General features: G+C 42.9%; 7 protein-coding genes, 1 long non-coding RNA gene and 1 other non-coding gene across 11 annotated transcripts; 6 read left to right on the forward strand and 3 right to left on the reverse strand.

Annotated features, from left to right (window-relative positions):
* The first annotated feature begins 1,229 nt into the window (after nt 1-1,229).
* Nucleotides 1,230-11,076, forward strand: LOC115799195 (uncharacterized). Its single transcript, XM_030756217.1, has 3 exons — nt 1,230-1,609; nt 1,944-2,532; nt 10,885-11,076. Exons 1-3 carry the CDS (start codon nt 1,587-1,589, stop codon nt 11,074-11,076), a joined length of 804 nt encoding a protein of 267 aa, XP_030612077.1. The 5' UTR covers nt 1,230-1,586.
* A 1,556-nt stretch (nt 11,077-12,632) lies between these two features.
* On the reverse strand, nt 12,633-20,500 carry tm9sf1 (transmembrane 9 superfamily member 1). Of its 2 annotated transcripts, none has more exons than XM_030756407.1 (9): nt 20,002-20,500; nt 18,692-18,902; nt 17,869-18,000; nt 16,329-16,451; nt 15,879-16,237; nt 15,147-15,301; nt 14,710-14,895; nt 14,326-14,599; nt 12,633-13,908 (listed from the first exon to the last, which is right to left on the reverse strand). In XM_030756407.1, exons 2-9 carry the CDS (start codon nt 18,896-18,898, stop codon nt 13,515-13,517), a joined length of 1,830 nt encoding a protein of 609 aa, XP_030612267.1. In that variant the 5' UTR covers nt 18,899-18,902; nt 20,002-20,500; the 3' UTR covers nt 12,633-13,514. The 2 variants fall into 2 exon arrangements, with proteins under 2 accessions (XP_030612267.1, XP_030612268.1); XM_030756408.1 differs by having other exon boundaries at nt 18,692-18,834; nt 20,178-20,189.
* Nucleotides 20,501-20,567: 67 nt separating this feature from the next.
* fen1 (flap structure-specific endonuclease 1) lies at nt 20,568-30,821 on the forward strand. The gene is made up of 12 exons (XM_030756410.1): nt 20,568-20,734; nt 21,153-21,247; nt 21,421-21,523; nt 21,646-21,748; nt 21,910-21,973; nt 22,130-22,239; nt 22,577-22,713; nt 23,289-23,355; nt 25,021-25,152; nt 25,252-25,403; nt 28,190-28,304; nt 28,524-30,821. The coding sequence occupies exons 1-12, from the start codon at nt 20,709-20,711 to the stop codon at nt 28,599-28,601; spliced, it is 1,182 nt and encodes a 393-aa protein (XP_030612270.1). The 5' UTR covers nt 20,568-20,708; the 3' UTR covers nt 28,602-30,821.
* Nucleotides 30,822-31,465: 644 nt separating this feature from the next.
* Nucleotides 31,466-57,599, forward strand: LOC115799196 (uncharacterized). The gene is made up of 15 exons (XM_030756218.1): nt 31,466-31,582; nt 31,727-31,808; nt 31,916-32,293; nt 35,383-35,688; nt 35,861-36,133; nt 36,208-36,301; nt 36,421-36,454; nt 38,003-38,164; nt 38,493-38,556; nt 38,950-39,333; nt 39,633-39,938; nt 40,123-40,383; nt 40,675-40,759; nt 56,598-56,640; nt 56,955-57,599. Exons 2-15 carry the CDS (start codon nt 31,733-31,735, stop codon nt 57,168-57,170), a joined length of 2,682 nt encoding a protein of 893 aa, XP_030612078.1. The 5' UTR covers nt 31,466-31,582; nt 31,727-31,732; the 3' UTR covers nt 57,171-57,599.
* Nucleotides 57,600-59,563: 1,964 nt separating this feature from the next.
* Nucleotides 59,564-67,600, forward strand: LOC115799893 (myelin-associated glycoprotein-like). Its single transcript, XM_030757189.1, has 8 exons — nt 59,564-59,657; nt 59,980-60,049; nt 60,200-60,577; nt 61,732-62,037; nt 62,125-62,384; nt 66,301-66,386; nt 67,000-67,039; nt 67,204-67,600. Exons 2-8 carry the CDS (start codon nt 60,007-60,009, stop codon nt 67,429-67,431), a joined length of 1,341 nt encoding a protein of 446 aa, XP_030613049.1. The 5' UTR covers nt 59,564-59,657; nt 59,980-60,006; the 3' UTR covers nt 67,432-67,600.
* A 5,147-nt stretch (nt 67,601-72,747) lies between these two features.
* Nucleotides 72,748-72,819, reverse strand: trnap-cgg (transfer RNA proline (anticodon CGG)). The gene has a single exon. It is a non-coding gene; the product is annotated as a tRNA-Pro (tRNA).
* A 5,697-nt stretch (nt 72,820-78,516) lies between these two features.
* Nucleotides 78,517-89,129, reverse strand: LOC115799752 (V-set domain-containing T-cell activation inhibitor 1-like). The gene is made up of 7 exons (XM_030757023.1): nt 88,969-89,129; nt 87,543-87,860; nt 87,116-87,379; nt 79,365-79,661; nt 79,116-79,220; nt 78,978-79,038; nt 78,517-78,757 (listed from the first exon to the last, which is right to left on the reverse strand). The coding sequence occupies exons 1-7, from the start codon at nt 89,039-89,041 to the stop codon at nt 78,676-78,678; spliced, it is 1,200 nt and encodes a 399-aa protein (XP_030612883.1). The 5' UTR covers nt 89,042-89,129; the 3' UTR covers nt 78,517-78,675.
* Nucleotides 89,130-120,488: 31,359 nt separating this feature from the next.
* On the forward strand, nt 120,489-123,898 carry LOC115799834 (uncharacterized). Its single transcript, XR_004021624.1, has 4 exons — nt 120,489-120,587; nt 120,709-120,880; nt 121,485-121,601; nt 122,888-123,898. It is a non-coding gene; the product is annotated as an uncharacterized LOC115799834 (long non-coding RNA).
* A 1,329-nt stretch (nt 123,899-125,227) lies between these two features.
* On the forward strand, nt 125,228-131,968 carry LOC115799285 (zinc finger protein 665-like). 2 transcript variants are annotated; one of them, XM_030756362.1, is made up of 3 exons: nt 125,229-125,381; nt 125,503-125,674; nt 128,143-131,968. In XM_030756362.1, the coding sequence occupies exon 3, from the start codon at nt 128,221-128,223 to the stop codon at nt 129,547-129,549; it is 1,329 nt and encodes a 442-aa protein (XP_030612222.1). In that variant the 5' UTR covers nt 125,229-125,381; nt 125,503-125,674; nt 128,143-128,220; the 3' UTR covers nt 129,550-131,968. The 2 variants fall into 2 exon arrangements, with proteins under 2 accessions (XP_030612223.1, XP_030612222.1); XM_030756363.1 differs by lacking the exon at nt 125,503-125,674 and having other exon boundaries at nt 125,228-125,381.
* Nucleotides 131,969-137,961: the final 5,993 nt, after the last annotated feature.

The raw sequence follows: 137,961 nt of genomic DNA on the forward strand, positions 1-137,961 counted from the left end.
GAGCAGTTTAAATATTGCTTTCTACCTGCAGTTGTCACTCATATTGCTGAGCAGGAAGTAATGACTGTCTCTGAAGCTGCTAAATTGGTAGATGAATATATTTTGGCACATACAGGGCAGTTTGGTAGGAGCACTGTTTCAGTCGGTGCTCCTGCTAAAGCTTTTGGTCAGCCTATGTTTTCTTCATCTGTCTGCAAAGGTCAGTCATGGTGTGATGCTGAATAGGTTTGGTCAAGCAAAGCAAGTTGTCAGACCTGCTAAACGTGCTGCACTTGAGCGTTCCTGCAGGAACAATACCAATGGACACTCTGTACACCATGCTGTGATGTGACTGTCAGCTAAAAGCTATTTGGGAGTCTCCGTGTTAGTGCAAAAATACTGTTCTGTTAAACTCCTCATAGATTCAACTAAAATGGGGAAACTCTGCATGAGATTTGAGTTTTGAAATAGTCATGGATTGTTCAACAACCCTGTCAAATATCTTAGACTAGAATGTGGCACTCAAACACAGAGGCAGTACTTCATTTTACAAGAGTGAACACTTGGATACCTTAATTGTAAGCTACTAGCATGTGAAGCTACGTGGACAAACACTAAATGTGCTGTCAGGTAAAATCACAGCTTGATGCTGTCAGCTCAGTCATCAGTTACTAGCTAGCATCAGTGACAGGAACATTAGCTGCTGGTGAGGCTCTTTGCCTTTAAAGCTTGCACAGTGAAGCCCAGGGTTATTTATAATGATGGCAGCTTTCAAAACCCTGTAGTTGGCTTCCAAATGGCTGCTGCTTGGTGGCACGGACCAGCTGACCATCAGGGGTGAGATGGGCATGGTCGACTGCGATTGGGCTTGGAGCCTGGGGTGGGGGGTAGCCAACAGGTAAAGCAGCATTGCCCCAAGGACCCAGATAGAGGGCCTGGTTCTGGAGAGCTGTGCTCCTTAAGTGTCTCCATCATGGGCTGGTTGTAGCACTCCGAGTGTTACCAACAGCTCCAGTTCTGTTTGATTATGGGAGCTACTTATGAGGGACATGTGGGGAATGTTCCCTAATAGTCTATGAAGTGGACAGTCCTTTTTGAGGTGCTGTTGATCTGAGCACCAGTTGGCATCTTTCTCTTTAGTTTAGCTCTCCTGTTCTGAAACCAAGTCTTCACCTATAAAACGGGGGAAAAAAAACATGAGCCAAATGTGAAAATGAATTAAATTTAATATACTTGTATTGTGGTAACCTTCAAAGAATAAAAATACTCACCTGTTTGTAGGTCAGTCCTGTTATCTCTGCCAGCTCTTCCATTTCAGGTGGTTTGAGATGAGTCTGCAGACTGAAGCAATGGAGAAGGATATTGCCTCTCTATTGCCTTCTATTGTGTTTCTCTGTAGTCTTTGGAGCAGTGCTGGGAGCATGCAGAGCACCGGTGTTGTCCTCGTTCCTTGGGACAGCAAGAACCTGTTCCTCCTCTGTGGCAGAGCTGGAAATTACTTCAGCAGTGTCCGAGTTGCTGTTCATCTCATTATGGAGAGCATTCTCAGCCCATGTAATGTCTGCCAGGTGGTGACTCCCTTCAAGGTTGCTGCCTGAACTCCATCAATGAGCATAAAGAGTGAGGCAAAGTAAGTACAAATCTCTATGGTCCACATGGGTCAGCATGGTTCCTAATGTGCTGGCATAAGTGGCTTTAGGACAGGAAATGATACACAAGTGTAACTCACTTGATCATAGAGATCTCAACATGGCGCCCTCCGTGGCAGACGTGTTTGCGACGCGCTCCCTACACCAATTGTATTTGTTGTTTATTCTAGTGCTAGTTTGTGTGGCTAATATTCAGTGCTTGTACTCAAGGATCACGTACAGCAGAGAAACACTATTGGACATTGGAAAAGTTTCCCATGGGCTTAGCTTAGACCTTTTGGACCATAGCCTTCTTCTGTGTTTGGATCATGCCAGCTCCAGCCAGCAGGCCGTAACACCACGATCACGCTCAGGCAGGCAGAGCAGCCGACAACGAGCGCATCCAAGACGGAAGCGTGGCAAGAGAGGAGGGCTACATGCTAAACTAAAGGCTAGAGCCACACGACCACCATTGCCCAGCCTTTTGGTAGCTAATGTCCGCTCTCTCGAAAACAAGATGGACGAGCTGAGAGCTAGGACAATAGCTCAGCGGGAGATCAGGGAGTGCTGTGCTCTGATCTTCACGGAAACCTGGATCACTGCAACTACGCCGGACTCGGCCATTCAACTACAGACCCACTCAGTGCACCGCGGAGACCGCACATCTGCCTCGGGTAAAAACAAAGGTGGCGGTGTATGTGTTTATGTCAACAAGCGATGGTGTGTGGACGTTCAGGTGGTGGAGAAACACTGTTGTACTGACATCGAAGTGTTGATGGTGAAGTGCAGACCCTTTTATTTACCGAGGGAGTTCAGTGCTGTGTTAATGCTGGCTGTTTATATCCCGCCGCGAGCCGATCGGACCACAGCGCTAGGAGTACTGCACGACATCATCAGCAAACATGAGACCGCCCACCTAGATCCTGTGTTTATTGTTGTGGGGATTTTAACAATTGCAGCCTCAGGACTGTTCTCCCTAAGTTCCATCAACATGTGAGCTTTCCCACAAGGAATAACAACATTCTGGATCACGTGTACAGCAATGTGAAGGATGCATACAAGGCTGTGCCCCGCCCACATTTTGGACAGTCCGACCATATTTCTGTGTTCCTCTATCCAAAGTACAGGCAGCTCCTCAAACAAGCCCCCCCAGCAATTAAAACCATTAAAGTTTGGAGTGAAGAGACTGATCTGCTGCTTCAGAACTGCTTTAATGCCACAAACTGGGATGTGTTTAAGAATGCTGCTCTGAGAGAGGACAGTTCTGTGGATTTAGAGGAATATGCATCAGTGGTTATATCAGCACATGCATTGATAATATTGTCCCCACCAAATGCTGCAAGATATATCCCAACCAGAAACCATGGATGAACTGTGAGGTACGCTCCATGCTGCATGCACGCTCAACTGCATTTGCCTCTGGTGACACGGAGGGCTACAGAAAGACCAGATATGACCTACGTAGATCCATCAGGGAAGCCAAGAGGCAGTACAGACTGAAGCTGGAGGGATATTACAAACACTCTGATTCCCAACGCATGTGGCAGGGCTTGCAACACATCACTGACTTTCAGCAGAGGAACAGCAGGATCACAGCCTGCAACAACGCCCTACCAGATGAGTTGAACCAGTTCTATGCTCGCTTTGACACCCTCAACTCCATCCAACGTAGAGAGATTCTACTACCGGAGGCAACACAGAGCTCTTCACCCACTGTAACATCGACTGAGGTCTGCAAGGCCCTGAGGAGGACCAACCCCCGAAAAGCACCTGGCCCCGACAACATCCCTGGCCGTGCTCTGAGGGTCTGCTCTTCAGAGCTGGCCGAGGTTTTTACAGATATTTTTAATTTGTCCCTCTCCCAATCATCTGTGCCCACATGCTTCAAGTCCACCACTATAGTGCCCCTCCCCAAGAAAACCAACACAACCTCTTTGAATGACTATCGTCCCATTGCACTCACTTCACTTGTAATGAAGTGCTTTGAGAGGATGGTCATGTCCCATATTAAAGGATCCATTCCGGACACATTAGATCCCCTGCAATTTGCATACCGTCAGAACCGTTCAACTGATGATGCTGTTAATGCAGCCATCCATACAGCCCTCTCACACCTTGAAAATAAGGACACTTATGTTCGAATGCTGTTTATAGACTACAGTTCAGCTTTCAACACTGTCATCCCAAGCAGGCTGGTTGAAAAGCTGTTCACCCTCGGAATACCACCCTCCCTCTGCCGCTGGGTCTTGGACTTCCTTACAGACAGACCTCAGGCAGTCAGAGTTGGTACCAGGACATCAGAAACAAAGACAGTAAGCACTGGGACCCCACAAGGCTGTGTGCTCAGTCCTCTCCTGTACACCCTCTTCACCTACGACTGCATCCCCTCCCAAAGCAACACCTCCATCGTCAAGTTTGCTGACGACACCACCGTCATTGGGCTGATTACTGGGGGAGAGGAAGCAGCTTACAGGGAAGAGGTGGCCCAGCTGGTGTCCTGGTGCCAGGAAAATAATCTCTCCTTAAATACAGAGAAGACTAAGGAGATGATTATTGACCCGAGGAAGAGAAGAGACCAGCATGCTCCATTATTCATCAACGGGACTCAGGTGGAGAGAGTGAAGACTTTCAAATTCCTTGGCACCCACATCAGTGAAGACCTCACCTGGACCTACAACACAGCACAGACTGTCAAGAAAGCTCAGCAGAGACTCTTCTTCTTAAGGAAACTGAGTAAATTCGGATTATCCCCCAAGCTCCTCAGCAACTTTTACAGATGCACTGTGGAGAGCATCCTGACAAACTCCATCACGGTGTGGTATGGAAACTGCACCAGTCAGGACAGGAAGGCTCTCCAGCGTGTCATCAAAACAGCACAATTCATCTGTGGAGCTGCCTTCCCATCACTACAGGACACTTATAATACCCGGGTAATAAAGAGGGCACACAACATCATCAAGGACCGTACCCACCCACAGCACACACTGTTCACACTCCTGCCGTCTGGCAGACGTTACAGGAGTGTAAAAGCAAGAACAACCAGACTAAAAAACAGTTTCTATCCACAGGCCATCAGGCTGCTGAACCACTGATTATCAAACTGTGATTACCTGCCTTTCTTTCATCTGTATATATCTGTATATATTGCACTTGCTTTATTATTTATTTATTTTTATTTTCTACTTTTACTTTCCTAATATACTAGTTCTTAAATTTTATTTTAACTTAGTTGCTTATTTCAATTGTTTGTAAAGCAGTCGCAAGTAAGAATTTCATTGCTCAGCATAACCACAGTGTTTTGCGGTGTAAATGACAATAAACTTCTTGAATCTTGAATCTTGATGGGTTTGATACAGAACAGTTTCACACTCCTACAAACTGCTGCATTCTTCGAATTTGCCATCTGATGGCACCACTTTAAAAACAGAAGGTTAAACTGCTGGGATATTTGGAAAGCTTATAAAGTAACAGGCTTGACTCTGCTTTTGATTGTTAGACTTGGAGAGTCACGACTTTAAATATATTTGCTTTCATGTTAAAGACTCAAACACATGGAGGCAGGATTTCGTTCTACCAAAGTCATTTATTGGAAGAAAATCATTGCAGATGCATGCACAGAATCATTAACTTTGAAACTCACAACATAGAAACAGGCTCTGTTTTAATGAAGCATCAACAGGACACTGAAATGTCAGGTGGATCAGATTTACAGAAAAACCTCAGTGTAAAACACAGAAATAGCTTCAACACTTACATTTTTTTTGTTTGGGAGGGTAAAAGCAGTGAGGCCAAGTAAGCACAAGTCTGTACCATCCACATGGGTCAGCATGGTTACTGATGTGTTGACATAAGTGGTTTTAGAACAAATGATGATCTAAAGGGTAAATTGAGCTTTATACAGAACAGTGAAAGGGTGTGTTTGCCAGTTGTCACAGAGAAGAAGAAGAAGAAACAGCCTTTATTGTCCCACAGAGGGGAAATTTGGGTGTAACAGCAGCCGCAGTTATTATAAATATAAATAAAGATATAATTTACACTATTAAGAAAAGAATATATATAAAATCAACAAACAATATTAACCTTAATACTACTAATAATAATAACACTATATACAATGTACATGAGGTTAGCCAACATTGTTACTGGCTTATTGGACAGCAATGCTGAGTACATACTGTACCTGGTGAGAAGCAGACCTCCATGGGAGAGCTGAAAGTCATCTGTCTTCCAGTGTTTCATCTTTGCAGCAGATTTGATTCATGCAGATTCAAGTAAAAGTGGCTTAAGTATCTGTTTAAATAGCACAGAACCTACCAAGATGGCTCAGCTGTCCTAAGATTACAGATGCAGCCACTTAAATTTCCTCTTCCTGGAAGTCCCCCTCCTTCTCCTGGAGTGAAAGCACAAGAGATTGTGCTTTCATCAGAAAGTTTAACTTGTGAAGGAAATTAGTTTTCATGAAGTTCATGGTATGTGTCCCCTTACCTTATGTATGTTTATTTCCCTGGGACATTCTTCTTAGACTGGAAGATAAACATAACTGATTAAAAATGCAGAAGCTTATGTTTAGTGTCATCAGGAACTTTGTGTTCTCACTGGGCAACGGACCACACTGATGGAGACCACACTATGATAGAAATGGAGACTTCGAGGTCACCCTGCTGTTAATTCTGTGTTCCACATTTTTTGTATAATGATGTAACCAAGATTGATAAGCTGTGACTATATGAAACTGTAAGCTGAAAATGTGCCAGTACTTCATGTCATACCCACTGGCATGGCATGCAGTCCTGACCCAGATTAATCTGTAAAACTGAAGTGGCTTAATTAAATGTAGTAATTGGACTCATTCCGTTTGTCGTTCCTGTTCGATGACCGAACATGTAGAAGTCTGGGAGGAATAAGCTGGTAGCAGGTTTCTTCACTTGTCCTTCACAACTGTTAATGTTGCATGCTTACATATTTTCAGTCTGAAACAAAGCTGTTACCAATGGTGGAGCAAGTTTTGAAAATCTAAAATGGATGGATACATTTTTAGACATTGTGACCACACTTTCCACTGCAAGTGACCAAAATGTTCCCTGTAAACATTCTTTTCATCAATTTCAGTGAATCTAGTAACTTAAGTAAATGGGTTTACACAGTTGTACTGAGCTGAGCAATCCAAGCTGTGTTTAGTATCAAGTGTGACTTTTTTTTTCTTATATATATAATTTGCGTAACTGATCATTTCAGTATTAATAATTTAAACATTTATGTTTAAGGTTATAACCTAAGGTAACAATTTCTAATGTTTGTAATTGGAAGCTAAAATGGGTTCCTGCCACTTTAAGCATATATAATTGCATTATGGGAACCTGTGATTTGAGAGGAGCATGGGCTGAAGGAGGTGGAGTCTCGGTTTCCTGACCGTGCACGAGTCTGTAGTGGAAAAATTTTGGACCCTTCATATAACAAGTAAAATAAAGCTTTAAACACAATTCAAGTGGAAGACATTTTTCTTTTTTGGACATCAGGAGCACACGTCAGCCACAGACTCCCTTTTTTTCCCCCCTGTACTTGGTTTATTGGAAATGCTCCTTCATTCTTCTTCAGTCTCCTGTTAGAAGTTCCATGAACGCAGTACAGCTGCACTTTTATCACTTATAAGACTTTTAGAAGCTACCTACTAAAGGTAACTTATAACATGTCATTGACATTAATATGAACACCCATGTCCTGCTTCTACTGCCTGGTGTCAAACCTGATTTGCATGACACTATTGTCCCAGCTGTCCTTCCACCATCAGACAGCTGTGCCCTCTCATAAATGTGTACTGCAAGTGAAGATAAACTGATACACATGCATCCTGTTTTTGGGAATACAGTCACACAGGAGCTTGGCGTGCCCCACTATAGTGACTATTTTATCTACATATAGGTCATTGCAGAATGTAGGACACTTTGACTTCCAAACTCTTGGTGGGGGGGGGCCTCCTTTTAAGTATTGTTAGGTATTTGTAAATAATATGAACTGAATTATGAAAAGCTTGTTTGGCTCAATGCAGGTATCAAATGTATTTTATGGTTTGTCAGTTGCTGAATTTGGTGCAACCCTGTTACCAACATTAAAACAGCTGGAAAAATTACATTTTTAATTATAATTTATCATTAGGTGCAGAGAATCAATCTAAACGAATAACCGTTTGCGTTATGATATGACTTGATTTAAATTTAACTTTTGTAATATCTTTCACAATTTTTCAACATTGGCATGTTTCGCTTTCCTAATTTTGATATTTATTTGCAACTATTTGTTCTAAGATATCATGCATATAATTAAACTATTCAAAGGACAACATGTCAAACCCTGATGTCAATTGCTGTTATTAATAACTATTATATATTAATAAATAACAGTTATTATACATTTTATAATAATCTTACACATTCAGCTCTTGCTTAGTATATCACTCTCAAAACAAAATCAAAAATACTTTTTTGGCTTATTTTGAGTCAGTTTTTGCAGAGAATCGATCAAACAAGAAACCAAGGAAGTGATAGTTAATTTACTCGGCCAGATTAAAGGCTATAAAATTTATATTAGCTATAGCTTCACTAACTGAAGCACACTGGAGGACGGTGAAGCAGACCTGGACAGCCTGCAGAATTATATGGACGAGTGTTTCGAGCGAGTTGTCAGGGTGAACCAGACAAGACACATCTGCACACACACTCTTCCTCCTCACAGTTCCCTCACATGTACTCAGCCTTCAAAGAGGTGTAGCCATATTGATTAACAAAAAGATAAACTTCACCATCAGAAACACCACGATAGATCCAGAAGGTTGATTTATAATACTTGTCTATTCAGAATATAAATTTATGTATTGCCAGCATATATGGACCAAATGTTGATGACACCACACTTTGTCAGGTCTGTAGCTGCGGCAAGCGACTCTGCAGGACTCATAAGGCGAGGAGCTGAATTTTACTTAAAGCTTTATTAGCAAAACTTAGCATAAACATGACATGACCTCGGAGGCTCTCTAACATGATAATCTACAATATTTGATAGGATTGTTAAAGTCCATGAATTTGTGAGAAGTCACGACTTCATAGAAATCGATCTGTGGCACGTCTGCACCCACCAACACAGCTCCAGCCTCTTGTCACAGGCTTCGTCCTGCACACTGTTGCAGGGGTTTTAGTCACGATTTCAGTAAAAAAAAGGACTTTTGTCACTTTGAAGAACACATCACAAGTCCCATCTCATTCCATTTTAATGATGAGCACAGGAAAATTTACAAAAGTGGGCAACTCGCACCAAAATCTACATGGATAAACAGCACTACATGCTAGAGAGGGAAATGTTTGGATATGAGAAGCTGTAAATAAAATATCAGTCCCCTACCTGCAAAACTGAAGTTTCTACATGCCTCCAAATCTGCTGTCAGAGACTGAACATCCAAATTATCCAAGAAAATCCTCTAAGAACAGTCCTACCTTCATCCCTTCAACTATTTTTGAGAAAAATAAAGATGGCAGGGACCTGAAATTTTGCATACTTCATATTAAGAAATCTGAGATGATGAGTTGGGAAGTTTCTGTCTAAAGCGGCCGTCCTCAAACTTGTGAAAATCTTCTGCAGCCCAACCAAAGCTTTAGTCACAACTCATCACCATAAAAGCAGAACAGTCAGGATTTCCTTTGTTTTCATTCATTTATTTTGCTCTTCTGATTGTGTTTGCTTTTGTAACGAGTTTGTAATGAGTTCAGGATCAGAATTGGTCATTTTAAACCTCGCAGCTTTGTTGCATTAGTTTGTGTTCTTTTTCAAACATAACTGATTCATTTTTATTTTAAAGCTCGAGCCAAACCTTTAAGATTGTTTGTTTGATTTTGGATCTAATCCCAAATCCCAACAAGATATGACTTTTCAATTGATTCCCATCCGTTTCATTAAAAAAAAAAAAGAAATGTAAGAGTTCAGACTGTCAGATTACAAATGTAAAAAGTCCATATTGTAAATGTCCTCTTGCAGCCACACTTTGAGTATCACTGGTCTAAATTAACTGTTCACCTCCACCCAAAAATACAACCAGGTCAGTGTCTGTGAGATTATACTTTGTCTTCTCTTGAGACATCAGTGATTAATACGATCAATTCTGGACATCCAGAGATTAATATTTAGAAAAGTGTAATAGTAAGTGAAGCTCATTTATATGACTGCTTTATTTTCCCTTCAAACCTGAAAAAGAATTAAATGAAATTACGAATGAGGGCCAATGAAACTGCTTTGACTCAATAATAAAACGACTGGTTTAACCCCACAGCTGCAGAAGGCCTTATAAGATCGCTCTTGAAATGATCTGTTATTGCATTTGATTTGCATGCATGTGTTAGATTGTTTTATGTGTTGTATTTGTTGTAACTTTTGCTGCCCTTTTGGCCAAGTCTCTGTTGAAAAAGAGATTTTTATCTCACTCAGACTGGTTAAATAAAGGATAAATAAAATAAATAAAAATAAAATAATAAGCCAAATGAGGATCGCTGTTCTTCAGTCAGGCTCCTCACACACAGCATCATCCTGCTCAGTTTGAAGCAGTTTCAGCAGAGATCTTAAAGCCAGTTTTCCCGTTTTCATTCGTAGAGCATCAAATCTGCTGCAAAGCTGACAGCGTGGTAGTCATGCCAAACAAGCCATGGACAGACTTCTCTACCAGACCTCAGGCAGTGTGCACATCAGAGGCACCCAGGTAGGCTGAGTGCACCTGGATAGTCCATGCCAGACTACCAAAACCCAGAGGAAACCAGGCTATGCATGTTGGAAGTGATTCATTGAGGCACACTGACTCACCAGGTATGAAATGCATTTTTATTTATTTTGCCTCTCACCCTGTGACAGCTGGGATAGCCCCCCCCCCCCCCCTCCCTGAACAGGATAAGGGGAACAGAATGGATGGATAGATTTATTTTTTCAGAGTTGGGTAAACTGTGACCAGCTGCAACAACACCTTTGACTCAGTGTGCTGTAAAGACATGTTTCAGTACTTACATCTCGTGCCCTGATGTTAAAAACTTCAATTTCTCTTTCCAAACTGGAAAAGAGGGAGTCCACTTCAGGACCATCTTAGTTTGAAGGTTTCCAAACATCCCACCACCGTTTTTCCTTACTCTGGCACAATGGTGACACCTGGTGGTACATTTTGGAGCAACACTCCTCAGAGCCAGGCCCTCTATCTGGCTTCTTTGGGCGATGCTGCTGTCCCTGCTGGCTTCCTCTCCTGGACTCCAAGCCCATCGCAGTCGACTCTGCCCATCTCGCCCCAGACGGCCGGCTGGTCCGTGCCACCAAACAGAGGCATTTTCATTCCATCCGCAGTGTTTTCAGCCCTCCTATCAGTGATTCACAGCAAGCCAAAGTGGAGAGCCCCACCAACACAGCTAATGCTCCTTTACTCACAGCTATGATGCCAGCGAGCATCTGATGATTGAGCTGACAGCATATCAGGCTCTCTGACTTTTATCTGACAGACAAGTTAATGTTCCTCTGTTGCTGTTGTTTGATTAGCCAGAGGCTGCTTTTGAAAAGATTGGTGCACACGTGCTTTATTTACACTTGTTAAAAATTTTGTGCTTAAAACGTGTGTTTTAAATGGAGGTGAGTGGGGTGTGTGGGGTTTTTATATTTTGTTGTAAAGTTTACATATTCTGAGCTCCATATTTGACAGGGCTGTTGAGAAAGTCATGGATTTTTCAGAAGTCACGATTGTCACTAATCCTGTGCAGAGTCTGCACCTGCCAAACAACAGAAGCATGAAGCCCAGTGATGGGCAAAGCGAGGCTTTGTGCCGGAGTTACATCGAGATTGTGAAACAGTCACTGTTTTGCTTCCAAGCAGCCAGTTCTTGTAATTTTTTAATGCGTTCTTCAGCCATCGTTCTCCAGGATTTCTGAAGGTTTTGCAAAGTCGTTCTTTGGACATTTCCCTCATCTTCAGTCACATCTTTGTGCCTGATTATCAGAGTAACACTAACACTGATTTATGAATTATTCAGGCATAAGAGGCACCTCAGTGAAGGGTTTTGTCCACACATGACAGACAGGCACTTTGTTACTCGCAGCCTGTTACAAACATCTTTTTTTCTTGTTTCTTTTCTATGAAAAATGCCAAAGATAAAACAGTTTGACAGACATAAAATAGCATTTTTGCACCAACAAGGTGATTCCCAAACATCTGTTTGCTGAAACCACTGTTTCTCACTGTGGTGTTCTTGAGTGTCAGGTTTAAACCATCTACAGCAAATGAACATTATCTGAAAATCATGGCTTTAAGAAATCCCTCAAAGACCTGACACAGCACTGAGACACAGGCCCTTCAGCTGATCCATCTGCTGTTCACTGAAGCCTCATCACAAATGTCTCAGTGGAGCGATGTTGAGAAGTTATTCTTTAGGAAGGGAAACAGGGAGAAGAGGCTGGGGTATGCCACATTAAACAAGAACTGGACCAAAAATTGGTGGCAACAGGTCTGATGGGGTGATGAACCCAAGTTTTAATTTTTCATTCAACTCATCTGAATGTGGAGGTCATGAGAGGGTACAAGTGTCTGCAGCCATCTGTAAAAACACGGTGGCGACTCGGTCATGGCTTGAAGTTTCAGCCAGTGGTGTACACTCAGATTTTGGTCCTCCATCTGGAAAGCATCTGACTGACAAAAACGTAATTTTCTGCATGTTGGCTCATTGTGACAGAGACAGAAAAAAAGGGCGGCCAACATCCAAAGGAGAGCTTTGAATTCCTTCAAGAAGCCTGGAGAACTGTTCCTGAAGTCCACCTAAAGAAATGAGAAGAACGCTGCCTCAGAGCTCAGGCTCTGCTGAAGAGTAAATGTGGGCACACCAAATATTGGCTTTCAAGCTCCTCAGATTTGTACAAACAATGTTTTTGCCTTACATACTGTAAATCCATGTAAGTTTGCATGTTTCAATAAATCGCTGCATCTATTCTCAATTTTCCTAAAAAAATATATATATATAAAGAAGTCCAAAACGTTTGCACAACACTGTAGATTGTGAGATCAACTACAGCAGAAATGTAGCATTTCTTATTATCATATAGGATATGGTGTCAGTATGAAGGAAGTTCTACTCAACAGTCTTGACAAAACACCTCTGGAGAGGAAAAACTCAGAGCACTTTGCTGGCAGTATTGTATTAAAAACATTTTACTGAAAAGACTATATTTACATCAGAACCAAAGTCACAGTCAGTGGAGACCACAGAATACAGTTACAATATTGCTCCCTCCACCTTCTTCAGCTTACAGGACATCGTTCTTCTTCTCCGCTGTGAGGCCACGTGGAGCTCAAAGGGGCCGGTGCAAAACAACGTGTTCATATCTGAAAAGCTTGTCGCTTTCTTATGTTTGGAGGAGTATAAGTGCAAGTAATAACTCTTGCACTGATGCACAATCAGACAAAACTACAATACAAGTTGGTCTCATTATGTAATCAGTGTAATGTGGGAGATCTAGAACCTATAGCTCCAGCACAGCCCTGATAAATCCATGAAGCGCGGGAATCAGATGCTGCACAGTCTGAACAAAACCCATTCGCTCAAGTAGCAAATCAAACATTTAGCCATTCATCCCCGATGGGAAGCAATCATCCCTTTGTTTAGAAATTCCCCCTTTATCATAAATCTATGTGATCCCATCCCCAAACTCATCCGTCCATTCACCAAGCCAGTAAGAGCTATTCAAGTTCAACTATTAACCCCTTTCAAATCAAGGTAAAGGCCCCGGTTTCTCCTCCCTTTAATGCAACAGGTATGTATGAATGAGAAAGCAAGAGAGGAGAATGAAGATTGTCCTTGTGTGCTATGAGGAAATGTCTGTTTAGAGTTGCGTGCTTCAAATGTAATGTCTAGTCCATCTTCAGGCTACGGTAGATGTAGCGAATAAATGCCAGCGAGGCCCAGAAGGACACGCTGCCCAGCATCAGGGAGAAGACCATCGCTGTGAGCAGGGAGTACCCGAAGAACTCTGTGCTTTGCACCAGGCCGCTCATAGAGGACCGGTTCCTATAGTAGAAAACAGAGTAGACAAAGATGAAGATGCCAGTGGATCCGGTGCTCAGCACGCTCCTCCACCACCATCGGTAGTCCTCGCCAGACAGCAGGAAGTAGGTCAGCGCCACAGAGATGCAGGCGCCCACTGACAGGAGGATGGCGAAGACGCACAGCAGGATGCCGTAGAGCGTGTAGTGCTCTCTGCCCCAAACAGTGGCAAAGATGTAGTACAGCTCCACTGAGATGGCACTGAGGGAAAAAATAGGAACTGTAATTCCAATCTTATTTCCCTGGAGTTGGAATGTCTAAATTCAGCTACAACCCAAGCTTCTGTAGAGAGTCCATTTAAAACATTTAATTTGTTTTTTCCTAGTTATGGAAAACATTACTGGATAGTGAGCAGCAATCTATAACACACCTGCATGTAAGGACAGGTGATAGAATAAAAGAAAAGCTCCTGACCTCTGCAGTTAGTGCCTGTTATTATCCTCCTATAAGACTCTGGATTGCCTTTAATTGATAACGTGTTGATTTCTTGGAATAAAACCATACAATAGTCTTTTATTGTCAAATTTTCTACACCCTCACCTATGACTACACAGTCTCAAAAGAAAACCCATTATGCTATTAAATCTTCCCCTGACTGAACCCCTGAGATCAGCTCACCTGAAGGGCAGGAAGCCGCCGATGGCCATGTGTACAATAGTGTGTTTGTACCACGGCTGAGTTGGGATCTGTCGGGGGATGTTACGGGTGCGGCAAGGCGCCTGGAAGCTGCCAGCTCGGTTCTTTCCCACAATGCCACCGATGATCGTGAGCGGGAAGCCCACCAGCAACCAAGCGCCCAGCAGCAGAAGCACAGTAGTGGCCGGCAGAGCCTGAGTGGAGCCACTCCACCAGTGGATGGAGTTCACTACACTCCATGTGAGGAACAGAGGAGCTGCAGGAATGAATAATCAAGTTAAGAAAAATAATTAAAGAATAATAAGCAGTGAGTCATTTATGCCTGAACGTGCTTTTAAACCCTGGGTCTCTACCGTGTGCACGTACCCGAGAAGAGAGATGATGTGAGGATGATGTTCCACACCCAGCGCTGGCCGTTGATCTGCGTGTAGAAACTGCAGGAGACGTAGCCCGACACACAGCTGGTCAGAGCGTACAGGACGATGGCTGCGGAGTTGATGGCACCATGGCGGTGCACATTGAACATTCCCAGCAACGCCATGAAAATTATGGCTAAAGCAAAAAGGACATATTAAGGTGATCAGACTCGTCACATGTCCTGTGTGTGTGTGTGTGTGTGTGTGTGTGTGCAAGCCTCAGCTTTTTCTTCTTGCTCTGCTGATTGGTACAAAGACTGCTGTGGGACAGGAAAGCTCAGAAAACTGCGGTGCTCAGTCTTCAAAGGGAACAACAACCAGATCCCTCACTGGGGTTTAACAGGCCCGTGTTTCATTGTTTTTGTGCATTTGAGAGTGAATACTGACCTGTGGCAAGGGTAAGAAACTGAGCCCCGACTCCCAGCACAGCACAGAGCAAGCTTTTGAAGGGAGGAAACCTAAACACATCAGTGTGGATGATTTTCCAACCGTTGTCTCCTTGGTCCAGATCGTCACAGCCACCCTCCTCTTCCACATTGTACCTGCAGGCAAGAGCAAAGTACTTTTTGACCGGAATAACCAAAAACAGAGCAGGAAAAGGCTCTTTTATATGTACCTGCTCCTGGAGGCATGTACAGGTCCAGGAATTACCTGCAGTTTTGCACATTTGAGCCAAATAAAAACCATATTAAGGACTACGTACGCCTTCCATTCTAACAGAGGAGTGAACAGAGAGCACGGAGAAAGAAAAACCAACAGATCCCCTGAATGCGTTCTGCATGCACAGCGATACAAAACACAGAAAAGAAGAAAATCTGCAATTTCCCTGCACGGCCATCTCCAGGGTTTACAGGGAACGGTCGGAAAAAGAGAAAATATCCAGTGAGCTACTCGCATTAATTAACAGGATTTTTCCCTTGGTATGAAACCAAAAGTGAAACATTGTCACAATCAGTCCTTCTGTTTACCTGTTAGACACATTTGTGACATTTTGCTTTAATTTGTGTATAAATTCTTTGTGTTGTTCTGTGAGGTCACAGTTACCCACAGTTCATCTTTGGCCCCGAGTCTACATGTGTGCCAATTTTGAAGAAATTCCCCTTTGCTTTGCTTGCTCACCTGGCAAAATCATTCTTAAGGACTCTCATGAGGATGATGATGACGAAGCCAAGAAGCAGCACCACCAGCACCAGCGAGTTAATGATGGACAGCCAGTGGATCTCCAGTGTTTTGGGGAAGAACGAGTAGTCTCTGAGACGCTCGGCTCTCCGGGAATAAACCAGAGTAGATTCAAACCAGTGCACGCTGTAGGTGTGGGTCACCGTCAGGCTGCCTCCACCCACCCCAACACCCCCCACTGCTGCACCTGCCCCTTCCTCTAAGGGAACAGGCTTGACATCCTTTACTGAGACATTGGCGAAGATCACAGAGTCACCGTTGTACTCGATATTGAAATCCAGGTGAGTCCACAAACCCACCTGACAGAACAAAGCAGACAGGAGGAGGTTATTAATGAGAGGAATGATGCTGAGTGTGGTTTAACTAATAAAACAGTTACAGAATTTCTACCTTGTGGCTGTGAGGCAAGAAGCCACTCTCCTCTATGTATCCCACAAACCCCCAGATTGGAATATCATCCAGGACAAATTCAAAGTAGTACAGCTCCTCGATGGCCTCACGAAGCTCGTCCACCTACCACACAGAAAAAAATGACGATAAATAAACAAACCAACAGTAAAGAAATTATCTGCTTTGAGCACTTGTTGGTTGGGGCCTCACGACGCCTGTGCTAAACTTGCACAGGTGTTTCATTATGTGAAACAGACTTTTTATGTTTTTATAGACCCAAGGTCAGCATACAACAGAGTACAGGCGTGACAGCAGACACCCGGAAGGATCAGATCCTGATACGGATACATGTATCCACAGTAACAAAGCGTGGAACACTTCCATAAGCTGGGAAAAAACAAAACTGTGTTAGTTTTATTATCTCACAGCGACAGGTGATAAATTAAAGGAAAAAATAACTGCAACAGAGCAGCATATCTAAGAAGGAACCTTATTTAGACACAGCCACTGGCCACTTTCTCAGTTACACCTTCTAGTACTGGGTTGGACCTCCTATTGCCTTCAAAACAGCCCTAATCCTTCATGGTGCTGGAAACATTCAGAGGTCTTGGTCCATATTGACACGACAGCATCAGAGCTGCTGCAGATTTGTTGGCTGCACATCGATGATGTGAGTGTCACATCCCAAAGGTGCTTTATTGGATTAAGATCCGGTGACTGTGGAGGCCATAAGAGTGCAGGGAACTCACTGTAATGAAACCAGCTGGAGATGATTTGAGCTTGAGCTGTGACATGGTGTGTTATCATGCTGGGAGCAGCCATCAGGAGATGGGTACACTGTGGGATGAACATGGTCAGTCAGTTCTGACCATTCGAATGTCACAGCAGAAATGGAGACTCATCAGACCAGGAAATGTTTTTCCCATGTTCTCCAATCTCTAGGCTCAGTTTCCTGTTCTTGGCTGACAGGAGGGACACACGCTGTGGTCTTCTGCTGCTGTAGCAGAAGACCTTCAAGGTTAGATGTGTTGAGATGCTCTTCTGCATACCTTGGTTGTAATAAGTGGTTATTTGAGTTGCTGTTGCCTGATGCTCAGTTTGAACTTCAGCAGGTCACACTTACCATGTCTACATGTCTAAATGCACTAAGTTCTGCCATTTGATTGGCTGATTAGACATTCACTTTAACATGCGGCTGAACAGGTGTACCTAACAAAGTGCCTGACGAGTGTATACTCATTCAGTTGTACCCGAGTATTTGACTTTTTGGTTCTTAGTTGGCTGAGTGGATGCAGAGGGCTGGAATACTGTTTTCCTTCCTTTTTTAAGTAAGTGGTTGGCATTCCTCTCCCTCACCACAGCAACTGGAACACCACAGTTTACCTTATTACTGACAACTGAGCAACAACTTCATGCAACACTTTGTGTTATAGTACTCCACTCCCACACAGAGGCTGCTATCACCAAATTTCAGGCCTGCAAATAGTTTTGTGATGATAAATAAACATGAGAACTGTTACAGACGCACTCCTGTAAATACCTGCTTCTCTGAGAGCGTGAGCTGGCACAGAGTTTTTTTCTCCACGTTCTCCCTGAAGCGGATGTGATATAACGACTCGGCCATTCTGTCACCGTCCAGCACTTCTCCCAGACTCAGAGACTTGTGGTGCACCTGATGAAAGACGTATTCAGAGTTAGTACACAGGATGTAAGAAAGCATTAGCTGGTCATAATTCGGACAACAAATTATTTCAAAACTGCCTGAAAACCAAAATGCAGCTGGTTACGTTCACCCCTCAGCATTTAGTGCTGATGTATGAAGGTGGATCTAAAGTTACTGCCACCAACACAACCACACTGCCAATAATGACTTTTCCCTTAGACCCGTGAGCCATGAAATGAACTTTTGTTATGGTGGCATGTGCGATTTCTCAACGGCAAAGTTACACAAAATTAAAATTGTCTTTATTAACTGCTCATGTTTCAGGATGTTACTTCAATTTAATCCTATTTTTCAACCAAAAAACAAAACAAAACACAATCTTCCTGTAAAAGAGATACTTCTTTATTCAACACATATTTGTAGATTTTGTGGTCTCGAGGATCTCCTCATCAGTGGAGTCCCAAAATAAAGTCTCAGATAAAATTTGCCTCAATATTACAAAACCCTCACATGGAAACAGATACAGGAAATAACAGTAAAGTCGTGTCTTTGAACCCTGAGATAAAAACATTTTTTAGGAACTGCAGACGTGGGTCTTGAGAGTTGGATGTTATCACTGCATTCTCATCTACATGTAGCCTCCAGTTCCTCTGTTTGCTATCACAGACCAACACCACGCAGTGACAGATTAAACACTGACCTTCTCCGGTCTGCACACAGGTAAGGTGTAATAATGATATGTCTCCTGGGGGTTATGATAGGGGCCCACTTTGTTGACGTAAAGAGTCACATTGTCTCCCTGCTTGTAGCCCACCGCCCAGCCTGAGAACAAGAACAGGATCAGGACAGAGTGCAGCGCCATCGTCCTCTGACAGCCACCCGACACGCGTCCTGGTCCGCGATGCATCGCCCTGTTGGAAACACAACAGCTCATCAGTTCAGGTTCGATTTAAGCGATTTAAGAGAAGTAGGACTGCACACCTTTATGCAACGTCACTCCTATATTGTTTCAACAAATACAGCAGAAAATGATGAAGCAGAATCAAACAGAGGTGTTGTGTAACCACTGTGAGTTGCAATCTATTTCATCAGTTTCATCAGTCCACGGGAGGCTTTTGAATCCAATAAGCTCCATCAGTTTGTGTCTGTTTGGAGTTTACGAGAGCAGAAAATAAGTAATGTTGCTCAGAGAGCCAATTTTTATCCAGCTGCAGTCTCCCCAGAATTTCAGAACATGACATTGCTTTCAATTTTGACCAGTAATAGAGACACATTATTGAGATCACCATATACTTGCATGCAAACATGCACCAAGGTTTCAGTTTGCAAGTGAAATGTTGACGTTGCACTGACACTTGAGTCCCCCCCCCCCCCATGCTTTGCATACTTTACAAACGTTTTTCTCCATTGTGAAGACAGCTGTGTTTCCTTAAGAACCAGAATCCTCACGTTTTATACAAGATACAAAAAAAGGCCGCCTTGGAGTTATTGCTGAGGTGGCATTAGTGTTGAATAATATCGCACCAATGCAAATTTTGTCTGTGTGGTAAAAGTTGTAATGCGTTTAACATTAGCCCGATCACCTGCATCAAACCTGAAAGAATAGCATCACAACTCTTGTTCACCTGAACTTTTTTAAAAATTTTTTTTAACTGATTTTCCAGTTTTCTTACAAATCCATAAGGCTGAATAAGAGGCCCACGAAGTGTTTACAGATTCAACACAAAAGAGTTGAAGCAGCTGGATGAATAAGAGCAGCAAAGATGCAGCCATGCCTCACAGCAGTAACAGTAAATGTAACAACTACTGCACTAAGCAGTAAGCGCAAGGTCGCTACAGCACAGCAGTCCAGGATCAGGGAATCATGATTATAATGAAAACAAATGGGGGGGGGGGCTCCCTGATTCAAATAAAACAAACAACTCATCCACAGCAGCACTATTTAACTCCAATTAAGCGCCTACTCATTGCATTTGACCACAAAACGAAAGCCAGCGTAATCCGATCTACCGTTCCCTCTGTCGTCCGTCCCGATGCTGCAGATCCAACAAACCCTGTCCGTCCGCCGGCTTCCTCGGACTCCAGGCCCCAGCAGTCTGCTCTCCTCTCGGCCGACAGCGGAGCTCAGTGCGCAGATTCAGCCGCACAGCCGGGCATCTTGGTTATTCTCGGTCAACGTATGATCACCACGTTCATATCCGGGTACACTGAGTACTTTTATAGACACATGGGGCAGAGTGGAGGAAGAAGAAGGGCTTTGACTCCACGTCACCGTAGAAAATAAAAATAACGACGACTCGGCGGAGTTTTCCGGAGTGGGCGGAGAAACAAAAATACACCTGCAACGTTACCGGTTAATCCCAGCCGGTGAGATTCTTCCTCACAAGCTATTTAAAATGAACGTGGATACTTACGGGCTTTAATACCACCGAAATTTACAGAATAAAAAAGTGAGAGTCGGCAGTTCTCGACAGTTATTTTTTTCTCTTTTTTCCTCCTTTTGACCGGATTTCCTTCAGCGGTGAAGAACCAATCAGTGCCCTTGAAGGCCCTCCGTATCAGAAGTCAGGCCTGTTTAATCAAACCTGCACTGTCGATCTGCAGGTTTTCTGGGTACTCGGAAGTGCCGTGCTCGATAGATTGATAGGAAATGCCTGCCATTTGATTTCCCGCGAAACAGGCGCAGTTCCTCGCGCCCTAGGACCCGGAGTCGTTGGATGTGCTGCGGTTTTATTGCTAACGGGTGAGTCTGTTGTAAACATTGTTTATCCTGAAAGTCAGCGTTGTTAGTAGACTGCTGCTTCCTAATTGCATCTTGATAAAAAGTGGATGTAACACAGTGCATATCTGAATATTCTGTGTCCGCAGCGCAGGGCACATTTCTGCCCTCCAGTTTGTTTAAATCGCATAAACCTGCCGACTTGAACTGATCCCAGTTCATTGTAAATTCACAAACCTGGCACACACATTATTGCTGTATAACCAACGACAATGAGCCCGTCTTTTAATTGATATGAAGCCTGCGTTAAAAACCTTACATTTGTTAACTTGTACAGTGTCCTCTTTGTTTTCGCGTGGCTCTGCAGTCCCAGCCTCTACGACATGCAGCCACGGTGGATCTGACACAGCATATTAACCACAGAGCTTCACTGTTTTTCCAGATTTTTGGACACAATGGGAATACACGGACTTGCCAAGCTGATTGCTGACCAGGCCCCTGGGGCCATTAAGGAGCAAGACATCAAGAACTACTTTGGTAACTGTTCCAGGTTATATTCCTTATACATCAGTGAAACACACGCACAAAAAAGAGATCAGTGGTGAATCAGTTTAACATCAATATGTTGCTACATACAGTTTGTGGGATCCGTGATGAATGCTAACTCTTCATACCAGTGTTGAACAAGCACCTTTTTTCACCTTTTGTAGGCAGGAAAATTGCGATCGATGCCTCGATGTGCATCTACCAGTTTCTGATTGCTGTGCGACAGGATGGTAACGTTCTGCAGAATGAAGATGGAGAGACAACAAGGTACTACCGCAACAATAAACACACTTATCTTTTGGGCCAAAAAAGGCGTAATTGTAGGTAAAGTAGTTCCTCAGTTGAACCTTGGTGAACTGTAGCTCAGGGCCTTTACTCTTTTCCTAAAGCCACCTGATGGGAATGTTCTACCGCACCATCCGCATGTTGGAACATGGAATCAAACCTGTTTACGTCTTTGACGGCAAGCCCCCGCAGCTCAAGTCAGCAGAGGTGAGTAAGGATTTCCTCTGGCGGTTCCCCACCTGTGTGCTGAAATCCTGTTTGTTTCCAGTGCCGTGGATTATTTTTTACTTTGTGTCAGTAAAGCACGTTAAATACTCTGTTTTGTGCGGACAGCTGTCTCTCACTCTGCTCGTGTTTTCATCTCCCAGCTTGAGAAGAGAGGGGAGAGGAGAGCTGAAGCTGAGAAGATGCTTGCCCAGGCCCAAGAAATTGGTAAAGAAATAGTTTTTTTTGCCACAGAGTTTAAAGTCAGGTCACTGGTTTTTAAACCAGACCTGAACTCAGATTATTTCATGAGGATTGAAGTCTGTGAACGTGTTTTACTGCAGGCATGAGAATCTAATTGCATTTTGTTGTCCCTCAAACCAGGAGAACAAGAGAATATTGACAAATTCACAAAGCGTCTGGTTAAAGTCACCAAGCAGCATAATGATGAGTGTAAGAAGCTGCTGACTCTGATGGGAGTGCCCTTCATTGAGGTGAGATTTGCATTGTCTTGTGATGGGTTCAAGAATATTTGCACATTTCCTACGTGGTTTTGAGACATCCTTCCAATGGAATTTTTATGGACTGCTTATCCTCTTACCAAGTTACGATTAGAAGGTCCAGCTAGGTTCACTTACCTAGAAAGAGAAAATGTGATGAGCAGAAATTTCAAATGTTGATCTTAACAGTGTACCTAAAGCTCTGAAATAACTCTGCACTTTGTGAGGCAGTTTAAATATCTAAATACATTTAAAAGTGGTCACTTGCATCACGGCGGGTTGGGTGAATCATTCTGTTAGATGTAACTTTATGTTTTTTTTTGCATTAAAGGCTCCGTGTGAGGCTGAGGCCAGCTGTGCTGCTCTGGTTAAAGCAGGGAAAGTGTTTGCCACAGCGACAGAGGATATGGACGGGCTGACCTTTGGGACAAACATCCTGCTCAGACATCTCACGGCCAGTGAAGCAAAGTATGCACCGGCATCTTCGATCTCCATTATGAGTCTGGGACAGAGATGTTGGCCGAATGCAAACGATCTGATGTTGTCGCCCTGATTCTACTTCAAACTCATGTTTACTATGTGAATACATGTGTATATGACACGGTTCAGTCCACACAGGTTAAAATGAATAAGTTCACGTTTGCATTTTTAACCAAGGGAAGCATGGTAGAGCAGTGGCTAGCACTGTTGCCTCACAGCAAGGAGGTCCTAGGTTCAAATCCTCCTTTCTGTGTGGAATATGTCTGTCGGTTCTCAGTCATCCAAGTCATAACAGTCTCTAGAACTTTGAAAAAAAGGGCGACTGGACTTCTTTTTGTTTCTTGAAGATGTTTCAGCTCTAAGTTTCAGCTCTTTGTATACTTGTAAAATCCTGAGTGTAAATGGGCGATATTTGACACATTGTGTAGTAACAGATAAAGTTCTTCCTAGTGAGAACCTAAACATGATCAGTGAGCATGCTTTGTTAGCACGTCTAGGCTCAGCACTGTTATCAATGCACCACATGTACCTGCTTTACTACAAGGTGTTTATTGTTGTTTCAGGAAACTTCCTATTCAAGAGTTCCACTTCAGTCGCATCCTGCAGGACGTCGGCCTGACCAATGAACAGGTGAAGATTTTTCTGACTTTAACAAATGTTTAAATGCTGCTCAAAAAACTTCAACAAACACTTGAAAAAACATCAAATCTCAACTGGGGAAAAAAACACATGGAGGATATCTATACTGACATGGACCGGGTAATGTGTCAGGACTGAAAGGAAGCCACATCATTCAAAGACATCACTGAATTTAAAAACACTGAAAATTAAAGTGAAAAATGCAGCAGGTTAGTCCATTTTTGCCAAAGTTTAATTGCAGAAACTCAAAATGGTACTCGGCAGTTTGTATGGCCCCCACGTGCTTGTATGCATGCCTGACAAAGTCGGGACATGCTCCTAATGAGACGACAGATGGTGTCCTCCCAGATCCAGACCAGGGCATCGCTGAGCTCCTGGATAGTCTGAGGTGCAACCTGGCAGCATCAGTTGGACTGAATCGTAACACCTCAGAGGTGTTCTGTTGGATTTAGGTCAGGCGAGCGTCGGGGCCAGCCAGTTGTATCAGTTCCTTCATCCTCCAGGAACTGCCAACATACTTTTGCTACATGAGGCCGGGCATTGTCGTGCACCAGGAGGAACCCAGGACCCACTGCACCAGTATAAGGTCAGACAGTGGGTCCAAGGATCCCATCCCAATACTTGATGGGAGTCAGGGTGCTGTTGCAGAGCCTGTAGAGGTCTGTGCCCCCTGGCTATGCCTCCCCAGATCATCACTGACCCACCACCAAACTAATCATGATGAATGATGTTGCAGGCAGTATAACGTTCTCCACGGCTTCTTCAGGGTGAACCTGCTCTCATCTGTGAAAGTGGAGGACCTGCCAGTTCTGGTTTTCTATGGTAAATGCCAGTCATGCTCCACAGTGCCGGGCTGTGAGCAGACATCATGCCCTCAGGCCACATCAGGCCCTCAGGCCACCCTCATGAAGTCTGTTTCTGATTGTTTGGTCAGAGATATTCACACCAGTGGCTGCTGGAGGTCATTCTGTAGCTCTGCAGTGCTCATCCTGTTCCTCCTCGCACAAAGGAGCAGATCCTGGACCTGCTGCTGGGTTAAGGCCCTCCTGTCCGGCTCTCCTACAGTAACTGCCTGTGTCCTAGAATCTCCTCCATGCTCTGAGACTGTGCTGGGAGACAGCAAACCTTCTGGCATTGGCACGTGTTGATGTTCCATCCTGGAGGAGTTGGACTACCTGTGCAGCCTCTGTAGGGGTCAGATATAACCTCGTGCTACCAGCAGTGACACTGATCCAGCCAAATGCAGAACTAGTGAGAAAAGATGAGGAAACGTCAGCAGCCTCCACCTCTAAAACCGTTCCTGTTTTGGGGGTTGTCTCATTGTTGCCCCTCCAGTACACCGGTTGTAAAACCAAAGCAGCTGAAACTGATGAACAACCCCCTCTGCTACTTAACTGACCAGATCAATATCCCAGAGGTTTGACTTGATGCTGTACTCTGATTAAAAGGTGTTGATTTAATCTTTTTCAACAATTTCTAAACAAGTGTCTCATGAAGACATAACAGCACCTGGTGCGTGTCAGCATGTTGTGGTGTTTGTTCAGAGAAATGTGTGGGTACTCTCCGTGTAATCAGATCTCTGTGTGGAGGAGCTTTAAACACAGCGTTAATCTCACGATCTTTCCTGCTGCTGACTCTTCCTGTGGTCCATCCCAGTTCATAGACCTGTGTATTCTGCTGGGCTGTGACTACTGCGGCACCATCAAGGGGATCGGCCCAAAGAGAGCCATCGACCTCATCAAACAGCACGGCAGCATCGAGGAGATTCTAGAAAACATTGACCCCAGTGTAAGTTAAAGTTTGCTGTAGTGTGTACTGCAGCTCAGCCAGCTGAGCCAGGTGCTGGTTCTGACTCTGTGTTTGTGTGTAACGTTTGTGTTCATGCAGAAGCACCCTGCTCCAGAGGACTGGCTCTACAAAGAAGCCAGGGGTCTGTTTTTGAGCCCTGAAGTGGTGGATTGTTCCACAGTGGAGCTGAAGTGGAGGGAGCCGGACGAGGAAGGACTGATCCAGTTCATGTGTGATGAGAAACAGTTCAGGTGAACTAAGTGTTGACTGTTTTTTTTTTTAATCTTCTGTTTTGCCTGCTTGATGGTTTGTTGTTGCTGTGACTGTGACTGCACACATTTGTTGTATACAGTTGGACCACTAGGTGGCACTGTTGGCCATCTACATGGACCGTTTCTGTTATCTCCTGAGCAAACCCCTCCTTTTTTTCAGCTGCTCCCTTTAGGGCAGTGGTCTCAAACACCTGGCCTGCGGCCCACTTACAGCCCACGAATTGACCTCAAAAATATAAAACAATTTGGCCCTTAAAAAAATATGTTTTTTACACAATTGTTTTTTAATCATTTAAAATAAACAAAGTGTAGTCTTCGTTTGGGGGCCGGACTAAATTTAAAAAATAGACTTTAACCTTATAACGGGTATGCACCCCTTACCTTACTAGTCATGAAAAGCATGTTGCCTCTGATGCAGCTGATCAAAGGAACTTTGAATTACCGTAATTACACGAACATTTGTCCTATCAAAAAAATTCAAACAGTTTCTAAAAGCTGAGAAACTGCTCTTCACAACCACCATAGGGTTATTGTGGTAATTGTTGCTGGACGTCTGAGAACTGCGGCATTTTTGAGGTATGTTTTGCCACAGACCACACGTTCTGCTTTGGTTAAAAAAAAAGTTTGGCCAGAAGAAAAAGCAGAAGAAGAAGAAGATGTCACGTTACAAACGTAAAAGAAAAGTGGATGACAAACACAAGATATTTGAAGAAAGATGGACACTGCAGGATTTTTTTGTGGAGCTTCATGGAAATGTGATCTGCCTTATACGTAAGGAGAAACGTGCTGTTTTTCAGGAGTTTAATCTCATTCGTCACTATGTAACTAAACATCAAAAGCTTTATGAGAAGAACGAGGAAGATGACGAAAAAAAAAAAAGGTGAGCAGCTACAAAGAAGACTACCAAGAACTTTTCCACAAAGCTGGTGCAGACACTGATGCTGCAGTTGAAGCAGGTTACGTAGTTAGTGAATTAATTGCCAAAGCGGGGAAACCGTTGACTGAAGGGCAGTTTCTGAAGGACTGCTTGTTGCGAGTTGCTGATATCGTGTGTCCTGAAAAGAAGAGCTTGTTTAACGTTCTGTCAGCAAACACTGTGGCAGAGCGCACTGATACATTAGCCAGTAACATCTATGAGCAGTGACAGGACAAAGGCCAAAGTTTCACTGCAGACTCGGAGGCGCTCGATGAAAGAACTGACAAAACCGACTCAGCTCGCAATTTTTATCAGGGTGTTAATGACGTGTGAAGTGACAGCAGAGCTGCTGAGGTTGTGTCTGATGTGTGGCCAAACCAAAGCCAAAGATATATTTCAGCAGCTGTGTGGTGTGATTTACAACAAAGCTCTGAGCCTTTTTGGAAGAAATGGAGGGATCGTATGGTGCTTCAATGAGGTGCGCTGGCTCAGTAAGGGAAGTGTGCTGAAGAGATTTTTTTGAGTTAAGAGCTGAAGTGAAGAGATTCCTGGACGATGGAAGACTGGATGTTGCTGAGGTGGATGATCCAAAATGGATAATGGATTTGGTGTTCCTCGCGGAGATAACGTATGAGCTAAACATCCTGAACCTGAAGCTGCAGTGTCCTGGACAGCTCATCACAAAAGCCTGTGAGAGTGTGAAAGCCTTCTCCACAAAACTGAGACTGTGGAAAACTCAGCTGTCTGCAAAAAAACCTCTCATTTCTGTGCATGCAGCTCTTTAGTGGAAGAAGGTGCAGCTGCTGAAGACGTCTCTGCTATTGAAAACCTGCAGCGAGAGGTTGATGAGCGATTTTGCAGACTACAGGGCCCACCGTGGCACTTTCCAGTGTTTGCAGACCCCTCCTCAGTTGATGTGGGGAGGGTCCCCAGCATGTTGCAAACTGAACTTACTGACTTGCAGTGCAGCAGTGAACTGAAAGCTCAGCGAGGCCGAGGGGAACGCAGACAGGACTGCAGTGTTTCTGAGAGAGCTGCCTCCATCATTCCCTGAGCTGTCCACAGTTTGCACTGGTGTGTTGGGCCACATCTGTGTGAGAAACTGCTTTCTACAATGAACTTTAATAAAACCAAGTACAGGTCAAGGCTGCTTTTATACACGTTTTTGTCCTAGTTTTAAGAAAATCTGAGCAGAAAGCAGAAGTGTGTTAGTTCAGTAAGACAGTTATTTTTAAGGAACAGTGCACGAGCAGTCAAAAACAAGTTTCTGTATTTGTGTCTGCATTTTTGCTTGTTAAATATGAAGAAAATTGCAGAATTGCTGTCACATGACTGGCCAGACAGAGAACCAGCTGATTTAGATGTTAGAGTGAGGAAAAATGTTAGTGCCCATTGTTTGTACTTTTGTATTATTATACAATATTTGAAATAAAAAACTACATTTTCAGAAATGTTTTGTTTTTGTACTAATTGAACACCAATGTGGCCCTCCAAAGAGTGCCTGCACTGGCCCCCAGCTCGTTTGAGACCCCTGCTTTAGGGGTCCTCACAGTGGATCATCTGCCTACATCTCACCCTCGCCCCAGCATCCTCCTCTGTGCTCTTCCTCTTTCCCTCCTGCCTCGCAGCTCGACTCTTAAAAATGAAAAAGATATCTAGCGCAGTGTTTTCTTCTGCTTGCAGGTTTGCACACTCATTTCTGCCTGTTAAATATATAAATGAATGTGCTAATTGTTCATAAGCTAAAGTGTAGCGTTTTAGTCACTTTATTGTGTGTGTGTGTGTGTGTGTGTGTGTGTGTGTGTGTGTGTGTGTGTGTGTGTGTGTGTGTGTGTGTGTGTGTGTGCAGTGAGGACAGAATCCGTAATGGCTGTAAGAAGATTGTGAAGAGCAGACAGGGCAGCACGCAGGGACGTCTGGACTCGTTCTTCAGCGTCACCGGATCTCTGTCATCCAAGAGGAAGGTACGACGACTACAGTGCTGTGCAATGTTTCCTGAATAAGTGTGTGTGTGTGTGTGTGTGTGTGTGTGTGTGTGTGTGTGTGTGTGTGTGTGAGAGACCGTGAAGGAGGTGGGGGTGTTTGGCTGACAGGTTTCATTTAGATCTCATCATGGAAACAGGAAGCTGCTGTAACAGTTTATTTTCAGAATGCTGAATTTTTCTGTTTCATTTCTTTGTCAGGAACCCGAGGTCAAAGGATCGGCAAAGAAAAAGCAGAAAACTGGAGCCACACCAGGCAAATTTAAGAAGGCCAAATAGACTGAAAATAGCACCATCGCTCAGTTTGAGTCACTCGTCTTCTGACGAGTGACGTTTTGAGTTGAGACAACAGGAAACTGTAACAGTTTTTGTGTAACTTTGTGTTGCATAATGAAATGAAACTCAAGCTAGTTGTGTTTTAATGAGTATTGAATAATTTTATTTCAAGTATATTTGAAATAAAAATGGTGTTTTTTTGCGGAGGACCTCGTTTGTTGCCTCTTTACAGTAAAGTAGTCCTGAGCAGTCGTTCTCCAGGATTTCTGAAGGTCTCGCAAAGTTTTTCTGCTTCTTCATTCATTTTCAGTGCAGTCCATTTTCAGAGGAGTGGGTTTTTGATAAGCCTCCTAACACTGACCTTTGAACCATTCAAGCATAAAAAAGCACATCAGTGATGAACCAGTGTTGTCTATACATAATACACAACTTGGCAAATAACCGATTTTAAATTATCTGACAGGCATAAAACGATATTTTTACACCAAGTTGATTCTCAAGTAATTATAGTGCAAAAACGTATTTTTGCAATGTGTCCTAAAAAATGTGAGGAAACCAGAAAAGTGGGGGACAAAAGAAGGAGTGGCAGGCCTAAAATTATCTACAGTATCTGAACAGGATTTTCTTCTGCTTCAATAGGTCGTCAGAGTCTAACTGCCAAATAGATTAATTGAATTCTGTATCTCAATAAATAATGTTCCTGACTTTTCCTAATGATCTCTGCTTATTGAACTGGATTTAAAAACACTTTTGAAACCATATTTGTTTGGTATGATTTTGGCCACAGTTAGAAAATGTTAACAAACTGAAAATGTTAAATGAATTTAAAGTTTTGTTTGAGCACTGTCGTAATGGTGTTATGTAAATGTTTTATTAATGCTTACCCTGCTATAGATATAACTAGCATTGAAAGGAGCTGTTTTTTGTTGTTTGTTTTGTTTTGCAGTGTGTGTGTGTGTGTGTGTGTGTGTGTGTGTGTGTGTGGTTCACAGTGCACTGTCAAAGTGTAAAGATTTAGAGAGCTCAGGAAGGAAAGCTGCTGCAGCTAATGTGAAACTAAACTAAGCTCACATTTGCAACATGAAGTTGAAGCCCTAGATAAAAGTGGACTAGATGTGAAGATGCATAAATTCACATAAAACAAACAGAATGGTAAAAAGAGAACAGGAAACACACATCTAAGGAGACCGTAGCGTGTGCTGCAGTTTCGGTTACCCCCACAGGGTTTAATGGTTTGTTACTTCAAATCCCGGATATGAAAAAGATTTATTTTGTGGCCGGCTGAGCCGCAGCGAGACGAAGCTTCTTGTACACAGTTTGCAGTTTTATGTGGCAAAATAAATTTCACAGTAAATGAACTCTGATCATTTTAAATATTATGGGTGTGTTTTTAAATTTCAGGACTTGTTACAGACGTGAAAAATCAAACTGCCTTTTCTGACACGCGGACAAGCAACCATTTGATCATTGAATCAATACTAATTAATAAGGTGGTACACATGGAAAAATGCTTCAATTTTTTTTATTTCAAAGCATTTATTCAACAAAATGATTCTGTGGGGGAAACTATACCTTTGACATCAGACGCTCTTGTTTCCTTTTGCAGTAATAGGTGTTGCACAACTGTCCACTGGTCTCTAACATCAGCTTCCTCAAATTCCTGAATGCTCTAATGCAAAATTCCTTCATTTGTGTGTTTTCATGCATTGATTTCAAATGCTGTTATGAAAACTGGGGACTTCTTTTAGTGTGAAAAATTGGACAGGAAGCCAGGCCTGGTAAACATACAGTGATGACAACAATGAGACTTCATGCGTATATACAAAGATGCTGTCAAATTGAACAGTTTTATTCATTTGGCCGAGCAGACCAATGACAGTGGGTTGACAGTAAGGGTACAGCTCTGCTCTGGTTCACTTCGTATCTCTCTGTATCTGTTGGTCAGTTTTCTTCACCCTGTGCTTCTGTTTCCTGTGGTGTCCCTCAGGGGTCCATCTTGGAACCACTCCTATTCTGTTTGTATCTGCTTTCTCTTAGTAATATTATCAACAGATGTAACATCTTTCATTTCTGTGCTGGAAAATGGGGATTTCTTTCTTAGTTTGCTGATAACTTTTAAAAATAAACAAGTGCAAACTGCACTCAGTTAAAATGTATCATTAAAGAAACATTTGTATGTTAGTATCCTAGTTTTTAAAAATAAATTACAGTTGTTGTTCCAAACCAGGCCACACAGTTCATTTTTACACCGTTCATGTTTCATTATGAGACCCAAAAATAACACTGTGAAATGAGAGGAAAGACATGGAGCCTGATCTCAGGGCGTGCTGAGGCTGACTGGTCAGTGTGCGGCTGCTGTTTGTAGTTGTAAAGCTTTGCATGTTTGTTTAGAATTGGTTTTAAAAAGCACACATGAAGAAAAGTGTAACAACAAAAAAATGTTGGAAGCTTTTTCTATCTATTGGAGCGCTGCACTAAACAGGACACAGCAGAAAATGACAGCATGATAAGCACTGAAAACCGCAAGCACAGGAAGATGAAACTCATCCTGTTTGCTAATAATGGACTGGCTCAGTGTGTTGTGAGCAGCTTACGCAAAAAAATGAGTAATGTGTTATTAATGTATTATGCTCGACACAAAGGTGCCACAGCTTATAAAATTGCACTCAGCTTTTGAGAATTTTGTGATTGCTTTAGTGCAGAATTGGACTCTTCCAGGTCGTCATACTCAGTCGCAGAAAGTGCCTTTGTTTCAAACAAAAAAGGAAGTTCAATCTTTGGTCTTTCACATTCATTTCCTGTCATCAGTTGAAAATCCAAAGTTGCTACAGATTTACTATAATATTAGAAGCCCTTATTTCCCCTTTTGACATGTGTGATTGTTTAGTTTTGTGTGTGCTGCTTTTACAGTTTAAGGATACAGTTTAAGGATTGTGTGCAGAAACAGAATAAATAAAAACAGAAATAAACACAAGGCAGTCTGGGTAAGTAGATTTTACACAGTATCATATTATATGTGAAAATGCGTGTTCATAAATATCAATGCCTGCTCATAACACAGTGAACTCTTAACTGTACAGGATGTGTAAATCTATGAATTTGACTTATTGGCCCTGCTGTGTTTGCAGAGTCAGATGATGAGTGTGGTGGCAGCCCTGTGCGTGAACATGCTGACAGCCAGCCTGTTACTGAGGATCTTCATTCTTTCAAGTGAGCCGTTTTATGTTGGAGACGTTACTCAAACATTTGTGGATCTGCGTAAGATGCAGATGTTTCCATGTTTTCTTAATCTTGAAGCTAAATTCCTGCATTCACAGGTGCTCTGGCTGCTTGTCCGGAGGATTCAGCTTTATTCATCATTGCACCGCAGCAGATGGAGGCGCTGAGTGGATCTTGTCTCCAAATCCCATGTAACTTTAGAGATAAACCAGAAAATACTTTTAATGGTAGAAGACCCTTTGGAGTGTGGATTAAAAATGAGTTTAGATTTTTAAATCCAAAAAATGTGATCTTCAACAGCAGTGGGGCAGTTAGCACCTATCCAATGAGTATTACTGGGAACCTGAGTCAGAAAGACTGCACCACTCTGTTTTCTAACTTAACCACCACACACACAGACACGTACTTCTTCAGAGTAGAGAGCGAGTCATTCAAGGCAACAGCTTACTGTGATCATCTTCAAATAACAGTCAGAGGTAAGAGATTTTATATTGTTATGAATTATATTATTTATATTGGTATGGGAAACTTCAAAATCTCATATAAGGCGTTAAAAATTAGAGTTCATCAAGGGAAATGATTGTGCTGGAGTCACAGCAAAGAGAGGGACTAGGTATAGCAGATGGTGTTTGTGTTTTTGTTGGCCTCTGTCACGCTGTGTTTGACTGGCTGCACAGAAATATGATCCACAGTTTTATTGCCCTAAAATGTGCCTAGATTACAGTCTCAGTTGAAGAAAAACGTTAGTGACCTCAAACCCAATAAATATACTGTATGGCAAAAATATATATAAAAAGGGAGCATGTCACATACTTCAAAGTCAACACAGACATGGTTGTCATGGTTGTGGGCCGGTGGCCCTGATTCATTTTTGTGTGGTTCCATCTTGTCGTATTTTTTGCTGGTGGGTGTTTATTATTTCGATCCTCAGTTTGTTATGTTAGGTTTTCTCTTAGTTAGTTGTTTGTTATTCTGGGTTTCTTGTTAGGTTTGGCTGTTTTGTGGTTAGTTCCACTTCCTGTTTTATTTTGATAGTGTTGTGTTCCTTGTGTGTTGTATTCAGTTTTGCTTCCCCTGTCTTGGCTGCGTAATCGTGTCAGCTGTTTTCCCACCTGTGGTCACTCCCCTCATTAACTCTTGTGTATTTATTGTCTGCTCTTGTCCTTGTCGGGTCCTAATTCTTTAAGTTAACGTTCGTGTTTTGTATTTTCGAGTTTTCTAGTCTTTTTGTGTAACTGGCCTGTCCAGCTTAGTCCCTTGTGTTTATTTGTTTAATAAAGTTTTTGTATAGTTCAGCTCTTGCCCCGCGTCCTGCTTTGAGGTCCTCTCTGCCTGCAGCACCCAGCGTGACATCATTGGCACACACCAGAATGTAAATTCAAATGTATACACTGCTCAAAATAAATAAATACCTTGAAAAAAACATTTAAAACACATCAAAATTTAATGGTGAAAAAATCATGCTGTTATCAATACTGATATGGATCGGGTAATGTGTTAGGAATGAAAGGATGCTAACCAAAATTATGAACCTACAAAGGGCTGAATTCAAAAACACCCCAGAAATCAAAATGAAAAAGCAGACTAGTCCGTTCTGTCGAAATCTTACTGCAGCTACTCAAAATGGTTTGTATGGTTTCCACATGTTTGGATGCCTGACAACATCGGGGTATGCTCCTAATGAGATGATGGATGGTGTCCTGGGGGATCTTCTCTCAGATCTGGAGCAAGGCATCACTGAGCTCCTGGACAGTCTGAGGTGCAACCTGGTTGCGTTGAATGGATTGAAACATAATGTCTCAGAGGTGCTCTCTTGGATTTAGGCAAGGTGAGCGTTGGGGCCAGTCAATGAACTGCCTGCATGCTCTTGCCACTTGAAGTCGGACATTGTCGTGCAGCAGGAGGGTCTAAGGATTTCGTGCCGATAGCTAATCGCAGTCGGGGTGCTCAGGATGAACCTCCTCGTACCCGTGAAAAGCACAGGGCGCCGCTGGTGGACCTGCCAACTCCGTTATTCTGTGGAAAATGCCAATCAGACTCCGTGGTGCTGAGCAGTGAGCACAGGACTCACTAGAGAAAGTCGGGCCCTCAGGCCCCCCTCATGAAATCTGTTTCTGAATGTTTGGTCAGAGACGTTCACAGCAGCGGCTGCTGGAGGTCATTTTGTAGCTCTGCAGGGCTCATCGTGTTCCTCCTGCACAAAGGAGCAGATCCCGGTCCTGCTGATGGGTTAAAGACCTTCTACGGCCCTGTCCAGCTCTCCTACAGTACCTGCCTGTCTCCTGAAATCTCCTCCTTGCACTTTAGACTTTATTGGGATTCACAGCAAACCTTCTGGCAATGGCACACATTGATATGTCATCCTGGAGGATTTGGACTACCTGCGCAGCCTCTGTAGGGTCCAGGTATTGCTTCATGCTACCAGTAGTGACAGGAGTGACCCCTAGCCCCAAGACCCCTTAATGAAAAAACAGTCAGAAAAGATTGGGGTGGGGTGGGGGGGTCCATTCCTGTTTTGGGGGTCATCTTAATGTTGCCCCTCTAGTGCTCCTGCTGTTATTTTCATGAACACCAAAGCAGCTGAAACTGATTAACTGATTAACTGAAACTGATACTTAACTGACCAGATCAATATCCCTGAACTTTAACTGACTTGATGCTGAACTCTGATTAAAAAGTGCTCCTTTAATTCTTTTTTCTGAGCAGTGTTATTTTACTGTAAAGTTGGTACACAGCTGAGGGCTGAACCCAGTTATCTGGGACTGATCACTTTTACTGCCCCGAGTCATTATGAAACATGTATCAATTCCTGTGGCCATGCTTCATTATCAGTTCTTATTTTTTAAAAATCCACAGCAAAATGTATTTTGGCAGGTTTTTAATGTGTTGGCATTTGGATAGATGTTTTTCATGGTTGTGCCAGCCTTCATATGGAAACTCTGCATTGTGTCATGTTTGGTCTTTTTCAGTTTTTGTTGCAGTCCCTTGTCTCATGTGCTTTGTGCTTGTGTTTAGCTTTGCTTCCTTTGTCTTCTTAGTGTTGTTCACCTGTTCTCCTCGGATGTTTCCGCTCAGTTTCCTGTCATTGCCTCTCATGAATTTACCGTCTGTGTCCAGTTCAGTTCTTTGTCGCCTCATTGTCTATGTTTCTGTGTGCCTCCCAGAGTTTGTGTTTCCCTTCTGTTTCCCCTTGGCTTTAGTTTTATGGACTCTGTTCTGCCCTGAGTTGGGATTTTGTGTTTTGCATTTTTGGTTTCCTGCAGCATTTAAGCTGTTTTTTATTTTTAATTTTAACTCTGCGCGCGCTCGTGTTGCTATTGGGCCCGACCCTGCCTGCTACACAGCCAGCACATGACAATAAAAACTACCTACTCTAAAATGCACAACTGTATTTGTGTGGTTATGAAACCACTGCGCTGACAAAATATGTCAGTAAAGGCCGATATGGGGATATTGATTAAAAAAAAAAAATTGAACAGTTTCTTCATCAGACTACAAATAATCCAAATAATAACTATATTATTGATTGTCTTGATGTAACATCTGACTTCATGTGAATCCACAGATTCTCCTTGGAGGCCCAGTATTACAGTGTCAGGTGATCTGAAGGAGAAGGAGTCTGTCACTATAACCTGCTCAGCTTTCACCCCCTGTCCACACTCCCCCCCTGAACTCACCTGGACTCTCCAACAAGACTCTCACAGCAAAATAGAGCAAAACAGAGACGGAAGCTTTACAACTAAAATCCAGCAGATCATCACTCTGTCAGACACACACGATGGACAGAAGATCAGCTGCTCTGCCACATATCCTGTGAACCAAGGAGAAGACACCAAGACAGCAGAGACTGCAGAGACTCTCAGTGTTTCATGTAAGACTGAATTTTGCTCAGTGAAGAAGGAAAATATATTTAATTCTTAAAATTCTGGTTACTGATGGACTTACCAGAAAAGTTTGGAGTTACAGACTTATTTATCAAGTCAAAGCATTTTTGAAAAGCTCTCCTCTCTGTGCACTTTTATTCATTTTAAAATCTCTTCCAGATCCTCCCAGAGACACCTCACTGCTGATCAGTCCCACTGATCCAGTATCAGTGGGCAGCACGGTGAGTTTAACCTGCCTCTGCAGGGCCAACCCGCCCGCTGACAGTTATGTCTGGTTCATGACCCATGGTGAAAAGCTGGAAATGATCAAGGCTGACACGCAGGTTTACAGCTTTGAGGTGACCAAACTCGATCGAGGCAGATTGTACTTCTGCGGCTGCAGGAACCCTCTGGACACCCAGCTTTCAACAGGAAGTCAGCTGCTGTTTGAAGGTAAACACGGGAATTACATTTGTGACGAGTCGTTTCCCATCAAGTAGGTGACCGACCGTGCTGTCGCGTTACAGGTGATGAACACTTGGGGAAAAGTGTTGGCGTCTACGCTGTAATCAAGACAGTGGGAATCATAATGCTTGTCAGCACACTGGTCATCTTTGAGTGGTGAGATGCAGCTTCACACTGACTTTGTCTAATAGCACGTGTTTATATGAGTTGCATCATTTAACACAACCAAAACAAGGTTTCTGTCTTTCTAACGTGTTTCCACCTTTTTCTTCCAGCTGGTTTAGATCTAGATGTCTCAGCAAACCAGAGGCAGAAAGATGAGCAGAGCGGCACAACAATCTAACAGCTAAAGTGTCTGCAAGTCTCAGGAGGGAGTAAAATTCAACTTTTTAAAATATCACTTCATTTACTGGAGCTCTGTACTGTAAGAGTCTATTAGCAAGAACCTGAAGGTGTTGTAGATTTCTCTGTAGCTTTGTGTTTAATGCTAAAACACCAGGAATCTTTCAGAGGTTAAAACACTCGTGTCTCCACCAAAAGAAGAGAGCGCAGCGCACTTACACGGGAGTAAAGGCAGCCAGTTCCAGTTATGATTGTTGTGATAAATTTGAGCTGCAAGTTGCAGCAAAATGATGCTTGGTTTGGAAAATTGTCACAGTGTAGCATTTAAGAGCCAAAGAGACATATATTAGCCTTAAATACTGGATTTAGGTCTGTTGTGTGGCAGAATAACCGCCCCAGTAAAGCTGATGTTGTTCTGCGTATCACTGATGTGTAAATATGCTTTTTTTCTCTCTTTTTTTGTTAACATATTTGCAGTTATAGCTTTACAGCATGGTTCAATGATCAGTTTGATTCATCCACAAAACCACAGAGTACTGATCATGTAACTCTGGAAACTCTTAAATGCATAAATACATAAAAACAAAACCACTGATAAAAACAAGAAATCTCTTCCATTATAATTATTCAGTACAAATTACTCATGAATGCAGCTCTAGCCTTAATTAAAAACAAACATTTTCACCTTTATTTTACAAATGAAGGTGAAAATGTTTGTTTTTAACCTTTATTTTACAAATGATGAATTAAGCAAATTTGGGAAAGCAGCAACCTTTAAGACGAAATCATGTGATGAGATGGAGGCTAAGTGAGTTCTTAAATCTGGTGCTTAGTTTGATCAATCATCCTCTGTTGTGTAACGTTGGTGGTGTAAAACCCTTTGCTTACTTGTTAGTGCTGCGCTGATAAGAAGCCTTTTCTCCAGGCCAATAAGCTCTAAATAGACCAGCTTTCTTTAAAGATGACACCAGACCTGCATGATTTTTTTCACCTAAATTTCTTCTGGTTTGTGTTTTTTTTTTGTCAAAGTCAGCTTAGTGTAAAAATAAAAGCATCTTTATTTGACGTCATGTTGACTGACCTGTCTTTTTCTTTTGCTCTAAGTATATTAAAGGTAATTACATCACGTGATTAATTTGCTTGTGTCCTTTCCACCTGATGCATATGTGAATGTATTTTGTGACGCGTCGTTTCAAAGAGACGACAGAAGTGGAGGCTGAGATTAAAACTTTCAGCGTTTAAGACGCCGGCACCTTTATTACTTCTTCTCACAGCATCATTTGTGTTTGTACATCTTTAAGATACCTGTGTACCTAATCACTGTTGATATAATGTTATTACTTATGAGTTTTAAAATAAATTCAAGGATGCAGGCTTGGAATAACTCGTCAGTTTAAAGGTCTTTGATGGTATTAAGTCATTTGAGACTTCTAAGATGGACTAATATCTGACTTCCTCTATCACAGAATTTTAGCAGGAAGGACTAAAATAACAATTTTCTCTGCTCTGGCAAAGGGACATCATGTGACGGTTACAGCAGTTTTGCAACCGCACAAACTGACTTTAATTCACTTTCTTAATCATTTTCTTCTGAACAAACGGCCAGACTGCACAGGTCGCTGTGACTCTGCTAAAACAAAATCATTTCTCTGTAAAATCGTCACTCTGGCTCATTTGGTAAGGAAACATTTCACTGTGGTTATTCAATAACTTGTTGTAATAAAAGTTTTCATTGTTTATTCTTCTTTTGCTGCACTGACAGAGATATTGTGTACTTTTATTTAGTGGAGTTTTAGGTTTACATGAACTGTGTTGTGTTCTTGCAGTTTTCCTTTCAAAGCAAAGCTCTACAAATGTTTTTCATCAGTAATGCAAAATAAATTATGTGGTTACATATGGAAAGTTTTTCTTTTATTATTGAGAAACAGCTTTAAAAGACAGCTGTACTGTGTTAAAACTTTATGCGTGAAGCGATTAAAAGAACTTTTTGTGTGTGGAAATGCAGGAAACGGGTTTCTGTGCGCACACGCTGGCAGTCGGCATGTTCCTGACTGTCCTCCTGGTTTCAGGTGAGCTGTTTGTCCACTTATTTCTGAACTGTTTACAATGTGAGCCTCATTTAGAAACAAAGCCAAATTAGAGCTTTTTTTCCAAGTGCTTTTATGATGATTTGAAATTGAACTGCTTTATGTAGAAACTGTGAACAACAGATGGAAAACAGCAGTTTGTTGGTCACTGCAGCAGACTCTTATTCAAACTTCAAATATAACACAATGAATCCAGAAAGGCAGATGGTGTAAATGTGTCCCTCACCTCTGAATTATCTGTTAAAACCAAGAAACATGCAAAACTCTAACTGTAAAAATGCATTAATGTTTTGAGTCCTGTTGGCAGTAGAACAAAAGCTCATTAAGTTTCAAAATATTGATGTGTGAATGGGTTCATGTGACATGTATTTACAGGTGCTTTGGCTGATTGTCCTCGTCAACCAAACCTCTTCATAACTGCACCAAAGACGATGGAAGCACTGAGTGGATCTTGTCTCCAAATCCCGTGTAGCTTCACACTGAAAGAAGAACAGGAATTTATCAGCACAAGTAAAATCTTTGGAGTGTGGATTAAAAATGATTCTAGATTTAACTATAAACCAAACAATGTGATCTTCAACAGCAGTGGAGCAGTTAGCACCTATCCAATGAGTATTACTGGGAACCTGAGTGAGAGAAAGTGCACCACTCTGTTTTCTAATTTAACCACCACACACACAGACACATACTTCTTCAGAGTAGAGAAAGAACCATTCAAGGCGACAGCTTCATGTGACCCTCTTCAAATAACAGTCAGAGGTAAAGAGTTTGGAGTTCTTTCTTAATGACAAAATGCAAATTTGAAGTTCACTCTTGATTGTTTGATTTTCATCAATATCTTCTGAGGAAATCTCATATTAGTTATTGTCGTAACAGCCTGACTCTGAAAGGATTTCTTATATAATTTCTGCTCTGACGTACAGTAATTACATTTCTACAGTTGGGTCTGATTTTAGGAGGGTATGATCACAGGATCATGTTTGAACATTTTAAAAGCTGTTATGAACTGCACTGTGCTTTTTAATGCTAATATGTATGTGATTTATGTGAATACACAGATTCTCCTCAGAAGCCCAGTATTACAGTGTCAGGTGATCTGAAGGAGAAGGAGTCTGTCACTATAACCTGCTCAGCTTTCACCCCCTGTCCCCACTCCCCCCCTGAACTCACCTGGACTCTCCAACAAGACTCTCACAGCAAAATAGAGGAAAACAGAGACGGAAGCTTTACAGCTGAAATCCAGCAGACCATCACTCTGTCAGACACACACGATGGACAGAAGATCAGCTGCTCTGCCAGATATCCTGTCAGCCAAGGAGAAGACACCAAGACAGCAGTTAGAGACATGACTCTGAATGTTTCATGTAAGACTAAATTTTGTTTTATGTAGTTGGAAGATTGATAATTGTTTGGCTTTTTTAATTTATTTTTTAAACTCTTTATTGAAAAGGTGAAAATGGGTTGACTAGAGTTCTCCGTTGAATCCTGCAGCATGGTTTGTGGGTCTGCTGTAATGAACAAATGTAATTCTGTTTCACTCTTTTTCAGATACCCCCAAACAAACCTCAGCATCCATCCATCCATCAGGTTTGGTGTCAGCAGGCAGCTGGGTGAACCTGACCTGCTCCAGCAGAGCCAAACCTCCAGTCAGCAGCTTCACCTGGTTCAAGAATAGCACAGATGGACCTGTGAGCGTATCTGAAGGACAGATTTACAGCTTCAATGTAACAGATGGAGGAGTTTATTACTGTGTGGCCACTAATGATCTGGGTAATCAGACATCAGCAGAGATCGATCTTAATATTGCAGGTAAATGCAGAACTATACTGTATTCAGTAATGGATGAAGTCTGATGTCAGTATACAGTGTGTTGAATTATAAACAGTGTGTTTAAATTAAATCCTAACAGACTGATTGGAATAATGGAATGGGATCAATATTTCAGATAGATTTAGGTTGTCAGTTGCCCATCAAGGTCGACCATCTTCACAAAGTACAAGCAGAAACAGGAAGAGAAATCAGGAGGCTGGACATTTATGAATAAGAGCTGAGTGTAATAAGTAGAAAGATTTGCCAAACTCAACATCTGTGTTTCTCCAGGAAGTGAACAGCCCTCACCATTGTGGCCTGCTGTTGGAGGGATCATTGGGCTCATCATATTCATCTGTATGATTTTAATTCTTTGGTAAGCCTCTCAGATCAATGCTCAAGTACCCCCCCCCCAAAAAAACAAACAAACAAACAAACAAACAAACAACAAAAACAAACCAAAAAAAGGTCTTTCTTAACATATTTTATTCATTTTTTACCTTTAGATTCTGCCTGAACACTGTTAATTGTTTCATTTTGATCGAATGGCTCAGACAAAAGTGGGGGGGGGGGGGGGGGGGGGGGTCTTTTGAACAGTTTTAAGTTTGTAGCTCCTTATTTGGTCATATCACCATCCTGACCCTCCTTGTCGGGTGAAGAGAATTCCAGCCTCCAAGTGTGTTTCCTCAACCGCAGCTGTGGCATTACTACACTGCCATTATTTGTATTGATAATGTATAATCAGGGGTGAGCCAGTAAGGTCCGGTACTGTGTACCACTATAAGATTCTGTGTCAGTACGCAATACCTGGAAGGGGGGGGCGGCTGTTTGCTGTAAAGCCGTCATTCAGAACCGTCTCAGCTGCACTTTGGGTCAGAATAGATCTGCTAGCAATAAGCAGTACAAAACACGACTTCATCAGTTAATAAATTGCTTTTTTTTTGGAGCCTCACTTCTCTAACTTCCCTCCTCGGAGCTCGAGGTTTTCGCCAACGGGCAGCCTGCTCGTTACAAAATATCCTAATTAAAAGCAAAGAGAGATTAACTCATTATGTTTCATATTATTCTGCCCAATTTCAACAACCCAGCACAGCCCGAAAACACTGCTTATGACCGGAGATTTCATTCACCTCCAAAACACAGTGGTTGCCAAGGGGACTGAGGTTTGAGAAAGTTTGGTGATTATTTCTTTCCAGAAGTTTTGTGTTGGTGGACAGAGGCAGAGTGCGTGGAGGCGGTCATCAGGTGTGTTAGTGTGCAGTAGGTGCAAACATCTTCTAATTTCTGCCTTATCCAGGTAGGCATCAGTAAAGTAAAATATTGTTATGTATGTATATATATTATGGTATATGGGGATTCTAAATATCAGGTTTCATTGTTTTGTTAGTTATTACTCTCTATATTGTGCTTGTACAGAACGGACTCGGACAGCTCTGTTAAACGTGACGACCTCTCTTTATTTAACATTTTAACAACCTCCCTCTAGTCCACAAGAGGGTGCTACATCCAATCTGTACTGACCCCGTCACTACCATAACATCCCCCCTTCTGAGACCATTAATAATAATAACAACAATAGAATGGTTAGAATGGTACTTTCACTTATCAGTATGCACTCATTCCAGTGGAACCAAATGTTAAGTAATTTAGGGCGGTTATCTCACCTTAAGCTCATAACACCATTTCACTTATTTATTAAATTGTTTTTATTGTGAAATTATCTAGACTATGAAGGTGGGTTAGACTCCCCGATCCTTCAACTGAGTGAGGGGATTATTCTGCCCCGGGCTGGTCACTCAATTCCTCGAGAGTACCTTCTACCTAAGTCAAAGTCCTTAAGGTACCTCGGAGGGTTTCGCTCTCTTGTTGGATATCTTCTGGCAGTAGGTTGGCTGCCTGGTGGTACAGCAGACTGCTGAGCCACGCCTGAAACAGGGTCGATATTCTCAGGCATGACAGGACCTTGTTGTTCTGCAGGTTCAGATTCAGTCCCTTTAAGTGGAACAAGATGGCACCTGTTTAGACGTAGGAGCCCCCTAGGGGTCTCAATGAGGTAAGACCGGGGTGTATCTGCTCTGCCAGATATAGTCCCATTGCCTTTCATGTCTTTGATCCAAACTTGATCTCCCTGGTGGAGTCCAGTGAGGTCACGTGCTCTGTGTCTTTTGTTGAACCATTTCCACTGTTTCTCTCTCTCTTTCTTTTCTCTCTCTCTCAGTGCGGTGATGTTTGTCCAGGCTGGGTTAAGGCTGGATGGGAGGACAGGTAGTGTAGTTCGAAGTTTCCTTCCCATCAGGAGTTCTGCAGGGCTATGTCCATTGGCAAGCGGTGTGGCGCGATATGCCATGAGAGCAAGATAGGGATCTCCTTCTTTTTGTAGAAGGCTCTTTACTGTCCTAACGGCCCTTTCTGCCTCACCATTGCTCTGAGGAAACCTCGGGCTGGAGGTGGTGTGGAGAAAGCTCCACTCTGAAGCGAACCTCTGGAATTGCTCTGAGGAGAACTGAGGCCCATTGTCCGACCTAAGCTCTGCTGGAATGCCATGGCGTGCGAATATGGACTTTAGGTGTGCAATCACTGCTGCTGACGTGGTAGATGTCAACTTAGCAATTTCTATATACCTTGAAAAATAGTCCACTGCAACCAAATACTGGTTGCTATTCCAGTCGAAAAGATCTACGCCAACTAATTCCCATGGTCGTGCAGGAAACTCAGTTGGCATGAGTGTTTCTCTGTGTTGCTGTCTCAACTTTGCACATGACTCACACTCTTCTACTAGCTGTTGTAGTTGAGAGCTCAGTCCTGGCCACCATACTGACTGCTTTGCTCGTTCCCTTGACTTTGCGATGCCCTGATGACCTGTATGCAGCCGTGTTAGGATCTCATTTTGTAATACCTTTGGAATTACAATGCGCATACCTTTTAGCAGAAGTCCATTTTCTTCTGTCAGGTCTCCTGAATGCTGATGATACGGGAAGCATGAACCCGGAATTTTTTGTTTTTCCGGCCAGCCCTGTTTACAGTAGTGCTTGACTTGTTTTAGCGTTTCATCTTTGTCTTGCTGCTCTCTTATCTGTTGCAGTCTCTCCTCTGTTGCCGGGAGACATGAGATCACCTGATGTGCATACAAGTCTATTTCATCAGTCATTTTCTTGTCACAACCAGTCCTTTCTGGTGTTCTGGACAGCACGTCTGCAGTTGCTATGTTTTTCCCGGGGACATGTGAGATGGTGAAAGAGTATCTCATTAGTCTCATCCTCATTCTCTGCACACGTGGTGGCAGTTCATCCAGGTTCTTTGAGCCCAAGAGTGGTACCAGTGGCTTGTGATCTGTCTCAACATGAAACTCAATACCAATAAGAAAATCAGAAAATCGTTCACATGCCCAGGTTATGGCTAATGCTTCCTTCTCAATCTGGGCATATCTTTGCTCTGTGGAGGTTAGTGCTCTTGAGGCAAATGCCACTGGCTTGGTTATGCCATCCTCCTGTTTCTGGAGCAGCACTGCTCCCAATCCATACGAAGATGCATCAGCCGACACCGTCGTTTGAGCTTTAGGGTTGTAGAGTGCCAAACTTGGTGGTTTGCTCAGTTCTGATTTAATACCATCAAACGCTGTCTGTTGAGCCTCGCTCCAGCACCACATGTTTTTAGTGCTGAGCAGTTCCCTCAACGGCTGTGTTTTCTCTGCTAAGATAAGATAAGATAAGATAAGATAGTGTTTATTTGTCACATGCACAGTTATACACAGTACAATGCACAGTGAAATGTATTTTGTACCTGCAACCTTATATACACACACATATAAATAAGAAGAATAAAAATAAAAAAAGTAATTCACACTATACACTATACTCTATATACTATACACTATACACACTTTTTAAATTATAATATTTACACTGTGCAATAATGGTCCAGTTAGGGCTCAGAGTTGAGCAGACGGATGGCTTGTGGGTAAAAACTCTTCTTCAACCTTTCAGTCTTAGCCCTCAGGCAGCGGTAAGGCCGGCCTGATGGGAGCAGGGAGAAGAGAGAGTGTCCGGGGTGGCTGGGCTGTTTTAGGATCTTCATGGCCCTCAGCCTGCACTGCTTGGTGTAAATGTCCTGCAGGTTGGGGAGGGTGGTTCTGATGGTCCGTTCAGCTGAACGAACCACCCTTTTTAGGGCCATGAAGTCCTGCTTGGTGCAGTTTCCCATCCAGGTGGTGATGCTCCCACGCATGATGCTCTCGATGGTGCAGGTGTAAAAGTTCCTGAGCACCTTGAGTGGGAGCTTGAAGTCTCTCAGCCGCCTGAGGAGGTAGAGACGCTGTCTGGCCTTCTTCACAGTGATGTTTATGTGATGAGTCCAGGACAGGTCCTGTGAGATGGTCACTCCCAGGTATTTGAAAGTGTCCACTCTTTCCACCTCAGCACCACTGATGACAAGTGGATGGTAGTCCCTCTGCTGCTTCCTGCTGAAGTCCACGATCAGTTCCTTTGTTTTGCTGACGTTGAGCAGGAGGTGGTTCTCCTGGCACCAGTTCTCCAGGCGGGAGACCTCTCTCCTGTAGGCTGTCTCCTCATTGTGAGAGATTAGTCCCACAACAGCAGTGTCGTCAGCAAACTTGATGATGACGTTGGACTCTGACGTGGCCTCGCAGTCATGGGTGTACAGTGAGTACAGCAGAGGGCTGAGCACACAGCCTTGGGGGGATCCAGTGTTGAGGGTGAGGGAGGATGAGGTGAGGTGACCCCCTCGTACCACCTGTGGTCTGCTGGTCAGGAAGCTGTGAACCCACCTGCACAGGGATGGGCCCAGGCCCAGGTCCAGCAGCTTAGAGACCAGCCTGGAGGGAACTATGGTGTTGAATGCTGAGCTGTAATCTACAAACAGCACTCTCACATAGTTCCCCTTACCAGTGTCTATGTGTGAAAGGGTCTTGTGGAGGAGGAAGGATATGGCGTCATCTGTGGATCTGTCTGGCCGGTATGCAAACTGTAGTGGGTCGAGGGTGGTAGGCAGTGAGGAGGTGATGAATGTCTTGATGAGTCTCTCAAAACACTTCATCACCACAGAGGTGAGTGCTATGGGCCTGAAGTCATTGGGGCTGCTGGGGTGTGGTTTCTTTGGGACAGGGACTATGATGGACTTTTTAAAGCAGGTGGGAATCACACACAGTTTCAGTGAGAGGTTGAATATCACTGTAAACACAGGTGCCAGCTGGTCAGCGCAGGTCTTAAGGACACGTCCACTAATACCGTCTGGTCCAGCCGCTTTCCTGGTGTTTACACGTCTAAACGCCCTCCTCACGTCGCGCTCCGTCACAGTGAGTGTCTCCGCCCCTCCGGCCGGGAGCGCAGCGGGCTGTCGGCTTCCCGACTCAAAGCGCGCAAAGAAGATGTTGAGTTCATCAGCCAGAGAAGCGTCGGCACTCACCGGGTGTGTGTGTGGTGCTTTGTAGTCCGTGATGGTGCGTAGTCCCTGCCACAGTCCCCTGGAGTCAGACTGTTGTAGTTGCTGTTCCAGTCTGCGGCCATAGCGATGTTTTGCCTCTTTCACCGCTCTGCGGACGTTGTATGATGCAACCTTGTAGTCCTCCATGTTCCCAGAGGCGAGGCCGGAGTTGTAGGCAACGGTGCGGGACCTCAGGGCGTCGCGGACAGATTTATCCACCCACGGCTTCTGGTTGGGAAAAGTCCTGATGGTCCTCCTAAGTGAAGTGTCTTCAACAACTTTCCCAATAAATCCCACAACAGTTTCCGTAAACTCCTCGATGTCTCCGCCCGCGCTGCTGCGAAACATGTCCCAGTCGGTTGAATCCAACGCACCCTGCAGAGCGGCCTCTGTTTGATCAGACCACCGTGTCACTTCTCTCACAGCAGGGGGTTCCTGCCTGAGCCGTTGTTTGTATTTCGGCATGAGAAGTACAGAGGTGTGGTCAGACTTCCCAAAAGGCGGAAGAGGCTTTGCTTTGTAGCCATCTTTGAATGGAGAATAGCAGTGGTCTAGGGTCCTCTCTCCTCTGGTGGGGCAGTCGATGTGTTGAATCAACTCCGGTATCAGCTTTTTCAAGTTTGCACTGTTAAAGTCCCCGGCTACGATGAGAGCCGCATCACGCTGGTTAGCCTGATAGGTGGAAATAGCCTCATGTAGCTCGGATAGTGCAGTGTTTGTGTCCGCCTGAGGTGGAATATAGACGGCGCTGAAGATGACCGACGTAAACTCGCGGGGCAGGTAGTGGGGACGGCATTTCAGGGTTAGGAGCTCCAGGTTAGGTGAACATGATTGTTTCAGAAGGACAACATTCCTACTGTCACACCAGTTGTTATTAATCATTAGGCACACACCTCCTCCTCTTGATTTTCCAGACTCACTCGTTCTGTCCGTGCGATGAACACTGAAGAACTCCGACGGCTGTACGGCGTGGTCCGGTATGAGGGGAGTCAGCCATGTCTCCGTGAGACAGATGATGTTGCAGTCCCTTATGTCCCTCTGAAACTGTATCCTGGCCCTGAGTTCGTCCAGCTTGTTATCCAGTGACTGGACATTAGCCAACAGGATGCTCGGCAGTGGCGTTTGGTGCGCTCTGCGCCTCAGCCTCTCTCTTACGCCGGCTCTTTTCCCTCGGGGCCTTGTCCGTGACCTGGGTCCTTTGTTTGAGCTGGCCCACTGGAAACGCAGTATCTCCCGAGGCCAAGTCGGGTCGGGAGAAAAAGGTGTCAGAATACAGCCAGAGTGCTGTATTCTGATATTAAAAAGAGTCTGTCTGTCATACGTGATATGACACAGAGCAGGCGGAATTATAAAGTCCAAAATTAGAGCTAAACCTAATATATACAAACAAAGCGTAGGAGCAGGTACGACGGCTGCTGACCTCACCGGCGCCATCTTGAATCTCTAGGTGGGGAAGGTATTTTCCTAGGTGATTAACCATTCCCAAGAATCGCCTTACTCCACTCACATCGGTGGGTGCTTCCATCTTGTTGACAGAGGTTACTTTTTCTGGGTCTGCTCTGACGCCTGCACTGTCAATGATTTGTCCCAGGAATTTGATGGAGGACTTTGCGAATTCACATTTTTCACTTTTTAATGTCACCCCTGCTTTTACAAGCTGTTCAAGGACTGCCACAAGTCGCTTGTCATGCTGGGTCTGTGTGTTGGCATACACCAAGATGTCATCCATTTGGCAGACAACTCCATCCAGTCCCTCCAGGAGCTGAGACATTCTTCTTTGAAAATGCTCTGGAGCTGAGGAGATGCCGAAGCAAAGTCTGTTGAAACAGTATCTTCCAAACGGTGTGATGAAGGTTGTCAGAAGAGCTGACTCCCTGGACAAAGGTATTTGCCAAAATCCTGAATTTGCATTAAGTTTTGAGAATATTTTTGCACCCTCTAGTTGTCCTAGGGTGTGCTCCACTGAAGGCAACATGTGTTGTTCTCTTTTAACAGATTTGTTCAGTTTGGTCAAATCCACACACACACACGGACTTCTTCTCTGTTTGGTTTGGGTACTGGGACCATACCTGCACACCAATCAGTAGGCTGCTCCACTCTGGAGATTACTCCTAAATCTTCCATACGAGCTAGTTCCTTTTTTACTCTGGGTAACAGGGGAACCGGTACTCGTCTTGGAGTTGACAGGGCCAATGGTTTAGCATCTGCTTTGAGCTCAATTTTGTAGTCACCCTCCATCCTCCCTAAGCCACTGAATAGTTTGGGGAACTGCTGCTTCACTGCTTCCATTGATGTGAGTGACACTGCTTCTACTCTGGCCACCAACCCAAGAGCTACACTTGCTGTGCGGCTAAGTAGCCCTTGTATCAGATCCGCTACTACATACACGGGCTGTCTTGTAGTTTTGCTGGGAGTGCTCAGGTTAGCTGTAAACTTCCCTTTAACTTCTAGTGGGGACATACCTGCACCATACAATTTCAGGTTTGTGGGTTGCAGCTGCGGTCTTTGTGCTAGAGTGATGTATTCTTTTTCTGGCAGCACGGTTACGTCTGCTCCGGTGTCTATTTTGAGTAGACAGGCCTGATTGTTCACCTTTACTGTAGTAATCCAAGCATCATCTGGCGTGTCCGATGCCACCGAGCCCAGAAATGCCACTTCTTCACTGTCATCACGTGCTGCTTGTACTTCTCTCACTGCTCCCGATCTGCATACTCTTGCATAATGTCCTTTCTTTTTACACAGATTGCAGAGTACGCCCCTTGCTGGGCACTCATTTTTGCTGTGGGAGGGTGTCTTTCCACATCTGGTACACAGTCTTGTGCCCTGTTTCATCATTTTCCCCATGTTATCTGGCACCATTTTTGTTTTTTTGAACTGATTTGTTTTAGTGTTAACAATGTCCACATTGCATGGGTTTCCCTGCTTGAAATTGCTTTTAAGGAGATCCTGCTGTTTCTTAACAAGCTCGCTTTGTCGTATTCGAATCACTGCTTTTTCTAACGTGAGCTCGGCATCCATTTGCAGTTGCTCCGAGAGTCTCTTGTCTCTTATGCCCACAACGAGTCTGTCCCTTATCATTTCACTGTGCAGCGCCGCATAGCCACAATGTTCTGCCAAGGCATATAGGGATGTAATGAAACCATCCGCTGTCTCCCCCACTTCTTGTTGTCTTTGGTTAAACTTCGCACGTTCAAAGATAACATTTCTTCTAACAACAAAGTGTGCATCCAGTTTATGCTTGAGAGTGTGGTACTCACTCGCCTCCTCCTCGGTCAGGTTCAGTGAAGTTATCACGTCCTCTGCTTCGTCACCCATTGTGTATATCAGAGTGTTAACCTGGTTTTCTTCCGGCTGCAACTTGAGTCCCGACGCTATCCTGACTCGCTCAAAGCGTCTGATCCATTTCGGCCACTCTTCCGGCTTTGAGAAGTCAAACTTGGGCGGCGGTGATACTTGAAATGCTGCCGGTGCGGCTGCCATGTTGCTGATCGGGCTGCCAGCTAGCGCTTGCTGCTGTGTTAGCTTAGCTTCAAAAATTCCTTTCGGTCCCGGTATGCAGCGCGAGTTCCCTCTGGTGAGAAGGCCTCTTCTCTCCTGTGGCTCTCTTTCCCCTCAGAGAACTTCTGACACCATGTTTTGTTAGTTATTACTCTCTATATTGTGCTTGTACAGAACGGACTCGGACAGCTCTGTTAAACGTGACGACCTCTCTTTATTTAACATTTTAACAACCTCCCTCTAGTCCACAAGAGGGTGCTACATCCAATCTGTACTGACCCCGTCACTACCATAACACATGACCTCTGACCTCTTCTTCAAGGTCAAATAAGTTCAAACTTTCATAAAATGTCTTTTGTCTTTGAAACTGCTTCAAATTCTGCTGCCTTTGTTTGTATTGGCAACATGTTGGAAAAGATACTGGCACATGGAGATTCTACAGGGGTTGGACAATGAAACTGAAACACCTGGTTTTAGACCACAATAATTTATTAGTATGGTGTAGGGCCTCTTTTTGTGGCCAATACATCATCGATCGTCTTGGGAATGACATATCCAAGTCCTGCACAGTGGTCAGAGGGATTTTAAGCCATTCTTCTTGCAGGATAGTGGCCAGGTCACGACGTGATGCTGGTAGAGGAAAACGTTTTCCTCCAAAACACCCCAAAGTGGCTCAATAATATTTAGATCTGGTGACTGTGCAGGCCATGGGAGATGTTCAACTTCACTTTCATGTTCATCAAACCAATCTTTCACCAGTCTTGCTGTGTGTATTGGTGCATTGTCATCCTGATACACGGCACCGCCTTCAGGATACAATGTTTGAACATTGGATGCACATGGTCCTCCAGAATGGTTCGGTAGTCCTTGGCAGTGACGCGCCCATCTAGCACAAGTATTGGGCCAAGGGAATGCCATGATATGGCAGCCCAAACCATCACTGATCCACCCCCATGCTTCACACTGGGCATGCAACAGTCTGGGTGGTACGCTTCTTTGGGGCTTCTCCACACCGTAACTCTCCCGGATGTGGGGAAAACAGTAAAGGTGGACTCATCAGAGAACAATACATGTTACACATTGTCCACAGCCCAAGATTTGCACTCCTTGCACCATTGAAACCGACGTTTGGCATTGGCACGAGTGACCAAAGGTTTGGTTACTGTTGTGGATTTAGCTGCAACATCTGTTTTTAAAGGAAAAATGCCCAGACGTCCGATTTGAACTTCATATTGCTTTTACTAGAACTGCCTCTAATTAATACATTTGTACAACACACTTGTTCGGCTGGCTAACATGCTTAAAAACTAGCTAACAACACTGTCTTCTTCGCCTCTGCCAAAACGCGAGGCAACACCGCCATCTAGTGGGGAATCTAAATGCATATATTTGAAGGAAAAACACGTTCTGGAATAAATGAAATATGTTACATTAATATCTTTTATCAGTAAACTATTAACTAAATTATTGGTTCTGTGTGTTTAAATGAATTTGTAAAACACATTCAATAACCTCTCACATAACTAATTTGCACCTAAACCATTTGTTACTAAATATTCAACATCCTCCCCCCCAGAAGACAGTTTAAGCAATAATTTCAAAAGGATACAGTAGCTGAACTGGTCTTCTTAATGTTGTCCCAGTTGAAGTACGCACAGCGCAGGATCTGACTAGTCCATCTCTTCCTGGGAACATTTCTGTAATTAGTCCTGTTTTCCATATTAGACGTGGCATCTTGTCATCTCCAATTAGAACTAGATCTCCTGTTTTGAGTTGCATTGGATTTGGGGTTTGACGAGTGTGTGCAGATCTGAGGTCCTGCAAATACTCCCTCCTCCATCGGTTCCAAAATTCATTTACAAGTCTGTGACGGTATTTCCATCTTCGGGTCAGCTCTTCTTTGTTTGCATTTGTTGTCTGACCTTCTGCAGAAAATGGCTTTGGTGGTAAAGAGGTGAGTCTTTTCCCAATCAGGAAATGAGCTGGCGTCAGAGGTAGAGGTTCTTTCAAATCATTGTACACAAATGTGAGTGGTCTTGAGTTGATAGTGGCTTCTATTTCTGTCAATAGAGAAGTTAACTCTTCAAAACGCAAAGATGCTCTGCCCATGACTCTTTTGAGGCATCCCTTTACAGAACGCACTAATCTTTCCCAAAACCCACCCCACCAAGCTGCTCTCTCCACAATAAATTTCCACTTGATTCCTCTTTCAGAAAAATATTCGAACAGCTCAGGCTCTTTCATAGCTTTCCACAGGTCCTTTAGATCTTGATCAGCCCGTTTGAAAGTTTTTGCATTGTCCGAGTAGATTATTCTGCATAGTCCCCTCCGTGAAACAAATCTTTTGAGTGCCAAGAGGAAACTTTCTGTTGATAGACTCGACACTAATTCAAGGTGCACTGCACGTGTCACTGCACAGGTGAAAAGTGCGACATACGCTTTCTCTGTAGTGTTCTTTGTCTTTACAAACAGTGGGCCTGCAAAGTCTACACCTGTGATTTCAAAGGGCGGTGCTTCGGTAACTCTGTCTTTGGGTAGAGGCGCAGCTGTTTGCTGTGCTGCTTTCACTTTGAATCTTTTACACATAGTACAATCTGAAATACATTTTTTGACAAGCTGTCTTGCACGTGGAATCCAGTATTTCTCTCGCAGATGAACAAGAGTGTCTCTTACGCCTGAAAGCATAACCTTTTTTTGACTGTATTTCATCAGAAGTTGTGTAAATCTGTGACTTGAGGGTAGCAACCATGGGTGTTGCTCATTGAAACTCATGTCCGATTGTTGCAGCCTTCCTCCTACACAGTTTAAACCGTGCTCGTCCAGAAATGGTTTAAAGTCTCTCAATTTTGAGTTTTTGTGCACATTTTCTCCAGTTTTCAACTCTTTTATTTCCCTTTCAAAACTGCTAAGTTGTGCTTCACGTATCCAGACCTTTTCAGCTTCTGATATTTCCTTTGCTGTTATTTCTCCAGCTTTTCTTTGATTTGAACGACAGTTGTGAAGAAATCTTTGAATCCATGCAGTTATTCTTAGAATAGTTTGTAGTTTGCTGTACCTTTCCAGTTGAAGCAATGGCTCAGATTGTACTCTTTCACTGTTACTGAGATGTACTGCGACTTGACTTGCCTTTAACTCCGCTTTAACCTCTTCTTCTGAAAACATGTTTTCTGTTGTCTCTGGCGGGGTGGTTTGATGCTCCCTTTCTTTCAAAAATTGTGGGCCTGACCACCAGAGCTCTTCTTCTTTCAGCCTTGTTGCAGACTGACCTCTTGTTGTGAGATCAGCTGGGTTAAGTTTCCCATTACAATGTGTCCATAGTTCCGGAGGTGTCAAAGTTTGTATCTCCATGACCCTGTTCGCAACAAACTGTTTCCATTTCTTTGATGAGCTGTGAATCCAATGGATCACTATCATGGAGTCTGACCACATTTTGAGTTGGCTGAGTTGCATATTTAGTGCATTCAAAAGGTTATTTGCCAACCTTGCTCCAATCAAGGCTCCCATTAATTCCAACCGTGGCAGTGTTATTGTTTTGATTGGTGCCACTCTTGACTTGGACGCTACCAGCGTGGTAACAGTCTCTTCTTCTGGTGTTTGTCCTTGCAGGTACGCAACTGCGCCATAGGCCCTTTCGCTTGCATCTGTGAAAACATGGAGAACTTGTGATTTACCTGACAGGTTTTCTGTTCCATACCACCTTGGAATGACTATTTGGTGGATCTGAGGAAGCTCCATGCACCACTGTTGCCATGCTTGTGAAAGGTCTGGAGGCAGCTCGTCATCCCAGCTCAGGCCCCTTCGCCACATTTCTTGAAACAAACATTTTACTCGAATAGTAAATGGCGTTAGGAATCCTATGGGATCAAAGATTCTGGCGGATGATCTCAAAACACTCCTCTTTGTGTTCTCTTTTCCTTTCAAAATGCTCATCAAGTGTTTGAGGTCAAATGCAAAGTCGTCTGTGTCCGGTCTCCACACCAAACCAAGTACCTTGAGCACAGCTCCATGTGCTTCTGTTTCTTGTGTAAAATCAAGGCTGCTGTTTGACCACTTAGTTTGCAGTTCATGGAAGTTTGTTGTCCACTTACACAGGTTCATGTTGGCAGCCGCCAATATCGCTCTCGCTCTTGTAGTAAGTTTGTACGCCTCTTCTGCATTGCTTGAACTAGCAATCAGATCATCCACATAAAGTGAGTCTCTCATTAGCTTTACTGTATCTGGTTGGTCAGCTTGATATTTTTCTAGATGATGTCTGATTGTGGCTGCAAGTAAGAATGGACTTGAAGTTACTCCAAACACAACACGTGCCATTCTCATTATGCGTGTGTTGGTGCCTTCAGAATCTGGGGGTCCTGTAAACCACAAAAATCTCACAGCATTTCTGTCACTCTCAGTAATGGATATCTGCAGGAAAGCCTTTGTAATGTCTGCTGTGAAAGCTACTGAATTTTGTCTGAATTTGGGCCAGGTAATAAACAGTCATTTAAAGAAGAACAACCCTCTTCACGTGATGAAGCATTAAAAACTACCCTTAATTTGGTAGTTACCTTGTCCTCTCTGATTACAGCATGATGAGGCAAGTAGTATGTTACATTCTCTGCCTCTGCTGAATAGCTGCTCTCTGGCACATCTTCACATATTCCCTGCTCTTTGTATTCTTCTATTACATCATTGTATCTTTTGAACAGCGTTACGTCAGATTTCAGTTTTCTTTTCAAGCTTTCAAACCTTTTCTCTGCAACCTTCTTGTTGTCTGCTAGTTCGGGTGTGTCTTGTCGCCATGGCAATGCAACTTCATATCGCTCATTTATGAATCTGACTGACCTGTCAAAGCTCTCTTGTGCTTTCTTGTCATCAGGTGTTTCCTCACCTTTGGTAGAAATTCCCAGTGACTCTATTTCCCAAAATGCTTTTAGCTGGTTTGAGATCTCCAATGAGTCTTCACTGAGTCCAATGTGCATACATGCTGCTTCATTCATACTGGACATGACAACTGGTCCTTGCACTGCCCAGCCAAATCTGACAGTCTTTCAGTTTTGCCTGTGACTATTTTCCAGTAGTAATCTGCTCTGATCAGTACTGACAGCTCTAAATCGTCCTTGTCTCCTGTTGACACATCTGCTACCGGTAGCCCTTTTTTCTCCAGCTGCTGTTGGATGTGTTTACTGGGTATTTTCATGACTGCAGTACACAGCTGCGGCGTTTGAACAGCTTCAATCTCAATTTCCTGATCTTTGTTTTTCACATTCTCCAGGACTAGTTTTATGACGTTGCATTTAGTGGTCACAGGGTTCTTAGAGCCAAACGTGTGCAGGTTCAGTATTTCTTGTTTCACCACTGGCAGTTTTAAATCCTTCACTTGTTTCTCCTGAACAAAACTCCGTTGGCTTCCTCCATCAATCAAGCAACGCACAAGCTTCTGTCGGGTTTTATTTGCGGCTCTCTCCCCCTGTTGCTCTTACCAGGCGGAGGGGAGACCAAATGGAAGCAAATGCACCTTGAGAAAAGCTCCACACTACACAGAAACTCACTGGAGATGAGCAGGTTTCGTTTCCAGGATTTATTGAAGCACAAAGTTAAACAAAGTACAAGATAGCAAAAAGTTAAACAAAATGCAAGAAAGCAAAAAGCCTCCCGAGAGTGAGTGCCTTGTGCTGTTGCAAGGGTGGTAGAAAAGCAAAGAAGTAGAAGTCCAGAGTTTAACAGAGTATAAAAAACAGAAGCCCTCTCGGGAGTGAGAGCCTGCAGCCGCTGCAAACACAGGAGAGGAAGAGCAAAGAAGAGCGCTCCCTCCCAACTTTGCCTCTGCCTTTTATAGACCAACCTCACACCTCCTCCAGCTGTTATCAGGTGGAGGGGACATATTAAGATGCTCCTTAGGCAACAGTTCTATGAATTGTTCTCGGGGGCTAGCAAGACACCCAACTTTCCCACGGAAAAACACCTCCCGCAGTCCAGGTGCGCCTCTACCCCTCCCTTCCAGGACACACTCCTCGCTACTCGCCCTCCCCTCGGGAGAAGCTGGGTCAAAAGTGCACTGTGTAAAAGGTGAAGCTCCTCACAAAGGTGGGGGCTAGCATTACTCCAATGGAAAAATCCCAGGCCTAGGGCAGAGCAGGCCTCAGGCCTTTTCCACCCACCTACAGCATGCAGTGCTCCAGTGTGTGAGTGACAATATAGGTGACAAATAATATATAATGTGACCATTAATTAGAGTGTGTGATTAATATATATAACAATACATGATATAAAAATATTGATAGAAAATACTGATGCCAACAAGATAAAAATACACGACACTTCTTTCCACCGGGTCCTTCAATCCTCGCTCTCACAGTTTGCAACAATACTGTTTCACATTTTTCAGTCGGGTTTGCTGCGTGTGGAATGACTGACGAGACTACAGCATCACTTGTGTTCTCTGCAGCATCAGTGTTTTCTAACGGTTGTTCACTTTTGTCACACACTACCGCATGATGTCTCCTACCACAATCAGTGCATGTCACATTTTTCGATCTGCAGTCTCGAGCAAGATGTCTTGGTTTTAGGCACCTAAACCATTTGTTACTAAATATTCAACAGCTACAGCAGCCTGGCCATGTATATTGACCCTGTGGAGCTCCTGACGGATAGTTTTGGTGGAAACAGGAGAGTTGAGGTGCACATTTAATTCTGCCGTGATTTGGGCAGCCGTGGTTTTATGTTTTTTGGATACAATCCGGGTTAGCACCCGAACATCCCTTTCAGACAGCTTCCTCTTGCGTCCACAGTTAATCCTGTTGGATGTGGTTCATCCTTCTTGGTGCTATGCTGACATTGCCCTGGATACCATGCCTCTTGATACATCACAAAGACTTGCTGTCTTGGTCACAGATGCGCCAGCAAGATGTGCACCAACAATTTGTCCTCTTTTGAACTCTGGTATGTCACCCATAATGTTGTGTGTATTGCAATATTTTGAGCAAAACTGTGCTCTTACCCTGCTAACTGAACCTTCACACTCTGCTCTTACTGGTGCAATTAATGAAGATTGGCCACCAGGCTGGTCCAATTTAGCCATGAAACCTCCCACACTAAAATGACAGGTGTTTCAGTTTCATTGTCCAACCCCTGTACATATCACATTATAATTTGCATCCAAATATGTCGCATTTGACCTTTGACCTCACTTTTACATTTCACATCTGCCTTTCGTTCAAGTTGACCCTAAAATTGTCTTGTCAGGAGAATTATTCTTCTGCTGAAATTTAAGCTAAAGCTTCTCCTGCTTCTTTTAGGTGGCTGAAGTCATCCAAACAAGGAGCTTCCCATCAGACACAGGTGGGAAAACTGGACTTTGTTGTGCTTTTAATATGACTGCATTATACCGCCTGCACTCTTAATCTGACTGAGCCGAATCCTCGCTCCCATGAAATGTGATCAAACTTCCTGTTTTCTGCGTTCTACTTTGTTTTCACAGCATCGAGGTGCTCCTGTGTGTAACATGTTATTCTGATAGTGTTACCTTATGAGCTTACATAGGAGCTGATTAAGGAGGGAAGTGAGGTGAACAAAATGAGGTGGAGTGTTTTCCTTTAGCGTTCATTACATTTCAATTTTGGTCTGTTTTTCTTTTCTTTCTTTTGCCCCCACAGAACGTGTCTGTGCAAGAAGCAGCCAGAACAGCCGAAAATGAAGGCATCCATTATGGAGAAATTGTCTTCTCCAAGCAGAGACCAGGACCTTCTTTAAACTCTGTGCAGGGCGGCACGCAGCAGCAGGATTTGGTGTATTCACAGGTCAAAGTGGGCAAAACTGCAAACAGCTTAACTCAGACAGAGTGCATCTACTCTCAAGTGCAGAAGAAATGAGTGTGTGGAAGTGTGTTTGGTTGGACGGATGTTGTTACACAGAAATGTTCTCTTGTTCTACTTTTTATCAGTTTGTGTGTATTTTGTGGATCATATTTATCACACGTGTCATTGTTTTTCAGTTCACCTCTTCCCCCAGCTGTCTCCACTTCCCTCACTATCTCTTGTGTATATTATCACTGTTTCTCTGCTCTGTGTCACGTTGTTGTCGCCTGCTCCATCCGCTCTGTGCGCTCCCTCCATGTTTCTCCCTGTTGAAGGTAGTTTTGTGTTTTGCGCTGCTAACGCCCGTCCGTCCAGCTCTGTTTAGGTTTTGTACTGTAGCTAATGAAGCTGAAAACCAGAAACAACCTGCCTGCGATGCAGTGTGTTTCATGACAGTATCAGATATGTATTTTTTCTCTTTAATAAAAGGCTTGGCACCTAAAACATACTGAGCCAAAATGTTGTGTGTTGAGCTGAAAAGTAACGCTGGGTTCTTTTGTGGCCTCGTCTTTTAGTGAACGGTGGTGTTGAATTTGTGCTCATTTGTACATCTGACTGTTGATGCATTAGTCAAATCTTTAGAGAGTTTTGTTTCCTTTTTTATGTCTGAAAAAAGTTTTTCATCCTGAAGTCCTCAGAAATCAGCTTTTTGTAACCCATGAACTTAACATGTTCTAAGTAATACAGAACAGATCAGATTTATTGGTGCATTTCTGCAGACGAGGTCAGTTGACCCGTCAGACTGAAGTAAAAAAGAGTTTAAGAACTTATATTGTGTAAAATTTATTACATAATGCTTTATGTGTTTATAAATTGCAGTGAGCTGTTTGCTCACTTTTATATAAGAATATTACTTGAGTCAAAGGGCACCACAGTGTGGGGGGGGAGTGGGACAGACCCAGGGCTCCAGTGGTGGCAGGGGGTCCTTTATTTATAAGTAATTAATGCTGTAATTAAATTGACTGAATTAGCTGGGAGACTGAACTTTAATTCCAAAAATTAGTGTAGGCTCTGATGCCACGGTCACCCCTTACAAATCAGGACAAAATGGTTTAGTCCACCCTGCACTGCACCATGTACAGCACAACTAATTTAATATTAATTCACCCTGTGAGTCCTGATCCTGGGCCCAAGAAAACAAAGTCCTCCACAGGGAAAGCGAGGACAGGGAGGAGAGGGAGAAAACTGAGTGACTCAGCAGTTGTTAAAGACAGTGAGTCCATGTCAGATGTGACACTATATTTCTCAGAATGACCCAGCTCAGTGTGACACCATGAAATGCTTGGCCTTTCACTTCAGAAACAGCTGGAGAGAGTGAAACAGGTGGTTCTGAAATACTCAAACCACATTAAAAGTCTTTCTTCCTAATTCTGAGCTCTATGTGCCTGAATGCTGCGACTTGATTGGCTGATTAGATTTGCAGAGATGACTAAGCGTATATGGAAATGGATGCCTTTGGGTTTTGTCAGTGAAAATGAAACACTGTCAGGCAGCACATCAACAAGTATATCTGCAAGAGCACGAGACCGCTGTAAAAAATGAAGCTGCTTTCAGCTGCTCCTGATGCAGCCCAAAGGGAATCTTTGCTTCTGACTGGAACTGAACCAGCAACCTTTTGCTTGCCAAGTGAATGTATAACTACTACTGCTGTAAACGACACCATATCCTAAACCCGATTTCAGGTAATTGATTTTAACATACCGTTATTGGGCCTACTCAGAGGTACTGTTATTATAGTGTTACAGTTTCATAAAAGGAAACAGGTTTAGACTGTTGTTTAAACTTTCACAGTTTTTAATATAATTACATTATTTACCATTTCTGTGCTGATCTGGTTTGACCTCTGAAACGCCTAAACACCAAACAGGTCGAAAACAGTGCTTAAGCTGCCGACAGGCTCCAAACAGTCCTGTAAGCTTCACTCCTGTTGAGGGCCGGTCTGTGAAGCAGATCTCGAGCAAGACGTGATAGATGCTGAAGGAAGTGAAGGCCAAATGAGAGAAAAGGAAGGGGTGGGGGGTGATGAGAGGATTGATTATGTTAGGAAAGTGTTAGAAACTAAGGCTGTATTTTTAACCCTTTTTTTTTTAGACCATAAGACTCATAAATTCCAAAAAAGAATTTAAAAGAAAAAAAGCATTTTTAACCCTGAAACTCCAGTCAAAAAGCTAAGGGGACCGCTCCATTAAGTTTTTGTTACCATTTTTTGTTCAAACAGAATCATTCCTGCTGCTTGTAAAGGAGAGAGTTGATTCATGAGAGTTCGTCAGCTTAGAACGAGTGAAGTTAAAAATAAAACTTGTGAATGCTTGTCAGTTTAGACCTTAAAGATACAGTAATATCTAGCTTCCCCTTTTGACAGATTATAAGTAGGAAGGACACGGTGGGTTTCTCAGTGCTTCCTTCTTTCTGACATACGGTCACTGGTTTAGTGGGTTTATTGTACTTGAGCTGAAAATTGCTTCATTTCACCCTAAAATCGACTCAACAGGAACTCATTCGGTAAGGAAACATTTTACACTTTTATTTCTTATTTTCCTGAAACTGAAGCTTTAATGAAATTCTTCTTTTAGTGCACTGACAGATTCATTATATCATTTTCTTTACTGGTGATTCAGTTTTACTCACAAAAAACATTAACTCTGTTTTATTTTTATGGTTTTTGTAATTCAGATGACAGATGTTGTTAATAATATTTCCTTATGAAAGAATGACAGTTCTTATTGCACATGAGAAGGTTTGGTTATGAATTTGCTTTAGAACAAGAACTAATCTCTTAAAAAATTAAAATGATCAAACAGCTGATTGTGTGTTTGTAATGCAGGGCTTCAGTGAGTTTGTGTCTGTGAACATGGAGACAGTCGGCACGTTGCTGCTCGTCCTCTTTGTTTCAGGTGAGCCGTTTGTTCAGTTATTCACAGACGTGGAGTCAAAGCTGAAAGGCCTGCAAAGATGGAGCCAGCTGTTCATGTGCTGGAGATATCATGCTTAATAAACAGAGGAGAAAAAAGCAGCAGTTTGTTGATCCTGACATGTATTTACAGGTGCTTTGGCTGATTGTCCTGGTGAAACAGCACTCTTCATAACTGCACCAAAGACGATGGAAGCACTGAGTGGATCTTGTCTCCAAATCCCGTGTAGCTTCACACTGAAAGAAGAACAGGAATTTATCAGCACAAGTAAAATCTTTGGAGTGTGGATTAAAAATGATTCTAGATTTAACTATAAACCAAACAATGTGATCTTCAACAGCAGTGGAGCAGTTAGCACCTATCCAATGAGTATTACTGGGAACCTGAGTGAGAGAAAGTGCACCACTCTGTTTTCTAATTTAACCACCACACACACAGACTTCTTCAGAGTAGAGAAAGAACCATTCAAGGCGACAGCTTCATGTCACCCTCTTCAAATAAAAGTCAGAGGTGAGTTATTTCTTAATAAATGTATAAAATTACAGTAACTAACATTCAGATACTTGCTGTCTGCTTTTTGTCCAGTCAAACTGATCGTTCTGACTTAGAGTTCATTTCCAGAACAGTCAGAATGAGTACACGTGTAACATGTAAATAAAATCAGACTGCAATGATTTTCAAATCATTTACACTCTCCATTTCTTTTCAGTACAAAAACAGCATATTGAGGGTTAAAACTAAGAAATGTAGTTGGTTTTTGTGGGACAGGGTCATGTTTCCTGCTGTGTTTCACATCCTGTTTTAAAAGGACTACAGTAACATGTTTCTGCATTATGTGTTTGAGGCAGTTTTTCTACTTCCAGGAGAGTCCAGGACCTCCTTTTGTCATTGTTTCATAAAGTACTAAATATTTTCCGTGTGACAGGTTTGTACTGCATACAGGTCAGTTCAGCACCTGGATTCTTTTATAAAAGCCAGATGGTGCCATCTTTATCCTGAAGGACACAGTTGATTATTGTGCAGATTATTGTGAGGTGTGAGATCATTTATCCTATGAACAGTTTAAGTGCAGAGTTGAAAAAACTGTTCACAGGACAAAAGGATTTCTTCTTTTTATGAAGCAGTTCTTTCAAGTCACCATCGATCCACAGCAGCACACAGAAAACTACAACTAATACAAATGAAAACACAAAGAGTGGATTAAAAACTAACCATAAGGTGAAATCAGAAATCACAGACTCAGAATCTGATCAACATAATCAGACAGAAATCAAAACAGGCAAACACACAAATCCAAACTCCAAATAAAAACACAAACTCAAACATTCAGGATACAAAACAGAAAAATGCTACAAAATAGTAGGACCATAATGTAACTACACATATGTGCACAAATACATCAACAACTATATTTACTTTGTTGTGATGTTGTTGAGTTGATAAAATACACCCACAGAAAAAGATATAAATCCTGCCAAAGTGTACAGAACCACCTTTCTCTATTCTACACTGTATGAAGCATTTGATGGGGACACTGAAGCACTTATTCAATAATGATCCTTATATACAATACCAGCTGATTGGCACTGTATTAAAATCAAATAATGACTGTTTTATTGACTTTATTGATTTGAGTACAACCTGTGTTTGATGTGAATCCACAGATTCTCCTTGGAGGCCCAGTATTACAGTGTCAGGTGATCTGAAGGAGAAGGAGTCTGTCACTATAACCTGCTCAGCTTTCACCCCCTGTCCACACTCCCCTCCTGAACTCACCTGGACTCTCCAAAAAGACTCTCACAGCAAAATAGAGGAAAACAGAGACGGAACCTTTACAACTAAAATCCAGCAGATCATCACTCTGTCAGACACACACGATGGACAGAAGATCAGCTGCTCTGCCAGATATCCTGTCAGCCAAGGAGAAGACACCAAGACAGCAGAGACAGCAGAGACTCTCAGTGTTTCATGTAAGACAATCAGAGTTTGTTGTTGGATCCTGCAGTGAGTCAGTTGTGTATAATAAATAATGGTTAATGTTTTATTTTTTTCTTCAGATGCCCCCAAACAAACCTCAAAATCCATCAGTCCATCAGGTTTGGTGTCAGCAGGCAGCTGGGTGAACCTGACCTGCTCCAGCAGAGCCAAACCTCCAGTCAGCAGCTTCACCTGGTTCAAGAAGAGCACAGATGGACCTGTGAGCGTATCTGAAGGACAGATTTACAGCTTCAATGTAACAGATGGAGGAGTTTATTACTGTGTGGCCACTAATGATCTGGGTAATCAGACATCAGCAGAGATCCATCTTAATATTGCAGTAAATGCAGAACTATACTGTATTCAGTAATGGATGAAGTCTGATGTCAGGAAGAAATCCATCCAACAGGTAACTGCAGGACAAGGATGAATTATTTAATGAAGTAAATAAACTATATGAAGAATTGTGTGTAAAAGGTTTTGAATTCAGAAAGTTTGCTGAGAATAATGTGAAAGGAAACATATTTGCAGGAATAAAGGCGTTGTCAACGGGGCATAAAGATTTAATGGTGTCCTCATAAAATTCAAATGCAGGCAATAAGAGAAAGCAGAAAAACGTCTTCATAACACTTTAGTACCAACAGATTTTATTGAAAATCATGCTGTATTAAATAAGATGCAAAAGTAGTGTTTGAGATCATGAACATCATGATCCAAGATGGCGCCGCGAATGGATGCCCTGGTACTTCGGTGCGCTCTGTTTTGTTTGTTTTTGTGCGTTATTTCTGTGTCTGGACACTCTTCTGGGTATTCTTACACCAGAGAAGAGCTTTTCAACATTAGGTCCACAACACCTTCAGATTTATTTCCTGTTTTTGTCGCATCTGCGGCGGATTTATTACACACTCTGGCCCAGAAAGTGAGACGCCGAAAGAGAGGGAAGCGCGCTGGCGTGCTTGTGAGGCTAAGGAGACGTGGATTACGCACAGCCTTACCTGGGATTTTCCTCTCCAACGTGCGTTCACTTAGGAACAAAATGGACGAACTGATACTGATGAGGAGCATGAATAGAGACTTTTCCAAATCCTGTGTGTTATGCTTCACGGAGTCATGGCTGTGTGAGGAGATACCGGACTGCGCGCTCCAGTTGGAGGGATTTCATCTCCTCCGCGCAGACCGGCAAGCTGCGCTTTCCGGCAAGGCTACAGGTGGAGGAGTCTGCTTCTACATCAACAGTGGCTGGTGTACGGATGTGACAGTGATTGCTAAGCACTGCTCTCCCTCACTGGAATATCTTTTCATTCACTGTAAACCGTTCTACTCTCCGCGGGAGTTCGCTTCATTCATACTGGCTGCTGTTTACATCCCGCCGGACGCGGACGTGCACGAGGCCCAGTGCGCGCTCACAGAGCAGATTCTGTGCATGGAGCGGACATACCCGGACTCTCTTATCATCGTACTTGGGGACTTTAATAAAGCCAGCCTGAGACAGGAACTTCCCAAATATAAACAATATATCACATGTCCGACCAGAGAGGAGAAGACACTAGACCACTGCTACAGCACGATAAGCGGGGCTTATCACGCAGTGCCCCGCGCTGCACTCGGCCTCTCTGACCATGACATGATCCACCTGATCCCTGCGTACAGACAGAGGCTGAAGCTCTCAAAACCTGTGGTGAGGACAACAAAGCAGTGGACCCGTGAGGCTGTGGAGGAGCTCCGCACATGCTTCGAAACTACAGACTGGGACTCAATGAGGGCTGCCTGTGACAGTCTGGATGACTACACGGACACTGTAACCTCGTATATCCACTTCTGCGAGGACAGCATTGTGCCATCACGCACCAGGGTGAGTTATAACAGTGACAAACCCTGGTTTACTCCCAAACTGAAGCAGCTGTGGATAGAGAAGAGGGAGGCTTTTAAAAGTGGGGACAAAGACTGCTACAAAGAGGCCAAGTACAGGTTTAGCAAGGAAGTGGCCACTGCTAGATCACATCACTCTGAGAATATACAGCAGCAGATCTCAGAGAACGACGCGGCCTCTGTATGGAAAGGTTTTAGGCAGATTACCAACTACAAGCCTAAAACCCCCCACTCCACAGACGACCTACAAACTGCAAATAGACTGAACGAGTTCTATTGTCGTTTTGATGGTCAGTTCAGCAGCCTTCACACCTCCACCAGTCCCAACTACAATACAGCCAACACAAATATTCACCCCCCAACCTCCCCCACTCCCCACACCTCAGAGAAGCCCACATCATCAAGGACTCCCACCCCAGAGTCCCCCTCCTCCCCCACCCCCACAGTCTTTTGTATTCAGGAGGACCAGGTGCTAAAGCAGTTCAGGAGTGTCAAAGCTCGCAAAGCTCCAGGTCCAGATGGTGTCTCACCTGCCACACTGAGACACTGTGCTAACGAGCTTGCCCCATTGTTCACGAACATCTTCAACTCCTCACTGGAGGCTTGCCACGTGCCTGTCTGCTTTAAAACCGCTACCATTGTTCCTGTCCCCAAGAAGCCAAGGATCACTGGACTAAATGACTACAGACCTGTGGCACTGACTTCTGTGGTCATGAAGTCATTTGAGCGTCTGGTGCTGTCCCACCTCAAGTCCCTCACAGCCCCCCTTCTGGGCCCCCTGCAGTTTGCCTACAGAGCCAACAGGTCTGTGGACGACGCCATCAACCTGGCTCTGCACTTCATCCTACAGCATCTGGACTCCCAGGGAACCTACGCCAGGATCCTGTTTGTGGACTTCAGCTCTGCCTTCAACACCATCCTCCCTGATCTCCTCCAAGACAAGCTGTCCCAGATGAACGTGCCAGATCCCATCTGCAGGTGGATCACTGACTTCCTGACGAACAGGAAGCAGCACGTGAGGCTGGGGAAGAATGTCTCGGACTCCCGGACCATCAGCACTGGCACTCCTCAGGGCTGTGTCCTCTCTCCTCTGCTCTTCTCCCTGTATACCAACTGCTGCACCTCTGACCACCAGTCTGTCAAGCTTATTAAGTTTGCAGACGACATGACTCTCATCGGACTCATCTCAGACGGGGACGAGTCGGCCTGGAGGTCAAACGTCTGGTGTCCTGGTGCAGCCACAATAACCTGGTACTGAACGCCCAGAAGACAGTGGAGATTATAGTGGACTTTAGGAAGCACACAGCCCCTCTACCCTCCATCATCCTGACTGACACCCCCATCACCACAGTGGACTCTTTTCGCTTCCTGGGAACTACCATCACCCAGGACCTCAAGTGGGAGCCCACCATCACCTCTGTCATCAAAAAGGCCCAGCAGAGGATGTACTTCCTGCGGCAGTTGAAGAAATTCAACTTGCCAGCAAGGACCATGGTGCAGTTCTATACTGCCATCATTGAGTCCATCCTCACCTCCTCCATCACTGTGTGGTACGCTGGAGCCACCACTAGGGACAAACAGAGACTACAGCGCGTTGTGCACTCTGCTGAGAAGGTGATTGGCTGTAACCTCCCATCTCTCCAGGACCTGTACACCTCCAGGACACTGGGGCGTGCAGGTCGGATCACAGCCGACCACTCTCACCCTGGGCACAGACTTTTTGACCCTCTCCCCTCAGGCAGGAGGCTACGGTCCATACGGACCAGAACCTCCCGCCATAAGAACAGTTTCTTCCCCTCTGCTGTTGGACTCATGAACAATTACCCTAAGACTGTTACCACCACCCTCCACAAACGCTGATGACCCTATGTCTATGCACCTGTCTGATTGCACTGATGTACATATTAGTGGAATATAGTTTACATTCTTTTATCTTTTAATTAGTCTCTGCACTGTATATTTTGTAATTTTGTAATATTGTGCTATAGTTATAGCTCTAATATCTCTGTATATTTGCAATTTGTATACTTGTATATTGTCTTATAGTTTTTATACTTATTTGTTTTTTGTTTTTTGTTTTTTTCTGTAAGCACGAAGTACCGCAGCAATTTCCTAATGCTGTGAACCTGTTCACCCATATGGCAATAAAAACCTTCTGATTCTTCTGATTCTGATTCTGATTCTGAGAGCGTTTCCTTTCCTGACAGTATTTGGTTCACAGTAAGTTTGTGTTACAGCATTTTGAATGTAACACATTCAAAATGCTGTAACACAGCATTTTGAATGTGTTACTGGGCTTTATGCAAGCTTGGCTGCATAAAGCCCAGCCAAGCTTGGATACTGAGTGACAACCATGATGATTATTTATCTCTGCAGGACTAGAAGAGCATTCATCGTGGAGGGCTGCTGTTGGAGGGATCACTGGGATCATCATATTTATCTGCTTTTTTATTATTATGCTTTTTGTTTTTTGGTAAGCATCTTTGATCAATGTTACGTCCACATTTATGTAATTTCTTCATATGTTTCTTCATTTTGTGAGATTGTCCAGTACTTTGGTAATTTATCATTTGTATTAGTTCCTTTACAGCCCAGTACTACGCGATATTGTCGATTATCATCTTTGATTGAATGTCTCAGAAAGGAAGTGGAAACTTTGGGGTGTATTTTAAGTTTATATCTCCAGTGTGGCAGTTTTTGTGTTACTGAGAAATCAAAACTAGACCTGCAGCTGTGAAGTTCCTTCAGGCTGGATTATAAGACACACAAGGTAGAGACATTCAAAGAAAAACCCAAAAGATACTCACTCATGTTATGCAGACAACACATTTCACATTTCACATTTCACGTTTCACATTGTGAGTGTCTAAGTTATGTAACTAATCACACACTCCTAAAATCAACCTGAAGAACCTGAATCTAAATCAGTGGAAAAGCCTATTCTGGACTGACCTATCAAACCCAAATACAAAACTTTTCAGGCAGATTTCTCAGGAAATTCTTCTTCTTATTGTTTTCATTACTGTTATTTAGATTATTAAATTAGTATTTCTAAAAATTCAAGCAAACATTTCTGTTTCTTCTAGGAAACTGAAGTCAACACGTCAAGCTTCACATCAGACACAGGTATGAAAACTGATTTTGTGAATATAATTCTGGATATCAGGAGTGCACATCGCCTAATTACATCGTTAGGAAATGATCAGGAAACCGGGGGGGGGGACTAACTGATTGAGTTTCCCTCCAGCTCTTCATTACATTTCAAGTCTTTTTTTTTTCCTCCTCCACAGAGCGTGCCTCTTCAAGAAGCAGCCAGAACAGCAGAAAATGAAGATGTCCATTATGGAGACCTTGACTTCTCCAAGCAGACGCTCAGACCTGCTCTAGACTCAGTGCAGGAGAGCACACAGCAGCAGGATTTTGTGTATTCACAGGTCAAAGTGAGCAAGACTGAAAACAGCTTAACTCAGACAGGTGACGGTCCACAGTGCATCTACTCTCAAGTGCAGAAGACATGAGTGTTGAACAACCTTCATTACAGAGAAATGTTCTTTTGTGGTTCATCAGAGGAAACCTCGTCAGCATGTTCAGCATGTTTATTTCTGATTTGGTTTGGTGATAGCAGTTAATACTGCTTCCACACAACTCTAGAATAAACCCTTAAAAGTAAATATATATGTGTGTGTATGTGTGTGTGTGTGTGTGTGTGTGTGTGGGTGTGTGTGTGTGGGGGTGTGGGGGTGTGTGTGTGTGTGTGTGTGTGTATTTGGAACATATTTATCATGCATGTGTCATGTTTTAAATCCTCCTAAAATTTAATTGAAATCCAGTTGTTATTTTTTCAGATATTTATTTATTTACTGTTGTTTAATAAAAGGCTCAACATGGTACTAAAACACAACATCACCAACTTTTTATTTATTGACTCCAAATGGCATGCAATTAAAATATGAACTCCAATCTGTGGATGAGTCTTCAGCAACTTTTACCAACTTAATGAGGAACAACTAATTTTCTGATGTCCTTAGAAATCGTCTTTTTGTTGCCATAATTGGAGATTCAGCTTTGTGTTACCAGAGCCGTCCCAAGCCTTGAAAGGGCCCTAAGCAATATTTTATTTGGGAGCCCCCCTCATACCACTTCATTGTCCCCCGAGCCTAACTGTTATTAATGCTGCAAGGTTGAAGTTTAATATAAATTTTTTGGGATGCATTGCTGTTTCAGGCTCATGTGCATAAGCCCACTGAAAAACAATGTATTTCAGTATGATAAACATTGTAAAGCTATGTCATGTCCATGACACTGAGGAGAGTCAGACAAGTATCAGTGCATGCCATATCCAGTCTAGAGGGCATAGGCTGTTTAGGAAATATATGATTTAGGGTGTTTGACCTGCTTTTGGACATGTTGGACTGTTTTCATCCAAAAGATGTATATTTTTCCATAACTATACAAATACACCTAATTACAGACTAGTAAATAAGTCATTTCTAATTATATAAATAATAATTATTCAGCATACAGAATTGCTCAGCATCAATAGAATAATATCAAACACAAGTGGTCAGCATTTGGGCTCAGTGCTACAAGAAGTGCTGTAAATATGTTATTACACTGTTATACCACAAAATGGCATGTTGGCACCCCAAGAGCTCAAATGGGGCATAAAAGTGAGATCCACTAGTCCAACCATGCAGCCTGACCACAGTGTGAAAACAAGAAAACACTGTCACCACAGGAACAGTGAGTAAACCAGTCGGACTAAAGCACCACAGCTCACAAATATAGTTATGTCTGAACATGCGTGAATAAAGCAAAGATATGCCCAGCTAGCATGTCCTGTACACTAAACCTTGTAAATATTGAACAACTCTGGACCATGATGATAAGATCCAAGCAAAACGTATATTAACTAGAAACACACTGAGGACGGTGACACAGGCTCACAGGTTGGTTTTTGACAGAGACACAGATACTTGATGAATATCATACCTTGCCAGCTAGTGATAGCTAACTACTTTTGGTGCTGGTTACCAACTAAATGTATCGTAACTGCTCATGGAAACATAGCTTTATCTTTTTTCTTCCTCTAATCTTCTTCTCCTCCTCTCTGCCTCAGATGGACAGCTCCTTTCTGTCACATTTCTGTTTTGGAGCTTCATCCACAAATGACCATAACTGATGGACCATCAGGTCACCTGAAGCACTGCCAATGCGCATGCCAGCCTAAACTACCTGAATGCACGCTGACACACTACTCGTTAATTTAGTATTGGTACCAATCTGAAGAGGTGGAATAGTTTCTTCTTCTTTATTTTAGGACACTGGCATGTTAATAAACAAAGATTCATCACAAATGTAGGTGAGCTTGGGGGCCCCCTGGTGGTCAGGGGACCCTATGCAGCCGCAAACGTTGCCTATGCCTCAGGCTGATTCTGTGTGTTACTAAGATCAGACTTAATAAATAAATAGAGGGAAAAATACATACATAAATGTTCCCTATACGACAGAAAATCTGTCAGCTCATCATCTGCTGCAGGTCTCCAACTCTCTAAATGATACAATAAGCAATGGCCACAAACACCAGTGTAAATGAACTGATCGTATGATTACTTTTCAACATTTTCCAGAGCGTACAAAGCGTACTCTTTTTAAAAGTGTACAAAAAAATGTTTTTTCATGACATTTAATTTCACCTGGTTCTTTGGTATTGTAATGTACACTGCCTGGTCAAAAAAAAAAGTAGCCACCAAAAAATAAGGTCACACACTAATATTTCGCTGGACCGCCTTTAGCTTTGATTACATGTATTCGCTGTGGCATTGTTTCGATTAGCTTCTGCAATGTCACAGGATTTATTTCTATCCAGTGTTACATTCATTTTTCACCAAGATCTTGCAGTGATGATGGCAGATTCTGACCACTGCACAAAGCCTTCTCCAACACATCCCAAAGATTCTCAGTGGGGTTGAGGTCTGGACTCTGTGGAGGCCAATCCATGTGTGAAAATGATGTCTCATGCTCCCAGAACCACTCTTTCACAACTCAAGCCCGATGAATCCTGGCATTGTCATCTTGGAATATGCCCGTGCCATCAGGGAAGAAAAAATCCATGGATGGAATAACCTGGTCATTCAGTATATTCAGGTAGTCAGCTGATCTCATTCTTTGAGCACATAATGTTGCTGAACCTAGACCTGACCAACTGCAGCAACCCCAGGTCACAGCACTGCCCCCACAGGCTTGTACAGTAGGCACTCGGCATGATGGGAGCATCACTTCACCTGCCTCTCTTCTTACCCTGATGCACCATCACTCTGGAACAGGTAAATCTGGACTCATCAGACCACATGACCTTCTTCCATTTGTAACGTCTGGGTTGTGTTCGGTGGTGAAGAGGAGGCGGCGGGCAGCCAAAAAAAACGCACAAGCACACTGGCACTGAGAATTTCAGTATTGCCCTTTTAATAAATGTAATCTTCACAACCTTATGAAGCCCGGTTGAACAGCTGCTACATAAACACACATGAAAACGAGCAGTGTTCATACAACCTATGACGGTACAAAAAATAAGGAAAAGGAGAAGGTCCGCCTCAAGCCAAAAATGTCCGTCTGCAAAAAACATCTCCCGCGCTCTCTACTGAGGAGCGGTGGGCGCACACTGGTGACATCATCAACACAAAAAGGCCAGACTGTCGTAAAGAGACATCACAATTACGACTGTTACACATTGCTCCAGAGTCCAATCTTTATGCTCCCTCTTTATGCAAATTGAAGCCTTTTTTTCCAGTTAGCCTCACTGATTAGTGGTTTTCTTAAGGCTGCACAGCTGTTCAGTCCCAATCCCTTGAGTTCCCTTCTCATTGTGTGTGTTGAAATGCTCTTACTTTAATAAACACAGCCCTGAGTGCTGCTGTTGTTTTTCTTCGATTTGATTTCACCAAGCGATTAAGTGATCACCGATCATTCAGGATTTTTTTCCGACCACATTTCTTCCTCTACGACGATGGGTCCCCACTATCCTTCCAGTTTTTAATAATGCGTTGGACAGTTCTTGACCCAGTTTTAGTAGTTTCTGTAATCTCCTCAGATGTTTCCTCTGCTTGATGCAGTCAGTGATTCGACTCTTCTCAAACAGACTGACATCTTTTCCACGACTACACGATGTGTCTTTCGACATGGTTGTTTAAGAAATGAGAAGCAACTCATTGCACCAGTTGGGGTTAAATAACTTGTTGCCAGCTGAAAGATAATCGCCCATGCAGTAATTATCCAATAGGAGGCTCGTTTGCTCAGTTAACAACATTTAGTTCATCTCTGCCCAACACAGTGCCTGTTTTGTTTTCTCTCTTTACAGGGTTGTTTTACAGACAAATAAATGACCTGTATTTAATGAAATATTAATGTATTTTTTAAAGGTAGGAGAAATGGCTTCAATACTGCGTTTTAGTAGAAAGGCATCTTTGTCACTTATTCTCTCAGCATTATTCATTAGTATAGCTTGTGACAGTAGGAGTTATCAAAAATATTCAGTAAGGTTAGGCCTGCAGGCTTTAAATGAGTGAAGTTAGGCAGCTGGTTTGAGGATGAGCGTGTCATTTTAGATTGTTAAAATGCAAAAATAAATGACATCCTCTTTTACAGGATATAAGCATAAAGGCCAAAACTGACTTCATTATGCAGTGTGCGAGTCAGTAAACAGCTCTATGTGATCTTCTTCCTGACACAACAAAACTAAGTACAGTATGGATTATTGTAACTTTTTACTAAAGTTGGACTCATTTTACTGTAAAATCACACATATTAAAATATAAAATGTGAAAGATTTTATTTCTTAGCTTCCTGAAACTGAAACCTTTGTTTAATTATTTTTCTTTTACTGCACTGAAAGATAAAATATTTACTGACGTTTTAGGTTTACTCACAAAAAACTTGAACACTGGTAAGTTATTATATATATTTTTTATATTTCAGATATTTTGAAGTCACAGAAACCAAACTCACTATGGGAATGGGTTTCCATGGCTAGATCAGCAGAGAAGTGTTCTCTGGAGTGAGGAGTCACACTTCTAGGTCTGGACAAGCCTGGGTTTGGCAGTTGCCAGGAGAACAGAACTTGTCTGAGTGTATTGTGCCAGTTTGGTGCAGGGCTGATTATGGTGTGGTGTTGTATTTCAGGAGTTGGTCTTGGCCCCTTGGTTCCAGTGAAGGAAACGCTTAATGCTTCAGTATACCAAGACATTTTGGGCAATGGCCACTTTCCTGTGTGGCACTTAATGCTTCAGCATCTCAGGAAACTTCGGACAATTTCTTGCTCCCAACTTTGTGGCAACAATTTGGGGATGGCCACTTCATGTTCCCAAATGACTGTGCACCAGTGCACAAAGCAAGGTCCATCAAGACAGGGATGAACCAGTTTGTTGTGGATAAACTTGACTGGCCAGCACAAAGTCCTGACCTCAACCCGATATAACACCACGAGCATGAATTAGAGCAGAGACTACGAGCCAGGCTGTCTCATCCAACGTCAGTGTTGTGTCTGACCTCACAAATGCACTTCTGGAAAAATGGTCAAAAATTGCTTCCCATAAACATTGTGAAAAGCCTTCGCAGAAACTTTCAAGCTGATACAGCTGCAACGGGTGGGTCAATATGATATTAAACACTTTTGTTTAGGGATGTCAATCAAATTTATATCCATGTGAAGGCAGACAAGTGAGCGGTTTTGGAAATTGAAGTGTACTTGAATGTGTAGTTAAATGCTACCTGAGAGAGGACTGTATAAGAAATGTCACCTTTACAGAGATTGTGCCAACACCAAACAGTGATGAAACTGGCTCGTCCGGGATTTGAACCCGGGACCTCTCGCACCCGAAGCGAGAATCATACCCCTAGACCAACGAGCCACAAAATGCCACATTGACATCTTTCATGATAAAAGACAGTGATTTGAGTGAGTGAAAGGTTTGATGCATAGATGGGCTCAATATTGTCCATGGACTTCCCCAACTTTCTGTAGAGTCAATCACTAACAACCTACAAACTTCACGTGGCCTTCAGATTAGCTCAAGAACGCTGTGCAGATAGCTTCATGGATGGGTTTCCATGGCTAGATCAGCAGAGACGTGTTCTCTGGAGTGAGGAGTCACACTTCTAGGTCTGGACAAGCCTGGGTTTGGCAGTTGCCAGGAGAACAGAACTTGTCTGAGTGTATTGTGCCAGTTTGGTGCAGGGCTGATTATGGTGTGGTGTTGTATTTCAGGAGTTGGTCTTGGCCCCTTGGTTCCAGTGAAAGAAAAGCTTAATGCTTCAGTATACCAAGACATTTTAGGCAATGGCCACTTTCCTGTGTGGCACTTAATGCTTCAGCATCTCAGGAAACTTCGGACAATTTCTTGCTCCCAACTTTGTAGCAACAATTTGGGGATGGCCACTTCATGTTCCCAAATGACTGCACACCAGTGCACAAAGCAAGGTCTGACTGTGAGACTGTGAGCCAGGCTGTCTCATCCAACTTCCCTGTCGTGTCTGACCTCACAAATACACTTCTGGAAAAATGGTCAAAAATTGCTTCCCATAAATGTTGTGAAAAGCCTTCCAAGAAACTTTCAAGCTGATACAGCTGCAATGGTTTGACCGATATGATATCAAACACTATTGTTTAGGAGTGGGATGTTGGTCTGTAGTGTATTACACAGTTGCAGAAATGTCATGTTATATACAACTGATATCGCAGCAAAGCCAGCTGATTCAGCTTTTCTCTAACTACAGCCCCCAATACTGGTGCTTATCATAAAATTAGAATATCATGAAAAAGTTGATTTATTTCAGTAATTCTATTCAAAAAAGTGAAACTTGTATATTATATTCATTCAGTACACGCAGACTGATATATTTCAAATATTTCTTTTAATTTTGATGATTATAACTGACAACTAATGAAAGCCCCAAATTCAGTTTCTCAGAAAATTAGAATTTAGTGAAAAGGTTCAATACTGAAGACACCTGGTGCCACACTCTAATCAGCTAATTAACTCAAAACACCTGCAAAGGCCTTTAAATGGTCTCTCAGTCTAGTTCTGTAGGCTACACCATCACCTGTGCAGTAATCTTTGAGTCACGTCCAGCTAAGCTCTGGCTCATGTTACAGCAGGCTTCATATTAAATTTAACAGAGGAGCTGGTTTGGCATTGAAATGCTAAATGAGTTTGATGTTTTAGCTCACAATTTCTCTTCAGTCAGATTTCTTTAACCTTGAAGTCCACATGTTAGTTTTAATTGAATGCATTTTGACTTTCTTTTTTTTGCAGCACTGTAGGGACTGGCAGACCAGAACAAGCAGAGGTATTTGGGTCAGAGTTGAACCGAGGCCACTGCATTTAGGCTTGTAGCAGGGGCACCAGCTCAAACTGTGAGCTAAACCACCAACCCTCCAGGTTTTTGCTTGTTGAGTTCAGGTCTGTGCTGTCAAATCCTGGAAAGCTTAAATGAGAATATTAAAAAAAATGCTAAATAAAGAAGTGGTCTTATAACAAATAGTTTTAACCACAATTTCACTCCCTGTAATTTAAAGACTGAAGTGACGACTTCTCTTTTATATGCACTGACTGGTCACTTTATTAGGTACACTCTGCAGAGTTTTTTCTCCATACTGATATGACAGCATCATACAGTTGCTGCAGATTTGTCAGCTGCACATGCATGACGAGAACCACCCGTTCCACCACATCCCAGAGGTGCTCCACTGGTTTTAGATCTGATGACTGTGGAGGCCATTTGAGGGCAGTGAACTCATTGTCATGTTCAAGAAACCAGTTTGATATGATATGAACTTTGTGATATGGTGTGTTATCCTGCTGGAAGCAGAAGATGGGTGCACTGTGGTCATTAAGAGGTGGACGTGGTCAGCAGCAATACTCATGTATGCTGTGGTGTTTAAATGATTTTAGGTTTGAGTACCCAATAATTTTTATTTAACTTTTACCTTGAGGTCAAGCTTGCTGAGATTTGAACTCATCCAAGCTTTTAATGGATGCATCTATGGTGTGATTTTGAACATCCTAGGTGACACTGTTCTTGAGTTATTGCGTTCATTCTCAGAACACTTGACCAAAGTAAAAGTATCAGGTTGTATAAATGTTGGATTCAGTGAATGAATCTCAGCATCAGCAGCTTTGATTCAATCCCATCTCTGCTGCACTGATGTAACCTGTAACTCTGACCATGAACACAGCCCCTGTGCACCAACACAGAGCTTTACTGTACATACAATACAGCAAACTGACCTGTTTTCATACAATCTTTGAGTTACACAAAGTTAGCATACCTCAGTTTGTTTTGCAGTCCTTTAAATCTAACCTCCCTTCTTCCTCTCTGGTCCTCTTTCTTAAATCTGAGTGAACTTCTCTCTCTTTCCTTTACAGCAGCTCTTCTTTTAGCTAGCACAAACTGCACACACTTTGTGTGTTTGCTGATATTTGTTGAGCATTTAGAAACATTGCATTTAAAATTACCTGCCACACATTACTCCCTTTATTTTCACTAGCTAAGATGCTGAAGTACAGCGAGCACAACTTACAGTCATCTGCCCTCGGCCCACTAACCCCTGATCATAGCGCTATAAATGATACAGAACTCATATGGGTTTGCCTCTTAATCTCTTTGTATGGGATAAGCTCCGGTGATGGAGGCCTGTAGGATTGTCTCTCATGTGTTATTATTCCTCCGTTTAGGCTCAGATCGTTTGATGCTTGACAGCGACCGGAAATAAAAACTTCTCTCAGACTCGTTAAACCTAAAGTAACGAACCTGTTTGAAAATGTAAGGAGTAGAAAGTACAGATATTTATGTAAAAAATTAGGAAGGAAAAGGAAAAGGAAACTGACAGAGCGGATTAATGCAGTTTTTGCATTTAAATTTATTTTGTGAATAAATCATCCTCATAAAACGCACTGTAAAAAAAATGAAGTCGACATCAAGTGATGATGTAAAGAGGTCCTGATGTTTCTAAACAGAAGGAAGAAACAGATTCTGGGTTCATCCAGCTCATCAGAGAGCAGCAGCAGGGAGAGGTTCACGGTTTGATCCCGGGGCTGAGACCTGTGATACTCCAGGATGTCAGAGGGCAGTTTGAGCGCTTGTTGGCAGAGCTGGGATCACATCTGAGGCAGAGAAATTATGTCAGCGATCCGACTGACCCGGAGCAGCGTGTAGCTGTGTCTGAGGTAACACTGTATGACTTTACTGTTCCCACATCACTGTTTATTCAGCGTATGGGTGCCCGGTTTGCACTATGAGCTCACGTTGCTAAATGCAGCGCTGTGATTGATCAGATGTTTGTTTGCATGCAAAAGTCAGAAAAATCGAATTCGATCCAAATAAATAAATACCCAAATTTGTCCCGACTCCTGTGAAATGATGCAGCAGGTGTGAACGGCTGCATTAAGAACAGGCGAGTCAGAAGAATATTTTTAACGCACAAAACACGACATTTACGCATCCAGTGTGTAAAGGTCTTCCGACGGGCACCGGAACCACTGAAGAAGATTGTGGGTTTGCAGTAACGCATCACATGACCGAGACAAGCGTCGTGACACGCGTCAAGATGCTCTAACGGAGAAAATCCGCACATATTTCAAAAATAAAACATCGTTATTTCATTGTGGCCCAATACCAAGTGAGAATATTGTACTTGGGGGTCTCTTATTTAAATTACACGAGAAATGGTTGTGTTAATTGGAGGGAAAAGCGAATAAAAAAAAAAAAGTAACTTAAAGGGCTAAAATGTATTACACCTTTGACATCAATCCTTGGGCCGGAAACAGGGGGGGTCCCACGGGCCAGGAGTTTGAGACCCCTGCACTAAATTGAAAGTTGGAGAATTACTACACAACAGCACAACACCGTTCACTGTGGTCTTGTTGTTTTGCTTTTGTTTTTTTGGTTCAGTTCCTCCCTAGGTGGATCCACAACTCAGATACATTGTCTGCAGACACATGTACTGTAGGATGTTATAAAACACAACCTTTGGCCAGAGCAAACCTTATAATCCCAGGGGTCACTTTGAGAACATTTGCAGCATCTGCATTGCCATGTAAGCCAGGAGATACTGCACTCCAAGAGATGTTACCACGTTTGGATTTGAATGTTTCAGCAGGAGCAGGAACAGCTTCAGCATATGTGACATCCTCATCAGACTCACCAGATGTGTCTGTGTCCTCTGGGTAACTAATTTGAAGAAGTTTGGTATGACTCCTGAAATTCTTAGCAGCTTTTACACTATCGAGAGCGTTCTCAGCAATGGCCTCGCAGTCTGGTTTGGGAACTGTTCTACACAAGACAGAAAGGCTCTTCAGAGGGTGGTGAAGACTGCCAGATCCATCTCAGGAGTTGCCTTATCATCACTGGAGGACATTTACCACACCGGGGTCATCAGAAGAGCACAGAACATTATGAAAGATCCAACACACCCACAACACCGCCTCTTTAAACTCCTCCCATCAGGGCGACCGTCAGAGAGTGAAATTAAGAAACACCAGAATGAGGAACAGCTTCTGTGCACAGGCCATTCAACTTGTGACCTGACACACACACACACACACACACACACACACACAGTGATCCTGCTTTGTATTTTTGACTGCAAATTGCACTATATGCATATGACACTTCAGACACATTACACAAGACTGCTTACAATAACCCACTGACGTACCATTGCACAAACACACTTTGTTCCAGGGGTGTGTGCACAGCCCACCTGCACAGCAGAAAGATCCAAATGGATCAGGATCAGGGATTCAGGTGGCATCAGGTCCAGATCCAGTTTAGGCTCCAGTCATTTCCCAGCTCATCCAGTCCTGATCCGTTCATAATGGATTCATTTTCCCAACACGATCTGCATTCTTTAATTAAAATGGCTCATCCTCCCAAACTGTATTGAAACATGAAACCGTGACTGACCTCTGGCCTTTAACAGTGACTCAGTGAAACATCTGCTGTGGCTGTCAGAGAGCCGTCAGCTATCAGTGAAGCTGATCAGATGTGTTTCCTGTGTTTATACTGTGCAAAAACATTGGAAGAAAAAAATGAAGCATGATTTATTGGACTGTAAATGTCCTCTGAATGAAAATGAAGTTTGCTGTGACACAGAGGAGTTTGTTTTCATGCTGCTGAAAGATGAAGAGTTTCCCTGAGTGCCAACACTGTGAGCTGATCTCTCCCAGTCACATATTACACATAGTATGAGTGAAAATAATTAAATGTGTTACTATTATAATATTCCAAGGTGAAGTGTTTGCAGCTGGGGTAGAACAGCAACACCTGATCTACAGGTATCATCCACGGACAGGTGCATGTATCCAAGTCTGCATGTGCATACATGTGCATGCTGTGAGCAGATGGCTTCTTTGGCCCAGGCTGTACTGCAGGCTTCATCCTCTGAGGCCGTGCAAAGTAAAGAGAAACAATGATGAAACAATATTCTAATAAAAACTAATCTGAAACCAGAACAAATACAGTAAATTAAGGGTAATTTTTTTATTTAATTTAAAATGTCACATAAAGAAGAATATTTCAAAATCAGCAAAACAAAACAGCAAATATCAGATGAAGTGAGTCAAAATGAAACCATCATAAAAACGTGATGTTACAGTCCGCAAAGTTACACTTTTGTTTCTGAGTTTTGAACCCTGAGGTTTGTGTGTGTGGAGTTGTTAGTTTTTCCCTGGACAAAGAACATGGATCCTTGGACAAAATAATCCTCAACAAAAGTCACACGTGGAGCTTCTGTGATGAAGCATCGCTGTGGTCGTGTCCTCGCCTGCATCAGCGTTCACCGTTTCTCTGCAAGCAAAAACATACGAACTTTAAACAAACTCAGATCCTCGGTTTCACGTTTATCATCCTTCAGGATGCAGCAACACAACGTGGAGTTTACAGCTGGTCTGGATTCAGACAGGCTCGAACCTTTGGCCCAACCCACTGAGTTTAAACTCAGGTTGTATTTTAAGTGCTGGAAAAGCTTCCAAAGGACTAATGACTAAGTCAATAAATGCTGACTTACAGCTGAGTGAGTGCTCGGCTCTTTGCATTTCGTGGCTCTTTGCAGTTTTTCTTCTGATGACCTGAGAAATGAAAAACCATCAATACAAACACCAAATGAACTTAAAGCTCATTCTCTGTGAAGGAGGAGCTCCTTTACCCTTTTTCTGTTGATAGAACAGCAGGCACAGCAGCAGGAAGGCTTCTATCATTGCAGCTGTTACTGCTATTAAAATGCTAACCCACAGTGGCATGGCTGTGCTGTCTGATGATCAGAAGAGGAAGATTCATTTAAAACAACAGTACCTGGAGACCATGTGGTGTTTCCCCAGTGTTTAGATTTCCCACAGATATTACAGTTAATAAGGTAGATACTGTAGACAGGAGTTGCCAGCTTGCGCTGCCTTACCGTTAATATTGTGTATCTTTAGAAAGGTGTTGATTACGTGCGTCTCCTCAGCATCGCTGAGCTCACACGTGTATGTTCCCTCCTGATCTGAAGATAAGTCCTGCAGTGTGAGGCTGCCTGACTCTGATACATCCTTCACATGCTGCTTCCACCCCTCTGAGACGGTGTGGCTGCCATCAGACCCGCTCTGTGTCAGGATGGTCTGACTGTGGTTGAATCTCCAGGTAAGACTTGTTAGTGAAGGGCTTAAGTTGGAGCAGGAGATCGTTGTTTCAGAGTAGCCGTCAATAACTGAAGCTGAAAAACAGAAGCAAAGACACAAAACCAACAGTGTTTCTGCAGAGCTGCTAATAGAAACATAATACATTAAAAAATGAAATAATATTTTCCATAACGTTACAGTATGGGCTCATAAATCATAGTTCAAGCATGAATCAAGACATCACTGTGGGTATGTTGTGATCTTTGAGCCACACTGGCTGCACTCTCTACAATAAAGAAGGCTACAGAGAGGCCCGGGCCGAGGTGGAATCAAACCCAGGCCTAGATATTATTCTAGCTGTGAGGCAGTAGTGCTAACACAACACACCACCGTGCTGCCAACTGAATGTGCATGAATGCCAAATGATATTTTTATTTTTCTCATATAGCACTTTTTGGAGAGGTTTATTGTCCCATACTTGTGTCATAGAAGATTCTTACTCCAAACCATCTCAACTGGGTTCGCCAGAGCAATCACCACCCTGAACTCACACACTCACCCACTGTAACTGTGCAATATTATATTATTCATACTGAACAATATCTGACATTCCTATATTGTGTAATGTCCAGTATTCATTCACTAGTGCAATATTCATTCACCAAGTGCAATATTCATCATCTTCATTATTATATGTATACACATATTTACTTTTCTTACAATGTACAGATGCACCAATGTATGTATATATTTTTATACATGCTATTTTTTGTATATTTTACACATTGTTTATTTCTGTATATCTCTTGATTATATTGATCATACTAGATTATAATATTTTCATAATATTTTTATTTTAGAGAGTTTGATTTTCTGTTACATGGCACTGAACAGGAGTGGCCCTCCAATCTCATTGTACATCCTGTATAATGACAATAAAGGCATTCTATTCTATTCTATTCTATTCTATTCTATTCTAGATCAGGTGATTGTGGAGGCCTGGTCACCTGACCCAGCACTCCATCACACTCTTTCTTGGTCATATAGCCCTTACAGAGCCTGGAGGTGTGTTTGGGTCCTGTTGAAAAACAAATGATGGTCCCACTGAGCACAAACCAGATGGGATGGCATGCTGTTGCAGAATGCTGTGGTAGCCACGCTGCCTTGGATTTTGAATAAATCCCCAACAGTGTCACCAGCAAAGCACCCCCATACCATCACACTTCCTCCTCCATACTTCACGGTGGGAGCTACACATGTAGGAACCATCTGCTCACCTTTTCTGCATCTTACAAAGACATGATGGTGTTTGGAACCAAAAATCTCAAATTTGGACTCCTCACACCAAAGGACAGATTTCCTCTGGTCTGATGTCCATTCCTTGTGTTCCTTGGTCCAAGCCCTTCTCTTCTTCTAGTTGTTCTTCCTTAGAAGTGGCGTCTTTGCAGCAGTCCAGATCCACGTAGTCTTCTCTGAACAGTTGATGTTGAGATGTGTGTGCTACTTGAACTCTGAAGCATTCAGGTGGGCTCTTATCTGGGTGCTGCTAACTTGTGGTTTCTGAGGCTGGTAACTCTGATGAACTGCAGCAGAGGGATGTCTTGGTCTTCCTCTCCTGGGGCGGTTCTGATGAGAACCAGTTTCATTATAACATTTAATGGTCTTTGCGACGGTACTTGAGGATACTTTCAAAGTTTGACTGACCTTCATTTCTTAAAGTAATGATGGATTGACGAGTTTCTTTACTTAGTTAAGTCATAATATGGATTAGAACATTACTCAACTATTCGCTGTATACCAACTCTACCTCTTCATAACACAACTGATGGTCTCAAACACATTAAGAGGGCAAAAATTTTAAGAAATTTACTCAATGTAGGAAAAAAGATAAAAATATAAAAACACTGAATGAGAAAATGTGTCCAAACTTTTGACTGTATTTGTTTTTCTCATGATGTGCCAAATGTTTTCAATCGGTGAAAGGTCTGGACTGCAGGCAGGCCAGTTCAGCACTGGGACTCTTATACTGTAGTAGATGCAGTATTAGCATCAGCAGATGTCTCTATTCTTGCATCATAGAACTTGAACCTGAACTTGTGGATGGGACAGGGAACTGTGTTCACAGACAGTGATTTCTGAAGTGTTCCTGAGCCCATGCTGTGATTTCCATGGCAGAATCCATCCATCCATCATCCATCCGTCCATCCATCCATCCATCATCCATCCATCCATCTGTCCATCCATCCATCCATCCATCCATCTGCTTGTCCAATTCAGGGTCATGGGGACATTGGAGCCTATCCCAGCTGTCATAGGGTGAGAGCCTATCTCAGGGCTAACACAGCGAGACAGATGATCATTCACCTTCACCCCCATGGGAAATTTAGAATCACCAGTCAGCCTAACATGTTTTTATCCCAGTGCTTCCTGAAGGCCTGAAGATCACAAGCTTCCTGTCATAACCTAGGGGGAGGGTCTGCGTGTGTGTGTGTCTGTATACATGTGTGTTTGTCCTGCGGGCCACAGCGGAGGTTCCGGTGTCTCCGCCTCCCTAGGGCGGAGATCACCACACCTGCTACGGATCAAGCCATCAGGCAGGGTCTTTTTAAGCTGCCAGCAGACCATCACTCTTCGCTGGATCATTGACTACTTCTCAGTTAGTACCGGCTCTCTGGTGTGACTCTCGCTTTCGTGGATGTATATTACTTACCTGCTCTTCGTGTTCGCTCCTTTTTCAGATCCCCGTGTCAGTTCCTGCTCGTCCTTTCGGAAACCCCGGCTTTTCGTCAACCCGCCGCTCCACGCCGTACCACAGCTGGCCCCTCACCACCTGGGAATTCCTTCAGCCTCTCGACCCGCTTCAGCCGCCTCCCCCCTCGCCTTCCTGGACCCCCTTGTCTTTGCACCTCTATCAATCACTGTAAATAAACTTGCACCTTGCTTTCATCAGCCACCGCTTGTGTGTCCTCTTCCTCCTCGAGTCGTGACAGAATGATCCAGCCAAAACCGGACACCGCGGACGCTGATCCGGTTCATCGGGCCCTGGCTATTCAAGAGGAAACCCTCCAGCGTCACGACCATATGCTCCGTCTGGTTTCCAGTCAGCTGGGCGCAGCCACCCAACAGCTCGCCGATCTCCGAGGTATGTTGGAATCCACCATGTCATCCGCTACGCCCCGTCACCAGGATTTATCCCCTCCGCCGACAGATCCGCCGGCTGGTTTGGCTTCCGCGACCGAGCCCGCCGTAGCGTTGGAGAAAGCCCTGCCCATCCCGGAGGTGTTCCGCGGTGAGTTAGGGAAATGTGGAGGTTTCCTCACCCAATGTTCCCTCGTTTTCCGGCAACAGAGAAATGCCTACGCTTCTGATTGTGCAAAGATTGGTTTTATGGTCAATCTGTTCCGCGGTAGAGCATTAGAGTGGGGGCACGCTGTGTTACGGGGAAACCCCGATCTGTCTTTCCCTGCGTTCTTGTCTCGATTTAAGGAGGTGTTTGATAAAGGCACCAGCCCTGAATCCGCATCCCAGAAGTTGCTCAGCCTGCGGCAGGGACAACAGAGCATGGCGGATTTCTCCGTGGATTTCCGGATCCTCGCGGAGGAGGCCGGCTGGGAGGAAAAGGCGCTCAGGGGAGTATTCCTGAACAATATTAATGATGATCTCAAGTATGAACTTGCCACTAGGGATTTGCCTCAGTCCTTGGAGGCCGTGATTTCATTGTGTATCCATGTAGATGACCGCCTGAGAGCACGACGGACTCCGAGGAACTACAACTCCCAGCATGCCCCTCGCCGGGCGGTTTCCGCGGACCGGAGGAGCCTCCTAGCGGACGACAGCTCGGCTACGGCGCCCCCTTGCGGCGCGGAGGAGCAACCCATGCAACTCGGCCGCGCACGGCTGTCTCTCTCTGAGCGACGACGGAGATGGGAGGCGGGGGAGTGCATCTACTGTGGCAAAAAGGGCCACTACATCGCGTCATGCCCTGTTTGCCCAAAAGACCGCGCCCGTCAGTAATGGTGGGGATACTGGCGGGTCAAGCTAACGCATGCTCCTCCCTGCCCAGATTCACGCTTCAGACAAGGATAAATCTTCCATCAGGCAGTCACACAGTCTTGGCACTCCTCGATTCCGGAGCTGAGAAAAATCTCATGGACCGTGCCCTCGCCCAGCAGTGGGGTGTTCCATCCACAGCGCTACCCACGCCTCTCCTGGTCTCCGCTCTGGACGGCGCCAAGCTTTCTGAAATCACTCACAAGACCCAACCGCTTTCTGTGACTCTGTCGGGTAATCACTCTGAACGGCTCTCCTTTTACCTGTTTGACTCTGCACAGACGCCCATCGTCCTCGGCTTTCCCTGGTTGCAACTGCACAATCCACAGATTAACTGGGCGAATCGCAGCATCTCGGGTTGGAGTGAGCGGTGCCACCAGCGCTGCCTCAGATCCGCAACTCCCTCTCTCCCTCGGTCCACCGATTTGGGGGAGGGGACCCCACCTGACCTGTCCGGCGTCCCCTCGATCTATCACGACCTCGCTGAAGTATTCAATAAGGACCGGGCTGTTTCCCTGCCTCCCCACCGGCCTTACGACTGCGCCATCGACCTCATCCCGGGGGCGCCCTACCCCTCCAGCCGCCTCTACAGCATCTCTCCGCAGGAACGGGATGCCATGGAAAAATATATCACCGAAGCTCGGGCGTCCGGTCTGATTCGACCCTCCACCTCTCCCATGGGCGCGGGGTTTTTCTTCGTGGCCAAGAAGGACAAGACCCTCCGGCCCTGTATTGACTACCGCGGTCTGAACGAAATCACTGTGCGCAACAAATATCCTTTGCCACTTCTCACCTCTGCCTTTGAGCTCCTGCAGGGGGCAGCCATCTTCACCAAACTGGATCTCCGGAACGCTTACCATCTCGTCCGGATCCGGCAGGGAGACGAGTGGAAGACTGCCTTCAACACTCACCTCGGCCACTTCGAGTATCTTGTCATGCCCTTCGGCCTAACCAACGCGCCAGCTGTGTTCCAGGCCCTCGTAAACGACATACTCCGGGACTTCATCAATCATTTTGTGTTTGTCTATCTCGATGATATTTTGATCTTCTCATCCTCATTACAGGAGCATCAGGGACATGTGCGGCAGGTGTTGCAGCGGTTACTGGAGAATCGTCTGTTCGTGAAGGGGGAGAAGTGCGAGTTTCATGTGGAGTCCACGGCGTTCTTGGGATACATTATTGGTAAAGGGCAGATCAAGGCGGACCCAGTTAAGGTACAAGCGGTCCTGGATTGGCCCGAGCCAGCGGATCGGAAACAGCTGCAGCGTTTTCTGGGCTTCGCCAATTTCTACCGCCGCTTCATTAAAGATTACAGCTCCATCACCCATGCTCTGACCTCTCTCACCTCTCCCAAGATTCCTTTCAGATGGACCCCCGCCGCTGCAGAGGCTTTCGCGCTCCTGAAGGGTCGGTTTGCCTCCGCACCCATCCTCATCCAACCTGACCTATCCAACTCATTCGTCGTGGAGGTGGACGCGTCCGACGTGGGGGTAGGGGCAGTGTTGTCCCAACAGTCCATGGGTAGCCTCCGACCCTGCGCCTTCTTCTCTCGCCGCCTCTCCCCGGCAGAACGGAATTACGACGTAGGGGACCGGGAGCTGCTGGCCATCAAACTAGCCTTGGAGGAATGGCGGCACTGGCTGGAGGGCGCGACGCATCCCTTCTTGGTCTGGACTGATCACAAGAACCTGGCCTATCTGCGAACCGCCAGACGTTTGAAACCCCGGCAGGCCAGGTGGGCCTTGTTTTTTACCCGATTTAACTTTACTATCTCTTATAGACCTGGGTCACGGAATGTCAAGCCCGACGCTCTGTCCCGACAGTTCAGCTCCACGGACTCCTCCTCGCAGCCAGAGTTTGTCTTGCCTCCCTCTTGCGTCATTGGAGCCATCACCTGGGAGGGCTACGGTCCCGAAGAGCGATCCTGGGTGTCCCGAGCTAACATTCTGGATGCGGCCATGGTGCGGGAGTTCCGGCGGCGCCATCCCGAGAAGTTTCGGTCGCCAGGAGGCTCCCGTTGAGGAGGGGGTACTGTCATAACCTAGGGGGAGGGTCTGCGTGTGTGTGTGTCTGTATACATGTGTGTTTGTCCTGCGGGCCACAGCGGAGGTTCCGGTGTCTCCGCCTCCCTAGGGCGGAGATCACCACACCTGCTACGGATCAAGCCATCAGGCAGGGTCTTTTTAAGCTGCCAGCAGACCATCACTCTTCGCTGGATCATTGACTACTTCTCAGTTAGTACCGGCTCTCTGGTGTGACTCTCGCTTTCGTGGATGTATATTACTTACCTGCTCTTCGTGTTCGCTCCTTTTTCAGATCCCCGTGTCAGTTCCTGCTCGTCCTTTCGGAAACCCCGGCTTTTCGTCAACCCGCCGCTCCACGCCGTACCACAGCTGGCCCCTCACCACCTGGGAATTCCTTCAGCCTCTCGACCCGCTTCAGCCGCCTCCCCCCTCGCCTTCCTGGACCCCCTTGTCTTTGCACCTCTATCAATCACTGTAAATAAACTTGCACCTTGCTTTCATCAGCCACCGCTTGTGTGTCCTCTTCCTCCTCGAGTCGTGACACTTCCAACTTTGATTTTCAGCTGTGCACAGAGATTTATCCAGATTCTTGGAATTTTTTGATGATATTATTTGCTGTAAATGATGAGGTATTCAAACTAGGTTGAGGACATTATTCTGAAATTGTTCCACAACAGTGGCAGTGGTGCAGTGGGTACGTGCTTGCCTTGCAGCCGGAAGGTTGCAGGTTCGAGCCCCTGTCCCTGCGCTGCGTTGTGTCCTCGGGTAAGACACTTAAACCCCATTGCCTAATGGTCTCTGGTTGCATGACCGCAGATGCTTGTCTCCGGATGAGTGATCTGGAGCCATCGTTTCGTTGTGTGCATTGTGTGCACAATGAGTTGAATCTAACATCTAATCTAATTTGTAGATGCAGTTTTTCATTCATGGAACTTCTCAGTAGCTCTGCCTGTCTCAGATGTTCTTTTTATATCCAATCATGCTGACATTTAACCTCATTAGTTGTAAAATGTTCCTCCAGCTGTTACTTACTTTTCCAGCCTTTTGTGGCCAACTTTTTTGAGATGTGTTGCTCATTCAAAGCGAGATTATATTTTTTCATGAAATAGCAAAGGTTTTCCGTGTTCTGCTGGGAATAAAATATGAGATTTGTAATCATTGCATTTTGTGAACTGATTAGTTAAGATATTTATTTTCCCCTTCAGTGCTCGCTTGGTTTGTTTCAGCTGCACATTAAAGCTCTGAAACTTTAATCCTGATCCATTTAAAGATTGTTAAGCTACTCAGTTCATTCAGATCCCACAGACTAGAATCTCTGAGAACGCTGCTGACATTAAACTGAATTTCTGAATATATCCAGACCAGGTTTTGTGTTGACTTTCAGCTCAACATAGTTCAGTAACACATTAATCTGAGTTTGTATTTTATGAGGAGAAGTGAACTGAATCATTTCTGGGTTTGGACTTCATACTCACTCAGCTGCCTCCAAGTTGCCGTCCTCCTGTTTCTGCGAGTGCTGACTGTGCAGCTGTAGCCCACAGCTGCATCACTGTGTGAATATAACAGAAAACTGCTGATGTTGTAAAGATGCTGATGAGTCTGCTGTTCCATCTGCTGAGCTGTGTATTTGCCGGATGGAGGGCTGGTGGACCAGATGAGCTCAGGCTTGGGGTAGATCCCCTCTGAGCTGCAGGTGATTCTGTTTCCTACCTGCTGGATGTTGACTTCATGCACCAGAGCTGTAAAACAAAACGAACCTTCATTTACCAATAACTGTGGTCGGGGGACCCGAGGCCTGATCATTGGTGTTTGTGGCTTTTTCATTTAAAAACATGTTTGCTACATTTGTTTATATTTAAGAAACCATAAGTAGTTTTCAGTATTACTGCATGTTTCTCATACCGTCCACTTTTAGGTTAATAAATGAATCCTGGTCTCCTCTGATGGTGCTGGTGTGGCACTTATATCTGCCCTGGTCCTGGACCTTGACCCCTGTCAGCTGCAGTGAGGCGTTTCCTCTGGAGATCTGATCATTGAACACTGAAGTCCTGTTTCTGAAGCGCTGGTCCTGGTGTCCAAGCTGGTCTTTGTTGAGGTAGAATGAGTGCACGTAGAGGTCTCTCTCTGTCACCTGAAACCAGTGGATGATACCATCAAAGCCGCTCTGGAAACTGCACGGTAAGATGCATCTCTCCATAAAAACACAGGACACGTCAGCATCTGAAAGATCAGGTAAGAGGACACCAAGCAAGGTTCATTCCAGGAGCAGTTCACAATAGCTTCTTTCTTTTTTACTTTTTGGCCACAGCGGCTTTTGCTGACAGTGGAGGGAGACAGGAAATGGGGGAAGACACACAGGCAAATCGGCAATAGGCTAGGACTCGAGCCCACACTGCATGTATGGGATTGCCTGCTCCACCACTGAGCCACCCGGGCACCCACACAATAGCTTCTTAATGTCATCTGCAAGTATAAATTAAACATAACTGTCTCAAATATATTCAAAGACAATCTGCCATCCGAGCACAGGTTTGCACTAAAAACAAGAGTAACAGGTAAATGAGGAAGTTTGATTTGAATCCAAGAGTGGGTGGAGCTCTGCTGCAGGAAGCAGGTTTACTGTAAACTAAGTTTGTCCACCCTGAGGTGAGGGATACTCTGACACACAGTTCAAACTCTGAGTCAGTTACTTGGACAATTCCATAATTAACCTTTGTTATGTGTTTCATTACAGCTGAACAATTAAGTTTTAAACTCAAATGTAACATTTGGAAATCGAGGGCTTGGAGCCAAATACCCATAGGGGTATAACAGACATTTTGGTCAAAACTAAGATATGTATATCAAATGAAAGCTCTTGATGTGCTCTATCTACTGTCAAAATTACAGAAGTAAAATATTAATAGAAATAGAGTTATTCAACAAAAATGAAAAGACTTAACTCTGAATGCACACAAGAAGTTGGTCCCAAAAGGCTGAAAGTGCATTGACAGCAAAGACCAGATTATTGTTCATTAAGTATTGTGTCATAAATTTCTAAAAAGGAAGATGCTTAAAAAACTAAAGTCAGTATACAAAGTAAGAGCAAATTATGGTCATTTTTTGGTTTGGCTCCTGTGAAGTTGGTCAAATGTCACTTATAGCCGCTATGGCCCCCCCAAAATGTTCAAGTTTAAACAAAACAATTCTTCATATCCTACCAAGTTAATCTAGCCCCAAACAGTTAAATGCTCTCATTATAACATTTATAAAAGTGAGATTGTAAAAAAAAGGTTTATGGTTCAACTGAGCAAATATTTAGTGATGAAGGCAGGAGCAGCAAACTGACCTCCTCTGACAGGAATGATCCTCCACAGGAAACAAAAGACCACAAAAGACGCTGAACATCCGTCACTGATCATCCTCTGACTGTATGTTACAAGTCTGCATAAAAAGAGGAAAGTGGAGCTCACACTGATACCAGCAGGCTGATCCTCTCTTTGTCTGCTTGGCTGGAAAGAGAAAGAGACTGACAGAGCACAGCTGACCAGGTTACCTGATGCAGGGAGGGTCAGGAGGAGGAGCTTTTTCCTCCTCCTGTAGCAAAGGTGAGTCACTGCCTCATCTACAGGCTCAGGTTGATTAAAAACTAAACTGTGTAATTGCAAGACTCAATCAAATAATTCCCTGTTTTCATTTTTTAAACTTAAGGTTTTATTTCTGCGGTTGAAAATAAAAGAAAAAAAAATCCATCCATCCATCCATCCATTCTCTTCCGCTTATCCGGGGCTGGGTCGCGGGGGCAGCAGCCTAAACAGAGAAGCCCAGACCTCCCTCTCCCCAGCCACCTCCTCCAGCTCATCCAGGGGACCGCGAGGCCTTCCCAGGCCAGCCGAGAGATATAATCCCTCCAGCGTGTCCTGGGTCTACCACGGGGCCTCCTCCCAGTAGGACATGCCCGGAAGACCTCACCCAAGAGGTGCCCAGGAGGCATCCTAGTCAGATGCCCGAACCACCTCAACTGGCTCCTTTGATGTGGAGGAGCAGCTGTTCTATTCTGCACCCCTCATGAATGGCTGCACTCCTCACCTTATCTCTAAGGCAGAGCCCAGCCACCCTTCGGAGGAATCTCATTTCTGCCGCTTGTATTTGTGATCTTGTTCTTTCGGTCACTACCCAAAGCTCGTGACCATAGGTGAGGGTATGAACGTAGATCGACCGGTAAATTGAGAGCTTCACTTTTACACTAAGCTCCCTCTTAACCACGACAGACCGGTGCAGCGTCCACATCACTGCAGAAGCAGCCCCGATCCGTCTGTCGATCTCCCGCTCCCTTCTCCCATCACTTGTGAGTAAGACCCTGAGATACTTGAACTCCTCCACCAGGGACAAGAACTGGTCCCTGAACCAGAGTAGGCACACCACCCTTTTCTGGCTGAGGACCATGGCCTCAGACTTAGAGGTGCTGATTCTCGTGCTAGCCACTTCACACTCAACTGAGAACAGTTCCGCTCTGAGCTGGAGGCCCCCACCTGATGAAGCCAACTGCAAAGAGCAGAGACGAGACTCTGAGGCCACCAATGAAGAAGCCTTCTACCACCTGGCTACGCCTAGAAATTCTGTCCATAAAAATTATGAACAGAATCTGTGACAAAGGGCAGCCCTGACGGAGTCCAACACACACAGGAAACAAGTCCAATTTATGGCTCTCGCTGCAGTTGTACAGAGACTGAATGGCCCACAACGATGAGCCAGACACCCCATACTCCCACAGCACCTCCCACAGGATAACCCGAGGGACGCGGTCAAATGCCTTCTCCATGTCCACAAAACACATGTAGACTGGTTGGGCAAACTCCCACGCACACTCAAATATTCTCGAGAGGATGAGGAGCTGGTCCAGCGTTCTGTGATGAGGATAAAAACCACATTGTTCCTCTTGAATCTGAGGTTTGACTAACAGATGGACCCTCCTTTCCAGCACCCTGGCATAGACCTAACTGGAGAGGCTGAGGAGTGTGATCCCCGATAGTTAGAGCACACCCTCCGGTCTCCCTTCTTAAAGATGGGGACCACCACCCCAGTCTGCCAATCCAGTGGCACCGCCCCAGATCTCCACGCGATGCTGCAGAGACGTGTCAACCAAGACAGCCCTACAACATCCAGAGGAACTCAGGGCGAATCTCATCCACCCCAGGCACAGGCGTAGGAACCGGGGTGGACGGGGGTCCCCCCCAATATTGGAGACACGCACATTTGTCCCACCCAAAAATTACACCGTGGAGGAGAAAAACGCTTGATTTAGACGTGTTTATGACGTCTTGTTGTCAGATTACTTTCATATATAGAAAAAATAATAACAACATGATTATTTTATCGATATTTATTTTTATTTATTAGATTTTGTTTTTGTTGACCAAACAAACAGAGTTTCAAACTGAATAGGTATATTTTAATAGCTGTTTTTCACTTAAGGTTGATATTAAAAAATGAATAATTTGTTCATTACATTATCTGTGAGGGTTCTTTCATGTCAGAACGTTGTTCTGAAGAACCAGTTCTGTTGCCAGTCAGCCTACATAAATGCATTTTTGACCAGTATTAAATGTTTTTGACCAGTAAAACATATCAAACTTTGCACAAGTGGTTACACGAGCCAAATTTTACAACATTTATCGGGGAGCACATCGATGTCTATTTCTCTTTAAATACAAATCAAACATCAGCAGCTATCAGATGGGAGGCCTTTAAAGCATACATTAGAGGGCAAATGATTAGTTTCACTAGTTTTAAACATAACAAATTCAAACATAGAATGAATGTATTGGAGTCCCAAATTAGAGAATTAGAAAGGATGAGTTTTCATGATCACTCTTTACCAACAAAACAAGAACTGCAGGCTCTTAAGGCAGAGTATGAGGAGTTGTCTTTATCAAAAGTTGAAGACAGCATAATAAGACTGAACCAAACTTTCTATGACCAGGGTGAAAAACCCGGTAAATTACTTGCATGGCAAATTAGGAAACTGGAATCAGACAGAGCTATAAATATAATTAGAAATGAGCAGGGAGATTTAACTACTGATCCAGAGGAAATTAATAACACTTTTGTCTCATATTATAAAACCCTGTATAAGGGAGATTGCCTACTGGATATGGTTAAACAAAAAAGTTTTCTGGACAAACTGGATATCCCTTGTATTTCAGAAAATACAAGAACTGGCCTTGATAAAAAAGTAGATCGAGATGATATTTGCAAAGCCATCACTAGTATGAATGGTGGTAAAGCACCAGGTCCTGATGGACTTCCAATAGATATATACAAATTGTTTAAAGAAAAATTAATTGGTCCATTGTTAGATGTATTTGAGGAATCATTTCAGATAGGTCACCTTCCTAGCTCGCTGCAAAGAGCCCTGATCACTCTTATTTTAAAACCAGGTAAATCACCAACTGAAAGGGGCTCTTATAGACCCATATCACTCCTGAATTCTGACACAAAGATTTTAGCTAAAGCATTGGCTATGAGATTAGAGACGGTTTTACCAGCCATTATACATTCAGACCAAAATGGATTTGTCCAAAGTCGCCAGGGCTTCCATAATATTAGAAGACTTCTTAATGTAATCCACATGTGTGAAGGGTCCCCTGACACTGCAGTTTTATCACTGGACGCAGAGAAGGCATTCGACCGGGTCGAATGGGTATATGTTCTGGAGGTACTTAAGCGTTTTGGATTTGGCAACTATTTTTGTAAGTGGGTTGAAATTTTATTTATGGATTCTACCGCAATGGTATCTACGAATAGAATAGTATCACAACCGTTTGAGCTCCTACGAGGCACAAGGCAGGGTTCTCCACTTTCACCTTTGCTCTTTGTAATAGCTATGGAACCTTTGGCAATTGCAATTAGATCGCACCCCTCAATTTATGGTATCAGATTGGGAGACCTGGATCACCACATAGCAGTGTATGCAGATGACACCATAATTTTTCTGTCTCATCTTGTAGAATCAGTTCCGTCTCTCTTGAGCCTGATTGATCAGTTTAGTGCCTTCTCGGGTTTCAAAGTGAATAAGGATAAATCATCCATAATGTTTCTGAGAAGTAAACCAACTGTCTCCCACCCATTTGTGAATGCTACAGAAGGATTCCAGTATTTGGGTATAAGAATAGCCCCAAAAGTCACCAATCTTAGTTCAATAAATTACGATCCCCTGCTAGTGAAAGTGTCAGAGGATATCACAAGGTGGACAACGCTGCCTCTGTCTATACTGGGCAGAATAAACATAATAAAGATGAATATACTACCCAAATTTCTCTATCTCTTCCAATCAATTCCATTAGCTCCCCCATCTTCATTTTTTCCTAGGATCAGAAAGCTTCTTTCAAATTTCATTTGGAATAAGAGAAAGCCAAGACTCAGACTCTCCCTTTTATATCTGCCCTACGATAGAGGAGGGTTGCAGCTTCCCAACTTGCAGTGGTATTACTGGGCTGCCCAGGTGAGAGCCACAATGTTCTGGTTTTCCAAAGACAATTTGCCCTGGGTAGAGATTGAAAAATTATCCTCCAAAGGATTGCCCCTGGACAGCCTGTTATACTCTGCACCTCTGGAGAAGCTAAAGCAAACTATAGTTAACCCTTTTGTAAAGAATACTGTTACACTGTGGCATGAGGTACATAAACGGTTGGGAGATACCCCAATGCTGTCTTCTTTCTCACCAATTTGGGGCAATGAACACTTCAATGCGGCAAAAAAGACCTGGGGTTTAAAGCATGGTTTGAGAGGGGTATAACAACACTGCAACATGTATACAAGGATCAGAATCTAATGTCATTTGAGGAGTTGAGGGTCAAGTTTAACGTGCCACAGAAACACTTTTTTAAATACTTACAACTTAGAAGCTTTATTCGGGCATGTTTAACCCCTTAACTGGCAGCAAAAAAATCACCTGACAAAAACTACATAACGCCTTCTGGTTATTATTGGCTCTGAAAAACCCATTTCATAGCCTATTAATCGGCTGCGTCTGGTCCGCGTGCCGAATGAAGTGCATTTATATGGCAGGCTAGACCCGCCCATTTTGACTGACACCTCATTCGGCCAATAATGTTAAGAAATGGGTTTCCCAGAGCCAATAATACTCAGAGGGCGTCACGTAGCTTTGTCAGGTGATTTGGTGCAGCCAGTTACATGATTGGCCGAATGACGTGTCAATAAAAATGGGAGGGTCTAGCCTGCCATATAAAAGGGACTACAAACGGCCCGTCACCGGGCCCTTGCCAGTTAAGGGGCTAAAAAGCTTGGTACAACCTCCACTCACCATCTTAGAAAGATTTGTGACAAAATATAAACCCATCAGTAAAGGCCTGATCACTCAATTATATAACATGTTTGTTGAGAACCACAATGACAATTCTGAAAGTAAAAGACAGGGTTGGATACGTGATTTACAGGAGGATATCTCACCTGAGGAGTGGAGTAGAATACGTTTAAAGGCGCATATGTGATAGGTTGATTTTATTATTCTATTGATTATTAATCAAAGTTCATAATTGAGGTAAATATCTCCATGGGAATTGTTAAGAATATAACCTATCATTCTTCCATCGGTGATCTACTTGTTGAGCCTTTTTGTTAATGTGTGGGATATGTGATCGTTTAGTCATACCTTGCACTGCAGGAGGGGGGCACTCCGGCCGCGGTGCTTCATTCTCAATGAAGCTGCTGAAGGAGAAGCATCGCGTTCGAGTGTATTTATTGATTTCCTTTCCCCTTCTCAGGTATGTGATGAGTGTTTGTGCTCCTAAGCTGTGGACATATGTGCCGAGTTTTGTTTGACTCTCTGTAGACTGACTCACTACCTGTTCAAGACGTTTTGAAGTGTTATTTCTTTTGCATTTCTTGTAGCATACTGTTGGCTAGCTAGCTGAGCTAAGTGCTCTATGCTGCCGCTAGCATAGTGCACTGCGCCGCCAGAATGTGTGCATACGGTGATGGCGATGCATGTGCGTGTTAGTTCTGTTTGTACTGAACAACTATTGTAGAGAGAATAGGAATAAGGAAAAATGTCTGTTGATGTGTGTATATAAATGTTATTTTCAACACTTTGGAGTTTGATGATTTAAATTTGTGTTTAATAATTTGCTTGGGCATTTATGTCATATTTGGGTTTACCTGCAAGGGAGGACGGGGAAATTATACTGTACCTTGGTTGAAATCATTATTTACCTGTGAAGACAGATGAAGGAAGATCATTTTGTGATATTGTCCTAGAACTGACTGATGTGTACTTTTGTTATAGTGTTTCATATTAATGTTTTGTATCTATGTGTATACTTCAAAATAATTATATATTCTCAATGAAGCTGCTGAAGGAGAAGCATCGCGTTCGAGTGTATTTATTGATTTCCTTTCCCCTTCTCAGGGTGTAACACATACACAAACCATCAACACCCAACTGAGATTAATACAGTATAACTGGATAATGAGAACATATATCACCCCTTTACAGCGGAATAAATTTGACCCCAGGATTCCAGATCTTTGTTATAAATGTAACTCCTATCAGGGCTCATTATATCACTGCTTGTGGGAATGTGAGAAGATACAAAGATTTTGGAGTTCCGTGTTAAACCTTCTTTCTCAGACAGTATCAAACCCAATACCTTTATGCCCTAAGTTATGTATTTTTGGTAGTTATCCAGAAAATTGGTCTGGAACCAGCAGGGAAAGAAAAATGATTGACCTGTGTTTACTACAGGCCAGGCGCTCTATTGCACTATTCTGGAAAAATGTAAACTGCCCCTCTCTTAGCCACTGGTTAAAGAACTAACTTCAAGTTTGGCGCTTGAAAAGCTGACCTATATAGTAAGGAAAAAAGCTTCTGAGTTTTATGATATACGGAAGATGTTTTTGGAGTTTGTCAAAAATTGTGATATTTCAATATCACAATTGGAAGAGTGAGATAATTATAATATCTACTTTGTGTGAGGAATGCATGTTGTTTAATTTCTTTTGATTATTAGTGACTTCTTTGTTGTTTGTTTATTTATATATTTATATTTGTTTATTATTATTATTATTATTATTTAAATACTGCCAGCTGTTCAATATGGGAAGGCTTGGGAAGTGTCGTTCATGGTATTTGTACATGCATAAAACTAATAAAGATATGTTTTAAAAAAAAACAAAAAAACTTTGCACTTGTGTGTGCTACTAAATTATTTTTGTGCTATTGAAATATTTAGTTTGCTAGTACCAGATAATGAAGCGTACAGCCCTGGAATGACATGGTCATTGTGCTTGATAAAAGACTGAAGCCATTTTGTTTGGTGGTTTGCCCAAGTCTTATGATTATAAAACATGAACATATGTAAATTATACATGCAATAATATAGATGTATGCAACACTATTTTTCCAAGAAACATTTGAAAACAAAGAACGTAAAAGATCAAATAGCATTTTTTTTATGCTTTGTTCAGAGTATTTACAGATCTGTCAGGTTTCTGATATGTGCCCCGCCCCCTACGCCCTTGACCCCAGGGACCCTGCCACCAAGGAGTAGTTTAACCACCTCAGTGACCTCAGCCCCAGTGACAGGGAAAATATAAAAAAGGTAAATAAGAACTCATATTACACTCCTTTGGTGAAAAAGGTGTCAAGGCACAAACTTTCCATCACAAAACTTCTCACTAAAGGTCACTGGAAGAAGTTGAAGTGGTTCTACAAAAGCAAATGAGCATGAATATTTATATAATTCCTTTGGTACTGGTCCTTTACTTCAGTATATTCTTTTATATTGTCATCACTGTATACTTTTGATTATACTATTTGACATCTAATTACTTTTCAGATTCAGACTTCATACATAAGATAACCCACTGTGAGCAGACATAAAGCCTCCACACTGGATTCACCCACGAGTCAACCTTCTTGGGTAGATACATTGTTGCTGTAGTACGTGGTTTTACCACTATACGGAGCCCGTTAGTGTGAGATGCCCACCATGTAATGCTGCTTCAGACCCAAAGACACACGTCTATGTTCTGTCTGTCATTCGAGGGAGGAATTGTTTTTATTTTTATCTTTATGGGTTTTATTAGATGTTTTTATTGAAAAAAACATAGTTAAAAAACATTAGTTTCTTCGCTTCTGACGTCCCACCCTGACGCTCAATTGTTTACACCTGCGTGAGTTCATGTCCTGGGAGGACTGCTGTTAGCCAATCAGGGCGAGCTCCTTACGAGACAGGGACCAATAAGGGGCCTCGCGGGAGGGACCAGGATACAATTAGACGGATCGTCCGCAGGAGAATGGAGGGCCAAAATCTGCAGAGAGCGGGTTCAGGAGGTGCAGGTTGGAGCTGAAGCAGTAATGATGGACACCAGGATTACTCCGGCCTGTGTGGTGAGACCGAGGGGGGGGGGCGGTGGACGGCTGCCGGTTAGAGGAATAAAGCGGCGGGCAGAGCTCAGAGACGCGCACCTCCGGTGAGTACCGACTCGTATCAAGCCGCTTCTTCAATCTGCGCTTCAACCCGAAGTTTTCTGGTAGTGCTCCTCATTCGCTGCTGATTATTGTTCAACGGACCAAAAACCAACCTGTCATTTTATTTATGTATATATGCAAAGCACTGTGACTTCACAATTAGATTAATTATTATTAAGCATTTTAATAATAACTACTTTGGCAGGACACCAGCGCATATGCAGCTGCCTTATGTGTTAATTACCGGTGATTATCGGGAATATCGAATAAGTCCGTCATGTCCCTCCCGGTCACGGGGAATGATTGGCAGGGGACGGCAGGGAGATGTCCCTAATATTCGCTCCTGGGGTGTAATTAGCGCTGCACCGGAAACTAATTGGACTTAGGTCCCTACCAATGTTAATACTAAACATTTGAATACATGTGCATGGTCTGTCAGTATGTTGTGGCACTAAAATGTGAGGAAATGTATTTTTGTCTTAGTAACTTGGTCCAATTTCTCCCTAGTATTAGTTGTGATAACTGACATTACCTTTTATTTATGTGTACGTGTTTGTAGCAATGCACTGACTTCAAAGTATTCACTTTTCTTCAAGTGCAATAAATGCAGTGTTTACAACTTCAATGAGTAATTCTTACATTATTATGACGTCAGTATTGACAAAGATGTGCTGGAATCCAGTTCTTTTCAGGTCCCACTGATTCTTCTCCATGATTCTGTTTTTTAGTTCTTAAAACTGTAGTTTAACATTTAAATTTTACTGTATTCCTTGTGAAGGTGTAACTTTGCTGACACACTTGACCTGTCTGACAAACATGAGTGTACCACTTACTGAGATCATAAGCTGGGCCTTCCCCATAACATCAGATCCCCCTATAGACGGGATATTTTATCCAAAGTACTTTGAGACCCTGTGATGGTTCTGGGCTGCTTCCTCATTGGACAGAGATTGGGGGGGTAGCTGTGCTGGCTGATTGGCCTCTGTGGCAGCCAGCCTCAGTAGTGAGTCACTAATGTGGGGTTTTGGTGCTTCATTACTTTAAATCGCACACTGACAGTTGTGGTTATGATGGTTCTGTTGAAGGTAGACATTCTGTTTGTCGTGTGTGGCCTCCAGTTTTGTCTTTTCTGAGTTGGGCTGTGACAAAGGTGGGTTCGTCACTTTAGGTGAAAATGTTTAATATGCCTAAGTAGATTTCTTATTGGTGGCTTGAGTGTCACGCTTGATATTTTGTGTTAGGAGCAAACTCCAGTTTCCTGGTTTGGAGGACTTGTTGAACAATTTAACTTTTAGTTTTCATAATTAGTGCGTGGGCTATAGAGGTAGGTGGCTTTGTAAACCTGGAGCTTTCTCAGTAGGGTTGACAACTGGGTCCATTAGAATAGAATGAATGCCTTTATTGTCATTATACAGGATGTACAGTGAGATTGGAGGGCCACTCCTGTTCAGTGCCATGCAACAGAAAATCAAACTCTCTAAAATAAAATAAAAATATTGTAATCTAGTATAAGATTAGTTATTAGGGACCTTTTTGTGTTTATTTTATTTATTTTTTAGCGTGGTGGTGAAAGTGAGTAGAGCTTGATGCTCGGGATCACATCCAGGTTGTTCTGGCGGTTACTGCATAGCGGGGGCTGTTCAGACTTCCTGGGCTTTAGTAAGTACCCCTCACCAGTAACCACCTGAAGACTAGGGATGAGTTTATATAGTTAGGCTAGTCTATCAGACTAGGCTGGGAAGACTCCAGTGTATTCTGGCTACCTTGGATGATTTTGATGGGCACTTGTGGTCTCAGAGCTTCATGGTGATTTTGGAAGCTTGTCATGGCTTCTCTGGTTTAAAAACTTATTCTGGCTCCTCTGAAGAAATCCATGAGTACATGAAGGATCAGCTGATTATTTTAAGGTGGCGATTCGTCTTGATTAAAGGAATTGCTGAAAAGCTTTTTAATGACACAACTGTGCAAAAAGGGAGTTGTCTGTCTGTACTGAAGGTAAGAATTTACCCAAAATGCCTCTAACTTCAATAACTAAGTTCACATTTGAACAGCATAAGGAATTATTGATGGAGTTGGACCATGAAAAACAACTGTTGGAGCTTGAGGTGATGAAACAGAAAACTGAACAGGCAAAGTAAGCATCATTTACATCATTTTTGGATGAATTACCCCAGTAAGACTTGTCAGCAGAAGGGTTATTGGAAAAATGATTGTCCCTCTGTGAAGTCTGCTGGTCTAGTTGTTCCTGTTAGCCCTCCTAAGGCAAAAAAAAACCTAAAAAGCAGTCAGTGTGGAAACCTATATATGCACATTTAGTGCAGAAAAATTATATTTGGTCATGAAGCCTGGAAATGATTTAGAATATATACAAATCAGTTCATTGTTACTGTGTTTTCAGGTTTATTTTGTATCATTCAAAGAGCTAAAAGATTAAAATCTGAAGACACAAAACCATCAGGTAGCTGAGCAGAGAAACTCTAAAGACCCAGGCTGCATTTTCAAGGATATGATCAGAACTTAAACAAACATGTCTTTCACACAGGGATACAAGTGCAAATGGTATTATAGAACTAAGCTCCGAAGAAAAGGACACATAGGTGCTCCTAAATAACCTGGAATTATTAATAATAGTAGTACACAGGCAGTCAAACAATGAGGACCAAAAATGCAAGCCAGAACACAAGGAGCAGCAAAAGAGTTAAAGAAATGCAGCCCTGAAGATGAACCACTTTGGAAGGTAGAAAATAAAAATTAAGGCCTCAAGAGACCAAAAGCACGAATCTTGCATGTAACTGTTACCTCCGTGTTTTAACAATACATCAGCCTGTCTGCTGTTCTCACTCCATGCAATCACTGCATGGAGAAATGCAGACAGACATGTTGGTGTCATCCTGCTAACCTCTGTAAGCTCTAACTGGAGAGAACAGCGTCCTCCTGCCTTTTTCCCACCAATGTGAATAAAACCTTCACTTTGGATGACAAGATGGCGCCGAGATGCCTGGCCTGCCGTCTGTCACTGCCTTGCCTGCTTGCACTGGTGCTTTTTTTGACGGGTTTTTTACAAAAATTCAGTGTCAGCGCTCTGTTGGTCTATGATCGCCAAACTCTCTTGGATCTTCGTATTTTGGCCGAAACAAAGTTTACTTACGGCAACCAAGAAACCATGCCACCGGTTTTGTCAGAAGTTCCGGAGTTTCTTAGGTGCGCTTCGGGTCCACCTCGCCGGAGGAAACGTTCCCGTTACCGTGGGAGACGTGGTGGGAGGTTGGTGAGGATGAAGGCCTACTTAGCACAGTATACTGGGAAAACTGACAGATATTCGTGGTACCCTGTGTATGGAGTGCCTCATAACTGGTTTTCTCTTTGGTGCTCTCGGGACCTTGCGTACACCTGGTTGACGCCTGTTGTTGACTTTGAAGGACCGGCCCTGCTGCCACACCCTTACCGCCTGCGGTTTTGCCGTCCTAAGCGGCGGGGAGTGGATCTGGGAAATCTGCGGACCTTTCGCCAGGATGTCTGCAGTGTTAACATCCCGACTCCGCCGGTGTCCGTGAGGTTTGGCCTGGTGAACGCTAGATCCCTTTCAAATAAAACTTTTATTCTTAAGGATTTCTTCACCTCAAATGGACTGGACTTTCTCTGTGTGACAGAGACTTGGGTGAATGTTGGTGATTTCAGTGTCATATCTGAACTTTTACCGCCTGAGTGTGACTATATAAATTGTCCCCGGACGTCAGGCCGTGGAGGTGGAATAGCGACGTTTTATCGGAATATGTATAAATGTAAATCGCTGCTCCCATCATCACCTGTCTCCAGCTTTGAAGTAAGTTTAATTGAATTGGGTCGTTCTCATCCTGTGATATGTGTTATTATCTACAGGCCGCCTGGATATAATAAGGACTTTTTAAATGAATTTTCTGGACTGTTGGCAGAAATTTTGCCCAAATATGACCAAGTCCTTATTATTGGTGATTTTAACATACATGTTTGTTGTCCTGATAAACCGTTGGTCAAGGACTTTTTAAATTTGATTACTTCTTTTAATTTTATGCAATGGGTATCTGGGCCCACTCAAGAACGTGGGCATACTCTGGACCTTGTTTTATCCTATGGTCTGTCTATTTCTAACTTGTCGTTAAATGATGCTGTTTTTTCAGATCATAAGCCCGTGCTTTTTGACATTGCTGTGCCTTGTGGCCGTATGAAATCTTGTGTTTCTGCACGTAGTCGTCGTGTTGTAAACCAGCTCACTGCTGCCCGTTTTTCCGCCATTATCGAACAGAACTGCGGAATTCCGGAGTCGGTATGTTTAGACACAGAGATGCTTAATTCCTGGCTTCTCTCTATCTGCCAGACTGCATTAGATGAAGTGGCCCCATTGAAGCTCAGGAAACCTAAAATTAAGCTAGAGCCTTGGTTAAATGACAGAACTCGTGCTGCCAGACGAGATTGTCGGAAAGCTGAACGGAAATGGAAAAAAGACAGATTACAGGTGTCTTTTCAAATGTTAAGAGACTGTTGGCATCACTACCAGGTAGTTGTGAAACATGCCAAACGAGAGCACCTATCAAGGATAATTTTGTCAAATTGCCACAAGCCTCGTATTTTATTTAATACTATTGATAAAGTTTTAAATGCCCCCCAGAATACAGGTATTGAGCCTTCACCTGAGGTATGTGAGGAATTCTGTAGGTTCTTTGTGGATAAAGTAAACAATGTTAGGGCCCTCATATCACCTCCAACTTTTGACCCTGCAGTCTCGGTTCCTTGCTCGACTGCCTTGTACCAGTTTGAGCCGATTACGTTGTCTTTGCTGTATGAGACTGTTAGTCATCTGAAGCCCTCAGGATCTCCTAAAGATACCATTCCACCCCGACTTTTTAAAGAGGCTATTGCTGCCTTAGGCCCGCTAGTCCTGGCTCTTATCAACAATAGTTTATCCTTAGGCATTGTTCCTAAATCTTTTAAACATGCCTCAATTCAACCACTGATCAAAAAACCTGGATTGGACCCCACTGTGTTATCTAATTTTAGGCCTATTTCTAAACTCCCTTTTTGATCTAAAATACTTGAGAAAGTTGTCTATAACCAGTTGAAAGCCTTTTTAGATAAAAATAATATTCTTGAGATCTTTCAATCTGGTTTTAAACCTCTCCACAGTACAGAATCTGTATTGTTGAGGGTGTTTAATGACATTCTTTTGACTACAGATACAGGAGATCATGTGATTTTAATGCTTTTAGATTTAACGGCTGCTTTTGACACAGTGGACCATGATATTTTAATTTCTCGTTTAGAGCACTGTGCTGGTTTTCATGGCACTGTTTTGAAGTGGCTTAAGTCTTACTTGACCCAAAGGTCTTTCTGCATAAATCTAAATGAGTTTGAATCATCCTCTGTTCCGTTAACATGTGGCGTACCACAGGGATCAATTTTAGGACCTCTGTTATTTTCATTGTATTTGCTCCCCCTCGGAAGCATTCTTAGAAAGCATAAAATTGCTTTCCATTGCTATGCTGATGATACTCAGATTTATATGCCTTTGAAACGCAAGGAAACCCACTCTTTACAGACCCTGTTTATGTGTCTTGATGATATTAAAGCATGGATGGCTCTAAATTTCTTGAGTTTTAATGAGAAAAAGACAGAGGTGGTTGTTTTTGGCCCTAGTGTCCCAGGTGGATCTTCCCCCGTGGACGTGGGGTCATTATCACAATATGTAAAGCCATCTGTCACAAATTTGGGTTTTATTATGGACGAGAATTTTAAATTGGAGGATCAGATCAGTGCAGTGGTGAGATCTAGCTTCTTTCATTTGAGGCAGCTGGCAAAAATAAAAAATATACTATCGAAGAAGCATTTTGAAGTTGTGATCCATGCTTTTATTACCACTAGACTGGATTACTGCAATGCTTTATATGTTGGTGTTAGCCAGTCTGCTCTAGCCCGTCTGCAACTGGTTCAAAATGCTGCTGCACGCCTATTGACGGGATCACGAAAGAGAGAGCATATTACCCCTGTTTTATCCTCACTGCACTGGCTGCCCGTGTATTTTAGAGTTCATTTTAAAATCCTTTTATTTGTTTTTAAGTCACTTCATGGCCTTGGCCCACCTTATCTTTCCGAGTTGCTGCACGTACATACCCCTTCCCGGTCACTCAGATCAGCTGATCGGCTTTTTCTGGATGTGCCGAGGACACAGCGGAGGCTCAGAGGAGACAGAGCCTTTGCTGTGGCAGGTCCAAAACTCTGGAACACTTTGCCAATAGAGATTAAACAGGCCTCTTCACTGGCCACGTTTAAGTCTGCTCTTAAGACCCACTTGTTTCGTTTGGCCTTTGATTAATAGGAGCGGCTGTCTATTGAAATTTGTATTTTATTTATTTCTAGGATAAATTATGCTTTTTATTATTGGTTTTATTTGTGTGTATTATGTTATTGATTTATTGTTTTTATTGGTGTGTATTATTTTATTAATTTATTGTTAGGATAAATTATGCATTGTATAGTTGTTTATTTGTGTGTAAATTTTTAAATCTTTTATCTTTTTTACTTTTCTCTTGTCCAATTGTGTTTTATGTACAGCACTTTGGTCAGTGGTTGCTGTTTTTAAAGTGCTTTATAAATAAACTTGGCTTGGCTCACATCATGCATCAATAACTGCAGACTCCTTAACTGAGGATTTAAGCTTGATGCCTGACTTTGGAAGAAACTGGGACACAATGCCAAGATGAGTAGCTTACAAGAGCTACTGGTGGCTACCCTGGTCCACACTGACTCGAGTGCCCTGGCCAGCTATAGGATTATCCAGGTGCAGAGCCAGGTCTCCAATTCACTGAGCCTGGCCTCCAAGGCTACAAGACTACATTTGTCACAAGTACTGCTAATGTTTGAGGAGGCAGAGCAGTGACTAAACACCTGACACACAGAGCAGGAACACGCAGGAGAAGAAGCCATGCTGGTAGTGACTCAGAGCTTGAAGGGCCCACAGTAGCGCTAATGAGTGGAGGTCATATTGCCACAAATGATTTTTGTATTGATACTGTTACAATAACAGCTGTATCTGTGTTTCCTAATTTTTAAAACCTGAACTATAATTTCTGGTGGTGGTGCTACTGTAGCTTACTGAAAAACAAGACAATACAGCGAACTACTCTTAGTCTTTTTTTTTTTTTTTTTTTTTTTTTTTTTTTTTTTTTTTTTTTGGTCATTTTATTTTTGAATAAACTTAAATATTAGTGCTCTACTAAACAAACCAATCCCCTAATTGCAATTGAAAAAAAAAAGACTAAACTACTTCATGGACAACGGTAAAAACACTGGTGACCCAGATTTACAGAAGCAAAATATCCATTCCACAGCAAAGAGAAAAACACGTAGCAAAGTGATGGAAAAATCTCCATATTTGAATTGTGGAATATGTAGCTATATTTTCTGCTTACATTAACCCAGATGCACCAACGCTTTACAGAGCAGACTGAGGCAAAACATCCTGTAACAGCCCAGTTTGTAATAGTTTGTCTCTACCCCTCGAACTAAAGTGAAACTGACTTTTTTGGCTAATGTGCACTATTTTGTTCTATCCAAACAACCCACCACAACTACACACTAACACTTACATCACAGGCAAATGTAGGTGAAGCCTGCAAAACATCCAGTTCGTGGACAGCACTGTACAAGAGCAGCAGCTCCCTCTGCAACAAAGCAGCTGCACGCCTCATTGAACCTGCTGGACCAGGAGCCCCATTGCTTTGTGTAGCTCAGGGCACTGGGCATAAAGCTCTGCTCTGGTTCTAGATATGCATGCTGCAAATATAATTTGACTATAAACAATGATACAAATGGGGGCAGGACATATTATCCTACATCTTTAATGTAAATTGACTGATCAAGATGTACTTTTCCTAAATATTTTCCTGTAACACAATATACCCATTGCTTTGTCACATTTTGATTTTCCACCTTTCATTCTTTTGAGTTATGACAGCTGTCGTGGTGCTCATCATAACCCAGCATGAAACTGATGAAGCTGAATGGACCCAAGAGACATTAGAAGGCCACAATAATGCCAAAACAGTATTGTAGAATTACACTTACTGCATAAATTACACCATGTACTACTTCTAGAAAAATCTGTTTTTTGTTTTTCCTCCCCTGCTCATGTCCAAGTCCTCATTGGAAATATACAATTTACAAGGCATTTTCTATTAAACTAGTTCAGAGAGACTGATTTATTTGAGTAGCTGTATATAATGAAGATATTAAATCTTCCATAAACAGGTTGCCACACAAACTGTTGTACAACAAAGCCATAGATGTTACTCTGTATTTATACAACACAGATATATCGCAAGGTGTACAGATCAGAAAAGATCAGTAAGGGCTGGGTGCTAGGACAAGGGGCAAAATAAAGAAGGGAAAAGGGGGTCCAGACACAGCAAAGCTCCTGAATAATAAAAATAACAATAATTAATACAGACAAACCTTTATAGCCCGAAACATCACTGTTTAAACAGCCCTTCTTCCCAAAAGGAGACCTGCTCTTTCCCAGCGGTCATCTTTTTCATCGCAAAGATCTGAGGACAAAACTCCCACAGTGGACTGTTACTCCTGCAGCAGCATCTGTGGTGGGCATTTGCCTGGTCATGCTGCTGTATATCAAAACATTTTTGCTAGCTGAAAACGGCAACCACTGAGAATAGTTTCTTTAAAAAAACCAAAAAAAAACCCAGAGAGCTTGTTTCTGACAGGTAAACTAACAGAAACATTAACAGGTATCAACGATGCACTAACGTAGCCATCCAGAGCTGACGGCACAGCTCCAGGGTTTTAAACGCTCCGCACTGCAGCGACGCTGCCGTGGAAGGAAAGCTCTGCTCTGCACCGTCTGCATTCAGCTTTATTTTGGTTTCACACCTTTGACAATGTCTCCATTTTCCTTTTTCTCCACCCTCCTCATTGCATTCACTACTTTGTGCAACCCTTTTTTTTCTTTCTTTTATTTATACACACTGTACATCTCCTGCTCTTTATATGTAAGATTTTCTTTTTGCACAGCTCAATGAAACCTCTTCCTGATATTTGATCTTCATTTATAATCTTTACTCTTATTTTACTCGTTACTTTTGTTTGATCTTTAGACCTAATGTAATCTAATCATGTGACCTACTGACTTCACAGTAACTAACAATTTTGACTATTAGGCTGTTTAACACAACTTTCATAATTTCTATGATTGTCTAAATGGATGCCCTGACTAGACAATAGCACTCTACTATAACCATATTTAACCCACTGACATCAACAAAAGTGAATCCATCAACACCTACGTAGTCTGCTGTATTTACAGTTCAGTTGCCCAGCTAGTTACTTTTTTTTTTTTTTTTTTTTTTTTTTTTTTTTTGGAAATATAATCTTGGGCTAAAGAATCTCCAGTGTAAAATTCTGGTATTTTAAATCATGATTCTTTTGACTGCCACTAATTGGCTGTGAAATTGCACAGACAGTTTATTGGTTCATTTAGAGAAGGAGCTCCTAATGGACAGCTATCAGTTAATGTTGCTGCATTAAATTTTTCAAACTCTGTGCATAAAATCTTACAAACACAAGGCTCAGTATCAATTTTAAGTCTTCTTGTAGTGATCTCTACATTAGCGGACTTCGACTCTGATGGCCTGGCACATTTTACACCTTGTAGTGTGGCTCTAATCCACTTTCTATAAGAGTTAATAGTTAATCACTATTAATAGTTAATAGTTAATCACTATTAATAGTTAATCACTATTAATAGTTAATAGTTAATCACTATTAACTCTGGCCTTGGCTCACCCTGATGTGAATCGCTCTGTGTGATCAAATTAATCATTGCTGTTTTACAAGAAGGATTTTGTGGCTGCTTGGGTCTTGGGGGGGGGATTTAGTTCATGTTGCGCTCCCGGCCCCACAGAACCACTGAGATAGCGTTTTATTTATTTATTCTTTTAAATCAGCAGTCTGTGGCAATTCCTGATCCTAAATCCAGTTCTCCCGAAGTTCTAAATGATTTCACACCAGTTCTTCAAACCTGAACCAAAACTACAGGACTCTGAGGTTTTGGTCTAAAAGCAGTTGAACTGGGGCTGAGTACTTCTGTGTAATACCCATTGGCACCACAAGAGGGAGCGGAGAGTCAGTGTAACCATTATTTAATCAATGAACTGGTTCTTATTTTACAGCAGCAGCCTGCATAAGTGTTCAGTTAAACAGCAGCACACAGAAAACGTCTCAGGAGCATTTTAAGGTTTGCTGTTATTATTCAGGACAGAGCAGCTGTGGCCCGGTCCTCTGGGCTCCTCTTAATGCTGTTTAATGGTTTCTGTTACCTCCATGGGTGATGTCTGTCAGGAAGAAGGCTGGAAAACTGACGGTGATGGAGTTGAAAATAGATTTTCCCAGCAGACAGGTCAACAAATGGTTTCTTCCATTATGTAGTTTTTAAATCTGTGATTGGAAAGTTGAGCTGCTTAATGCAAATCAAATGTACCCACAGCCATCTGATTATGTTGAATGGCCACAGCGACACACTTGCTTTGGTTTTCTCTTTAGTTTTTCAGTTAATATGAATGCTTCCAGCACCCTCCTCTCCTCAGGAGTATGGTTATAATGATCTTGTGCTTTGGGAGGACCACCCTTCAACTGGTGCCGGAGTCTGAAAGGGAATCAATTAAGCTACCGGACCGTGGGAACCACCCCTGCTTTAACCTGAGATGCAGACAGTCCAGGCTGGTCCACGGTCAAAGGACACAGTGGATCTTATGGAAAGCACAGACGGAGCTCCTCGGTAAAAGGATGAGACGGATCTGTTGCCAACATACTCCCATCTTTACCGAGGAGCTGCGACACCATGTGTCTATGGCTGAAACGCAGCTGTGATATTTGATTTTAAATGTAGTCGTTTTTATCTTCAACAATAAATACCAACACAAAATACTGTTTGTATGGTTTCTTTCATTCTTTAAGTCCTTAAATCACACATCCTGCCCCCACCCCCTCTGGTCTGCATGTCTCTGTGACCTCCCGCAGTTGGAAAGCCTTGTTATGAAATGTTGCAGTTTGTTGGCTTTGCAGCTGTAACAGGCTGCTGGAGACGAGCAGCCACATTCCTGCATGGAAAAATTCACTGAACTCTATTATTAATAAATCCTTTATTTAAACAGGAACACTCACTGAGATCAAGAGACCTGTGTACAAAGAAACATGTATAAAAATTTAAACATCTTAATACAACCTTTCAAAGTGATTCAGTGAGATCAAAGAATGCAGTTTGTTTCTGCAGCTCATTCTAGTATCTGAATCCAGTTTTCTGAAGTTCAGCTCCTGTGACCCGACAGTGGGCACTGTTTAAATTCAGTGAAGGAGCAGAGTCTGTAAACAGCAGTGCTAAGCTACCATAGAATCACCTGTGCTGAGTCACAGTGCACTGATACAGAATCAAGAGGCTTCAAGGTGGACATAGAACATCAGCACCATACTCGAGCACACTGTACAACGATCTTATGACTTTGTTTCTATGTAAAATCCCATCTTTAACTTTCTCGAAAGGTTCATAAATGTTACTGACAGTTATAAATGTGATATCAGGGTTCACATAATATGAACCCTGATATCACATTTATAACTGTGGCTTTTTGAGGAACTTAATGGGAAAACAAAATTTTAAACATGTTCTCACAAATCGCACCCTCGTTATTAGCCTGAGAACATCTCACCAGAGGGAGATAAAATAAACATCATGTACGGCTGAATGTGACCAGAGGTTTGGCTGTAAAAATCAGCTGATATTTAAACCCACAGAACAGCAAAGGGTGAAAAATACTGATTCTAAGGTTTCAGAATATTTATAATAGTGGTTAAAACAACATTTTACAAAATGATTAAAAAATGTTTATTAGTGCTCCAACTGCTGGAACTCTAAGTCACCATAAGCAGCTGTTTTATGATATAAAATACTGCCTCACTGACCGAAATTACTAATTACACATTAGCATGAATTTTGTTCATGTTTATCTTTCACTGTTCATATCAGATGTTCCTGGTGGCTAATTTATTACTCACCTAAACAAAAAATAATAATTAGACTGACTAGTAAGTCTAGTACCGCTAGTTCATGCATTCATTAATATCAGGCTGTCCTAAAAGCTCCCTGAAAAGCCTTCAGCTGATCCAAAATGCTGCAGCTAGAGTACTGACAGGGACTAGAAAGAGAGCAGATTTCTCCCATATTGGCTTCTCTTCATTGGCTCCCTGTTAAATCTAGAAAAGAATTTAAAATCCTTCTCCTCACCTACAAGGTCCTGAATAATCAGGCCTCATAGTACCGTATCACCCCAGCAGAGCACTTCACTCTCAGACTGCTGGATTACTTGTGGTTATTGGAGTTTCATACAGTAGAAAAATAAAGCTTTCAGTCGCCTCTACTGGAACCTGCTGCCAGTCTGGGCTGGGAGACGAACACCTTCTCTACTTCTAAGTTTAGACTAAAAACTTTCCTTTTAGATAAAGTTTATACTCTAGGCTGGATCAGGTGTCATTGATCCATCCTTTAATTATGCTGCTATTAGCATTTTGTGTCCTCTCTCTCCTGCAGTGTGCACTTTGCCCTCTCTCTCTCCTTTTTCTCTTTTCTTCCCCTCGCCCCCCCCCCCCCCCCCCCCCCCCCCCCCCCCCCCCCATTTTCCTCCTCAGCGTGACCCTAACTCTTATTGGCTGGAGTCGTGTTCTCAGGAAAACTCGTTTCAGTGATTCCTTAAAATTCAGCATCTGTTAAAAGACAATAAAAACAATCATACTGTATATTAGTTATGAAGCACAGTGTCTCAGAACTAAACTGCAGAGGTGTTTGATTTTCTATTTGATCCTCTGTCAGAGAGTTTAATGTCATATCATGGATGGATTTATTAAAGCACAGCACACCAACCCTAGGAGATGGTTGGAGGAAGCTCAGCTCACCAAAGAGAATTATATTGACCTGTAACATGTAAATATGCACTGATACAGTACTGATACTTATTAGTTTCAGTCTTCTCACATTGTCTTGTTGTTCTGAGGAATGTTTCAGACATCATCAATACAAAAACATTAAACACTAAATTAATGTGGAATTAAAAACTGTGCAAAATGTATTTTTACCTTTCTTTTTAAAGTACAGTACCAGGCCAGCTGCTCCTATGACACCTACAAGCACTCCTCCTATGAGTCCTCCAATGAGTCCTCCATTTGTAGTAGAATGACCTGAAATGGAGGAGAAATCAGACACCGGATGAATTATTTTTTCCTGCAAGTTTTTGTTTGTTTTGCTTGTTTTTAGCACAGCTGTATTCCAGGAAGCGTGTTTTAAAGAGTAACCATAAACTGAAAGGCCGAGCAGAGTAAGTTCCACTCTGAGTACGTTCATGCTGAGTTACAGGTGTGTGTGAGCAGAGACGGCTCAGTCTCATCTGGTCTGGATCCGTCCCAGAGTCCCTGCCAGCAGACTCACTGAGACCGACTCAGGCGACAGTGGAAACAGTGGAACATGTGCTGCAGTTCAGCCTTTCACATGTGGTTTGACATCATTTTAATAACTGAATCTGAACAGATTTCAACATGAAATGTTCAGCGTGTCTGCAGCTGATCTCTAAGATCCAACTGAGACTTTTCATCAGTGCGACCGATTACAACACGACCAATCACTGATCAGCTTTATTCACATACATTAGATTTAAACAGTAACGTATAGAAAATCTTTTCAGTGCAGAAAACATCTGCAAATGAATTTGCTCGTCTGAGCTTTGACAGCGACTTTATGAACGAGGAAATGAAACACGAGTGTCAGGTGGCTGGCTCAGGTGCAGCAGGAGGGGAGGAGTCAGTTACCATGGTAACAGAGTTTAATTTAGCAGAAAACTCAAGAGTTTCCCTCATTTCAGGGTTAATTAACCTGTTTCCCTGGCCATATAAATATTAGACATTAACAGTTACATGTACCAAAAAAATTGAAAATAAACTTAATTGAAGCTATTTTACCTTCGCTGATCTTCATGTGGATGCTCGTGATTTGTGTCTCCTCAGCATCGCTGAGCTCACACGTGTACGTTCCCTCCTGATCTGAAGATAAGTCCTGCAGCGTGAGGCTGCCTGACTCTGATACATCCTTCACACGCTGCTTCCACTCCTCTGAGACGGTGTGGCTGCCATCAGACCCGCTCTGTGTCAGGATGGTCTGACTGTGGTTGAATCTCCAGGTGAGGTTTGTCACAGGAGTGTTTGAGGGGGAGCAGTGGATTATTGTTTCAGAGTGGCCTTCAGTCACTGAAGCTGAAATAAGACACAAAACCTGTTTTTCACTGACTCCAAGTTAAAGATCGTAGTTTTTTAGGGTGTAACAGCCGAAGAATTGACTGAGACTTTCTGCAGCATCTGCAGAGACGTATCCTCAGACTGGACTCACCGAGCTTTGAACCATGGAGTAACATTTCCTTTGGATTGTGTGAAACACAAAACAAGTCATGCAAAAGTTTTAAGAAAAGAACAAAGTCGGATTTTAAGAAGTCCCTAAAAAAGATGGAACTGCTGTGAAATTTCACTGTGGGTACAGTTTCCATATTTAACAATATGCTGATGACAACCTGATTTAAGGTTTAGTTTCCAAATGAGGTCAAATACTCACCTTGTTGCCTAAACGTTGCTCTCCTCCAGTTTCTGGGAGTGCTTACTGTGCAGGTGTAATCCAGGTCAGTGTCGTGGTTTGAAAGCAGCAGAAAACTGCTGATGCTGTAAAGATGCTCATCGGTCTGCTGGAGTATTATGTTGCTGAAGCTGATGTTGGATCTCAGAGAGCTGGTGGACCAGGTGAGCTCAGGTAAAGGGTAGATCCCCTCTGAGCTGCAGGTGAGCTTTTTCCCCACTTGCTGAAGATCAACTTTGTGGACCGGAGCTGAGAGAAGGAGAAAAAACCTCACTGTAAAGGTCAGACAGAGATTTGGTTGATCCACCTCATTATTTCTAGCTTATTTAATGTTAAATTAATGCTAAAAGTATTTAATTCAAATGTGTAATTCTTGATTCTCAGACCTCATCAAAATGTAAATGTTATAATGGTTTTTGGCTTAGCATTTCATAGTACAATGATTCACATTTACCATCTAAATTTAATGGAATGGAAGTTATATTTGCAGTATTTAAAACTACTAATGTTTAGTGTTGGTGCTATCTTTTCGAGATTTAGAGGGTTTTGCATGCGTTTGTGACCAGCCGCCGTGATTATTGTGATGCACTTTATGTCAGTATTGACCAGGCTTCACTGTCACGCTTACAAATGGTCCAGAATGCTGCTGCTCGTCTACTGACGGGCACGTGAATGTGAACACATCACCCCTGTTCTTGCCTCTCTACACTGGTGCCTGTCTATTTCAGAATTCATTTTAAAATTTTACTGTTCGCTTTGAAAGTCTTGAGTGGCCTGGCCCCCACATACCTGTCAGACCTCTTACACCCTGCAAAGGTCCCTCAGCTCGGCTGGCCACCTGCTTCTTGCTGTCCTCAGGTGGAGACTGAAACACTGGGGCGACCGAGCGTTTGCTGTGGTGGCGTCCAAACTAAGGAATGAGTTGCCCCTCTGTGTTAGGTCTTTAAATCTCACTTAAAAACACACCTTTTCTCTGAGGCATTTCAAAATATCAGTCTCTAGTTAGTTTGAGTCATTTTGGGAACTGTTTTTATATTTTTAGTGCTCCTTTATGGTTAAACCTTTTAAATTATTATTATTTTTGTGTGTTTATTTTTTGTGTTGTTGTATTGCTGTCTTTTATCTGGAAGGCACTTTTTTCAACGTTGTCGTCTTTAAGGCGCTCTATAAATAAAGCTGGATTGGATTGTAGTAACAGCTGAGCCGTGTGAATTATTCGGTTAACAGCAGCTTAGAGCATTAATCTCATTTTTTAAAAATGAAACAAAGTCTAACAACATGTTCACTAAATGAGACACTGTCCTGTGGACATGGGGAAGAGTGTTCAGTCATGTAGTGACCAAATTAGCTGAATAGAGGCATTCGGTTTATTGCTTCATTGCAGTAACTTGATTGATAATTGCTGTTTTGTCTGGTTGGACTACTTAATGTCATCTATTTATTTTACCGTCCACATTTAGGCTGATGACTGACTCCACGTTTCCTCTGATGGTGCTGGTGTAGCACTTGTATTTGCCCTCATCTTGAACCTTCACCCCCATCAGCTGCAGGGAGGCGTTTCCTCTGGAGATCTGGTCCCTGAACAGTGAAGTCCTGTTTCTGAAGCGCTCGTCCTGGTGTCCAAGCTGGTCTTGGTCGCCGTAGTATGAGTGAACATGAAGGTTTGGGTCCGTCTTAAACCAGTGGATGACAACTTCAGAACTGCCCTGGAAGCTGCATGGTAGGGTGCATCTCTCCATAAAACTACAGGACAGCGGAGAGTCTGAAAATCAGTTAAAGACTGTTAATGAGAGAAGACAAAACATTTACAGCATATTTACTTCTAGTTATTGCAGTGTCACTGTGTCATTTGGGTCTTGGCAGGAGAAGCAGAGCCTAAACTTCAGTGACTCTTTTCCAACACACATGTAAGAGTGTGAGCATCAAGCCTCTCATACAGGCTAATCTGACACATTAACTGACATTAAACGGTCCAAACTCATTCAGCCAGTTTCCCAGTCATGGATTAAACATGGTCCTAGACTAAAAGGAAAAAGTCAATGAAGACCACAATAAGAAAGTATTTAGTCCAGGATTAGACTTAATCCCTGTACAGGAACCTGGGCCATTATGTTTGCCTTCACCTCATCAACACATCAGCTGAATATATTCTGATATCGGGGACAAGTTCAAACAAAGCAAATATGTTTGTAATCATGGAGACAGTTGCTTCACTCACCTCCTCTGGAAAAACTCAGCGTCCACAGAAACTCCAGGACCAGCAAAGACACCGTGCAGCAGACCCTGCTCATGGTTCTCTAACATTTCATGCAGCTGTGCAGCAACGAAAATGTTAAATTCACATTCAGACGGGGTGTTTTCTTCCTGCTGTGCAACAAGACGGACGAGTTACCTGCAGTCAGGTCTGAACATGTCTGAGGGGAAATATGATGAGGAAGAGTCAGACAGGCTGTACAAGACTGAGAGTCAGGAGTGCTGCGGCCCTCTTAAAAACCAGAAAATCACCGTGTGACCTTCTCACCACTGGGACACAAACTTCAGTACAAGAGCAGTAAATGTAGGTCAGAGTAATGAGTAATATCACAAACTAACCACCTCCTGTTACCAGTTTTAATTCACCTTTTATATAAATATGTATCAATGCATACAGGTGAGTAATTTCAAAGTGAATTTCTGTTATTACTGCGGCCCACCTGCAGTAAACTTCACGGCCCATAATGGGGTGTGACCCACACTTTGGGAACCACTGACTTGGAGAAATGAAAAAAAATGATATTTATTTTTGTACTATTTTAATCTAAAAAACATCAACCAACCACTGGAAAAAAACTGTAAACCCCCATCATCCCACACTGTTTGTTCAGCTTTTTATTCATTTATGCATTTAGTATCAAATATCAAAGATATGAAACAAAACTGTTTTTGCTCAGTGGCTTTAAATGCTGAACATTGTGGCTTGATATACCCTAACAGAGTCCACAGACCTCAATGAGCTGCTGCAAACAAGTCAGTTATTGTAAAGCTTCAACAAAGAGCTCAGTGTAGCCCTCCTGTTCCTTTACTCAAATCTGCACAGAATAAACCACGATTAAAATAATGAGTTTGTATGATTCACTAAAGCAGAATCTCCAGCTCAGCAAAAACAGTTTTGTGTCGTCTGTGATTTAATTTCTGTGCTGCTTCCAGAAATCCCAACTAAACCCAGTCAGCTCAAAGCGACAAACTCAACAAATTACTCTAAGTATCATTTAAAACGGACGCAAACCTAAAACCTCCTGTGACGGGTTCCAGGTTAGGCCTCAAATTATCACAGAAACAGAAGAAATGTCCAAAAAGATGAATGTTAAAGTCCGGGGGGGACAAACAGCTCACCCTCACATTTCCTTTAGGTCAGACATCAGAAACACACCGGAGCGCCGCGTCGGTTATCCCTGGAGTTTCTGTTGGGAATCAGCGCATTGGTATGCACAGCATTCCAGACACGGATAAACAAGCGCTGAAGCACCGTCTGACCAATCAGTGACCTGGAGCCACCCACCGGAGGAGCTTTAGAGACTGTCAGGTTTTGTTTCCCTCAGTGGAGAATAAGAAATCAAACATTCCGTTACTGAACTGTGGAGCGAATAATCCCTCCACCCATTTTATCCCGCTGAGGGTGGCATTGAGTGTGTGTGGGGTGGGGTGGGGTGGGGGGGGGGGCATGCTTTCTGTGTGGAGTTTGTGTGCTCTCTCCGTGTCTGCGGGTCCTCCGGCTCCCACAGTACAAACACATGCGGTTACTGGGATGGGTTAACTGTAACTGACTCTGTCAGACGGGGGATCTGTGTGGGGGTGTGCCCGCCTCCCGCCCTGTAGCAGCTCGGATAGGCTCCACATGAGGGCTCACTTCACCGCAGTATTTCAGGAGCCACCTGAAGAAACATATGATGATCAAACGGGTCCAAAACAGAAAAATGAGCGAATTTTCTTTAATTCCAGTATCACCTCCACAGCTCTGTGTCTGAGGAGATCCTGTAAACATAAATGAGGCTTCAAAATGTAGAACTGGAGGTCCACTCCGGCTTTAACGACAGACTGAAGTTCATCCTGATAAATATGTTTAATCCTCAGGCAGAGGCTCATTCTGGCCTTTTCTGAGGAACATCACAGGGATCATCTATTTCCTGTCCCCATACAGTATCTGTGCTGCACCACCTTCATACCACAGCTCCTCCCCATCATGTGCTTTCTCCAGATCCACAGACACAGAGCAACTCTTTCTGACCTCTGACTCAAACTAAAAGCAGGCCGCTGTGATGATAAATAACATACAGCAGCCTGGTAGGTTTATAAATATAAAAACAGAAAAAGCTCAGTTTCAGGTAAACCAGCACTTTTGGACCGCAAACAAATGAGTCCAAACACTGTTTTAAGCTCTGTCTTCATCTTTGGAGAATCCAGGTTAGGAGCATCCTGTTTGTCTGCATCGATGATCACCACCATTACTGAGGCTCAAAGAACACAGCAAGGTTCCCACCCACAGAGGATCAGGAGTTTCTTACCCAGGTAGCATCAGGGTTACCCCTGACAACAACTACTACTAATGAGAATAATATTAGCAGCAGCAGAAGAAGTAGTAATATAAGTAGCAGTATTAGTATTTACTTTGTATTTTTGTGGATGTCACAAAGAGGCGGGCAGATTTTCATGATGGCAGATGAACCACAGCAGGTACTTTCCTTCAGCCCGTGTGTGTGTGTGTGTGTGTGTGTGTGTGGGTGTGTGTGTGTGTGTGTTTTGACCTGCTGTATCAGCTGTGATCCCTACTTTGAACTGAAAACACCTGATTTTGGGAAGTGATGTTGTATAACATCGGTCATGTGCCGTTATGGCCAGCAGGTTTAGGACGCCACACAGGACTTAATCTCACTTCAGCTTCATTGCTGGAACTCACAAAACAGAAAAATCACTTTAACCAACGGACGGACTGATGAGAGCGCACAGCAAGAGGAAAACCAGTGATGAATAAATAAAACAAACTGTTTTTCTACTTTTTAAAATATGTAGTGAAGAAAACTGAAAAACTGAGTTGCTGCTTAAGCTTTTTAGGTTTCAGTGTGTTCGTTTATCAAACAGGAATGAGACAATGGAATAAGGAGTCCAATTATCAAATTTAATTAGCCATTTTTCACAGTTTACAGATTAACCTGGGTCAGAACCGCACGTCATTCCCAGTGTCACAGTGTCACAGTTCAGTTAGAGCAGCCCCACTCCCACCCCCATGTCTGACTGTTGGTCTGATGCTCTTTGATGAAACCCTGTGTTAGTTTATCCAGATGTAATGGGACTCAAACCTTCCACACTGTAAACCCAGATTTTGATTCCACTTAAAAATATTGAGTTCATATTACTAGAATGTGAACATTACTTGTTAATGCTGAGTAGACTGTTTTTGATGGTCTATCTTATTGTAATCATGTGTTTGAGTTCAAACAACTTAATATCAAGTTTTGCACCTGCTAAAAATCTAGTTTGTACCAGTTTTAACAGACTGGCTTAATGCACAGCTGCATGGTAGCATGAGGATTAGCAGTGCTGCCTCACAGGTAGAACGCCATCTAGAAGATCTGGGTTCAATTCCACCTTGGCCCAGGCCTCTCGCTGTGTGGAGTTTGGAATAGTAGACATTTGGTGTTTTTGTTCACAGCTCTCTCACATAGTTTTTTATCGTTCCATGGACAAATGTTAATGTACCAGCATTCAGCAGGGCTGAGTTTTATCATGTTTATTTACCAAATTTAAACAGACACAGTTCAATGGTGTAAAAAATATTTGTGTTACTGGGCAGCATGGTGGCGTGGTGGTTAGCACTGCTGCCTCACAGCCAGAATAGCTAGCTGATAGTCTGGGTTCAATTCCACCTTAGCCTGGGACTCTTGTGGTGGGGAGTTTGCATGTTCTCCCTGTGTCTGTGTGGGTTTCCTCCCACAATCTGAAGATATGCAGTCACTGGGGTTAGGTTAATTGGTCACTCTGACTTGCCCACAGGTGTGAATGGTTGTCAGCCCTACAACAGGCTGGTGACCTGTACGGGGTGTACCCTGCATCTTACTGCCTTGTCAGCTGGGATAGGCTCCAGCCCCCACCCCCCCACGACCATGAAAAGGATAGGGGGAACTGATTGATCAATCCCCCTATCCTTTTTTTCATGAACTATAAAAGATAAGTTTGGTCAATTAGAACATACAATTTAATTCAATTGGAAATGGAGTAGTGCTTACTTAACAGGCTGAGTTAAATAAATGGGTGGTGATTGCTTAAACGAAGTATGTTCAGTTACTGGAACTCTGTTATTAGTACATCCAACTTAGATCTTTCATTCCATTCCAAAAGGGTCTCGAGTACACTGAACATAGACCCCTGCGCTTATTCAACTGTTTCATTACTTAAAACATTTAAGGCAACGAGTTACCTTGGTTTTTTTAAGTAGATTCAACTTATCCGGGTTTACAGTGCAGAAAGTTCAGCTTCTGTCTCGTCAGTCCACAAAATATTTTCCCAGAAGTCTCGGGGATCATCCAGATGTTTGGCAGATGTGAGACAAGCCTTTGTGTTCTTGTTGGTCAGCAGTGGCCTGTCATAGGTCACATGACCATGACTAATGGCAATAATATCCAATCAGAACCATGTCTCATACAGCACAGTTGATAAATGATCTATAAATAATACACATGGCCTTGACATGAGTCAGAAAAAAGGTGCCTAAAACGACTAAAAGTAAACAGTACATGAAAATTATCACCACAAATCCAGCAAACAAAAGAGGAAATGTCAACTGTAATGTGGCGCATGCACATCATATCAAACATTGTGAAAGTATAAAAATACACACAATAAGAGGTCTTACTGTACCGTCAGGTGTCTCTGTCACCAAGTGTAAGAAAACTCATAAAAAGGCTTCTTTTTCTTCTTTTTGCTGCTGGTGGAAATCTTCATTTATTTCTGACTCATGTTTATCAGCTGTTTTCTTGATCATGGTCATGTGACCTGTCACAGGTGACTTATTTGCTTCGTTGTCTGATGAAGAGCAGGTGTGCTTGAAACCTCATCTAGATGCAATAAATAAGGAAACTGGACCCCTGCAGTGTGACCCACAGTGATGTCAGAGCGAAACAATCTGAAACCATCTCCGCAGCACCACCTGCTGGCCAATCTGGTTATCGCCACATGTCAATGCACAGCTCCAGACAAAGCTGCTCATGATGTCAGATTATCAATAATTATGATCAGTTTTGGAGAAATGATCGTACAAACAAGGACAGAAAAATGTGAAAAAGAACACGTTTCAGCAAATACTGTTTTCTCTCTGTCAACATTCACGACGCTGTTTCACTAACTTAGTAATTCAGTTCAACACACAATAAGTAAATTTATAAGATAATCTATACTGAGAAAAGATGCTATGTTTATTGTGATAACCACACAGCTGTTTGGGGGGGGGGGGGGGGGGGGTGTAAATAATTACACTGTGGGTGTTTAAGTGATTATAGTTTGTACAATCCACAGGAAAATTAATAACGACTTAGAAACGCACCTCACCTGCTTAGAAACAGTAGGTGCTCCCACCTGTCGACCCGTGAGTGTAACCTCCCACGGTCACGGGATGTGGGAGTTTTGAACCGCACTCCGGGGCAGACTTTTGAAACTGCGCTTCAGGAGGACTGCGCAGTGTCGAAGGACCGCGTCGAGCTCCCCACCCCAACATCCCACAGAGCTTCTTTGTGTCCTGGTCCCCTCTGAAGGTAACCACAGTAACAGGTCTGAGAGGTACAGCTGCTCCTCTACAAGGAGGCAGCTTTAAAAGCTTTGAGCCCAGTGCTCCCCCCTTGGTGTATCCTTTGTGTGTGTGTGTGTGGGGGGGTGCAATACCAAGTAGTGGTGTGCAATACCAAGTAAATACAGGGCCTGTATTGCTGATACTGACAACAATACTTTTTAATAATTATGAAGAATTTTCATGAAATTTAAGTGTTTTGTGATTTTTTTTTTTTTTTTTTTTTCCTTTTGGATCATTAATTAGTTAAAAACGAGGATAGAATTGGGCATAGGTAAATAGAAAATACTTTATTAAAATAAAAGTTTTTGTTCTGAAACATTAGAACAGTAACAAAACAATTTTCCCCATACATTGTGATGTCTGGATTTTTTTTCCTTAAATAAAGTGTGCAAAATGATCATTCAAGAACAAATTTAAAATTTTTTCAGGTAGTGTTCAGAAAGTATAATACAAAAATGTAATAAAAAATACCCCTTCATTCACTAATTTTGTCCGCACCTCAGAAAGTAGCTGCGGTCCTGATGAGACACGTATCAAAGGAATTCTTCAGATTTTGCAAGTGTGAAATATGTGCTCACCATGCTGATTTAATGCAACGTGCTAATACCGAGAAACACACACAAAAAACTGTGCACCCTTCTCTTCTTTGAGGCTAAGAAACATGGGTTTGACTGCTCCAAAACACAATGAGACAAAACAAAGAAATGAGCTAAATTGCATTAGACCTACACTGTTTAAAAGCGGCCTCAGTTTTACAGTGTTGTGGGTCAGATGCCTTGTTTTCATAGAGCTGGTTGCTTGTTTCTATCGCGAAATCTGGCAACACTGCTGCAGAGCCGTGTTCCAGTGTTTGGTCTCCGGCTGTCCGCGGAGCTCACAGCGGCTGTTTGCGCTCTTTGAACACCAGCTTCTTCACGGAGCTTCTGTCGGTGTGCGTCCTGGTCTCCTCTGAAGGTAACTGCAGCCTGTTTGGTTATAAATATTTATTTTTAGATGTTTGGCTGTGATAGCGGGTTCATTCTTCTCAGCGCGCACAGACACGTGTAAACTCGGTAATCAGTGTTTGTTCCCGCAGTCTGAAGATCACTGGGCTCAAAGCCTTTAAAGCTGCCTCCTTGTAGAGAAGCAGCTGAACCTCTCAGACCTGTTACTGTGGAGGAGGGCGAGTCCGAGCTAAAGATGATAAGATAATCCTTTACGATCCACAAAGGTCCAACACCACCAGAGGATCCAGAAAATAGATCATTGTGAGTGCTCTGAAGTTTGCTGCTTCATTTGTATTTGTGTTCATAGTTGTTACAGTCTGAGTTGTGTTGTGCAGCCTTCTTGTTCTGGTGTGTGGAGGATAATCGAGGTGCGACTCTGTCTCTTTGGCCTTTAGGAGTATTTATTCAATAACAGGCTCCATCTGTGCAGCGGCTCTTTTCCTCTCAGGCCTCCTGTAGGAGGAAAACCACAGACACACGTGGACACGCTGTGATACGTCAGCGCGTCCACCATATTGGATGTGGCAGATCTGCGCTGTAAAACATAGATGTATACGTAAACGTATATGTCGATGCTGTAAACAAACACACGTGAATGGACTTATATATATATATATAAATATAAAGAACTGTCATCCGTAACTCGTTGAGTCGTTTTCTCGAAATTTCGACTCAAATTTTTATCATTAATTTGACTTGGCGTTGCCAGTTAGGAAGCTCCGTGACGGAACGTCATTTCCTTCACTAGAGGGCATTTTAACTGTCAGCAGTCAAAAAGATGTTCACGTTTGCTAGACACTACTGCCTCACTATTGATTGTATTGTAACTAATTATGTCCTCCTACTGTCTCCTCATCTTCCTCAGGTCCCAGCAGATACGGGTGCTGCCCCCTCCCCATAGGAAGCCAGTCTAACACCGGGCAGTGAGTTTTGGAAGTGCGGGTGGTCAGAGGTCCTCCACAGGGAGTGTCAGTAAATGGAGGTGGGACAAGTGCTCCGTGTCACTCGCTGCACACTCCTGCTCCTTTCCCTGAGGCCTGTTCTGTTGTCATTGTAATGAAAAATAAAAACGTAAAGCAGCTCTACAGGAGTGACCCCTGCAGGCAGGGTTCAGGGTTCACACGAACGGGTTTCAGGTTTTCACTCACGCTTCTCGTTTATATTGAATGAGATGATGTCATGCGATGCCAAATTGTGCGTTGTTGCTTCACTTCGCCTATTTCCTGGGAGGTGCACATCAGGTTACAGTGTAGGTTATACAGGTTTCCAAAGGATGCTGTAGTTACCGTATACCTACAGCAGTCTAAATCAATCATGCTGCAGCTCTGGAAGCTCTAGTGCAGCTAATATAATGAACAAAGCATGAATAGAGGAGACACAACTGCTGCAGAGATTAGGAGAGGTGTACATGTGAGTGTGAGGGTGGTTCAGTTCTTGATCAGTGCACGAGGGAGGGGGGACATATTATTATAATGATGATGATCATGAAACTGGAGGTAATTAATAATCAAGAAAGAAACTGGGAAAACACCCATGGAATATCTGGGAGTCCACCTCAAACAGAGAAATCAGTCAGGAACTACAGCCGGAGGTTGGGCCTGTAGGGTGATGTCACCCAAGTCAGCTGTGGTGCTGTAGAGCTCTGAGATGCCCCCAGGTGGAGGGAGCCAATCCTGAGCATGACTTGCTTCAGAGCAGGAAGTCTATATTGGGGGTGGATTTATGCTCATTAAAATGTGAGTGAATGTTAATAATCGATGGATATTTTCCCAACTCTGGGCAACAGGGCTCACAGCATCATATTACACTGTTGCTAGGGTAACAGTTCAGTTATTCTACACAGGTCACACGGAGGCACCAGGACAGAAACCAGGACCCTCTGTTGGGGAGGTCCTGAACGGCTGCAGGGGTCAAAGGGGTGAAGCACAACATAAAGCATGAGGGAGAGACAACTCCTCAGACATAACAAAATAATGCTTCAGATACGTCTTTTTTTTTTTTTGTTGACATTAATTCATAAATTAGATTTAAAAAGCATTTTGGCGTGTTTGATATTAAATTATATTGTTTCAAAATAACCTCCTGACTGCAAAACCACAGTAAAGTGCAGGAAATGGAAACACTGAAACATGTATTGTGTCTGAGCCGTCTTACAGCGATGCTAACACGTCTGCGCAGTGTTGAACCGCTAACCTGAGCTACACAGACTCTGCAGGTTACACATGTTCCATAACTGCATCTCATTGGCTTGTTTCTCTGACACTACAGGAACAAAGAGGCAGAGACCGGCGGAGACCTCGGCACTTTGAGGATGCTGATGAAGCTCAAACACAACCAAAGCGAGCTGCCACAATGAAGCCGCTCAGGAGCCGCCAACGCTGCCACAAAAAGGAGTCCTTCACCTGTGATCAGTGTGGAAAGGCTTTTACTCAGAGTGCTAACTTAAAGTCCCATAAGCTCACCCACCCTGGAGTCAAACCCTTCACCTGTGACCAGTGTGGAAAGGGTTTTGTTCGCAGTTGCTGGCTGAAATCACATGAGGTTGTCCACACTAGAGTGAAACCATTCGTCTGTGGTCACTGTGGGAAGGCCTTTACTCAAATGGGTAACTTAAAATTACATCAGTACACCCACTATGGACCTAAGGCGCTCAGTGTGGAACGCCTTTTGTTCGGGGTGAAATGTTAAAACACCGTCAGCTCATCCACATTAACGTGAAACCTGAAAGTTTGGGCTGGTTCGGCCTGCCGCTCTGTTCCTGACTCAAAGCTGGCTCCGTCATGTTTGGTGTAATGCTCCTTTACTCTGCTTAAAGGCCCGTGCTGTGCTCAGCTGTCAGCGTCACGTCAGAGCCGCATCTGATCCCAGACCTGCAAAAACAGTTTAAACAAAGAACAACAAAGCAGCTGTTATAAAACGATTTAATAACTCATCAACAGATTGATCTATTCTGCCTTTGCAGAGACCTGGTTATGTGCAGTATATTTTTATAGTCGTTTTTTTCTGTTTTCTATTTTTGATGGTTTTATACTATGCGACTCTCAAGATGGTTTTTCACTAATAATCATATGCATACACTGTATTTTCATGAAATATACTACTGACTACTAACATGATTATTGATTTACTCTTTTTATTATATTGTTTGACTTGTTTTTATTATACTGACTAAAAAGTGTTGATTTATGATGGTGCTAATTCATTTATAGTGTTTTTTGCTTTTAAAGGTATTGTTTGATTGATGTATACTTCATTTTTACATTGTCATTTCAGTGCATGTATCAGGTTTAATTGTGGGTCTCTGGGCTTGTTTTATAGATTTGTTTTGGATCTTTTTGTGCTTTGTTAAACTCTTTGTTCAGTAAACCTGCTCAAATCCACTCTGCTCTGTTTTCTGATTTTTTGTTTTTTTCCTCCCTCGAGTTTGATTCTAGTTGGGACCTAAAATGAATGTAATAATCTACGATGCAGACACTTTTAAATAACATGCAAACATATTCCCTGATGGCTGTGACCTCTTTCAGCAGGGTAATGCTCCCTGCTATGAAACAAACATGGCTCAGGAATGGTTTGAGGAGCTCAGCAAGTCTGAGATGCTGACTTAGCCTCCAAATTCCCCAGAGCTCATTCCAGTGGAGCATCTGTGGGATGTCCTGGACAAACAAGTCCATCACTGGAGGCCCCACCTCACAGCTTAAGTTGTGTAAAAATGAAAAAGGAAGTCAAATTATTAAAGATAATTTCAAAGAACCAGAGCTACTTCCACATTTGAGTGGCGGTAATGACGTTTTTTGTATGCTTACACGAAAAAGTGGACCAGAGTGTATAGTTAACTCTAAACTTCCAGTTTTATGCATCTTTTCTCTCCTGGACTCAAAACACCAAGGCGCTAGTTAAGGGTCAGCAGTGGCTTCACTTCCTCCGTGTTCTCAGGAAAAACCATTTGGACAAAAAGCTGCTGATGGCCTTCTATCGCTCCTCTGTGGAAAGTGTCCTGACGTACTGTCTGGTACGTAAGCTCCACAACCAAAAACAGGAAAGCAGTGCAGAGGGTTATCAGCACCGCCCAAAAGATCATCAGCTGCCCTCTGCCCTCCCTGGAGGACCTATCCAGAACCTGCTGCCTCAGAAGAATCAGCGCAGTCCCAGGAGACCCCTCACATCCTGCTACCCTCCAGACGGCGTTTCAGATCCTTTAAATCACTCACCACCAGTTTCTGCCCCTGGGCCACAGAGAAATAAACAATGACCCCCCCACCACCACCACCACCACAGTTTTAGTATTTTCCACTTTATTTTAAAATTTCCTATATTTAGCGCAGAGAACCAGACTTTGTCTATTCTATTCTTTACATATTTTTATGCAAAAAGCATCTATAAAGTCTTTCCTGAATAAAGCTGCCTGATAGGATCAGTGAGTGAAAACGTGCATGTATAAAACAGACTGAAAGAAAAGCACCTGAGAGTGGTCCTTCAGTGGGCTGCAGTATCTGACTAAACTACAGTTCACCTTTGGTTTTGCTTGTCAGGACCAATAACACAAGCTTTGGCTTCCTGTTTGTTGCTCTAACCTCCAGACCAGCAGGTGGCGGCAGCGCACACAGCCTCCAGTAGAACCGAGGAGGAGCGGATCAGCAGCAGGATCCGTGTTCCAGTGTTTGGTCTCCGGCTGTCCGCGGAGCTCACAGCGGCTGTTTGCGCTCTTTGAACACCAGCTTCTTCACGGAGCTTCTCTCGGTGTGCGTCCTGGTCTCCTCTGAAGGTAACTGCAGCCTGTTTGGTTATAAATATTTATTTTTAGATGTTTGGCTGTGATAGCGGGTTCATTCTTCTCAGCGCGCACAGACACGTGTAAACTCGGTAATCAGTGTTTGTTCCCGCAGTCTGAAGATCACTGGGCTCAAAGCCTTTAAAGCTGCCTCCTTGTAGAGAAGCAGCTGAACCTCTCAGACCTGTTACTGTGGAGGAGGGCGAGTCCGAGCTAAAGATGATAAGATAATCCTTTACGATCCACAAAGGTCCAACACCACCAGAGGATCCAGAAAATAGATCATTGTGAGTGCTCTGAAGTTTGCTGCTTCATTTGTATTTGTGCGATTGTGTTCATAGTTGTTACAGTCTGAGTTGTGTTGTGCAGCCTTCTTGTTCTGGTGTGTGGAGGATAATCGAGGTGCGACTCTGTCTCTTTGGCCTTTAGGAGTATTTATTCAATAACAGGCTCCATCTGTGCAGCGGCTCTTTTCCTCTGTAGGCGGACAACGTAACGTGATGACGTCACAGCCGGACGTACCATAAACAGCTACCTTAACACATGAATGAGGGCAGCCTCAAATACAACAGTCGCCTTTTACAGTCCAACTCGAGCAAAGCTCGTTGGGTTTCCTGACAGTACATAACAAAAATACCTTTCCTGTATTCATTTGTGAATGTTCATTACACTCAGATATTTATTGTCCTGACCTTCTCAGCTTCAGTTATTGGCTGGTTTGGTCATTAAATCTAAAGTATTTTGTAAGCAGTACTCCAATAGTACCTTACAATAGTACCATTATTGCTGTATGGCTGATGCTAAGGATTTGTTCTGCCTCAGAAGAGGGCAGTGCTACTGTTGGTGTTCTCTTGTTTTCCATGAGCTAAAATACAAATTGATTATTTAATAATCATACAGTGTGATTTTCTGGATATTGTTTTTAGAGTCTGTCTCTCACAGTTGAAGTGTACCTACGACAATAATTACAGACCTCACCATTCTTCAGTGTATCAAACATTTATTTTCCCCACTGTAGGCTGCTGGCCCCAGATAAGTGTAAGAAGATGGATGGATGGATTTTCAAGTCAAGTCAAGTCAAGTTTATTTATAAAGCACATTTAAAACAACGACGTTGACCAAAGTGCTGTACAAGATCTGTAACCCCAAGGACTATACTAAATAAAAATAAAAATATATAAATAAATAAATAAAATAATAAAATAAAAATAAATAAATAAAAACATTAAGAACAATAAATAACATAAGAAAATTAAAAATTAAAACGTTTAAAACAAGTACCATAAAATACCATAAAACAATCATCTAAAAGGAGGTAGCACTGCAGCCAAATGCCAAGGAAAAGAAATGTGTTTTTAATAGAGATTTAAATGTGTGTATCGTCTGAGCTGTGCGGATATGGAGAGGTAGATCATTCCATAGCTTTGGTGCTGCTGCTGCAAAAGCTCGATCACCTCTCTGTTTTAGTCTAGTTTTAGGCCTCTGTAAGAGCAGCTGGTTCGATGACCTCAGAGCTCTTACAGGGGTGTGACAGTGAAGCAGCTCAGACAGATACAAAGGTGCCAGTCCGTTTAAGGCTTTAAAAGTAAGCAATAAAATCTTAAAATCGATTCTAAAACGGACAGGGAGCCAGTGAAGGGATGACAGGACTGGGGTAATGTGTTCATGCTTTTTTAAACCGGTTAAAAGACGAGCTGCCGCATTCTGGACTACCTGCAGGCGGCGCACAGATGATTGATCTATGCCAAAGTACAGAGAATTACAGTAGTCCAGGCAGGAAGTAATAAAAGCATGAATAACTTTTTCCAGGTCCTGCTGTGGGAGATAAGGTTTTACCTTGGCAATGACTCTGAGTTGGTAAAAACTGATTTTGGTAACAGCACTTACTTGCTTCTCCATTTTAAAACTACTATCTAAAATGACACCCAGATTTTTCACAGCATCACGACAGTGAGGAGCCAAATGACTCGGAGTGCCAGAGGAGTAGCTTGAGGGGTCAAATTTACCAAAGCATATGACCTCGGTTTTGCTTTCATTAAGATTTAGGAAATTGTTTCTCATCCAGGACTTGATGTCACTTAGACAGTTCAGCAGGGGTTCCCATGGATCTCTGCTGTTCAGTTTGATGGGCATATACACCTGGATGTCGTCAGCAAAACAGTGGAAACAAATATTATGTTTCCTAAAAATCGACCCTAGAGGCAACATATACAATGAGAAAAGAATTGGGCCCAGAATGGACCCCTGAGGCACTCCACAAGAAAGCTTTGCTGTGGTAGAAAAACAGTTTCCTAGATGGACAGAGAAACTTCTATCAGTAAGATAAGATCTGAACCAAGTCAGAACCGTGCCTTTAATGCCAATTTCATGTTCTAGGCGGGATAGAAGGATCTCGTGGTCCACAGTGTCAAAGGCAGCTGACAGATCTAGAAGTACTAAAACTGCAGGACTACCAGAGTCCACAGTTAAAAGCAGATCGTTAAAAACTCTTAAAAGAGCCGATTTTGGCATGTTTGATAATAAATTATATTGTTTTAAAATAACCTCCTGACTGCAAAACCACAGTAAAGTGGAGGAAATGGAAACACTGAAACATTTATTGTGTCTGAGCCTAGTCTTGCAGAGATGCCAGCATGTTTGCACAGTGTGTTCAACACTCTAACCAAAGCCGTCAAACTAGCTTCACTTCAAAGACCTTGTAGGTTACACGTGTTCTTTAACTGCAACTCATTGGTTTGTTTCTCTGACACTACAGGAACGAAGAGGCAACGACAGGCAGAGACTTCAGAACGCTGATGTTGCTGCTAGAGCTCAAGCAGAGAGAGATGCTACAATGAAACAACTCAGGAGCCTCCAACACTGCCACAATAAGGACAGATTCTTCACCTGTGATCAGTGTGGAAAGTCTTTTACTCGCAGTCAAAACTTGAAAAGACATCAGGTCATCCACACTGGAGTTAAGGCTTTCACCTGTGATCAGTGTGGAAAGTCTTTTACTCGGAGTCCAAACTTGAAAAGACATCAGCTCATCCATGCTGGAGATAAGTCTTTCAGCTGTGAAACGTGTGGAACGGCTTTCACTCGGGCTACTGACTTAAAAGCACATCAGCATGTCCACTCTGGACCTAAACCAGTGAACTGTGACCAGTGTGGAAAGTCTTTTACTCACATTAAATGCTTAAAAAGACATCAGCTCATCCACACTGGAGTTAAGGCTTTCAGCTGTGACGAGTGTGGAAAGGCTTTTACTCACATTGGTACCCTAAAAACCCATCAGCTCATCCACACTGGGGTTAAGGCTTTCAGCTGTGATCAGTGTGGAAAGGCTTTTACTCACATTGGTACCCTAAAAAACCATCAGCTCATCCACACTGGGGTTAAGGCTTTCATCTGTGACCAGTGTGGGAAGGCTTTTACCCAGCGTGGTAGCTTGAAATTACATAAGGTCGTCCACACAGGGGTTAAGGCTTTCATCTGTGACCAGTGTGGAAAGGCTTTTACTCAGAATGGTAACTTAAAATTACATCAGATCATTCACACTGGAGTTAAACCATTCAGCTGTGGTCAGTGTGAAAAGTCTTTTTCTCAGATGGTACACTTAAAAACACATCAGCTCATCCACACTGGTGTTAAGGCGTTCGTCTGTGGTCAGTGTGGAAAGTCTTTTACTCGTACTAGCGGTTTGAAAGCGCATCAGGTCATGCACACTGGAGTTAAACCATTCAGCTGTGGTCACTGTGGGAAGTCTTTTGCTGATGTTAGAAGTGCAAGAATACATCAGCTCACCCACTCTGGAGTTAAAATATTCACGTGCGGTCACTGTGGGAAGTCTTTTGCTGATGTTAGAAGTGCAAAAACACATCAGCTCACCCACTCTGGAGTTAAAGCTTTCAGCTGTGACCAGTGTGGAAAGACTTTTGCTCAGAGTCAATACTTAAAAGTACATCAGTTCATCCACAGTGGGGTTAAATTGTTCAAATGTGATCAGTGTGGGAAGTCTTTTTCTCAAAGTCAGAACTTAAGAAGACATCAGCTCACCCACACTGGGGTTAGAGCTTTCAGTTGTGACCAGTGTGGAAAGTCTTTTGCTCAGAGTAATCACTTAAAAAAACATCAACTCATCCATACTAGAAGTAAACCTTTCAGCTCTGATCAGTCTTGAAAGTCTTTTACCCTCTTTAATAACCAACGAGAACATCAGCTCATCCACTCTGGAATGAAACCATTTAGCTGTGGTCACTGTGGGAAGTCTCTTAAACAAATGAGTAGCTTGAAACAACAACAACACAGTAAAGTGAAACCTGAAAGTTTTGAGTGATCCATCTTTGGTTGGGCTTTCAGTCCATTCCTGAGTAGAAAAGGTGGCTCTCAGTGCAATGAGAGCCATTCAGTTCAGTTCTGTTTGGTGTAACACTGTCTTGGATGATTTCACTGTGCTTAAAGAACCATGATGTGTTTTGACGAACTCCACACAACTTCAGTTTCATACAACATGTGTGAACATGGGACCGATTTCCCCCTCTGCATTTATTAAATTGCCATGTAACTATTTGTGTGAGCAGTGTGGGTCATCATTGAGAAAAGTGTGTCATCACTGATCATGCTATGAACTGGAGAAGAACGGTACAACTGTGAACAGTGCAGAGGAACAAAAAGCTTCAGGACTTGGAAGTCCTCCAGTGCAAAAATATGGACTTGATTATGGTTTTGTCCAAACAATAACATGGTCACAGAACAAAAATCTGATTATAGAAAGAAGCACAGGGCATCTGAAGACACTCTTCGGGATGCCATATCAAACTGAAAAACATTGAGATGCTTTTCATGTAGTCCCAGTTACTGATCGTAGGTGAGAGTAGGACCATGTGCCGCATTTCCACTAGTACCTGCTCAGCACGACTTGACTCACCACGGTCCTGTTTTGTTTCCATTACACACACATACCACCTCAATGTGGGTGGAGTCGAAGTAACAGTGCAGACAGAAGTCACTTGACATAAATTGTATTCGACTCAAATGTGTCCATTAGCTTGGAGACCTCTTGATACACTTTCTTATTTAACTTCTGCACCTCGTCGTTGAACCACAGTGTTGTGTGGCTCCATTTTCCTCGCTTTTGGATTTTAAAATTGTTGCATTTGATTCTGGTGAAGGAGTTTCTCTTGTAACTTAGATAGTGATGGCACTCCCTGGCCAATCAGTGGTATGCTGTTCTTTTAGGTCCCATTTTTGGATCACTTGGAACCCCGGCTAAATGGGTACCAAAAAAAAAAAAAATACCAGGTACCAGGATCTAATGGAAAACCCAAATTGTGCTGATTTGAGATGAGTCAAGTCATGCTGAGTAGATAGTTAGAAACGCGGCAATAGATCAACCAGTAAATTGACTACTTAATTCCCTTTACCACAACAAACTGGCACAGCGTCCACATCAAAGCAGGCGCTGGATCGATCTCCATGACTGTCTTCTGTTTCACTATTCCCGTTGCAAGCAATGGTTACAAGGGATATGTTTAAATAAAATAACACCCCCGATAATACTGTCAGAATGCTCAAAGCACAGGCCGAGGAGGAGTAGCAGCAGCAGCAATCTTCCATTCCATCTTATTAATTAACCAAAGGCCCAGACAAAGTTTTAATTCATTTGAAAGCCCAACTCTTATCCACCTTATCTGTCCAATTTAATTGGAAAATTTAAAAAATCAGTTTTATTTGTTATCTATCATCCACCTGGCCCTTACTCATCTGATTTCGCAGAATTTTTATCCTCTTGTGCAAAATAAAGCTGGAGGATATTGTTGTCATGCTGTCTGAGGTTTTACCTTTCTGGTCTATACACACAAGGAGTAGACAACATGGAGGATTTCATGCTGCTAATGCTGTAATAATAAATGGTCATATGTAGTTGTTCTCTTGCATGATTGGCTTAGCCTAATCATATATTGTACTGATTGGCTTTATCTACTTCACCATTATTAACTGACATGGATAAAGTGGGGATTTCACATATCTAGCAACTGACCTCGGTCACTGAACAGCTGGCAGTAACTAGATCATGAAAAACTGGAAAAACCTAAAACTTCGAGGTAAAGAGCCAGTCTAGTAACATCAGTTCTAGGCTGCAGACTTGTTGATTAGCCTCTGTTGATGACTCTGATTGGCTGAGCATTGACCATGTTCAGGGATGACTCATGGCCATAAACAGACTATGACTCATCATTGAACAATATTAAAGCCATACCTACTGTTCAGAAATATTGCTCACATTAAACATGGTTGTCTTATAACTACAGTGACTTTGCATAATGCCTTGATATCATCAGATTATGTAGTGTAGGTGCATTATGTTCCTGCACACCTGTGACTGTAATATGATGTGAATACCTTGTAAAACTGCTTATATGGCTTATTATTATAGATAATATGAATAGAAAGACATTATGTAGTGTACACTCTTGTACAAGAGTGCATTATGAACTTTAATTTTTTTATAGTACATTTTTTTTTCTGTTTTAGAATGCGGTTACCAAAAAGTATTTTTACAAATGTTAAATATAATCACAGAGTATCAGTCACTTACTGCATGCTTAAAATAGTTTTCACTTGTGTTGTGTATTGTTAAAATATAAAACCTATTTTTGCTTGAATATGTATCATATCTTCACTAACCCAGGAGTGACTCAAGTATTTGGATAAAAGTTTTAGATAAGGCCTCCAAATTAAGGCAAAAATAGTTTTGCTGAAAGTAATAAGATGTCTGCTGAGGGGTTTTCTATTATGAAATGGGGCTGTAATGTTAGCATGACTTATATTTTATACATTCATTATTCAAAGGAGGATCTCCCCATTGGTGATGGTATTATCTGATTTAGTGCTCAGTTCAGATAAAATAATTATAGTGCGTGGTTTTACCATCAACAGCCTCAACTTTATTTAATATATTAGACTCCATTGGCTAATTTCAATTCAGTGTTATTTATATAATGCCAAAACAGCAACACAGGTGCTACAATAATACAGAGAAAACCCAACAGTCACAATGACCCCCTATGAGCAGCACTTGGTGACAGTGGGGAGGAAAAACTCCCTTTAACAGGAAGAAACCTCCAGCAGAACCAGGCTCAGGGAGGGGGGGTCATCTGCTGAGGGGGGAGAGACAGAGATTAATAATAACTAATGATTAAATGCAGAGTGGAGTATAAACAGAGTAAAAAGAGGTAAATGAAAAGAGATGCTCAGTGCATCATGGGAACCCCCCAGCAGCCTAGGCCTATAGCAGCATAACTGAGGGAGGGTTCAGGGTCACCTGATCCAGCCATAACTATAAGCTTGATCATAAAAGAAAATTTTAAGCCCCATCTTATCTCAAAGACCTCATAGTACCATATCACCCCAACAGAGCACTTCTCTCTCAGACTGCTGGCTTACTTGTGGTTCCTCGGATACTTCAGAGCAGAATGGGAGGCAGAGCCTTCAGCTTTCAGGCCCCTCTTCTGTGGAACCAGCTCCCAGCTTGGATTCAGGAGACAGACACCCTCTCTATTTTTGGAGTGCCCCCCCCCGTGTGTATTTACTGTACTGTATTTAATCATTTATTAAACTCCACCCCCCACCGCCCATCAGAATCACTTCTTTTCATCACGTTCACTTTTAAAAACACTCATCGTGGGGCTTCAAAAGGGAGTTTCAGGAACCAGTGGATCCTGTCACAGCAGCTAATTCCATCTTTTACACTGTGTTGCCATCAGCTGTTGCAGATTCCTGTAGAAAAGTTTTAGTTTCTCTCTAAGCCTCATGTCCCATCACATGGGAGGCCCAGGCTTCTGTTTATTCTGTGGGGTCAGAAGGTCAGAAGGTCCCGTCTACTTCTCTGCCACTACATGAGCAAAGAAAAACAGGGCTTCCTTCTGACCATGTACTGGAAATATGGTCCCTGCTGCTCCTTCCAGGTGAATGCTGGTCTTTGACCTGCACACCTACCATCCGAGGTGCAGACAGAAACACTAGTCTTAGAAAATCAAAACTGTAGCAAACTAGTCATAATTAGGTTAACAGGCAAAATAAAAATAGGTTAAATACAAAATAAAGATGTGATCCAAAGACACAATCGTCTAACACATTTTATTATCACAACGAAAAGCAAAGCTGGAAGTTAAAATCATTCAGTTTGTGGGTGAAAGAGCAACATGTCCCCGTCATGGTGGTGACTGGGACGAGGTCACCTTCAGCTTCACCTGTGACCTTTAGATGAGCTCATTAACGAGCTTCTTTTGACATCATGTTTTTAAAAACACATTCACAGGCCTGGATGATCCTTCAGTTCCCTCTGCAGAGGATCTTCAGCCTGTTTTTAGTAGCGATGGCTGCTTATGAGACTTAAGGTCTGACCCTGAGGGGTGCTGCTGGTTTCTGATGGATTAAGAGCTCACAGGAGACGCTCCTCTGTTAAAGGAAAGTGAAAGTTCATCTTTAGAGTTTCAGTTTGTCAAAGTTTTTGAATTCTTCCAGTTTGACAAACTTTTTGCTGAAATTGTCGTTTTAACTGAGCTGAGTTCATTTCCACTAATGAAAGTCTTATTTGATGAATTAAACCAGCTCTGGGAAATCTTTGGATACCTTAATGACAAATGTGCTCGACATGTTAACTTAAAGCTCTCATAGATCTGTGTGCACTTTTATTACCTGTGGGTTTCAGCTCTGTCGGATGCTGTCGTGCCGTTTTCTTGTTGACCTGAGAAACGTTTTAGATCCATGAGATCATTACAATTATGCACTAAATTAATCCAGTAGTGCAGGCAGAGGGCCTTTTTACCTCTTTTCTTTTTACAGTGCAGAACCAGGCAGACTGACACTATGATGAATAAGAGTACCACCAGCCCTCCTGTTATTGCTATAATATTCACTGGATTTCCTGAAATGGAATCAGATGTTTACATTTCTCCTGGATTGTGTTTATTTTCTAGTATATAGATTATTATATTTTTAGATTAAAAAGATCACAGCATAAACTCATTTACCTCGATTTATCCATATAAAGGTGTAGTTAATGAGCATCTCCTCCACGTTGCTAACTTCACATGTGTACATGCCCTCCTTGTCTGAAGATAAGCTCAGTAATGTGAGGCTTCCTGACTGAGACACGTTCCTCACATGCCGTCTCCACTCCTTTGAGACGCTGTACTTGGTATCAGTCTCAGTCTTTTCCAAAATTTTGTGACTGTGGAATCTCCAAACGAGGCTTGTTGGAGGCGTGTTTGAGCCCGGGCAAGGGACTGTTGTTTCAGTGAAGCTGCCAGTAACTGAAGCTGAAACGACACAGATGGAACAGACTGAGGGAGGCGGAGCCTGTGGACAGGTATGGATGAACAGACTGAGGGAGGCGGAGCCTGTGGACAGGTATGGATGAACAGACTGAGGGAGGCGGAGCCTGTGGACAGGTATGGATGAACAGACTGAGGGAGGCGGGGCCTGTGGACAGGTATGGATGAACAGACTCAAGCTATTTTTTAAAGTAAGTGATGGTAATTTGACATTTTCATCAAAATGTCAGTTTTCTGCTTTTTGGAAAAAACTTATTTGAACATTCATGGATAAATTTTTTAGCATTAAAAATATAATTTAAATAGCCTGTGCACGCAGGTAGATTAACATTACATGAGCATAAAAAACTGTTTAGGTAATTACCAATACTGTTAAATTAGGGCAGCTATGGGATAAACATACTGAGTACATTTACTATGATAGTTTATAAACTTTCACCTCAGAGGTTAAACTTCCAGGACTGACTCACTTATAAACCCAATCATGTTACATTTAACCTTGTTAGGTGGATATTGCACAGTTTGTATTGTATTAAACTGCTTTTGCAGGTAAATAAATTGCTACGCATACCTGAGCTGTGACAGGTTCTAGTTTTGACTATGATGATGTCGTCACAAGAGATGAAGCTGTTGCTGCATTAATGCAGAAAGGTCTGATTAAGGTCCTCTCTTAATCAGAGATGATGTAAAAATCATTATTGATGGAATATTTAAATATTGTCTAATAATCTGCCATCAAACTCATCTCCTGGTACTCAGAGCAGATGTCATACTCACGTAGCTGCCTCACACTGGCTCTCCTCCTGTTTCTCTGAGTGCTCACAGTGCAGCTGTAAACCACATCAGCATCTTTAAGTGAAGATGTCAAAGAACTGCTGATGTCGTAGAGCTGCTGTCTGGTCTGCTGGACTGTTGTGTTCTTGAACGTCACATTGGATGGAGGCCTGGTGGACCAGGTGAGCTCAGGTTTGGGGTAGATGCCGTCTGACCTGCAGCTGATCCTGCTTCCTAAATGCTGAATGCTGACCTTCACCGGGGCTGCAAAAGAAAAAAAAATATGGCCCATATGCAGACGCTTCCTTTTTCAACTTAACACATTTGCTACATACCAGAGGTGGTGTTATTAACTGTGCATTTCAAAGATGAAGAAAGAGGATCTTTTATAATGTATTTATATTATATATATTTATATTATATTTTATAATATATTTGACAACATTTTTAAAAAGTCATACTGTGCACTTTGAGGTTGATAAATGAGTCCTTGTCTGTACTGACGGTGCTGATGTAGCAGCTGTATCTGCCCTCATCCTGAACCTCCACCCCTGTCAGCTGGAGTGAGGCGTTTCCTTGGGAGAGCTGGTCCTGGAACAGCGACGTCCTGTTTCTGAATCGCTCGTCCTGGTGTTCAAGCTGGTCTTTGTTGCCATAGTACAAGTAGACAAGCGGGTGTTCCTCTGTCAAGTGCATCCAGTGGATGTATACTCCCCTAGTATTGCCCTGGAAAGTGCATGGTAGGATGCACCTCTCCATGAAAACACAGGAAACCTCAGTATCTGAAACAGCAGACGACCGTTAATGATCAAAGATTGCTGAGACAGCAGCGCTCTGCCCCCCGGCCAAAAATAAGACCCAGAGGGGACACGGTTTCCATTACTAATGAGGTTACAGGTGTCATGTTTAGAAAATTAAAGCAACAAATGTAACCTTGTGATTGCACATCAAAGATTAACAGTAATAAGCTTCACACACCTCCTCTGCAAACAGTCAGAATCCACAGAAACATGACAATCATCAAACACATGGTACCACTGATCCCGGAGATCCTGCAACATTTCATGTCATGTGCAGCTCCGGACTGCAGAGAAAAATTATATTTGTGTTTTGGACCTGTAGCATTAACTGAGGGGAGCAGGATTTGATGATTCCTGCTACCACAGACATGCATTTACCTGCAGAGCTTCATGATGGAACCTGCTGGAAAGGAGGTGAGACAAAAGCAAGTCCAAAGGTGAACACCTGCATCTGATATCAAATCAACCATGTGGGCTTAATTAGCGAGGATGGACAACATGACAATAAATCCTAACCTGGGGCCTCTTCCAGGAAGCAGGTTTAGCTCCAACTCTGAGTTTGTTAACCTTAAAATGAGGGAAACACAGGTTTTCAGTTTCAGAAAGAGCTAACTCCAACTCTGAGTCACCGGGGGAACAGGCTCTCTGACCCTAACCTGGCAGGTTTTATCCAACCATCTCTGAGTGTCTCTCTGACTCCGCCCCTCCTGCTGCACCTGAACCACCTGTCTGACACTCCCATTCATTTCCTCCTTCATAAAGTGGCTGTCAGAGGAGTGAATTCATCTTCATTCATTCATCAGTTCATCAAACCAAGCACATTTACTTCTCTTATAGTGAGAAGAGCCATCCTGCTACGCTGGAAGCAACAATTTCCACCCAGTTTTACCAAATCGATGAGGGACATCATGCACTTTTTGAAATTAGAAAAGATTAGATACACACTAAAAGGAGCCATACAACAATCTTTAGTGACCTGAGCCCTTTTTTGAATTATCTTAAGATGCTTCATATACCTCTTGAGAGAAGCAATGAAGAGGTGTAAGGTGGGTTGCCCCCCAACTTTTAAATTAATTTATCTATTTTGTTTCATTCATTTTGTGTTTTTTCCCCCTTATTTTTGTACATTTTCATATAATTATATTATTCTATTTTTTAGTTAAAATTCTGAGTTAACATGTTCTCATATAATGGGAGCAATGTGTGTGTGTGTGTGTGGGGGGTTGTAGGAATCACACTTTTGTATAAACAATGGGCCATGATGATTGTTGTACACTTAATATGTATGTAAAAAATACATGTGCTCAGTGTATGAACTCATGAACAAACACATGATTTGACCCTCTCAGGTAGATACGTTGTTGCTGTAGTACGTGGTTTCATCACTAGATGTGAGATGCCCACACTTTAATGTGTCTCCGTGTCAGGTAAGCAGTGAGACTTGTTCCTTATTTGCTTTCCACTGTTTGCAGTTATAAAACCAGTTTGACTTCTTGCAGTGAAAGGGCTCTGTGGTAACCTTTATGATGGAAAGTTTGTACCTTGATATCTTTTTCCCCAAATAAGTGAAATATGAGTTGTTATTTAACTTTATTTTATTTTCAACAGCAGAAACAAAACCTTAAGTTTAAAAATCGAATTCTGGGTGTGGACGCAGCAGTCATGCTATGCTGTATGAAT

This window comes from Archocentrus centrarchus, chromosome 20 (genome assembly GCF_007364275.1).
Source record: "Archocentrus centrarchus isolate MPI-CPG fArcCen1 chromosome 20, fArcCen1, whole genome shotgun sequence".
In the NCBI taxonomy this organism is placed as follows: domain Eukaryota; kingdom Metazoa; phylum Chordata; class Actinopteri; order Cichliformes; family Cichlidae; genus Archocentrus; species Archocentrus centrarchus.

Coding starts and splice junctions, on each gene's coding strand:
- LOC115799195 (XM_030756217.1), top strand. CDS start 1,587: ATGAGCATAAAGAGTGAGGCAAA. Junction 1,610..1,943: donor AGCATAAAGAGTGAGGCAAA/GTAAGTACAAAT, acceptor GGATCATGCCAG/CTCCAGCCAGCAGGCCGTAA. Junction 2,533..10,884: donor AGACCGCCCACCTAGATCCT/GTGTTTATTGTT, acceptor CTGGACTCCAAG/CCCATCGCAGTCGACTCTGC.
- fen1 (XM_030756410.1), top strand. CDS start 20,709: ATGTGCTGCGGTTTTATTGCTAACGG. Junction 21,248..21,420: donor AGACATCAAGAACTACTTTG/GTAACTGTTCCA, acceptor CACCTTTTGTAG/GCAGGAAAATTGCGATCGAT. Junction 28,305..28,523: donor CTCTGTCATCCAAGAGGAAG/GTACGACGACTA, acceptor TTTCTTTGTCAG/GAACCCGAGGTCAAAGGATC.
- LOC115799752 (XM_030757023.1), bottom strand. CDS start 89,041: ATGATCAGTGACGGATGTTCAGCGTCTTTTGTGGTCTTTTGTTTCCTG. Junction 87,861..88,968: donor GATCATTCCTGTCAGAGGAG/GTCAGTTTGCTG, acceptor CTGATCTTTCAG/ATGCTGACGTGTCCTGTGTT. Junction 87,380..87,542: donor TATTAACCTAAAAGTGGACG/GTATGAGAAACA, acceptor TTTGTTTTACAG/CTCTGGTGCATGAAGTCAAC.
- LOC115799893 (XM_030757189.1), top strand. CDS start 60,007: ATGGAGACAGTCGGCACGTTGCTGCTCGTCCTCTTTGTTTCAG. Junction 66,387..66,999: donor ATTATGCTTTTTGTTTTTTG/GTAAGCATCTTT, acceptor TGTTTCTTCTAG/GAAACTGAAGTCAACACGTC. Junction 67,040..67,203: donor AAGCTTCACATCAGACACAG/GTATGAAAACTG, acceptor CCTCCTCCACAG/AGCGTGCCTCTTCAAGAAGC.
- LOC115799285 (XM_030756363.1), top strand. CDS start 128,221: ATGAAACAACTCAGGAGCCTCCAACACTGCCACAATAAGGACAGATTC.
- LOC115799196 (XM_030756218.1), top strand. CDS start 31,733: ATGATGAGTGTGGTGGCAGCCCTGTGCGTGAACATGCTGACAGCCAGC. Junction 36,455..38,002: donor GATGTCTCAGCAAACCAGAG/GCAGAAAGATGA, acceptor GCTCTGGCAAAG/GGACATCATGTGACGGTTAC. Junction 39,939..40,122: donor CATGACTCTGAATGTTTCAT/GTAAGACTAAAT, acceptor ACTCTTTTTCAG/ATACCCCCAAACAAACCTCA.
- tm9sf1 (XM_030756407.1), bottom strand. CDS start 18,898: ATGCATCGCGGACCAGGACGCGTGTCGGGTGGCTGTCAGAGGACGATG. Junction 15,302..15,878: donor CTTAAGAATGATTTTGCCAG/GTGAGCAAGCAA, acceptor TCTTGCCTGCAG/GTACAATGTGGAAGAGGAGG. Junction 14,896..15,146: donor GTTTCTTACCCTTGCCACAG/GTCAGTATTCAC, acceptor TTTTTGCTTTAG/CCATAATTTTCATGGCGTTG.